The sequence below is a fragment of the Hyla sarda genome, chromosome 6 (genome assembly GCF_029499605.1).
Source record: "Hyla sarda isolate aHylSar1 chromosome 6, aHylSar1.hap1, whole genome shotgun sequence".
Lineage (NCBI taxonomy): Eukaryota > Metazoa > Chordata > Amphibia > Anura > Hylidae > Hyla > Hyla sarda.
Window position 1 is genome coordinate 103532811 of NC_079194.1, and position 144179 is coordinate 103676989.

The window sequence follows — 144179 nt, forward strand, 5'->3', positions numbered from 1 at the left end:
AACTTGCATAACAAAGCATAATCTTTTCTATCTGACCCCTACTTCTTGCTGTTTTATCAAATGTAGGTTAGGAAAAAAACCATGAAGTCACAGATCTGCATTGGAGCAATAAAAAAATGATGTCAAAGGTGGACCTGCCCTTTAATGGCTGCAGTTTATTTTTCCAATTCAGGACCTGTAGTCCTACATGTGCTTCAATCATCAACATTATTACAGCATTATACTTTATTGTTTGCAACCTGAACCAGGTCAGACCTGTTATAAACTGTAGATCGGAAACTTTGATGGAAAACAGTGGCAGAATTGTGCAACCATTGGCCATCCACATGCAATAGGTGCTCTGAGAAACTCTAACTTTTGCAACAATTAGGAGACAGCTCTTTGCTTTTACTCATCATGAGATGAGCCTTGTGTGACACCTTGGCAATGAGACCTTTTTGTAGGCCAACAGTAGAGTCTGAACCAAATTATATTAATTTGCAAAGGAAAAGAGCGTTCCCGAGGTTACTGTTGTCGCCTACTCCCACATAAAAGGCCAAAAAATGTTTAACATTATAAAAAAAAAGAAAAAAAGTTTTTTTGTGAAAGTAAGTGGAAAAAAGGAAGCACCGTATTTTTCACCATATAGGACACTTTTTTCTTCCCCAAAACTGGGGGGGGGGGGGGGGGGGGGGAGTTGGTGCTTCTTATACGGCAAATACACACCTATTGGGTCGGTCCCGGCGGCCATCAATGGCCGGGACCCGCGGCTAATACAGGACATCACTGATCGCGGTGATGCCCTGTATTAACCCTTCAGACTCCGATCAAAGCTGACCGCCGCGTCTGAAGCGAAAGTGACACTAACCCGGCGGCTCAGTCGGGCTGTTCGGGACCACCACGGTGAAATCGCGCCATCCCGAACAGCTTACAGGAAACCAGGAGGGACCTTACCTGCCTCCTCGGTGTCTGCTCCTTGCCGGGATCCCCTGCATGGCCGGCGCTCTCCTTCGACATTATCACGTCGTCCAGTCATCCAATAGGAGCGGCGTGCGTAGCGGCGTGATGACGGCGACATGATGACAGCGACGGAGACCATGGATCCCGGGGAAGAAGACGTCTGGAGCGTCGGGGACACCATGGGGACGCGGCAACAGCGATGGAGCGACATCCAGGGCAGCGGTGACGGGTCCGGAGCGGCGGGGACACGTGAGTATTACCTCCTTTCCAGTGGTCTTCAACCTGCGGACCTCCAGATGTTGCAAAACTACAACTCCCAGCATGCCCGGACAGCCAACGGCTGTCCGGGCATGCTGGGAGTTGTAGTTTTACAACATCTGGAGGTCCGCAGGTTATAGATCACTGTTGGGTTCAGAATCTTTTTTTTCTAGATTTTGCACCTTTAAAATTGGGTGCGTCTTATATGGCGGCGCGTCCTATAGGGCGAAAAATACGGTAAATATGTCCAATAGATGTAGAACAGTCCTACCAGGTAAATAAAACCGATATTGTGAGACTAAAATCTATATACTCAGTCTCTAATTGAGACTAATAATAGTGTAGCCAGTAATAGATAAAAGTAACTAATATTTATTTAAACAATATACAATTGTTATTATGTATCTGAAGTCCGATGCAGGGCCCTGGCAGTAGATACAGTATACGTTCATTTAAGATACCGTGTAAGAACAGATTATTAAAACAAAATGTTAAAACAGAATACAATTTATGTACCACCTCATATATACAGTTTTGCACCAAGAATGTGGACCTGCAAAATAAATTAGGAAGATCTCAGTCCTGCAATAAGAAACCTATATAGTCCTTGGCACTATGCACCTGAAAAATCGTGTAGACGCTATGTGCCGCAAGTAATCTTTTGCTCCGTGTCCGGCTTTCCTGTATTAATAAGCAGAACATAGTTATTCTCTGCTGTGCACAGGGATCAGTGCTATGCACCACTAACCCCGGGTAGATGTTGGGACAGTCCGCCAGTTCTGTCTGTCACCGGATGGTTTTAATTTGCACTGACAAAGGGCTGGATTGCTTTTTAATTACTGATAGATTTCAGCTGTTGTCTTAGCTTTCCATGCCTTTTTGCACTTCTCTCCCTTCATATTTTCAATGCAGTGATCCCTCAACTTACAATGGCCTCAACATACAATAGTTTCAACATACAATGGTCTTTTCTGGAACATCGTAACTTGAAACCAGACTCAACATACAATACTATGGACAGTCCAGATCTGTCAAACTTGTCACAACTGGAGGAACTGACCAATCAGAATGGGCATTTACTGGTAAATCACCTCTATTACTGAAGTGCATGCACTGAATCGCGTTACAATTCAGACATGCGATTTTCTCCAATTCCGGGCTTATCGGGTCTCTGGTGACCCGATCACCCGGAAAATAGGGCTGATCGGAGCTTTCAGCAACAGCCCCGATCAGCCTAAGGGATAGGAGTGAGGTCGCAAAGCTGTGATCTCCTCCTATCCCCTGCCATTAGTCAGAATGGAGTTCTGACCAATGGTAGCACAGGACAGGGAGTTGCCATGGCAACCCCCCTGTTCTGCCCGCCCCTGGATGTCGAGGGGATCTGGGAAGAAGATGGAGGCTGTACCTGCAGGAGAAGATGCCTAGGGACCTGGGATCTTCGCTGGAGCCTGCTGGATCCTTGCTCAGGTAGGGAATCGACGGTGGTGGGGGGGGGGGGGATTGAAAGTGAAAATAAAACGATCTTTACTGTGGCAACCACTAGGGTGGCCAAACTGCAACTCCCAGCATGCCCAGACAGCCAAAGGCTGTCTGGGCATGCTGGGAGTTGTAGTTTTGCAACATCTGGAGGGTCACAGTTTGCAGACAGTGGTGCCCAAATGGTAGCCCTCCAGATGTTGCCAAACTACAACTCTCAGCATGCCTTGACTGCCCAGGCATGCTGGGAGTTGTAGTTCTGTAACATCTGTCCCTTCAGATTTAGCAATTTTCATGAAATTTTTTAAAACTGCTGCTCTACTTTGAAGCCCTCTAATTTTTTCAAAAAGCAAAAATATGTCCATTTTATGATGCCAACATAAAGTGGACATATTGTATTTGTGAAGAAAAATAAAATGTATTTGGAATATCCATTTTCCTTACAATTAGAGAGCTTCAAAGTTAGAAAAATGCAAAATTTACAAAATTTTCTTGAAATTTTGGGATTTTTCACCAAAAAAGGATGCAATTAATGCCGAAAATTTACCACCAAAATAAAGTAGAATATGTCACGAAAAAACAATCTCAGAATCAGAATATTCGGTAGAAGCGTTTTCGCGTTATTAATTTGTAAAGTGACGGTGGTCAGAATTGCGAAAAGGGGTTCAGTCCTTAAGGTGAAAAAGGGCTGCGTCCTTAAGGGGTTAATATTGTAACTTGAGGGACCACTGTACTCCCCTGTGTCATTTACATTATTACACATTTTTATGTATGTCAGGAAATTTTATGCAGTGTGAACTTAGTCTTAGACAGCAAGCAGAGATCTTAAGCATGAACTGAAACACAAAGATTCAACTTTAAAATCAGTTTTATGTAAATAAACATTTTTCTCTCTGGATGTCATCAGTTCTTTTACTGTAGTGAACAGAACCTGATGCAAATCTATAAATTCAGGGCATGTTCATCTTTTATTATACCTACTTGTGTCAACAAAACAAAAGTTATTGGAGCTGGTTTATCTTGCTACTCCTCAGCGCCTGTATAAACCAATCTGATCAGTGTTGTTCTGTAAATATTAGGGGAATGTTATTTGTCACTACTTGTCCAGTTGCCAGTAAATATTGTGATATCGAAATGACCCTGATAAGTCTGATCAAGAAAATCCTACTTATTGCCACAGTACTGTCTGTTAAAGTTCCGGTGGTCACACAAATTTTATATTACAAATGAATGGGTGACCATATAATCGCATTGAGCCAACTCAAGTAGGAAGTTCAAAGCAGGGGTCCTCCAGTAGGTATATGAAACCTAGTTCTCCAATGGATCAACCCTTTTAATACACATCATACATATTACTACCGTGTTTCCCTGAAAATAAACCCTACCCCGAAAGTAAGCCCTAGCAGGATTATGGGGGGTAGGGCTGCAATATAAGCCCTACCCCGAAAATAAGACCTAGTGGTAATCTGCTGGCGGACCGCGGTCCAGATCCGGACCGCGGCCGCCAGTAATGCCCGCTGACCCCACATGGCCACCACAGTAATGCCCGCAGACTCCACACACCTCCCCCCCCCCCCCCCCGCGGCCGCCACAGTAATGCCCGCAGATACGACACCGCGCCCGACCACCACAGTGCGGTAATGCCCGCAGATTCCACATCCCCCCGGCCACCCCAGTAATGCACGCCGACCCCACAGCCCCCCTCGGCCAGCCCCGGCACCCGCAGCAAGTTAAGCTTACCGTAATTCAGCCGGGGCAGGGACGCTGACGTTCTAAAACGTCAGCGCGTATGCACGGCCGACGTCACGGATGTGTCCCTGCCCCTGGCTGCTAAGCAACAGGAGAAGATCTCGCGGGAGGGTACCGTGCGGTAAGAAAGTGAAATGAGTCCCGGTACCCAAGTTTATTATGGCAGAGGGGTGGGGGGCACTGTAGGGCAGTGTTTCCCAACCAGTGTGCCTCCAGCTGTTGCAAAACTACAACTCCCAGCATGCCCGGACAGCCAAAGGCTGTCCGGGCATGCTGTGAGTTGTAGTTTTGCAACAGCTGGAGGACATTGGTTGGGAAACACTGCTGTAGGGTACGGTAGGAGTGTGGAGGACGACAGGGGAAGGGGAGGATGGGGGGCTGAAGGAGTAAGGGGGGCTGCAGGAGTGTGGAGGATGCCCCCAATCTCCACACTCCTGCAGCCCCCCATCCTTCACACTCCTGCAGCCCCCATCCTTCACACTCCTGCAGCCCCCCATCCTCCACACTCCTGCAGCCCCCCATCCTCCACACTCCTGCAGCCCCCCATCCTCCACACTCCTGCAGCCCCCCATCCTCCCACTCCTGCAGCCCCCCATCCTCCACACTCCTGCAGCCCCCCATCCTCCACACTCCTGCAGCCCCCCATCCTCCCCACTCCTGCAGCCCCCCATCCTCCACACTCCTGCAGCCCCCCATCCTCCACACTCCTGCAGCCCCCCATCCTCCACACTGCTGCAGCCCCCCCATACCGGAAATAAATAAGCCCTACCCTGAAAATAAGCCCTAGTGTGTTTTTTGTTACTAAAATCAATATAAGACCCGGTCTTATTTTTGGAGAAACACGGTATAATATTATTTTTCTGATTACCAGTTACTAAACGCAAACAAAAGGATAAGCTAGCTACTTCCTTCTGGGTGACCATGTGACAAAATAAGTTCCATGAGAGCTAATATGCATGACAAAAATTTAAGAGAACATGTTACTTGTTCATGCTGTCTGAACCCGAAGTCATTGGGGCCGTCCACAGAGGCTTCTCCATACACCACACCCTTGATTGATAGAGCCCATCCCTCCCCATTTGGATATTGAAAGTGGTCTCTTAAAGGGGTACTCCGCCCCTAGACATCTTATCCCCTATCCAAAGGATAGGGGATAAGATGTCAGATCGCCGGGGTCCCGCTGCCATGGACCCCGGGATTGCCGCTGCGGCACCCCGCTATCATTACTGCACAGAGCGAGTTTGCTCTGTGCGTAATGACAGGCGATACAGGGGACGGAGCAGCGTGATGTCATAGCTCCACCCCATGTGACATCACGGCCCGCCCCCTTAATGCAAGTCTATGGCGGGGGCGTGCCGTGCCCTCCCATAGACTTGTATTGAGGGGGCAGGCCGTGACGTCACGAGGGGCGGAGCCATGACGTAACGATGCTCCGGCCCCTGTGTTGCCCATCATTACGTGCAGAGCGAACTCGCTCTGTGCAGTAATGATAGGGCGGTGCTGCAGCGGTGATCCCGGGGGTCCCCAGCAGCGGGACCCCGGCGATCTGACATCTTATCCCCTATCCTTTGGATAGGGGATAAGATGTCTAGGGGTGGAGTACCCCTTTAAGCCTAACAGGATATAAAATTGATCTCTTAAGCCCAACAAGGATAGCAGAAGACTATGCGGGCCACTTTGATTACTTTGATGGTTCAGGCAGCATGAAAGTGATCACGGGTTTCCTTGAAAGGAATATCTCCACATCAGACATTTATAGCATTTTGACAGGATGTGCCTTAAAGGGGTTGTAAGGATTTGTCCCAACTTACAAGGTTTCCAGATATATATCCAGATAGATATCCCCCTATCTTGTGGATCTCAATTACGCTGTACTTGGCTGTTTCTGGCAGCTCTCATGGAGAATTAATGGAGCAACCACGAGACTTGGGTCCCAGGTCTCGAGATTGTAGGTAGGGGGCCCCATCAGTCAGACCCCAATCAATAGATATTTATTCCCTATCTCGTGTATAGGGGTAACTTTGTTAGTTCGGACAGCTCCTTTAAATTATTTTTATAGATGCGGTCAGGCCCTGATTTTCTGCATAGATGTGGTAGCCTACGCCTACATATCAGGTGGATTGGTGGTCAGGGAACTACAGTTTTCAACACAGCTGATAGTTTTGGAGGTGGGACCTGCATTTGTTAGAATTTTATGACATACACTGTGGATTTAGTATAAAAATCTAAAATGGTAATACCTTTTAAAAACTTGAATATGGAAGTGGGTGTCTCATTAGGATGCCCTTTTTTATATGCTTTATTAGAACATATGAATATTTCATATGGTGCTCACACACTTAGTACCCACTCCTCTATCATCCACTGGGGTGCACCTGGCTCTGTTAGACTTGACACAACCATCTTTTACATGTCACCCAAGTAGTCACCAACACTTCATCCAATTGATCTCTAAGGCTAAGCTTCTACTTGTTTTTTTGTCCTGCCTTTTTTGGGTTGAAAAAAAAGCCTGAAAAAATGCCAGTGCAATTTCCTGCGTCTGGCGTGTTTTCATTTGTGTGGAAATTGCATTTTTGGCACCTTTTGTAATTTTTTTTTTGTTTCGGTACCCAAAATTTGTTGGGTACCAAAAAAAAAAAAATAAGTGCAGTAGTGATGGAAAAAATGTATTTAACGAAATATGCATTTTTAAAACTACATTTTAATTAATTTTTTATAAAATGTGTGTGTTTCACTTTTTTTCTCTATTTTTTAGGTAGTACTACTACTCCCAGCATGGAACCGACTGTTCCATGATGGGAGTCGTAGTACCTGTACTAATAGACATATCGCCCCGGGTGTCAGTCATGACACCCAATGCAATCGTCCATAATATAGCAGATATGCAGAGCGGCTCTATACAGCGCTCGCATCTCTGCTCTGTACTCAGGCCAGTGATGTGAATAAAACATCACTCATTCATATTTTCCGCCCAGAGGAGTGATTGGCGGGATGGTTTCAGCCAATCACCGCTCTCTGAGGTAAATATGAATGAGTGATGTTCTAGTCACATCACCTGCCGGCGTATAGTGCAGAGATGTGAGCGCAGTAGAAAGCCGCCTTGCATCTCTGCTATAGACAGGACGATCGCAGCGGGTGTCAGTAGTGATACCCGCTGTGATCTGTTCTTACCTGCAGGTACTACTACTCCCAAAATGGAGCACACTCTGCTCCATGATGGGAGCTGTAGTACCTGCATTAAAAGACAGATTGCAGCGATTGTAATTTCTGACATCTGTTGCAATCTGTCTATTAATGCAGGTACTACAGCTCCCATCATGGAGCAGAGTGTGCTCCATGTTGGGAGTAGTAATACCTGCAGTTAAAGGGGTTATCCAGGAAAAAAACTTTTTTTTATATATCAACTGGCTCCAGAAAGTTAAACAAATTTGTAAATTACTTCTATTAAAAAAATTATTTTTTTTAATGGTACCCTACAAAATTTTATTAAAAAAAAGGTATCTCCATCACTTTTTTGGATTGCTAAAGTCCAAAAAAGAATAAAAAATACACCTGCAAAAATGCCAAAGTTAAAACCCACATATCGTTTTTCTTGGCGTTTTTTCACTCTCATAGACTTTTTTTGACTAAAAAATTTCCAGTGGCTCACATGCTGCGAATTTGGAAAACAGCCAAGGAGCTGAAAAACGCCAAAAAAGAGTGAAAAAACACCAAAAGGATAAAAAAAACGCCAAAGGGAAAAACGCCAAGTGGAATAAGAATTTAGCGATTTCTCATTTATTTACAGCTAACATCTGGCCGCAGCGTTTTTTGGCCGAAAAAACGCAATGCGGCAGAATTGGCGTTTAAAAAAAAAAAAAAAAAAACAAGCAGAAACTTAGACTTAAGGTTAAAGACACAAAACCAGCATCATTATCAGGAAGGGGTTATCAAGCTGATAATAAGATATGAGATTCTTTATATTTTTCCATAGAATGAATATGGCTATTGGTGCCCTTTGGACAGATCAATAACAGGATTTATTAGTAAATAATTGGCACCTGTTCTACCATTATTCATGCTGTCACTCCGCCACTTGACTGATCGGTTTACCATTGCTTTATGCGAAGATAATGTCAACATGAGTAATACATATTCAGCTCTTATGCTATACAGTAAAAGTTTTAGTCAATGCCGACAATCTCACCAGGCGTAAGGCAATATTTATTCTATCAGTGACAATATACTCTATTTACAGTATCTGACTGTACCACACATTCATTTTTTTCCTGTCCCTTACAAGAACATTTAATGTATTATAGAGACATGTCAAAAGTTTTGAAGAGTCAGGGTCTTGGGGGGAGATTTATGAAAACCTGTCCAGAGGAAAAGTTGCCCAGTTGCCCATAGCAACCAATCAGATCGCTTCTTTCATTTTGCAGAGGCCTTGTTAAAAACAAAAGAAGTGATCTGATTGGTTGCTATGGGCAACTGGGCAACTTTTCCTCTGGACAGGTTTTCATAAATCTCCCCCATGGTGTTCAGTTCAGACCGCCATTAAATAATAGAATGAGCTGGAAGAAGCGCTTCTCTCGACATCTTAAGACAGGCTCCATAGACTTACTGTAGAGTTTGTCTTCTGCAGGATGCAATGAGATGGGGAGAGAAGCACTTAAAGGAGATATATCACGCTAAAAAAGTTATCCCCTATCCAAGTCTTAGATTGTGGGAGGTCTGACCTCTGGGACCCCCGGCGATCTTGTGCATCGGGCCCAGACTCTCCCCGTGAGAGGTGCATGTCAACCCTGCACAAAGCAGCGGCCGCCAGAGGAAAAAAAACAAAGTCCGGCAGTGCTTCTCGCAACAATGGTAACTGCTTGAAACCAAATGCCCGATGATACACCACTGTGCGTGAAATGGCTGCTGTCACCCACCCAGTAAAGCTATCCTGCCTCTTTGTCTCTGCACCCACTTGTCTTTCAATCTTTCTACAGTTTTCATGGAATAAAGCAACTTCTATCAAGTCCTGAATGGTAAGTGCCTCGTACGGTTTTCTTTTATACACTTTATAACATGTCAAAAGTTTTCAATAGTTTTTTTTATAGGAAAGGGCTGCACTGTACACTGGATATACTGTGTGGGCTTGATATACACAATGGAGGAAATTCATCAAAACTTGTCCAGAGGAATAGTTGCTGAGTTGTCCATAGCAAGTGCAACTAATCAGATAGCTTCTTTCAGGTTTCAGAGACCTTTTCGAAAATGAAAGAAGCGATCTGATTGGTTGCTATGGGCAACTCAACAACTTTTACTTTGGACAGGTTTTGATAAATCTGCCCCAATGCGTATACTGTATGGGGGCTATTAATACACTTTAAACTGTGTGGGGGCTATATATACACAGTGGGGGAAATTTACCAAAACCATCCATCCAGAAGAAAAGTTGCTGAGTTGCCCATATCAAGCGATCAGATCGCTTCTTTCATTTTTGAAATGGCCTCTGAAAAATGAGAGAAGCAATATGATTGGTTGCTATGGGCAATTCAGGAACTTTTCCTCTGGACAGATTTTGATAAATCTCCCCCAGTGTGTATACTGTGTTGGGGCTATATATACATTGGGGGACATGTATCAAAGATTTTACCCCTGTTTTGTGTGTATTTTTTGGAGCAAAATTTTGCGCAAGCCCTTTCTTTGAGCTTTTTTTGCGCACGTTTTGGTAGAGCATGTCCTCCAGATGTGGCTGAATCAGGGTACCTTGGAGTGACATCTATAGTTTGCATGGATTTATTAACTTTGTACTTTTCCTTTACACCAAAAATTTGTCCGCAAGAGCTGTTTTTTTTGCGCAAATATAAGCCATCTTGGACTTAACGTAGCAAGATGCTCTAAATCATCGATTCTGTTTTCCAAAGAGTGGATTGGGGAGATTACTATATTTGCCCGCAATTTATGAAACTCATTGCGCTTGATTGATAAATGTACCGCTTCTGCACATAATTTAGAATTTAGGAAAAGGGGTAAACTGCTTCTACCATACACAAATAATGATACATGTCCCCCATTGTGTATACTGTGTGGGGGCCATATATACATCATGTATACTGTGTGGGGGCAATATATACATTGGGGGAGATGTATCAAAACCTGTGTAGAGGAAGAGTGCTGCAGTTGCTCATGGCAACCAATCAGATCGCTTCTTTCATTTCTAAAGATGCCTGTGAAAAATGAAAGAAGCAATCTGATTGGTTGCTATGGGCAACTGCACCACTCTTTCTCTACACAGGTTTTGATAAATCTCCCCCATTGTGTGTACTGTGAGGGGGCCATATATACATTATGTATATAGAGGTGGCCATATACAGTGGGGCAAAAAAATTTAGTCAGCCACCTATTATGCAAGTTCTCCCACTTAAAAAGATGAGAGAGGCCTGTAATTTTCATCATAGGTATACCTCAACTATGAGAGACATATTGAGAAAAAAAATCCATCAAAATGTGATTTTTAAATAATTTATTTGCAAATTATGGTGGAAAATAAGTATTTGGTCAATAATAAAAGTTCATCTCAATACTTTGTTATATACCCTTTGTTGGCAATGACAGAGGTCAAACGTTTTCTGTAAGTCTACACAAGGTTTTCACACACTGTTGCTGGTATTTTAGCCCATTCCTCCATGCAGATCTCCTCTAGAGTAGTGATGTTTTGGGGTGTCGCTGGGCAACACAGACTTTCATCTCCCTCCAATGGTTTTCTATGGGGTCGAGATCTGGAGACTGGCTAGGCTACTCCAGGACCTTGAAATTCCTCTTACGAAGCCACTCCTCCATTGCCCGGGCGGTGTGTCATGCTGTCATTGTCATGCTGAAAGACCCAGCCATGTTTCATCTTTAATGCCCTTGCTGATGGAAGGAGGTTTTCACTCAAAATCTCATGATACATGGCCCCATTCATTCTTTCCTTTACGTGGATCAGTTGTCCTGGTCCTTTTGCTTTAAAAACAGCCCCAAAGCATGATGTTTCCACCTCCATGCTTCACAGTAGGTATGGTGTTCTTTTGGATGCAACTCAGCATTCTTTCTCCTCCAAACACGACGAGTTGAGTTTTTGCAAAAAGTTAAATTTTGGTTTCATCTGCCCATATGACATTCTCCCAATACTCTTCTGAATCATCCAAATGCTCTCTAGCAAACTTCAGATGGGCCCGGACATGTACTGGCTTAAGCAAGGGGAAACGTCTGGCGCTGCATTATTTGTGTCTCTGGTGGCATAGTATGTTATTAATGGTAGCCTTTGTTACTTTGGTCCGAGCACTCTGCAGGTCATTCACTAGGTCCCCCTTGTGGTTCTGGGATTTTTTCTCACCGTTCTTGTGATCATTTTGACACCACACGGTGAGATCTTGCGTGGAGCCCCAGATCGAGGGAGATTATCATTGGTCTTATATGTCTGCCATTTTCTGATAATTGCTCCCACAGTTGATTTCTTCACACCAAGCTGATTGCTTATTACAGATTCAGTCTTCCTAGCTTGGTGCAGGTCTACATCTTTGTTTCTGGTGTCCTTCGACAGCTCTTTGGTCTTTGCCATAGTGGAGTTTGAGTGTGACTGTTAGAGGTTGTGGACAGGTGTCTTTTATAATGATACCAAGTTCAAACAGGTGCCATTAATACAGGTAATGAGTGGAGGACAGAGGAGACTCTTAAAGAAGAAGTTACAGGTCTGTGAGAGCCATAAATCTTACTTGTTTGTAGGTGACCAAATACTTATTTTCCACCATAATTTACAAATGAATTCTTTAAAATCAGACAATGGGATTTTATGGATTTCTTTTCTCATTCTGTCTCTCATAGTTGAGGTATACCTATGATGAAAATTACAGGCCTCTCTCATCTTTTTAAGTGGGGCAACTTGCACAGTCGGTGGCTAACTAAATACTCTTTTGCCCCAATGTGTACACCTTGGATAGTGGGGTTGCTGAGGGTCCAGTCATAATTAAGGATGGCCTTAAAGGGGTACTAAAGGATAGGGGATAAGATGCCTGATCTTGGGGTCCCGCTGCTGGGGACCCCCTCGATCAGGCATCTTATCCCCTATCCTTTGGATAGGGGATAAGATGTCTTATCTCCGGAGTACCCCTTTAAAGGATAGAAGAAAACATGAAAAACAAGAAATTACTAGAGCAAGCTACCTGCCGCGGCCGGGTAGCTCTGTGTGTCTTCTCATAACAGATCTTCAGGATGAAATCCACTGCTACGAGGAGACACACAGGGCTACCTGGCCAAATCAGAGAGCCTTGCTGGCGTCATCGAATCTGCAGCATGAAATATGTTGTGGAAGCACTACTTGTTACCCTATCCTAAGTCTTTAATCATGGAAACACATATAAGGGCTGCATACAAAAAAAGGTCAGATGTTTTCTAATGAAGTCTATTTGCAAAGTTACTTAATTTTTTTTATCTCCCTTTCATGGCAGCAATTTTTTGGTGACCGTGTTTTTGTCATTTCCTGCTTGCCCTTAGCCTAGCTCTAATTTTTCCATTTCTTGTCAACATTACGGTGTGAGGGCTTGTTTTTGTGGGATAAGTTGTAGTGTACAAAATGGCCACTAGGTGGCTCTGTTCTGTTCCCTGACACAAGTTAAACAGTTAGTTTGGTCTCCTTCCAGTATGGTTTGATGACAGGTACTCTTTAAGATTTTGACATCGAAGTCATTTAAAAATCTGTATAACTTTCTGACACCACGGGATTTGAATTTTTTTCCTCGAGTACCCCTTTATATGTAAAACTCTGTCCCCCTCCCTGCTGTTATTTCTACATTCACACCAGAGATCTACTCTGCGCATGTGGTATGTCAGAAAACCAGCAAACTGGTATGCCAAGGTATACCACATTTCCCCATCAGATCCATTGGTTTGAATATACTAAACATACTCTAAAAGGAACTACTTTTGGTACTTAAAAAAAAAAAAATTGTGGAACTCAAAAGCACAAGTGCCTATGCTTTTGGGTCATTAAAAGGAAACCCAAACATAAAAAAAACAGGTACAGCGCAGTGGCATCGGTGTGCTATATATATATATATATATATATATATATATATATTTACCCAGGAGCCCGCGGAGTGCTATATGGCCTACTTGAATCTCCATTTACACCAGAAGTGGTGTCCTCTCCCTGAGGAGAGTACTGACCCCGTTTAACTAGTCACAGGCCTCTCACCTCAGCCAAGCCAGATAACCCTGCTCTGTACTGACGAGGGGGAATAAAAACCCGAAACAGCTGTCTGCAGATGGGTCCTCTTTCCTTCTGGAGAGAGTTCTGGCTTGGCATAAATCCCAATCAGTTCTGAGACTTCTTAACTGGAGCCTGAGCTGTTTGCAGGACACACTACCTGTGAAGGTGGTGTGATGAGCATATTTTTTACCCAGGAGCCTGCGGAGTGCTATATGGCCCACTTGAATCTCTGTTTTACACCAGAAGTGGTGTCCTCTCCCTGAGGAAAGTCCTGCCCCCATATATCTTCTTCTTATTATTATTAAATGTACCAAATGTTATAACTTTTAGACTTTTTTGTTTAGTACACTGAAATCAGTGTATCTGTCAGGGATATGCCGTGATATATATTGGCTGGTTTGCTAATGTATACCACAGCTGTAGGGTAGTTTTGTGATGTAAATGTAGCCTAACAAGTAACCCATCTAGCAGATGAATGACTTTCATGTGATGGTTTGAATAAATACTCTTAGGCTATGTTAACACGGCTGAATCTTCTAGTGCAATTCTGCCGGGAAAACCCATCGGAATTTACTGCACATTGGCTTCAATGGGATTCTGCTGTCTAGTTCAGACAGCAGAATTTCCACCCCAAAAAAGTCCAGTCTTTTAATTTAGCAAAATTGCGGGCGAAATTCCATTGAACTCAATGGGACCGGAATTTCTGAGTACACAGAATTCTGCCGCAAATTTTGATGAACAGAATTTTTGCCAAATTGCCGTGTGAACATAGCCTTACAGATCTGCCCAATTCTTAACCCCTTAAGGACCGGAGGTTTTTCCGTTTTTGCATTTTCGTTTTTTGCTCCTTGCCTTTAAAAAATCATAACTCTTTCAAATTTACACCTAAAAATCCATATGATGGCTTATTTTTTGCGCCACCAATTCTACTTTGTAATGACGTCAGTCATTTTGCCCAAAAATCTATGGTGAAGCGGGAAAAAAAATCATTGTGCGACAAAATTGAAAAAAAAACGCTGTTTTGTAACTTTTGGGGGCTTCCGTTTCTACGTAGTACATTTTTCGGTAAAAATGACACCTGATATGTATTCTGTAGGTCCATACGATTAAAATGATACCCTACTTATATAGGTTTGATTTTGTCGGACTTCTGGAAAAAATCATAACTACATGCAGGAAAATTAATACGTTTAAAATTGTCATCTTCTGACCCCTATAACTTTTTTATTTTTCCGTGTATGGGGCGGTATGAGGGCTCATTTTTTGCGCCGTGATCTGAAGTTTTTAACGGTACCATTTTTGCATTGATAGGACTTATTGATCACTTTTTATTCATTTTTAAATGATATAAAAAGTGACCAAAAATGCACTATTTTGGACTTTGGAATTTTTTTGCGCGCACGCCATTGACCGAGCGGTTTAATTAATGATATATTTTTATAATTCGGACATTTCCGCACGCGGTGATACCACATATGTTTATTTTTATTTTTATTTACACTGTGTTTTTTTTTTTATTGGAAAAGGGGGGTGATTCAAACTTTTAATAGGGGAGGAGTTAAATGATGTTTATTCACTTTTTTTTTTCACTTTTTTTTTGCAGTGTTATAGGTCCCATAGGGACCTATAACACTGCACACACTGATCTTCTATGTTGATCACTGGTTTCTCATAAGAAACCAGTGATCAACGATTCTGCCGGATGACTGCTCATGCCTGGATCTCAGGCACTGAGCAGTCATTCGGCGATCGGACAGCGAGGAGGCAGGTAGGGGCCCTCCCGCTGTCCTGTCAGCTGTTCGGGATGCCGCGATTTCACCGCGGCTATCCCGAACAGCCCACTGAGCTAGCCGGGATGCTTTCGGTTTCACTTTAGACGCGGCGTTCAACTTTGAACGCCGCGTCTAAAGGGTTAATAGCGCGCGGCACAGCGATCAATGCCGCGCGCTATTAGCCACGGGTCCCGGCCGTTGTTAGAGGCCGGGCCCGACCCGCTATGACGCGGGGCCACGCCGTGGCCCCGCGTTATAGATCGGGAGTGGACACATGACGTTCCAGTACGTCATGTGTCCTTAAGGGGTTAAGTCGGGTTATAGATGAGTAATAAAAAAAAAAAAAATTCGTAAACTCAAACGCAAAGGTGTCCTTAGACTTAAAGGGGTATTCCAGGCAAAACCTTTTCTATATATATATATCAACTGGCTCCGGAATGTTAAACAGATTTGTAAATTACTTCTATTAAAAAATCTTAATCCTTCCAATAGTTATTAGCTTCTGAAGTTTTCTGTCACTGCTCAATGATGATGTCACGTCCCGGGAGCTGTGCATGATGGGAGAATATCCCCATAGGAACTGCACAGCTCCCGGGACGCGAGTCATCAGAGAGCAGTTAGACAGAAAACAACAACTCAACTTCAGAAGCTAATAACTATTGGAAGGATTAAGATTTTTTAATAGAAGTAATTTACAAATCTGTTTAACTTTCTGGAGCCAGTTGATATATATATATATATATATATATATATATATATATATATATAGATATAAAAGTTTTGGCCTGGAATACCCCTTTAACCCCTTAAGGACACATGACGTTCTCATACGTCTCCATTTCCGAGTCCTTAAGGACACATGACGTATGAGAACGTCATGTGTTTTACCGGCCCTCCGCAGCCATCTGGAGCGCAGCCGGTGCCCAGTGCCTGCTGAAATCGTTCAGCAGGCATCGGGGCATATCGCCCAGGACAATTCAGTCCAGCGATCTGCGGCGGATTCCGGGTCAATCGGGTCTCCAGTGACCCGGTGACCGGAATTATTGGCTGATCGGGGCCGTCAGAGACGGCCCCGAACAGCCAGAGCCAGCAGGGGTGAGGTGGCACTGGTTTACGATCGCCCTGATTCGTCGGCCGTCCGACCAATCAGGGCGCCTGCTGCGGGTGTCACTCCCGCAACCCGCTCCGCCCCTCTTCCGGAGGACGTGAGCGGGAAGAAGACCCCGGGTGCTGGGGACCCCGATCCCCGGCGTCCCTGTTGGGATCGGGGCCCCAGGAGCGGCGGCGGCGGGACAGACCTGCGCGGCGTGGAGCAGCAGCAGCAGTAGGAGGTGAGTGACAGCCTCCTGCTGTTGCTTAGCAACAGCTCCCAGCATGCAAAAAGGGCATGCTGGGAGCTGTAGTTATGCAACAGCAGGAGGCAGACCACCACAACTCCCAGCATTCCCTTATGGGCATGCTGGGACTTGTAGTTTTGCAACAGCTGGAGGCACATTTTTTCTATGGAAAAGTGTACCTTCAGCTGTTGTATCATTACAACTCCCAGCTTGCACAATCAGCTAAAGTGCATGCTGGGAGTTGTAGTGGTGCATCTGCTGGTTGCATAACTACAACTCCCAGCATGCCCGTTGGCTGTCGGTGACTGCTGAGAGTTGTAGTTTTGCAACAGCTGAAGGCACACTGAGTTAAGTAGTAAACCAGTGTGTCTCCAGCTGTTGCATAACTACAATCCCCAGCATCCCCAGCCAAAGTAACTATGCCTCCAGCTGTTGCATAACTACAAGACCCAGCATGCCCTTCCGCTGTCCGTACATTCTGGGAGTTGTAGTTTTGCAACAGCTGGATGTCCCCCCCCCCAATGTGAATGTACAGGGTACACTCACATGGGCGGAGGATTACAGTAAGTATCTGGCTGCAAGTCTGAGCTGCGACAAATTTTCTGCCGCAGCTCAAACTGCCAGCGAGAAACTACTGTGAACCCCCCACCCGTGTGACTGTACCCTAAAAACACTACACTAACACACAATAAAATAAAGAGTAAAAAACACTACATATACACATACCCTTATACAACCCCCCTCCCCTCCCCAATAAAAACGAAAAACGTCTGGTACGCCACTGTTTCCAAAACGGAGCCTCCAGCTGTTGCAAAACAACTACTCACAGTATTGCCAGATAGCCACTGACTGTCTAGGCATGCTGGGAGTTTTAAAACAGCTGTAGGCACCCTGTTTGGGAATCACTGGCGTAGAATACCCCTATGTCCACCCCTATGCAAGTCCCTAATTTAGGCCTCAAATGCGCATGGCGCTCTCACTTTGGAGCCCTGTCGTATTTCAAGGCAACAGTTTAGGGTCACATATGGGGTATCCCCGTACTCGGGAGAAATTGTGTTACAAATTTTGGGGGGTATTTTCTGCTATTACCCTTTTTAAAAATGTAAAATTTTTGGGAAAAACAAGCATTTTAGGTAAAATTATTATTTTTTTTTTACATATGCAAAAGTTGTGAAACACCTGTAGGGTATTAAGGTTCACATTACCCCTTGTTACGTTCCCCGAGGTGTCTAGTTTCCAAAATGGTATGCCATGTGTTTTTTTTGCTGTTCTGGCACCATAGGGGCTTCCTAAATGCGGCATGCCCCCAGAGCAAAATTTGCTTTCAAAAAGCCAAATGTGACTCCTTCTCTTCTGAGACCTGTAGTGCGCCAGCAGAGCACTTTTCACCCCCATATGGGGTGTTTTCTGAATCGGGAGACATTGGGCTTCAAATTTTGGGGGGTATTTTCTGTTATTACCCTTTTTTTAAATGTAAACATTTTGGGAAACCAAGCATTTTAGGTAAAAAAAAAAGTTTTTTTTTTTACATATGCAAAAGTCATGAAACACCTGTAGGGTATTAAGGTTCATGTTACCCCTTGTTATGTTCCCTGAGGGGTCTAGTTTCCAAAATGGTATGCCATGTGGGTTTTTTGCTGTCCTGGCACCATAGGGGCTTCCTAAAGGTGACATGCCCCCCAAAAACCATTTGACGCTCCTTCCCTTCTGAGCCTTCTACTGCGCCCGCCGAACAATTAACATAGACATATGAGGTATGTGCTTACTCGAGAGAAATTGGGTTTCAAATACAAGTAAAAATTTTCTCCTTTTTACCCCTTGCAAAAATTCAAAAACTGGGTCTACAAGAGCATGCGAGTGTAAAAAATGAAGATTTTGAATTTTCTCCTTCACTTTGCTGCTATTCCTGTGAAACACCTAAAGGGTTAATACACTTACTGAATGTCATTTTGAATACTTTGGTGGGTGTAGTTTTTATAATGGGGTCTTTTATGGGTTATTTCTAATATGAAGACCCTTCAAATCCACTTCAAAACTGAACTGGTCCCTGAAAAATAGGGAGTTTGAAAATTTTGTGAAAAATTTCAAAATCGCTGCAGAACTTTGAAGCCCTCTGGTGTCTTCCAAAAGTAAAAACTCATCAATTTTATGATGCAAACATAAAGTAGACATATTGTATATGTGAACCCCAAAAAAATATATTTTGAATATCCATTTTCCTTACAAGCAGAGAGCTTCAAAGTTAGAAAAATGCAAAATTTTCATTTTTTTCATCAAATTTGGGGATTTTTCACTAAGAAAGGATGCAAGTTACCATCAAATTTTGCCACTAAGTTAAAGTAGAATATGTCACGAAAAAACAATCTCGGAATCAGAATAACTAAAAGCATTCCAGAGTTATTAATGTTTAAAGTGAAAGTGACAGATTTGCAAAAAACGCTCTGGTCCTTAAGGTGTAAAATGGCCTGGTCCTTAAGGGGTTAAATAATCGTAATAAAATACTATATAGAATAATAATAATTCATTCTGTAAAATGATTCCACACATTGTATGCGTTTCTCAAGTAGTTCTGCAGCAGCAGCAGCTTGTTTCCTTTGGATCCCTAAACCCCTCCTGATCATCAGTGGCTTCAATGTCCTTCTCTAAGCTCTGCTGATCCCTGCACCAATCACATTGTCCTACAAAAACTTTTCCAGCCTCCCCCAGCCTAGGTGAGAGAGGAAGGAGCAAGAGGTCTGTGCTGTCCATGGTGTGACTGTGCAGGGCTCCTCCCAGCATCCTGCCTTCTTCATATACAGATAAGGTCTGTACAAAAAAAAAACTATTTCCCCCCACAGCGTTTATTTATCAGGAGCAGAGAGCTCCACGTCATCCGGCACAGGGTAAGTGAATGCACACTCTTGGGATGGGGAACTTTAACTTTGCGGGAACTTCTGCACACGTGGAATCACAAGAGAAGAGTCAGCACTGGTGCCGCATGGGGCTCACACAATGGTAGGACTGGGACTACTCAGTGTATGATTTAGACCAGCAGTCTCCAAACTGTAAACCTCCAGCTGTTGCAAAACTACAACTCCCAGCATGCCCGGACAGCCAACGGCTGTCCGGGCATGCTGGGAGTTGTAGTTTTGCAACAGCTGGAGGTTTACAGTTGGGAGACTGCTGGTGTAAATCACAAAATGACACAAATCCAGCTCTGCTACATCTCTACAGTACGTTAGTGTTTATAGTCCAATGAACACAATGGTCCTGATTTACTAAGAGTGGAGCGTTTATTCTGGAGTGATTTCAATATCACTCGTCTTTTTTTTCAGCCTTATTTACTATTCTGTCGCACATGTCGATTATTTTTCTGTCGCGCGTTTTTTTTGTGTAACGCACTAGTCAATTGCGTCGCACAAACTCCGAGCTAAAGAAATTAGTTGCGTGAGTCAAAATGGTTTAGACTTGTTTGTTTAAAAAATGTTTCCATGAATCAAAAGTATTCATGTGTTATCATTTTTCAAACATTACAACAATTATCCTTGTTTATCAGCTTGGGTGTTACATTGATTTAAACTTCATATTGCAAATGTGTTAAAAAGAAAACAAAAATATATAAACATTAACTTCACAAAAGCATTCAATATTTTATTCATAAAAGTGTTGAACTGTACAAAATGTTTTCAGGTTATAAAACAAGTAAAAAACACAATGGCAAACAGTCCCTTGTTAGAAATCCCTCCATTTTTGGAATTTCACTCGGCCTCTTGGCTGTCGGTTATTGGGTGAGGCAAACTCAAACTTTTTCTCGAGTGATTTTGGAAGTACTCCGAGTATTTTTTGTTTTTTTGTTGGTAAAACGCCCATTTTTCTGCTGTTTTCCAGTGTTTTCTAAAGTGTCGGTTGTGCGACTAAAATGTGGTCGCATAAATAGTCGCACAGATGTTGCGACTACAATTTAGGCGTAATAACCGAGAAAAAGAGTGGGTTGGACTTTAGTAAATGACGGCCAATATGTCATTTTTTTAGGTTTATTTGTCTATACTTGATACTTATTCTGCCTTAGATTCCAATAAAGAAATTTGGAAGAGGGAAGTTTGTTTAAAGAGGGAGTTTTCCTCTTGAGTCAGTACGCGGTCAGATTACATTCATTCAGCATTATCTGTATGTGTTATCTGTTTCTGGTGCTTTTATATACATGCGTAGCTGCAGTGTAATGTATTTGACCAGGTGCATGCTGCATCATCTTACCTCTGAAATACTACAGAAGTGAGATGTTATATGGGAGGTAATGGAATATCAGGAGGATCAACCATCAATGGAAGATTGGTGAGGGTCCTTCTGCTGTGATCTCCTTCATTTGTTAGACTAAGGCTAGGTTTACATATGTCAGTTATGTCAGGCTCAGTTTTTTGTTTACTTTAAACTGTTCACAACTGATGGCACGACTGATGCTCAAAAAGTGCATAAATTGACAACTGATGGCAACTGATGGTTTTGACTGATGACATCAGGTTCCATCAGTAATTCAGAGCCTCAGTTTTTTCCATGATGGGAAATGGTAGGGGGTGGGGTTCTTGCCCCTGCTGCCAGGATTGTTGCAGATGCCATGATCAGTACCGTTCATGGCATTGAGGGGTATGGCGGATATCAGAGTGAGGCTGCTGATGATAATGTTTTTTTTGTTAATTATTTATTTTTATTTTTTTATTAAAAATAAGGGGATTAATTGGGTATTTTGGTCACTTCATACCAGACAAAAAGAAAGATTTTTTGTAATCGAATAGACCTACAGAATAAAGAATTTGTAATTTTAGTGCACTGAAAACTAAAAGCTGCCTCAAAAAATTATTTGATTTTCAACGAATTTTTAACTGTTTTTATTTTTTATTTTTTTAAAGCACAGCTTATAATTGTAGGTTTGGTGGTAAAATTAGTGATGTCATACAGTATAAATGAGTCAGTAGGAAGGAAATTGAAAGCATTATGGCGAGGAACATTACGTGCCAAAAAGTATAAAATTCTGGCTCTAGACTGGTACAGTAAATACTACACAAGGAGCGGGCATGCTGGGAGTTCTAGCGCTGGAGGCACTCTGTCTAATGCTAGAGGCACCCTGGTTTGAGCAATTACAGTTTTGTTTCAAGTTTTGTACCACTAGCCCACCAGGATTGAAGATGCCTACCTTGAAAATAAAGCCGTAGGGAAAAGTAGGCATGGTCAATCCTGGTGGGCTAGTGGTACAAAACTTGAAAAAAAAACTGTAATTGCTCAAACCAGGGTGCCTCCAGCAGTTGAACTCCCAGCATGCCTGCTGGGAGCTGCAGGGAGTTGTAGTTTTGCAGCTGACAGGTATGCGGCATAGACAGGGGAACACAACAAGATGCATTCCCCTGTCTGTGACGGTCCGGCGAGTCAGATCATCCGATGTCTAAATTGAGACGCTGGATGATTGTGAACGGTCCCATTCAGATGAACTTTTCGTGGTGGAACTTTGCGGAATGTCCGCACAGAATATTCCGCACGGACATTCTGCTGCAGCAGAGTCCATTGATATTAATGGGATCCTGCTGCACTGTGCACATGGCAGAATTTTCGTGCCAGATATTTCCGAGAGGTCCTAACACCCATCCTATTTTATAAATGTGCTGAATATCTGCCAGTGTTTTGTCCAGCAGACATTCCACACATTTTACGCCCGTCTAAACATAGCCTTTGTCTTCGACAAAGATGAAAAAACTTCAAGTGGGTTTGGCATTTCATTAATCCCTACTGACTTTCTACTGACTGGCTAACATCTAGTTGCAGCATTTTTTTCACCCAAAGAACACATTGCCGCATTTGTGGTGTTTTTTGGGAGTTTCTGCGTTAAGTGGAAACTTAGCCTGCGGGTCGATTCACACGGGTAGAATTTCCACATCAATTCCGATTCCTTGGGTGGTTTCTGGCTTGTGTGGAATTGGTGCGGAATTTGTGCAGAAATTCAGAAGTGGAGAATCCCATAGAAGTCTAAAGGGCTTTTATTTGAGGCGGAATTCCGCAATCATAAATTCCACCCGTGTGAATAGACCCTTACTGTCATTTTGTTCATGTGATTGGCTGGGGGTCAGAGCATTTGGCACATCAACACATGTACATTGATTTAATATATGTCATTTAAAGCATACCTGTCATTTTAAGGTTACTTTTTGGTATAAGCTGCCCTGTGTGGGCATGAGGCGCAGCATTATTTCTGCAGATTTCTGTTCCCTCCTCCCCCCCTCATTAGACTTGAATTGCTTGTCTTGCAGACACAGGACAAATCTGAGCTGATTTTCAGAGAAAATTTGAGCAGCAGGAGTGGGGTTGATTAGAAGATATCTAATAAGATATATTACAAAGTTTTTTATATTGACTTGAGCTATGCAACGTTTGTTCAAATGACAGTGCCTCTAGGCTCGCTCCTTTGTGAACTCTAAATTAAGATAATCCACTTTTCATGGGGCTCAGGATTTGCATATAATCAATGCAAAAACCTTAGGAGACACATTGGAATCTGACAGTAAGCTGTCTCAATTTACAAATTCATACAGTATCTGCGAACAGCAGCGTCATAGTGTTAGGAAGGTATCCTAGGCCCTCTCTAATTAAGGTCTTAAAGGGAATGTGGAAATGTTCTATAGTTTTAGTCAAATTTTTATGTTACTTTTTATTTTTATTTTTTTTGTGTTTTTTTTTTTTCAATCTTAGCACTATCTTAACCCTTCCTGATTTCTATAGATCCCTTTTCAGTAGTCATCTTTTTTATCACAGACAAGATTACAACAAAATCCGACTTCAATATATAGATAACACGGGATCCTCACTTGATAACAGGTAATGGGATTAGCTCACCTTTTCCCTACACATTAACCTATGTGCATAGAGAACAGAATTCTCCATTACAAAGGCTTCTATCCCTGTGTGACTGCTGTAACAACATATAAGTGATACATTCCTTTTTGGGGAGGCAACCCATAAATAATACTAATTATTATGTAATGTGTGTTAAACTCACTTCTGACACTCTGCACTCAACATCTACAGTTGCACAGAGTCTTTGTTTCTAAGATGTGTGATGCTCAAAGACATCCAATGGTTAAAAACCCTGTGTCCATTATAAACCCTGTGTATATATATATATATATATATATATATATATACATACACACACACACAGTAGTCTCTCAACATACGATGGTAATCCTTTCCAAATGGACCAACGTTTGTTGAAGCCATCGTATGTTGAGGGATTCGTGCAATGTAAAGTATAGGACAGTGGTCTACAACCTGCGGACCTCCAGATGTTGCAAAACTACAACACCCAGCATGCCCGGACAGCCAACGGCTGTCCGGGCATGCTGGGAGTTGTAGCTTTGCAACATCTGGAGGTCCACAGGTTGAAGACCACTGGTATTGGAGGTTATACTGGTATTGGAGGTTGAAATGATCATATGTCGGGGCCATCGTAGGTCGGGGGGTCACTGTGTGTATATATATATATGTATATATAAATCTCATCCCTTCCCCAATATCGCGCCACACCCCTACCCCTTAATTCCCTGGTTGAACTTGATGGACATATGTCTTTTTTCGACCGTACTAACTATGTAACTATGTAACTATATATATACACACACACTTCCCCCTACCAGCAGTCACAGCCAAAGTCGTCTTACACACAGGGATTATCTGCCCCATGTAGAAAGCCCAGCTCTCAGGCGATGAACAAGCAAATTCTTGTTTGTGTGACTCTTTATGCCCAATAATTGGTCATATGTACAAGTGCCAGCTGACTTGTATATAGCCAATCGGTGCACTTATTGGGCAGTTGCCATGTTAGAAAAATGTGGAGGGTACCCTAAAATCTTTGCTTGCAACCACTTGAATAAACATTGGAGGCTTCAAGAATTTATTTATAAATCTAAATAAATATTACTTTAAATAATGGCTAACAAGTATTGAGCTATAGTTTGTCTGTATTGCCCCTGAGGACTGAGCACTGTAGCTCTGAAATGCGAAAATCCATTTCCTAATCATATTTACGGTATTTGGAACCTTTATTGGTATAGATAGATAGATAGATAGACATACTTGCGCCAAGATTCCTGACTTCTTTCCACATCAAATGCACTATCTTATGAGGAGCTCTACTTTACTCACATACAGGGCAATTGTCTGCCTGTCTAAAAGTATCCTTAAATTGGCACTAGATGGAGTATACATAGACACTTTAGGTTGCCTGAAAGCTCCCTCCATGTACAATCAGTGGCCAACAGTATGGGTCCACATAATATTGTAGTCACTGTATTATGGATTTGGCTTTAGCTTACTCCCATCTGGCAAATCCTTTTCTTGTAACTGCAACATGTAATTCTATGTATATAGACTTGCATTAAGGGGGCGGGGCGTGATGTCACACGGGGGCGGAGTCGTGACGTCACGATCTTCCGTTCCCGTGGTTGGGAGCCAGACCCTCCAGCGCTTCCGGAGCAGTAACAGGTGGGTGCCGCATGCTATATTGCGGAGGTCCCCACCGGCGGGACCCCTACGATCGGACATCTTATCCCCTATCCTTTGGATAACCTAGTTTACAGCCTACCTGTCATATCAAAGAAAAAAATAATGCTTATATGTGTTACTCACTGGGTCATGCAGATTCTGTACATGTCTGTTTTATGTGTCTAGCATCTGTATTTGGCTCACAAATCCCTCTGTTCTGCTTTTCACTCATTCTGACATCCACTGTTCAGTAAGGGGAGTGTCCAAGGGTAGCACTGAGCCCGGCCTTATTCATCATGCATTCACTTCCTCCCTGAGTCTGCTGTGCTGGGTCTCTTTATCCAATCACTGCAGGTTGCTCTTTACCCCCTTCTTTCTGTTTTCATGCTGCATTCTGATAGGACAGAAGTGAGCACAGAAGAGTGCTTCCTGGACCTTGTCCCAGTCTGTGCTTCAGCTGGGGCAAAGATGATGCTGCAGCTGGACAGGATTATGTCCCATATGGGATGGTGACCCCTAGTTGTATTTTTTTTTTTTTTTTTTTTAGAAGCCATGATTTCTATAAAAAATAAAGAGAGAACATTTTTTATGAAGTCTATTAGGAAAAAATAATGTTTTGCCAAGATGTTCAACATATGAAAAGCCTTTAAATCTGACAGTGCCCATTTAAACTCCCCTAGAGCTCTATGCCCTGTTATACGGACCCAGATGTGGCAAACTCCTTCAGGCACAGTAAATAATAGCTACGAGATGTGATGCATGTTACATTGTATTCTGGATGACTCTTGCTAAACGTACAATGGACAGCTAAACTGGTTTGCATTCAGATCCCAGTTTAATTGTATTTGGCAGAACCTACACTGTGCATAAATGGGCCCTTTGTGGGCCGGCAGCCACCGGCATCCCCGGAGTCCCAGCTTATTATATTTGATTTAAGGGATTTATGAGGAACATGTGACGGGCGGCTTTAATGTGGATCAGCGGTTAATGTAGCAAATTCAGCATGAACACAGGGCGGTCTGTAGAGCCGTGGGGGGATTAAGCCTTCACTAATTCAGATATGTTACAATCAGGACAGCTTTACCTTTACCCTAACTCTACAACAAATACTGAATCTTCTCAGTTTATCACTGGTTGACCCCATTTAAAAGTGATCTAACCCTAAAATCACTATATCACCAGTAAGTGTAAATCAGAGTTGTGCTTTTCCGTCAAGTCCTATATAGGTAGGTGTAATTCAGTGACAGTCTATGTCATTGAATTTGCAGCTGAAATGAGATATTTGCCTAGACATGCTAGTCCTAGCTCAGCTTTCCTTTACCCTGGGCAAAGAAATGGTTTACTGCCCTGGCTTGATGGAGCCCCTCTAGGCAATGAGCAGTCATGCCCCTAGCTATGATATGTTGCTGTAGCACAATGGTCTCCAATCTGTGGCCCTAAGACCACTGCCATTGCTCAAGAAAGGGCATGAATGCATTGCTGCATACATCTTTCCCAAGCTCCTGCAGTAATACATGCTTGTCTCATTTGTCACTGTATAGCCCTGTAGCGCTGTATAGACCCAGAGCAGTGTAATATTTGACATATTATACAACTTAAATATTGTTTGATTGTCTTTCAGATCTATGAGAACAGTGTCCTGATTTCAAAATGGCACCAACAGCTGGAACAGACTTGGGGTACACCCCCCCTGATGGCGGCTGGGGATGGATGGTGGTGGTTGGGGCTTTTATATCGATGGGATTCTCCTACGCCTTTTCCAAAGCTGTAACTGTTTTTTACAAAGAAATCCAGGATTTTTTCGGAGCCTCCTATAGTGAGATTGCCTGGATATCCTCATTACTGCTGGCTTGTATGTATGCAGGAGGTGAGTAATGTCTATGTAATAAGTATAATGTCAGTGTGATATGTATTACATGTACCTTATTACCGGTGTGTGGTCATATTGGTTTAAGATCTAGCCACCAGGGGCAACACACTTCTGGTAACCTACAAATGTATGAAGGGTATCACTTACATAGTAATTCCCTATTAGGCTATGTTCACATGTGCAGAATTCCATGGAAGGACTCTGCCTGAAATTCCGCTGAAGTCTAAGGCACCTTGGGGGAGATTTATCAAAACCTGTGCGAAGGAAAAGTTGCCCATAGCAACCAATCAGATCACTTCTTTCATTTTACAATGGCCTTTATCACAATTGCTTATGGTCGCTTAAAGCGCAACTGTCATGAAATCTGGGTGCAAAACCTGCACACAACCTTTGTACTGTGTGCAGGTGGTGTGTATAGCAATGTTTTTACCTAATATTTGCAGGCTTTCATTACCCCAAAAAATGCTTTTGATCAAAGCCACTGATGGTTGGATAGGCGTGGCGTGAGGTACGCTATACCCTGCCACCGCCACGCCCACAGCCTGTAAGTCAGCGCTGGGACCGCTGTGTGATTGACACACAGGTCCCAGCGTATGCACCGTTCAGCTCATCTAACGTGTGCGCCACTGCGTGTCATTCAGGCAAGCGCTTGCTCCCCCAGAGAGCGCTCGCTCCCACCGCCGTCTTCCTCCTAAGTGTGCCTGTGCAGTGCTAGGTGAAGAGAGCGCGCTTCCTCTCTGCCCCTAGTATCGGGAACTGTCCTGCTTGCATGCGCGTATCCACCAGAGAGAAGAAGGAAGATAACGAGCACAAGTATAATAACCAGCCAAAAAAGGTGAGCTGAAGGGCGCATGCGCTGACCTGTGTGTCAATCAAACAGCGGTCCCAGTGCTGACATACAGGGGGGGAGCGTGGCCGTGGCGGCATTGCTTACCTCGTCCGACCATGAGTGGATTTGATCAAAAGCATTTTTTGGGGTCATGAAAGCCTGCAAATATTAGGTAAAAGCATTGCTATACACACCACCTGCACACAGTACAAAGGCTGTGTGCAGGTTATTGCACCCAGAATTCATGATAGTTGCGCTTTAATGTGGTATAGTTGCATGGCATTGAACCATAAGGGGGTATGCTAGGCTGTATCCAATAGTAGCCTGTTCTGCGGAGTGATGAATCATGCTTCTCTGTCTGGCATCTAATGGATGAGTCTGGGTTTGGTGAATGCCAGGAGAACATTACCCGCCTGACTGCATTGTACCAACTGTAAAGTTTAGTGTATGGGGGTTGTCGTTCAGAGAATGGCCTAGGCCACTTAGTTTCAGTGAAGGTAATTTTAATGCTCTATATACAATAGGCTTGAAGTTAATATGCAAGCTTAAAGGGGTTATCCTAGCCCTTATCCACAATGAGGCAGATACCTAGTTAATCAGTGGGAGTCAATTGCCCACTAAATTAATGGAGCAGCAGCAGGCAAACTCAACCACAGCTTGATTCACTGCCTATTGGTCTTCCAAACATGGATGTGTACAGTGCTTGGCAATGTCCGCAAGTTCCATTATACAGTGGGTTAAAATTGACCTTTTGGTTGGGGTCCCAGTGGTTGGGTTCACACTGATCAGCTAGTAATCTACCCTGTAAATAGGAAATAACTTTGTTTTAGTGAAAACTCCCTTAGGGTCTATTCACACGTACAGTATACTGCATATATTTTATGTGCAGGATTTGAAGCTGCAGATTTTTAAGCTGTGTTCAGTCAATTAGTTTACATTGAAATCTCCAGCATTGAAATCCACCATTCGGGTACGTTTGCACGTACAGGATCTGCTGCAGATTCTGTAGGTGTGAACATACCCTTAGAGTAGCAGTATGTAGAGAAAAGGCACTCACCACTTCTGAAGCTTTTTCTTACTTTATTCATGCGGTAGAAAACATACAGTCAGGTCGGGTTAGGACGCCAACAGAAAGCCGTGGTGACAACGCTGTTTCACACCAACCAGTGTATCATCAGACTTGGTAGTCTGATGATACACCGGTTGGTGTTAACCCCTTAAGGACCAATGCAAATAAACCTGTACGCCCCTGAAAGACCAGGCCTGTTTTTTCAAATCGGGGATGTCTGTCTTTATTAGAGAATAACTCTGGTAACGTTTTGCCAATCATGATAATTCTGACATTGTTTTTTTGTCACAAGTTGTCCTTCATGTACATAGTAAAAGTAGGCCGATATCATTTGTAGTTTTTTTTTACAATTTACGATGATTTTTTGCTATTTTAACACTAATTGGTTGCATATATTTATACTTACTGACCAAATTGTTTATGAAACTTATACTTTCAGATGTCTACTTTAGTTTTTAATTAACATTTTAAATTAGTTGGAACCCTAACAATTTAACTTGAAATTTTGAAAATTTTGAAAATTTGAAAAGTACATCTTTTTTTATGTGCTATGCAAGGTTTGCTGAAATTAAAAGGTAGTAGAGCATAGGAACACCCCCCCCAAATGACCCCATTTTAAAAACTAGACCCCTCAAGGTATTCGCTAGGGGGTACAGTGAGTATTTTAACACTATAGTTTTTTGGCAGGAATTATTACAAAGTCAGTCTTAAAAATTCGAAAATTGCAATTTTTCACAAATGCATCATTTGGGGGGCATATTTTTTGTACATCACTTCTGATATTTAAAGAAATGCACCTTATATTATATTAAGCTGCTTGTCCCATGTTCGGAAATACCCCCGCTTTGGCCATATATGGTTCCTTGGCCGCGTGGTAGGACTCAGAAGGAGAGGAGCGCCATTTGGCTTTCAGGGCAGAACAGTACCCCGACCCCCACAAGTGACCCCATTTATATACCGCACCCCTACAAGTTATTGGCTGGTCGGCTGGCAGTATAACGCGTCTGTCTGTGACAGTTAAGGCTCCTGATGGATATATCCGCCATGTTGTGGGAATAAGCACCCGCTCATGGCGAATATATCCATCACTGCTGCGGCTGGGTAGCTCAGTGTGTCCGCTCATGACTGCTGGCGGAAAATCCGCCGCTATGAGTGGACGCACAAAGCTACCCAGCCGCAGCAGCGAGCTCATTACCGTGACTGCTGCATAATGTGTAGGATCACATGGCGGACATCCGCAGCATATTACATGCTGCGGATGTCCGCCAATGCGATCCTACACATTATGCTTTTTTTTTTATTAGATTCATTTAATAAATGTATTTTTAATATATATATATATTTTTTTACACTTTTATTACATTTTTATTTATTTTTACATTTTTATTTTATTTATTTATTTTTACACTTTTTAATGCTTTGGAATACTTAGTATTCCAAAGCATTGCAGTTACATGTTGCCTGCCAGTTTTCACTAGCAGGCAGCATATTTCACTAGCAGGCAATACCCAGAGCAGACCTGGGGGTCTTTGTAGGACCCCCGGCTGCCCAGGTATGCAGCAGCACCCCGCGATGCTCCGGGGTGCTGCAGGAGAGACAGAGGGAGCCCCCTCCCTCTGTCAGAACTCCTTACAGCGCGCGGTCACTTCTGACCGCGGCTGTAAGGGTTAAACTGCCGGGAGTGAAGTGAACTTCACTCCCGGCAGTGCGGCAGGCCCCGGCCAGCTGCGTATTACACGCAGCACCCCGCGATCGCGATGCGGGGTGCTGCAGAGGAGACAGAGGGAGCTCCCTCCCTCTGTCATAACGCTTACAGCCCGCGGTCACTTCCGACCGCGGCTGTAAGGGTTAAAACTGCCGGGACCGAAGTTTACTTCGGTCCTGGCAGTGCAGCAGGGTCCCGGCTGTGTGTTACAGCCGAGTCCCTGCCGCGATCTCGTGGGTGCACTGGGCAGCACCCACGAGAAGAATGGACGAGTATAGACGTCCAGGTGCGGGAACGCCCGCCAACCTGGACGTCTATACTCGTCCATGGTCGTTATCGGGTTAAACAGCCTTGTCACTACGGCTTTCTGTTGGCGTCCTAACCCGACCTGACTGTATGTTTTCTACCGCATGAATAAAGTAAGAAAAAGCTTCAGAAGTGGTGAGTGCCTTTTTTCTACATACTGCTATTTGTATACAGCGAACTGCTACCTATATTGTCATAAATGGTTGGAAAAAAAAGACCAAAAGTAAAATATAAAACGGAAAAAACTGTGAACATAAAAAGAGCTGAAAATAAGGCTGAAAATACTACATTTTAGCATAGCCTTAGGAGCATAATGCTCAAAGTTCTCAACAGGTTGAAGTTTTGCCTCCGTAGTTGGTTTGTACTTTATAATTAATTTAAGTTATCTAAATTACCTCTTTTGAGCAAAACTTATAGTTACTTTTAATGGAAAAGTTCCAGCAGACCCTGTTCCTTTGGCTGCTAGAATGTTAATCAGCGGCTGCCATTGTATGTATAAGCACAGCTGGAAGTAATTGTGGATATACTGTAGAGGAGGTTAATCCATTTAGAGGAATTACTGCACAGCCACATATTAAAAAAGGCTCCAGCCTTGGATAAAACTTGTTCTACACAGGGAATTATGACCTATGCAAATTATTTTTATTAACCCCTTAAAGAGGTACTCCGCCCTTAGACATCTTATCCCCTATCCAAAGGATAGGGGATAAGATGTCAGATCGCCAAGGTCCCGCTGCTGGGGAGCCTCGGGATCCCCGCTGCGGCACCCTGCTATCATTACAGCACAGAGCGAGTTCGCTCTGTGCGTAATGACGGGCGATACGGGGGACGGAGCAGGGTGACGTCATAGCGCCGTCCCTCGTGACATCACGGCCCGTCCCCTTAATGCAAGTCTATGGGAGGGGACGTGACGACCGCCTCGCCCCCTCCCATAGACTTGTATTGAAAGGGGCGGGCCGTGACGTCATGAGGGGCGGAGCCGTGACGTAACGATGCTCCGGCCCCTGTACTGCCCATCATTACGTGCAGAGCGAACTTGTTCTGTGCTGTAATGATAGGGCGGTGCCGCAGCGGGGATCCAAGGACTCCCCAGCAGCGGGACCCTGGCGATCTGACATCTTATCCCCTATCCTTTGGATAGGGGATAAGATGTCTAGGGGCGGAGTACCCCTTTAAGGACCCAGGGCATATGGGTACGCCCTGGCTCCCTGATAGTTAAGGACCCAGGGCGTACCCGTTGGAATACTGGTCCCCTGCTGAAATCATTCAGCAGGCATCCAGTGCAAACGCCCAGGGGGTCCTGAATTCACACCGGTGATCTGCAGCGATTCTGCCCCCCCCCCCCCCCAGGAGCGCTGCTATTGTCCGTCCAATAGCATCTGGCAGGGGAGGGGTCCCCTTCTCGCAGCTCTGCCAGCTTACTGAGTTCAGTTAGCACGCAGAGCTGCGAGAAGTAGCCAGGCACCCCCCCCCTCTGCAGAGATCTGTGCCCCTCAGGGCTGAAGTGACCATTTAGTCAGGGTGAGTTTGTCTGTGAGGGAAAGGTAGGAGGTAAAAAAAAGTAAAAAATCCCTCCCCCCCCCGACCCCATTATAGGCCCCCAAGAGTCTGCCGCAGTTTTTTTCAGCATGACCCGGGACCTATTAGGGGTTTAGGGCACTGCATTTGCCCCCCGACTTTTTTTTTTGGGGGGGGTGCAGAGCTTCCCCCCCCTTTTTATAAATAAAAGTTACACCAAGCACACACGCTACATACTCCCCCCACACACGCACACCTCCTGAAATTGACTATTTTAGTTATTTTTTTCAGTGACAGCTTTGTCAATCTAATGGTGGAGCAGACTTAGCTGTACGCTAGGCAGTTCATCGCCCACCACCCAGATTCTTTTTTGGCCAGGTCCAATGAATGGTACGCCATTGATGCAGCAGAAATTAGGACATTTTGGGGCCTCTTGCTGCATATGGGCCTGGTCAAAAAGCCCAGTGTCAGACAGTACTGGAGCGGGGACATCCTCTACCAGACCCCGCTTTGTAGTATGGTCATGACACGGAAGCAGTTTGAGGCCATTCGGAAATGCCTCCATTACACTGATAATGCAGCATGCCCCCCCGAAGTGATCCCGCCTATGACCGGCTTTAAAAAATTAGGCCGGTCATAGATCACTTTGGGGCCAAATTTTTGGAGGCCTACCAATCAGGGAGCTCTCGGTAGATGAGTCTCTTATCAGTTTTAAGGGGATACTCATCTTCTGCCAGTATATTACCTTGAAGCAGGCGCGGTATGACATGAAGCTCTGCAAACTTTGTGAGAGTACCTCCGGGTACACTTAAAAGTTTAGAACCCCAAGAATGTCTCCCCACTCTGGCTGTATGTGGACAACTTTTATACCAGCATCCCTCTGTTCACATCCCTTGCCGCCAGATCCACGTCCGCTTGTGGGACCGTGCAGAAGAACCAGAGAGGCCTCCCTCTAAATTTTGTTCAGACACCTATTCCCAAGGTTGAGTCCCGTGCCCTTACCCATGAAAAACTGTTGCTGGTCAGGTATAAGGTATATCCTTATGCTGTCCACAATTCATGGTAACGGAAGCTCACCTGTCCCTGTGGGAGGTACCACAACAACGGTCCTCAAGCCTGATTGTATTCTGGACTACAATCAGCATATGGAGGGAATTGATCTCTCTGATCAAGTCCTCAAGCCATACATCACCATGCGGAAAACACGGGTATGGTAAAAAAAAGTTGTGGTCTACTTGGTACAGGTTGCCATCTACAACTCTTTTGCTCTTTTGTACTGTTCCAGTACGCTGGAAACACAGGGACATTCATCCAGTTCCAAGAAGAAGTCCTAAGGGCCCTGCTCTTTGCTGACCAGGAAAGAGCAGACCGGAGCTCCCAAGGAACTGGAAATATAGGTGCCAGGATCGTCCCAGGCAGCACTTTCCAGGTGAAGTCCCCCACACTGCAAAGAAGGGACGATCCCAGAAAAAATGCAGTGTGTGTCACAAGAGGGGAATATGGAAGGACACCACCACTCAATGTGACACTTGCCCCGATCATCCGGGCCTCTGCATTAAAAACTGCTTCAGGGAGTATTCCATTTCCATGCAGTACTACATTTTCCCTTTTCATTTTAATTTCCTATAATTTGACCCCAATGTACCAAGTCCAGAGTACATTCCAAGTTTTAACCCCATAAACCACTAATTTGCCCAAAAAAATGTATCATCGAAAAAAAAAACTGATAAGACCTCTGGGGGTCACTGAGTCACTATCATCGGGGACTTTTTATGTTGCCTCAAGAGCTCTCTTTCCACCTGAGTGGTTTGCGCATTTGAGGCAACAGGTTAGGGACGGCCACACACATCGCATTCCCAGAATGATGATTCAGATCATAGGGTTTCGGGTGGGCATATTTTTTTAGTTTTGGCTATGCTCTGCGTCATCAATCTGGGAACATAACCTATTTTATTATTTTATGTCCCACTGTACCCCGCTTTAGTAATTTAGTGTACCCCATTTTAGTAATTTACCCCATGTCATGCTTCTGGAGGGGGGTCCCTCTGTTTTGGCTCCATAGGCAGCTATGTTAAAGCTCAAGGCCCCTGACTGTGCTTCTGCTCCTCCGAGACCTGGTGTGCACCCGCAGAGCTGTTTAGGCCCAGATATGAGGTATGTCCTTACTCCAAAGAAATGTACTTACAAATTTACAGTGACATTTTCTCCTGTTACCACTAGGGTAACACAGCATTTTAGTGTAAAAATCTAATTTTTCCTTTTCACATCCCAATTTAATGAACATTTATCCAACACCTGTGGGGTGTTAAGGCTCCCTATACCCCTTGTTATGTGCCTTGAGGCGTGTAGTTTCAAAATAGTATGCCATGTGTTTTTTTTTTTTTTGCTGTTCTGGCACCATTGGGGCTTCCTAAATGCGACATGTCCCCCAAAAACCATTTCAGCAAAATTTGCTTTCCAAAAGCCAAATGGGACACCTTCTCTTCTGAGCATTGTAGTGCGCCCGCAGTACCCTTGACGTCCACACATGGGGTATTTCCATACTCAGAAGAGATGGGGTTGCAAATTTAGGTAGGCGTTTTCACCTGTTACCCTTTGTAAAAAAAAAATTTGGGGGAAAACTAGAATTTTAGTGAAAATTTTTTTTTACATATACAACTTTAACGAAAAGTCGTGAAACACCTGTGGGGTATTAAGGCTCACTGTATCCCTTGTTACGTTCCTTGAGGGGTATAGTTTCCAAATAGTTGGCCATGTGGGAGATTTTTTGCTGTTCTGGCACCATAGGGGCTTCCTAAATGCAACATGCCCCCCAAAAACCATTTCAGCTAAATTTGCTTTCCAAAAGCTAAATGTGATTCATTCTCTTCTGAGGATTGTAGTGCGCCTGCAGTGCACTTGACGTCCACACATGGGGTATTTCCATACTCAGAAGAGATGGGATTACAAATTTTGGGGGGCATTTTCTCCTGTTACCCTTTGTAAACATAAAATTTTGGGGGGGAAACTCGCATTTTAGTGAAAACAATAAAAATAAATTACACATCCAACATTAACGAAAAAGTCATCAAACACCTGTGGGGTGTTAAGGCTCATTGGACCCCTTGTTACATTCCTTGAGGGGTGTAGTTTCCAAAATAGTAGGCCATGTATGTTTTTTTTTTGCTTTTCTGGCACCATAGGGGCTTCTTAAATGTGACATGCCCCCCAAAAACAATTTCAGAAAAACTCACTTTCCAAAATCCCACTGTTGCTCCTTCCCTTCTGAGCCTTGTAGTGCACCCACAGAGCACTTGACATACACATATGAGGTATTTCCTTACTCAAGAGAAATTGGGTTACAAATTTTAGGAAGATTTCTCTCCTGTTACCCCTTGTAAAAATTCAAAAACTGGGTCTACAAGAACATGCGAGTGTAAAAAATGAAAATGTTCTCCTTCACTTTACGGCTATTCCTGTGAAACACCTAAAGGGTTAACACACTTACTGAATGTCATTTTGAATACTTTGAGGGGTGCAGTTTTTATAATGGGGTCATTTGTGGGGTATTTCTTACAGGAAGGCCCTTCAAATCCACTTCAATGCTGAACTGGTCCCTGAAAATTTTTGATTTTGAAAATTTTGTGAAAAATTGGAAAATTGCTGCTGAACTTTGAAGCCCTCTGATGTATTCCAAAAGTAAAAACATGTCAACTTTATGATGCAAACATCAAGTAGACATATTGTATATGTGAATCAATATATAATTGATTTGGAATATCCATTTTCCTTATAAGCAGAGAGCTTCAAAGTTAAAAAAAAATAAAAAAAATAAAAAAAAAATTCATCACATTTTGGAATTTTTCACCAAGAAATGATGCAAGTATTGACAAAATTTTACCACTAACATAAAGTAGAATATGTCACGAGAAAACATTCTCAGAATCAGAATGAAAAGTTAAAGCATCCCAGAGTTATTAATGCTTAAAGTGACAGTGGTCAGATGTGAAAAAAATGGCCGGGTCCTACAGTAAAAATTGGCTGAGTTCTTAAGGGGTTAAATGAGATCTTCACCTGAAACTAAAAATTCTGGACCCCACTGTCGATCTTTAACCTAAAACTAAGAGATAAGGTTTCATTTTTTGATGAAAAGTTCAGGAATTTTCTAATGTCTGTGTAAGTTACATTTCCAAGTCATTTTCAAGATAATCTCTGTCATTGAATCAGAGTCCCCACAGCAGTGCAGGAATAGCTTTTTATTAAATGCGTCCCATTTTATTGGGACAAATCATCTAAATAAGGACTAACTGATAAGCTGGTCAATGTAGGTCCAACATGGGTTCAGCTGCCATTATTGCTGGCTTTTTACCCATAGCTGCCATTGTTGGTGAAGTGTGGTATTACATGGAGATTGAGTAAATGAATTTAGGAACCACAGCAACAAAAATTAGGCCATTGAGTGTTAGGGTGTTTAGTGCATGCACAAAGCACAATGCCATGCATCGGATGGAGATGTAGAAATGTGTTCTGTGAAGTGATGAATTACACTTCTCTAAATGGCATCTGATGGACATGTCTGGGTTTGATGAATGCCAGGAAAATGTTACCTGTCTGACTGCATTGTGCCAGTGGTAAAGTTTGGTGTAGGAGGGATATTACAATGGGGTTGTTGTATAGATGTTGGCCTGGGACTCTTGATTCCAATTAAGGAAAATCTTAAAGGGGTACTCCAGTGGAAAAAATCTTTTGAAAAGCTACTGGTGCCAAAAAGTTAAAAAAAAAATTGTAAATTACTTCTATTTAAAAATCTTAATCCTTCCAGTATTTACCAGCTGCTGTATGCTCCAGAGAAAGTTGTGAAGTTCTTTTCTGCCTGACCACAGTGCTTCTCTGCTGACATCTCTGTCTGTGTCAGGAACTGTCCTGAGTAGGAGCAAATCCCCATAGAAACCTCTTCTGCTCAGGACAGTTCCTGGCATGGACAGAGGTGTCAGCAGAGAGCACTGTGGTCAAACTGGAAAGAATTACAACTTCCTCTGTAGTATACAGCAGCTGATAAGTACTGGAAGGATTAAGATTTTTAATAGAAGTAATTTACAAATCTGTTTAACTTTCTGCCACCAGTTGATTAGAAAAAATATGTTTTTCACCAGAGTACCCCTTTAGGGTGCGTTCACACGTACAGGATCCTGCACAGATTTGATGCACAGGATTTGTAACAGTAGATTAGAAGTTGTGCTCAGTCATTTAGTTTACATTGAAATCTGCAGTAGAAAATCTTGTGCATCAAATTTGCGTACCCTTAAAGGGGTACTCCGGCGCTAAGACATCTTATCCCCTATCCAAAGGATGGGGTATAAGATGCCTGATATCGGGGGTCCTGCTGCTGCACCCCGTTAAAATCAGTCCCCGGAGCATGTTCCCTCCGGGTCTGATTACTGGCGGTCACGGGGGCTGGAGCATTGTGGCGCCCCGGGGACTAATTATAACAGGGTGCTGCGTGCAAGATCACGGAGGTCCCCAGCGGCGGGACCCCCGCGATCAGGCATCTTATCCCCCATCCTTTGGATAGGGGATAAGATGTCTTAGCGCCGGAGTACCCCTTTAATGCTTCAGCATACCAAGAGATCTTGGACAATTGTATGCTTCCAACGTTTAAAGAACAGTTTGGGTTCTGGTCTTTTCTGATCGAGCAAAGGCCAGCATAGGTGTCCCAATATTATGTGTCCTTCATTTTACATAGAAAAAAGGCAATTCTAATCAGTGCAGAAGTGTTGAAAAGAATGGCATCAGGCTGGCAGAGCTTTCAGAAGGTGATTTTGCAGGCGGCAAAGTATATCTGGCATCCTGCCATAGTCCTGTGGGCACTGGTCATAGTAAAGATAAGGGCATATTGACACAAGGATTTGTAAAAAGGTATAACTAGGTAAAAAGTATGTCCCCAGCGTAGTTGGCTACTACTCCTCCAAACTCCATTACAGCAAGTCTCCAATAATAAATATAGTGCTCTCTCCAGTATGAAAGGTGCTCTGGAGATCCCCTTTAGGCCTATTGTCAGTGTGTATGAATGGGGTTTTATAGAACTCCATTCACACAATTTAGCGTTGAGCATGTAGTAAATGACTGTATCAAGGGTTCTTTTTACAGTGTGACATTGACTGATTGATTGAAATAAAAGGTTCTGTAACATACAAATATACTTTTAATTTCAAGATGTCTGCTTTCTGTCAGTGAATGTAAAATGCGAGAGGATATAATCCTTTCCCTATGTAGTCTAGCTCACACAGCTGACAGTTTATTACCTATGCCCTGTAGAATGCACGTTTATGCCAAATACTAGGAATACAACTTTCTGCATTTTTGGAGCAGCAGTTCTTCTGCACTAGTGAAATAGCATAGTTCTGTTTTTATAACCGACAGCTTTATAATGGCTCAGGAGACACGCAGCGTGAATTTCCTCTCTTATTATGTAGATTGAAGGTTTAAAGTGCAGTATTAATTATTATGTCCTTTGAACAACGGCGGAGTGATTAAATAACACAACTAATCCAATATACTGGGGCAGACACATTAACAGGCCCTGGAATGTGACAGCTTGTTAGAAAGCAACCAAGTGTGAGCTGGACACAGATGATCTTTTATACGTATCTACATTAGCCCAACTCATATCACATAACATTTAAGAGGAACTCTGGGGAAAAGTTTCCTTAAAGGGGTATTCCGCCCCTAGACATCCTATCCCCTATCCAAAAAATAGGGGATAAGATGTCTGATCACAGGGGTCCCGCCGCTGGGGACCCCCGTGATCTCGGCTGCGGCACTCCAGACATCCGGTGCACGGAGCGAAATGCGGGGCAGAGGCCAGTGACGTCACAGTCACGCCCACTCGTGAAATCACAGCCACACACCCTTAATGCAAGTCTATGGGAGGGGGCTTAACAGCCGTCAGGCCCCCTCCCATAGACTTGCATTGAGGGGGCGTGGCCGTGACATCACGAGCCTCTGGCGTGCACCCGACGCTCTAAACAAACTCCAGGTGCAGCAGGGAGATCGCGGGGGTCCCCAGCAGCTGGACCCCCCGCAATCGGACATCTTTTCCCCTATCCTTTGGATAGGGGATAAGATGTCTAGGGGTGGAGACCCCCTTTAATTCACCTGGAATGATTTGTTTTCATGTATCCTATAGAAGAGTTTTTACTTGCATTGTGTTCTAAGTAGCAGCATAATTATACAGTATGTGCAATGGAAACCTCAGCCGGTGGTTGATGCTGTAGGCCGCAGCTTTTCACACTGTATGTTGCGACATGTTGGTGTGTTAGCAGCAGTGTTTAGATATGTCCAGCAAAAATTTGCAATACCAATGTGTACTTTTATGGCCTCTTCCGTGGTATTTGTGTATGTACACTGTGGTCGAGGGATCATATCATTGCTGTTCATTCACAATATGTGTAATTAGGTTAAAACAGTGGAAGTGATTCAATTAGGGTGGGAGTAAGACGTAAAACATCCGGAAGCACGCCCCTAAGACTGAATTACTGTGTCATGAAATTATGCATTTCTAAAAAGTGTGTCACCAACATAAAAAGTTTGGAAAGCTCTTCTGTGGGGATTCTAAGGACCATGCATTTTCCCAAGATCACTATGCCCATGGATCCCCTCAAGATTGTATGTATCATAGTGGCAGACAGCAAGGCTACTATTGGATCCTTGGAGAGAGGTTCGATTCCATTTTCTGTTAGTAAGAAACTGCACAGAACTCCTGTCTCCAGGGAACGGCATTGTCATCAAATTAATGGAGGGTGGTATTGACCGATGAGTCATGGAAAGCAAGGGGACATAAACACCAGTCCTTTCTGTCCTGGGGAAGGGGGGCAAAATCAGTCACCATAATACTATATATCGATATTTGCTATGGGCCACCCTTACTTCTATGTATGCAACTGGCTCTTCTGAAAATATTAGGACTGGTGCTGTAGAGAGCAGCTCTGGAGGCCTGCTTCAGAATACGATGGCCCATATTTACTATGTATAATGTGCCAAAATTTGGGCCCCACATATGCCAACATTGTAGCGCACATCAATGGAGACACATGTATTACACTGTGTATGCTTAAAAGAACAGGAAAAGGTGTGTGACATTTTGGAAATGGATTGTGCTCTAAAATGCCATGTCATTCACCAAAATAATAAACTAAAATAACTGTTTGGTGTAAGCCAGCAGATTATTGGTGTAAACTAAAAACTGGCAAACTTAGACTAGACAATCTACAAATGCACCAAATTTATCATTCAGCCTGAACTACTATGAGAAATCTGAGGTATTTTAAGGTCCATCTAAGCTTGTTCTGTCTATTGGTAAGTGTTGACTTTCATAAATGACCCGTTATACCAGTTGTATCCATTAGGATAGGAGCACCCAGCATGTTCTTCCCCCATGAAATATGCAGCAGAAATATTCTGAGGGCAGACTCACATTCCTGGATTCTTTGACTTTTTGGAAAGGTTTTCTTGTCTTAGTGCAAGAAAGAAGAAAAAGAGACACATCAATTATTCTGATATATTTAAAATGCACAGCAAAGGATATGCAGAATGTATTTCAATTGAAAACATCGGGATGTACACGGTGGGCCATTTATATGGATACACCTTAATAAAATGGGAATGGTTGGTGATATTAACTTCCTGTTTGTGGCACATTAGTATATGTGAGGGGGGAAACTTTTCAAGATGGGTAGTGACCATGGCGGCCATTTTGAAGTTGGCCATTTTGAATCCAACTTTAGTTTTTCAATAGGAAGAGGGTCATGTGAAACATCAAACTTATTGGGAATTTCACAAGAAAAACAATGATCTGCTTGGTTTTAACATAACTTTATTCTTTCATGAGTTATTTACAAGTTTCTGACCACTTATAAAATGTTTTCAATGTGCTGCCCATTGTGTTGTATTGTCAATGCAACCCTCTTCTCCCACTCTTCACACACTGATAGCAACACCGCAGGAGAAATACTAGCACAGGCTTCCAGTATCTGTAGTTTCAGGTGCTGCAGAATGTTCAAAACAAAAATTGGAACAGGACCCTCAGTTTACGCAGAAGATTTTGTTCAGTGATGAGGAAACTTTTATGTGAATGGTGAAGCTAACAAACAAAACCACCGCTATTGGTCTGACACTAACCCACATTGGATAGATCCCTCCAAGACTGTTGGAACACAAAAATTGATGGTAAGGTGTGGTATATGGGGTACAAAGATAGTGGGGCCATTCTTCATCAATGGAAACCTCAAGGCCACTGGATATGCGAAATTGCTGCATGATGTTTCCCTCTTTATGCACTGAAGCTGGCACGTTCCCTGAGTTTTTCCAGCAAGATGGTGCACCACCACATTATGGGTGTCAGGTCCAAGCATTCCTAGATGAACAGTTTCCTGGAAAGTGGATTGGTCGTCGTGGGCCAGTTGAATGGCCCCCAAGGTCTCCCGATCTGACCCCCTTAGACTTTTATCTTTGGGGTCATCTAAAGGCAATTGTCTGGTAATTGCTGTGACGATACGAGATGTGCAGCACCTGAAACTACGGCTACTGGAAGCCTGTGCTAGCATTTCTCCTGCGGTGTTGCTATCAGTGTGTGAAGAGTGGGAGAAGAGGGTTGCATTGTCAATCCAACACAATGGGCAGCACATTGAACACATTTTATAAGTGGTCAGAAACTTGTAAATAACTCATGAAAGAATAAAATTATGTTACAACCAAGCACATCATTGGTTTTCTTGTGAAATTCCCAATAAGTTTGATGTGTCACATGACCCTCTTCCTATTGAAAAAACAAAAGTCAAAATGGCCGACTTCAAAATGGCCGCCATGGTCACCACCCATCTTGAAAAGTTTCCCCCCTCACATATACTAATGTGCCACAAACAGGAAGTTAATATCACCACAACCATTCCCATTTTATTAAGGTGTATCCATATAAATGGCCCACCCTGTACATTGCACATATTTTCACGTGCTGTGCATCAAAATACATGCAGGAAACCCCTATGTGACCATTACATTAGTGTACAGATGTAGCAGACTGAAAGCTCCTTTGCCACATACAGTAAAAAGACAACAGCATTATAAATGGCGCATGATAGGTAAGACTCCTGGTAAAGATTTTGCTTGGGGAACCAGGAGCTTCCAGTTACACCTCTGTCCAGAACCTCTGGCTAGTTAGGGCCCGTGCACTCTAGAAAATTTAGCTAGGATTTTCCTTGTTGAATTTCTCAACCAATCCACGCTACCCAGAATCGGCCCTTAATTCACACAGAATTTTAGCACCGATATAAGCATCAAAAATCAAAGTTCCATTGCCAGATGTTGCTAAAAGTATGTTCATCCTTTCTGGGGATTACGGATCTGTGAAGAAATTCCATTGAAATCAGGCAGAATATCCATAGTGTGCATGGGCCCTTAACGTTCTCATTGGAGGTTGCATAGGATGGCCCCACATGTTCAGATCACAAGTGGAGGAAACTCAAAAAACTTCACTTGTCTGAATTGAGACGACCCTATGAGATAGAAACTGGTGTCTTTATGAAGTCTGTGCCCCCAGAAGTCTACTTTACAGTGTATTCAGCAATTCCATTAAGTTGCAGACATTTGTGTCCCTACACGCTTAAAAGTTATGAATGTCATAATAGGGGATTATTGTATTACTGCTGCCAGAATCATATCAGCTGCAAAACATATTCCTAGCAATAAACAAGGGATTAAATACATAACTGTAATGCCGGTGTTGTTGGGTAGTCATGCACATTCTTAAGGGGGTTGTACTAAAGGTCAGCTTTTTATTTCCAAAAAACACTGTTTTGTCTGCGGGTCCTGATAGAAAAGAAATCCTGGCACTCACTATATTCTTCTACCAAGTGTTTCGTGTTTATTTACACAATGCTAATAGACAAATACAAATATTTGTATTAGCACTATGTAAATAAACATAAAACACTTGGCAGAGGAATGTAGTGAGTGCCGGGATTCTTTTCTACCAGAAGTATTCCTTTCCACGTGCACCACTACTGGACTCGAGTGCCGATCCTTTTGTTATTGTCTGCGGGTCCTGTCTGGTATTACAGTTCATTCATATTCAAGTGAATGGATATGTGCTGTAATACCAGACACATCCTGTAGAAGAGTGGCATGGTTTCAGGAAAAAGACGTTTAATCTCATACATTGAGAGTGGAGTGGAGTTTTCTTTGTGGGTTTTTCTTTCCAACAGATATTTTTTCCACGGTATTAACTAAGGTTTCCCTACAATTTGCACTTTTCCCTACATTTTCCACACACCCATTTCCCCACGGCCTTGCCCCCTTTTCGGGTTTTCTTAGTAAAATTGAGAGTTGGTTGGGTTTTTTCAATTCTGGTGCAAATTCTGGCGCACAACTGACAAAACAGGTCAGGTTTACAACAGTAAATCAGGGCCAATATGTATGCAATTGCAGTCACTCTTAGGTTAGATTGAGGCACAGATATATTGTGAAACTGTCAAAATGACATGCAGACTTGCCAGACAGGCATGGATCCCATTCAATTCAATGACCTGAACGTAGTCAGCTAGTGACTATGTTCGGGTTGTTTTACAAACGTAAATGAGTTTTGTCTCGGACAGAAAAGTACTGAAAACCATGCTACTCAGTTTAAGATAAAACTTGAATATGATCTGAAAATGGCCTGAATGTAGTCACCTGTTGCCTATGCTCGGGCCACTGAATTGAATGGCGTCCATGCTTGTTCGAGCATAGATATGTCTTTTTCCCAATGTATCCTTGCATCGGAGGCACAAATCACTATGTGAACCTAGCCTTAGGCTGAGTTCATACCAGATTTGCCTTGCACATTCAGAATATACATTGGGGCAAAAAAGTATTTAGTCAGCCACCAATTGTGCAAGTTGTGCAAGTTTTCCCACTTAAAAAGACGAGAGAGGCCTGTAATTTTCGTCATAGGTATACCTGTACCTGTATACTATAAGAGACATAATGAGAAAAAAAATCCATAAAATCACATTGTCTGATTTTTAAAGAATTTATTTGCAAATTATGGTGGAAAATAAGTATTTGGTCACCTACAAACAAGCAAGATTTCTGGCTCTCACAGACCTGTAACTTCTTCTTTAAGAGTCTCCTCTGTCCTCCACTTGTTACCTCTGTTCATGGCACCTATTTGAACTTGTTATCAGTAGAGGTGCACCGAAATGGAAATTTCAGAACCGAAACGAAACCGAAATAAAAAAAAAATGTCCGGCCGAAACCGTTACCGATACCGAAAATGACTTCTCCCTGTCTTCTGGTAAAATGCAGCGCTACGCTCATTAGATTAGATTCCCCCACATTAGATTGCCAGCTCCCCCACATTAGGTCGGGAGTTCCCCCACAATAGTAGGCAGCTCCCCCACAATAGTAGGCAGCTCCCCCACAATAGTAGGCAGCTCCCCCACAATAGTAGGCAGCTCCCCCACAATAGTAGGCAGCTCCCCCACAATAGTAGGCAGCTCCCCCACAACAGTAGGCAGGTTCCCAAATTAGGTCAGCATTTCCCCCACAATAGTAGGCAGGTTCCCCACAATAGTAGGCAGCTCCCCCCAACAATAGTAGGCAGTTCCCACACAATATTAGGCAGCTCCCCCAACATTAGGTCAGCAGTTCCCCCACAATAGTAGGCAGGTTCCTCACATTAGGTCAGCATTTCCCCCACAATAGTAGGCAGCTCCCCCCAACAATATTAGGCAGCCCCCCCCACATTTGTAGGCAGCTCCCCCCCCCCCACAATATCAGGCAGCTCCCCCCAACAATATTAGGCAGCTCCCCCCAACAATATTAGGCAGCTCCCCCCACATTTGTAGGCAGCTCCCCCACACAATATCAGGCAGCTCCCCCCCACAATATCAGGCAGCTCCCCCCAACAATATTAGGCAGCTCCCCCCACAATATTAGGCAGCTCCCCCCACAATATTAGGCAGCTCCCCCCACATTTGTAGGCAGCTCCCCCCCACAATATCAGGCAGCTCCCCCCAACAATATTAGGCAGCTCCCCCCAACAATATTAGGCAGCTCCCCCCAACAATATTAGGCAGCTCCCCCCCCCATAATATCAGGCAGCTTCCCCCCCCCACAATATCAGGCAGCTTCCCCCCCCCCCCCACAATATCAGGCAGCTTTCCCCCCCCCACAATATCAGGCAGCTTCCCCCCCCCCCACACAATATCAGGCAGCTTCCCCCCCCCCCTACAATATCAGGCAGCTTCCCCCCCCCCACAATATCAGGCAGCTTCCCCCCCCCCACCACAATATCAGGCAGCTTCCAACCCCCCCCCCCCCCCACAATATCAGGCAGCTCCCCCCCCCCACACAATATTAGGCAGCTCCCCCCCCCCCCCACACACACACATTTGTAGGCAGCTCCCCCCCACATTAGGTCAGCAGTTCCCCCACCCCACAGACATACAGCTTCCAGCCATATACAGTGTATGGCTGGAGGCTGTATGTCTGTACTTCTGCCCCCACAGTGATCCGGTCACCGCTCCTCCAGCCCGGGGTCACATCTACTGCTATGGCCTATGGACCATAGCAGTAGGTGCCGGGACCGAAGGAGCTGTGACCGGAACACTGAAGAAGATGACGCGGTCACTTACCAGGCCCCGGCCGGCGTGCGTTCTCCCGCGACGATCCTGCGGTCCTCCTGCGTCTCTATGGTTGTACGCACGGGACGTCAGTGACATACCGTGCGTACGATCATAGAGGCGGAGAAGCGAAGGAGGATCGCAGGAGGACGCCGGGGGATGGTGAGTGACCGCCGGACATCCTTATGTCCCGAAAAGATTTTTCGGGACACAGGGATGTCCGGGATAGGATTAGGAATACTTCTTTTTATGTGCCCGGGCCGGCTCCCGTGTGTGGCTGCAGGCGGGGGCCGACCAGAGCATATAAAAACTAATACTGTATGCTAAAAACCAGGGGGCCTCCAGCTGTTGTGAAACTACAACTCCCAGCATGCCCGGACAGACTTTGCCGGTCCGGGCATGCTGGGAGTTGTAGTTTCACAACAGCTGGAGGCCCCCTGGTTTTTAGTATACAGTATTAGGTTTTATATGCGCTGGCCGGCCCCCGCCTGCAGCCACACACGGGAGCCGGCCCGGGCACATAAAAAGAAGTATTCCTAATCCTATCCCGGAGAGCGCAACCCCCCCCCCCCCCCCGATGTTGCTGCCAGCCCCCCCTGCACCGCCCACGAGTGCCTCTGCCACTGGCAGTGTTTGTAACTTGTGCTGTGGGCGGGCAGGGGAGGTGGGGCATTATCGGCACATTTTTAGTTGTTTCGGCATTTTGCCGAAATAGCTATTTTCGGCCGATATGTATCGGCCGCCGATATATCGGTGCATCCCTAGTTATCAGTATAAAAGACACCTGTCCTCAACCTCAAACAGTCACACTCCAAACTCCACTATGGCCAAGACCAAAGAGCTGTCAAAGGACACCAGAAACAAAATTTTAGCCCTTCACCAGGCTGGGAAGTCTGAATCTGCATTAGACAAGCAGCTTGGTGGGAAGAAATCAACTGTGGGAGCAATTATTAGAAAATGGAAGACATACAAGACCACTGATAATCTCCCTCGATCTGGGGCTCCACGCAAGATCTGACCCCGTGGTGTCAAAGTGGTTACAAGAACAGTGAGCAAAAATCCCAGAATCACACGGGGGGACCTAGTGAATGACCTGCAGAGAGCTGAGACCAAAGTAACAAAGGCTACCATCAGTAACACACTACACCGCTGTCACGATGCCGGCTGGCAGGTAGTGGATCCTCTGTGCCAGAGAGGGATTGGCGTGGACCGTGCTAGTGGATCGGTTCTAAGTCACTACTGGTTTTCACCAGAGCCCGCCGCAAAGCGGGATGGTCTTGCTGCGGCGGTAGTGACCAGGTCGTATCCACTAGCAACGGCTCAACCTCTCTGGCTGCTGAAGATAGGCGCGGTACAAGGGAGTAGACAGAAGCAAGGTCGGACGTAGCAGAAGGTCGGGGCAGGCAGCAAGGATCGTAGTCAGGGGCAACGGCAGGAGGTCTGGAACACAGGCTAGGAACATACAAGGAAACGCTTTCACTGGCACGATGGCAACAAGATCCGGCCAGGGAGTGCAGGGGAAGTGAGGTGATATAGGGAAGTGCACAGGTGAACATACTAATTGGAACCACTGCGCCAATCAGCGGCGCAGTGGCCCTTTAAATCGCAAAGACCCGGCGCGCGCGCGCCCTAGGGAGCGGGGCCGCGCGCGCCGGGACAGGACCGACGGAGAGCGAGTCAGGTACGGGAGCCGGGGTGCGCATCGCGAGCGGGCGCTACCCGCATCGCGAATCGCATCCCGGCTGGAGGCGGTATCGCAGCGCCCCGGGTCAGTGGATCTGACCGGAGCGCTGCAGTGAGGAGAGTGTAGCGAGCGCTCCGGGGAGGAGCGGGGACCCGGAGCGCTCGGCGTAACAGTACCCCCCCCCTTGGGTCTCCCCCTCTTCTTAGAGCCTGAGAACCTGAGGAGCAGACTTTTGTCTAGGATATTGTCCTCAGGTTCCCAGGATCTCTCTTCTGGACCACAACCCTCCCAATCAACTAAAAAAAAAGTTTTCCCTCTGACCTTTTTTGATGCCAGAATCTCTTTGACGGAGAAGATGTCCGAGGAGCCGGAAACAGGAGTGGGGGGAACAGATTTGGGAGAGAAACGGTTGATGATAAGTGGTTTGAGAAGAGAAACGTGAAAGGCATTAGGAATACGAAGAGAAGGAGGAAGAAGAAGTTTGTAAGAGACAGGATTAATCTGGCACAAAATTTTGAAAGGACCAAGATAGCGTGGTCCCAACTTGTAGCTAGGGACACGGAAGCGGACATATTTAGCGGAGAGCCATACCTTGTCTCCAGGGGAAAAAATGGGAGGAGCTCTTCTTTGCTTATCCGCGAACTTCTTCATGCGTGATGAAGCCTGTAAGAGAGAATTTTGGGTCTCTCTCCATATGATGAAAAGATCACGAGAAATTTCATCCACAGCGGGCAGACCAGAGGGCAAGGGAGTAGGGAGGGGGGGAAGAGGGTGACGGCCGTACACCACGAAAAATGGGGATTTGGAGGAAGATTCAGAGACTCTGAAGTTATACGAGAATTCGGCCCATGGTAGAAGATCTGCCCAGTCATCCTGGCGGGAGGAAACAAAATGTCGTAAATAATCACCCAAGACCTGGTTAATTCTTTCTACTTGTCCATTGGATTGAGGATGATATGCAGAAGAAAAATTTAATTTAATCTTGAGTTGTTTACAGAGAGCCCTCCAGAATTTAGACACGAATTGGACGCCTCTATCCGAGACGATCTGCGTAGGCAACCCGTGAAGACGAAAAATGTGTACAAAAAATTGTTTAGCCAACTGAGGCGCTGAAGGAAGACCAGGAAGAGGGATGAAATGTGCCATTTTGGAGAATCGATCAACGACCACCCAAATAACAGTGTTGCCACGGGATGGGGGTAAGTCAGTAATAAAATCCATACCAATCAGAGACCAAGGCTGTTCGGGGACAGGCAGAGGATGAAGAAAACCAGCGGGCTTCTGGCGAGGAGTCTTATCCCGGGCACAGATAGTGCAGGCTCGCACAAAGTCCACAACATCCGTCTCCAGAGTCGGCCACCAATAGAAGCGAGAGATGAGTTGCACAGATTTCTTGATGCCCGCATGACCTGCGAGATGGGAGGAGTGACCCCATTTGAGGATTCCGAGGCGTTGGCGTGGAGAAACAAAGGTCTTTCCTGGAGGAGTTTGCCTGATGGAGGCTGGAGAAGTGGAAATCAGGCAGTCAGGAGGAATGATGTGTTGCGGAGAGAGTTCAACTTCAGAAGCATCCGAGGAACGAGAGAGAGCATCGGCCCTAATGTTCTTATCGGCAGGCCGAAAGTGAATTTCAAAATTAAATCGGGCAAAGAACAGGGACCACCTGGCCTGGCGAGGATTCAGCCGTTGGGCAGACTGGAGGTAGGAGAGGTTCTTGTGGTCGGTGTAAATAATAACTGGAAATCTTGATCCCTCCAGCAGATGCCTCCATTCCTCAAGTGCTAATTTAATGGCTAGAAGCTCTCGATCCCCGATGGAGTAGTTCCTCTCCGCCGGAGAGAAGGTCCTAGAAAAAAAACCACAAGTAACAGCATGCCCGGAAGAATTTTTTTGTAGAAGGACAGCTCCAGCTCCCACTGAGGAGGCATCAACCTCCAATAGGAAGGGTTTAGATGGGTCAGGTCTGGAGAGCACAGGAGCCGAAGAAAAGGCAGACTTGAGCCGTTTAAAGGCGTCTTCCGCTTGAGGAGGCCAAGACTTGGGATCGGCATTTTTTTTGGTTAAAGCCACGATAGGAGCCACAACGGTAGAAAAATGTGGAATAAATTGCCTGTAATAATTGGCGAACCCCAAAAAACGTTGGATAGCACGGAGTCCGGAGGGGCGTGGCCAATCTAAAACGGCAGAGAGTTTGTCTGGATCCATTTGTAGTCCCTGGCCAGAGACCAAGTATCCTAGGAAAGGAAGAGATTGGCATTCAAACAGACATTTCTCTATTTTGACATAGAGTTGATTATCACGAAGTCTCTGAAGAACCATACGGACATGCTGGCGGTGTTCTTCTAGATTGGCAGAAAAAATCAGGATATCGTCCAGATATACAACAACACAGGAGTATAAGAGATCACGAAAAATTTCATTAACAAAGTCTTGGAAGACGGCAGGGGCGTTGCACAGGCCAAAGGGCATGACCAGATACTCAAAGTGTCCATCTCTAGTGTTAAATGCCGTTTTCCATTCATCCCCCTCTCTGATGCGGATGAGATTATAAGCACCTCTTAAGTCCAGTTTGGTAAAGATGTGGGCACCTTGGAGGCGATCAAAGAGTTCAGAGATGAGGGGTAGGGGGTAGCGGTTCTTAACCGTGATTTTATTAAGACCGCGGTAGTCAATGCAAGGACGTAGAGAGCCATCTTTTTTGGACACAAAGAAAAATCCGGCTCCGGCAGGAGAGGAGGATTTACGGATAAAGCCCTTTTTTAAATTTTCCTGGACGTATTCAGACATGGCAAGAGTCTCTGGGGCGGACAGAGGATAAATTCTGCCCCGGGGTGGAGTAGTGCCCGGGAGGAGGTCGATAGGACAATCATAAGGCCTGTGAGGAGGTAGAGTCTCAGCTTGTTTTTTGCAAAAAACATCCGCAAAGTCCATATAGGCCTTAGGGAGGCCGGTTACAGGAGGAACCACAGAGTCACGGCAAGGGTTACTGGGAACCGGTCTTAGGCAGTCCTTGGAACAAGAGGGCCCCCAACTCTTGATCTCCCCAGTGGACCAATCCAGGGTTGGGGAATGAAGTTGAAGCCAGGGAAGTCCAAGGAGAATTTCGGAAGTGCAATTGGGGAGGACCAAAAGTTCAATCCTCTCGTGATGAGATCCGATGCACATTAGAAGGGGCTCCGTGCGGAAACGTATGGAACAGTCCAATCTTTCATTGTTTACACAATTGATGTAGAGGGGTCTGGCGAGACTGGTCACCGGGATGTTGAACCTGTTGACGAGGGAGGCCAAAATAAAATTTCCTGCAGATCCGGAGTCCAGGAAGGCCATAGTAGAGAAGGAGAAGGCAGAGGCAGATATCCGCACAGGCACAGTAAGACGTGGAGAAGCAGAGTAGACATCAAGGACTGTCTCACCTTTGTGCGGAGTCAGCGTACGTTTTTCCAGGCGGGGAGGACGGATAGGACAATCCTTCAGGAAGTGTTCGGTACTGGCACAGTACAGGCAGAGATTCTCCATGCGGCGTCGTGTCCTCTCTTGAGGTGTCAGGCGAGACCGGTCGACCTGCATAGCCTCCACGGCGGGAGGCACAGGAACAGATTGCAGGGGACCAGAGGAGAGAGGAGCCGGGGAGAAGAAACGCCTCGTGCGAACAGAGTCCATATCCTGGCGGAGCTCCTGACGCCTTTCGGAAAAACGCATGTCAATGCGAGTGGCTAGGTGAATGAGTTCATGTAGGTTAGCAGGGATTTCTCGTGCGGCCAGAACATCTTTAATGTTGCTGGATAGGCCTTTTTTAAAGGTCGCGCAGAGGGCCTCATTATTCCAGGATAATTCTGAAGCAAGAGTACGGAATTGTACGGCATACTCGCCCACGGAAGAATTACCCTGGACCAGGTTCAACAGGGCAGTCTCAGCAGAAGAGGCTCGGGCAGGTTCCTCAAAGACACTTCGAATTTCCGAGAAGAAGGAGTGTACAGAGGCAGTGACGGGGTCATTGCGGTCCCAGAGCGGTGTGGCCCAAGACAGGGCTTTTCCAGACAGAAGGCTGACTACGAAAGCCACCTTAGACCTTTCCGTGGGAAACTGGTCCGACATCATCTCCAAGTGCAGGGAACATTGGGAAAGAAAGCCACGGCAAAACTTAGAGTCCCCATCAAATTTATCCGGCAAGGATAGTCGTAGACCAGAAGCGGCCACTCGCTGCGGAGGAGGTGCAGGAGCTGGCGGAGGAGATGATTGCTGAAGCTGTGGTAGTAGCTGCTGTAGCATCACGGTCAGTTGAGACAGCTGTTGGCCTTGTTGCGCTATCTGTTGTGACTGCTGGGCGACCACCGTGGTGAGGTCAGCGACAACTGGCAGAGGAACTTCAGCGGGATCCATGGCCGGATCTACTGTCACGATGCCGGCTGGCAGGTAGTGGATCCTCTGTGCCAGAGAGGGATTGGCGTGGACCGTGCTAGTGGATCGGTTCTAAGTCACTACTGGTTTTCACCAGAGCCCGCCGCAAAGCGGGATGGTCTTGCTGCGGCGGTAGTGACCAGGTCGTATCCACTAGCAACGGCTCAACCTCTCTGGCTGCTGAAGATAGGCGCGGTACAAGGGAGTAGACAGAAGCAAGGTCGGACGTAGCAGAAGGTCGGGGCAGGCAGCAAGGATCGTAGTCAGGGGCAACGGCAGGAGGTCTGGAACACAGGCTAGGAACATACAAGGAAACGCTTTCACTGGCACGATGGCAACAAGATCCGGCCAGGGAGTGCAGGGGAAGTGAGGTGATATAGGGAAGTGCACAGGTGAACATACTAATTGGAACCACTGCGCCAATCAGCGGCGCAGTGGCCCTTTAAATCGCAAAGACCCGGCGCGCGCGCGCCCTAGGGAGCGGGGCCGCGCGCGCCGGGACAGGACCGACGGAGAGCGAGTCAGGTACGGGAGCCGGGGTGCGCATCGCGAGCGGGCGCTACCCGCATCGCGAATCGCATCCCGGCTGGAGGCGGTATCGCAGCGCCCCGGGTCAGTGGATCTGACCGGAGCGCTGCAGTGAGGAGAGTGTAGCGAGCGCTCCGGGGAGGAGCGGGGACCCGGAGCGCTCGGCGTAACAACCGCCAGGGACTCAAATCATGCATTGCCAGACATGTTCCCCTGCTTAAGCCAGTACATGTCCAGGCCCATCTGAAGTTTGCTAGAGAGCATTTGGATGATCCAGAAGAGGATTAGGAGAATGTCATATGGTCAGATGAAACCAAAGTAAACTTTTTGGTAAAAACTCAACTCGTTGTGGTTGGAGGAGAAAGAATGTTGCATCCAAAGAACACCCTACCTACTGTGAAGCATAAGGGTGGAAACATCATGCTTTGGGGCTGTTTTTCTGCTAAGGGACTATGGATCCGTGTAAATGAAAGAATGAATGGGACCATGTATCGTGATATTTTGAGTGAAAACCTCCTTCTATCAGCAAGGGCATTGAAGATGAAACGTGGCTGGGTCTTTCAGCATGACAGCTGCCCGGGCAACGAAGGAGTGGCTTCGTAAGAAGCATTTCAAGGTCCTGGATTGACCTAGCCAGTCTCCAGATCTCAATTCCATAGAAAACCCATTGGAGGAGTTGAAAGTCTGTGTTGCCCAGCAACAGCCCCAAAACATCACTGCTCTAGAGGAAATCTGCATGGAGGAATGGTCCAAAATACCAGCAACAGTGTGTGAAAACCTTGTGAAGACTTACAGAAAATGTTTGACCTTTGTTATTGCCAACAAAGAGTATATAACAAAGTATTGATATGAACTTTTGTTATTGACCAAATACTTATTTTCCACCATAATTTGCAAATAAATTCTTTAAAAATCAGACAATGTGATTTTATGGATTTATTTTCTCATTGTGTTTCTCATAGTTGAGGTATACTTATTATAAAAATGACAGGCCTCGCTCATCTTTTTAAGTGGGAGAACTTGCACAATTGGTGGCTGACTAAATACTTTTTTGCCCCACTGTATATCTGCAACCTGTCAAAAAGGAATGCTGACGAATAATGTGATGTATGGACACGTTTGGCTCATTTTGTTTTGCAGGACTGAAAAGTCTGGCTGCTGGTGCTTTTTAGTCCTATGGAATAAGTGTATATATTTGGAAAATGGGCCTAATGTGTCACTAGTTGGGTACATCTGTCCTATTAACCTGTTGGGGATGAAGGGCGTATGCATACGCCCTTGCGTCCTGGTACTTAAGGACGAAGGGCGTATCCATATGCCCGTGGGAATCTCGGTCCCCACCGTGTGCCGGGCGGGGACCGGACCGGGGTGACTGCTGATATCGATCAGCAGGCACCCCGTGCAAATGCAAATGCCCAGGGGGGTCATTAGACCCCCCCCATGACGGCGATCGGCGCAAATCGCAAGTGAATTCACACTTGCGATTTGCGCCGATTACGGGTCTATGGTGACCCGGTGACCCTGAATATAAGGGGGATCGCGGTTGTCACCCACGATCCCCTTAAAAGATAGGAGTGAGGTGGCAGGGGTGCCACCCCTCCTATCCCTGCTATTGGTGGTCTAGACGTGGCCACCAATAGCAGATCGGGGGCGGGAGAGCTTTACTTTTGTTTTCCCCGTCCTGCCCACCCACTATAGGCGGGCCAGAACGGGGAAAACGAAGAGGACCGGGCGCCGAGATCCCCTTACCCGTCCGGAGGCAGCGGAGCGACGGTGATCGGCGGGCGGCAACGGAGATCTGCGTGCGGCAGAAGAGGACGGCTCCCAGGATGCGACGGAAGCCGCTAAGTTGCCTAGCAACATCTAGAGGGCTACAGTCTGAGACCACTATAGTGGTTTCTAGACTGTATCCCTCCAGATGTTGCAAAACTACAACTCCCAGCATGCCAAGACAGTTGTTTGCTGTATGGGCATGCTGGGATTTGTAGTTTTGCAACAGCTGGAGGTCTACAGTTTAGAGACCACTGCACAGTGATCTCTATACTGCCCTCTAAATCTTGCAAAACTACAACTCCTAGCATGCCCACACAGCTGTTTGCTGTCTGGGCATGCTGGGATTTGTAGTTTTGCAACATCTGGAGGTCCACAGTTTGGAGATCACTGTTCAGTGGGTCTACAAGAACATGCGAGTGTAAAAAATGAAGATTTTGAATTTTCTCCTTCACTTTGCTGCTATTCCTGTGAAACACCTAAAGGATTAACACACTTACTGGATGTCATTTTGAATACTTTGAGGGGTGCAGTTTTTATAATGGGGTCATTTATGGGGTATTTCTAATATGAAGACCCTTCAAATCCACTTCAAACCTGAACTGGTCCCTGAAAAATTCCGATTTTGAAAATTTTGCGAAAAATTGGAAAATTGCTGCTGAACTTTGAAGCCCTCTGATGTCTTCCAAAAGTAAAAACATGTCAACTTTATGATGCAAATATAAAGTAGACATGTTGTATATGTGAGTCAATATATAATTTATTTGGAATGTCTATTTTCCTTACAAGCAGAGAGCTTCAAAGTTAGAAAAATGGTAAATTTTCAAATTTTTTATCAAATTTTTGAATTTTTCACCAAGAAATTATGCAAATATTGACGAAAATTTACCACTACCATAAAGTAGAATATGTCATGAAAAAACAATCTCGGAATCAAATTTATAAGTAAAAGCATCCCAGAGTTATTAATGCTTAAAGTGACAGTGGTCAGATTTGCAAAAAATACTCCCGTCCTTAGGGTCATAATGGGCTCCTTCCCCAAGGGGTTAAACTCCAGTATACATCCATTTTTGAAAGCCAAATGCACAGGGCTAAGCTGGTATGGATTTTCACTTATAAGAGTACATTAACTTTACAACTTTGTCTTGTCTTGTCATTACAACTTTGTGACAAGACAATTGGAAAAAAAAAAAAAAAAACATCTGCATGTGGCCAAAAGTTTATTGCTACATTATTGCTCCAATTACAGGTTATATGTGATCCTTTTTATTTCTGACCTACATAGGAGTGCCAGAGAGGATCATGAGGTAATATAGTGCAAAGAAAAAATGGAACAGTTGTTTATAGCAGCCTCTGTTTCTATGGCCTTTTAATAAATGTTTTCCAAATTCATCAAAATTGGTGCAAGTGTTTAAAGGGGGTTGTAACTTCTTACTCAAACAGTGCCACACCTATCCATGGATTATGTCTGGTATTGCAGCTTAGTTACAATAATGTGAATGAGGCAGGGCTGCGATCCTTTACCTTTGAGAATCATCCAACTGATATAATGATTGTACATGGAATCAGTTACTATTAGTCTTTCTTGTTGCGACTTTCTTGTTCATTGACTTTCTCCCTGGAGCAGGCTGTAACTGAATATCGGTAAGGATGAGAGGTGGAGAAAAGTATCCATTTGTCTCCCCCCGGGACTAAAATTCCCATCAGTGGGGGTAAAACTGAATACAGTGGTCCCTCAACATACGATGGTTTCTTGAACATACCATCGTTTCTTGAAACCATCGCATGTTGAGGGATCCGTGCAATGTAAAGTATAGAACAGTGGTCTACAACCTGCGGACCTCCAGATGTTGCAGAACTACAACACCCAGCATGCCCGGACAGCCGTTGGCATGCTGGGTGTTGTAGTTTTGCAACATCTGGAGGTCCGCAGGTTGAAGACCACTGTTAGAGGAAGTTGTACTCACCTGTCCCCGCCCTTCAGGACTGTCACTGCTCGTCACCGCTGCCCGGGATGTTGCCGTCCATCGATGTCGCCGCGTCCCCGAGGTGTCCCTGACGCTCCGGCAAGGCCTCTGCTTCCCCGGCATCCGCGCGCTCCGTCGCCGCCATCACGTTGTTACGCACGCCGCTCCTATTGGATGATGGGACGGCGTGCGCAGCGACGTGATGACGTTGATGGAGAGCGCCGACGATGCAGCGGATCCCAAAGAGGACGCGCCGGAGCCCAGAGGACAGGTAAGAGACATCACCGGAGCTTACGGGGCACCGAGCTTACGGGGCTATCCGGTGGCAGCTGAAGCCGTCAGTGCTGCCGGATAGCCGTTTATGTGATGGCCCCGATATAAAAAAGCATCATATCTTGATGCTGCCTTCAACATGTGATGGCCTCTGAGAGGCATGTTGAAATTATCGTATGTCGGGGCCATCGTAGGTCAAGGGGTCACTGTACTACTTATTTCTCTTTAGCCCTCTCACAGGTCAGAACTAGTTAGAAAGGCACCTTGGATGGAATGTCTTTGCAGGAACAACCCAAAGCTGACTCGTGATTCGTAGCAGGACCTTGTGTTGCCCATAGCTGTTCTCAGCTATCCTCCTCTGACAAACATTCCACACTTCCTCTCCTCAGAGAGGCTGGTGTGCTCCACTACACCCTCCACTCAGGAGAGAGGATGAACTAACTACACTTTCTCTTTCTCTCAGTAGAGAAGCTGGACCAGAACAAGCTCATCCTTTCTCTCTAGAACATTCCTAGCAGTATATGTTTTAATCCTTTACTGCAAACAACCACAAATTATTATAAAGAAAAACTGTACAAAATAGAGCAAACTGGTAGAAAAGAAGCACATCTGTAATACAGTATCTGTCAGACAACGCCAAAACATAGACCCATTAGGGATCCCAGTGGGACAGTGCATAACATAAAGGAATATTCTCACTGCAGGAATTAAAGAGGATTTATAAAGCGTGAAATCTGTAATGAGCACAGCCAACAATATGTGACATGTTTTTCCCATGAATAATTATGTGGGCAAAAAAAAGGGTTCAATGATTAAATAGCGCAGTATGTCTAAACAGCATGTTATGGGTATTAACTGCAAAATAAAAAGTATTTTACACAGCGCTTCTTGTGTTCTGCTCATGACCGCTGGTTGTAGCACTGGCTGCCGCTATAAGCTCATGACAATTATGCAGCTCAGTAGACAAGATAAGTACAATTACATTAAGCACTAATGGATATAATGGATATGCTCTCTCCGGTCAGTGTGAATGACAAGGGGGAGAAGCAAACAGATAGTTTACAAAAGGTAAAAGGTTAACGTTCCCATAGAATTAATCTGATCATTAAACTAGCCCCGGCTGCCAATTCAACACTGAATGATTTATCTGACCTTTGCACTGTCAAATAAAGCTATTTCATCGAGTTTGATTTGGCATCAAAGGCCAAGAGAAGAAAACAAACGTGAGATGTTAATGAACAGCGTATGTGACCCTGAAACCATGGAACATTTATTGGACAGTAATATGATGTGAAGTCTGTGTATTACTGAGCTGTATAATAAAGCTCAGCTGCTATTCATTTTGAAGCCAATTAATATAGCTGTAATGAGAAGAAGCGCCCTCAGCGCCCATTTGGCTTTAAGCAGGACACTTGATCCAGCCTGGTTGTTAGAGACTTGCTGCTTGGGATCCCAGGTCCGAATCAAGTGACTGTTTATCAATAGTGGTTGCCATTGAGATGACAGCAGAGAGAAGGGAAAGGAGTTTGGTTTCATTTAAAGGGGTATTCCAGTATAACTTTTATTTTTTTTATATGTTGCTTGCTAGGGCCGGTGTAAAAGTAAAAATCTGATACCTACCGCAGCTCCCCTCCTAGCACCTCCCTGTCCCTTGCTGCTTGTCACGTCTCTCTGCTTTTTAACACTAGATGTATCAGCAGGAGCTACCTTTTCAGCCAATCACTCGACAAGATGGGACGCTGCTGAGTCCACTTTGATTGGCTGAGCGGGCAGGTACTGCTATCATGCCTTATCATGGAAGCAAGAAAGTGAGTAGTGGGAGACTGGAAGGCGCTGGAATGGAAGCTGTGGGAGGATGGGTATCATGTGATACCCATCCTCCCACAGCTTCCATTCCAGCGCCTTCCAGTCTCCCACTACTCACTTTCTTATTTATTTTAGCAACATTTAAAAAATATATTTATATACCAGATAACCAAATTAACTCCTTAAAGGGGTACACCGATACTTAAAGGGGTACTCCGGTGGAATATTTTTTTTTTTTAAAGGGGTACTCCGGCCTAGAGACATCTTATCGTATTCGCCACCCACCTGTTTGAGCTGCACGCCGCGGTGCCAGCTCACAAACAGCCGGGTGGCGACCACGTGGGCCGGAGCATCGTGACTTCATGACTCCACCCCACCCCCGCTATGCAAGTCTTGGGGCCGTCACGCCCCCTCCCATAGACTTGCATAGCGGGGGTGACTATCCTTTGGATAGGGGATAAGATGTCTCAGGGCCAGAGTGCCCCTTTAAATCAATTGTTGCCGGAAAGTTAAACAGATTTGTATGTTACTTTTATTTAAAAATCATAATCCTTCCAGTACTTATCAGCTGCTGTATACTACAGAAGTTCTTTTCCTTTTGAGTTTCATTTCAGTTTGACCACAGTGCTCTCTGCTGACACCTCTGTCCATGTCAGGAACTGTCCAGAGTAGGAGCAAATCCCCATAGCAAACCTATCCTGCTCTGGACACTTTCTGACATGGACAGAGGTGTCAGCAGAGAGAACTGTGGTCAGACTGAAAAGAAAAAAAAAAGAAAAAATTCCTGTGGTGCATACAGCAGCTGATAAGCACTGGAAGGATTAAGATTTTTAAATAGAAGTAGTTTACAAATCTATTTAACTTTCCGGAATCAGTTAATTAAAAAAAAAAAATGTTTTCCACTGGAGTACCCCTTTAAAAACCAATCTTAGGGGATAAGGGGATAGGGGATAAGTGTGTGATCTCCTGCCCAGTGCCTCAGCTCTCCCCATGCACAGAGCAGCGTCAACCTCTGCACAAAGTACTAGCAAGATATTTCTAGGAATACACATAAGTGTATGGCCTGACAGATCTGTTTTAGTAAATACTTGTATTCCCCATGAATTTACCTTTTCTTAGAAGTATGAATGAATATATTGTCAACTGGGCATTAACCAGGGCCGACGCCACCTATAGGCAAGATAGGCTGTCGCCTAGGGCGCCCTCTTGCTGGGGGCGCCGTCCCATCTCTGCAAGAAAGTTTACTGGGGCTGTTAGAAGAGCGCAGCGGTAACGCTACTTTACCCGGGCTGGTAGAAGACTCAAAGCGCTCCTCACCCAGGTGGCCAGGTCCTGAAAAACTCCCCTCCCCCGCTACTGCCGATACCCCCCAATCACAGTGCCGACCAAATCCGCCACGCTCCGAGAGAGAGGGAGATTCTGGTATATGGCATTGTTATTGAGTCACTGTTTGGCAATATTCTTCTGTTATGGTATACCTTATATATATATATATATATATATATATATATATCATTACAATATTACAGTGGGAGGATAACTGGAAAACTGTTATTCAGTCACAGTATGGGGGTATTGTTCTGTTCTAATATGGTGTTGTTATTCAGTCATGGTATGGCGGTATTCTTCTGTTCTGGCATTGTTATTTAGTTACAGTATGACTGCATTGTTCTGTTCTGGTATGGCAGTGTTATTCAGCCATTGTATGGGGTATTGTTCACAAACAAAAAGGGGAACACAGCCTAAGGCCATGTTTGCAGGTCAGTCCATAATATGTTTTTCATATCAAGGGCCAGACCCCAAGGGTTGGCGGGGGGGAGGGGGTGGTTGGGCGGAAAATTGGGGTTTTGCATCCTTGCACCAGCCCTGGCATTACCATTTCCCGTGTTAAGAGTATGGTGGGAATTTATTAAACCATTTATGCCAGCTTTCGGCTGTGGTATTTTACAGAAGACCAGTGTTTTACATGCCGTTCTTAGTGAATTCCCTTCTAGTGTCTCCATCCACTCAACTACAGTCCTACCATTAGGTGAGAATATCCGACTGTGTATGGTCACAGCGATTTACCTAGCGAAACGCTTGGAATTTACCGTGTTAACTGCATATGAAAACAATGATGCACACGTTGAATGGATTTTTCAGTACTCAATTTGCCGTGTGTTGTGGTGCCGCGCCCAAAAATGATCACTGGAAAACTGTGGGAACCAGGCCTTAAATATGATGCACCAGAACTGTTATTTCATGGGGAATATAAGTATTTAGTAACAGACATATTAAGAACGCAGGTTGGTTAAAGAATTATTCTGGAGAGAAACATTTACATTGCTTCAAAAGAACAGACCTCCCTGTCATAGGTGAAAAGGAACCTAGGATATCGGCAAAACTCTTCAAACTGCAAAATATATGTCCTCTATTAGAAAAACACTGAACGAGAATGGTGTTCATGGAAAAACACCGCAAAGAAAGCTGTTTGACTATGTTCATTAATTGATAATAATGGGATTTTACTGCGCTGTGCACATGGCAGAATTTCTGCAGAAAATGTTTCTGCTGCGGAAATCCTGATTCCGGAGTCCGCAGAAAGAATAGACACATATATAGATGCAAATCAAAAAATGTTGCAGTATCTTGTAATACCTTTTTTATTGGACTAACAGCATTTTGTAGAGACAAGCTTTTGGGATTCCTTTCTGGACTTGATAAAGGGAGGAATCCCGAAAGCTTGTCTCTACAAAATGCTGTTAGTCCAATAAAAAAGGTATTACAAGATATTGCAACATTTTTTGATTTGCATCTGCATCACTGGACTAATACGGCTACTCAAATTTACTATATATATATATATATATATATATATATAGATAGATAGATAGATAGATAGATAGATATACACACACATTGCACATATCTTCTTTGGTGGATTGGTGGACCATGGCGAGGCCTGTTCTGAGTGAATCCTGTCCTGTAAAACCAATGTATGGTCCTGCTCACTGTGCGGCAGCTCAATGGTGTGCTGCTTTGGTGTCAATGGTAATGGTGCATGTCTGCGTGGTCCTAGCACCGATGAATTGCGGCAGTGCCTGTGGTAGACGGACTCTCCACTCGTAATATCTGCTGTTGGCTTGGAAATCAGGGTCTTGTCAATTTTCTTAAAGCTTACACCATCTTCATGTAGAGCAACAATTCTTTTTTTATCAGACCCCCCTAGAGAGTTTTTTTTTTGCCATGAGATGCCATGTTGAACTTCCAGTGACCAATATTAGAGAGTGTGAGAACGATAACACCAAATTTAAGACACTTGCTCCCCATTTACACTTGAGACTTTGTTACACTAACTATTCATGACATCTGGAAGGGAAAATGGCTAGTTGGTCCCAATTAGGTCATTTCCACTGTGGGGTGTCCTCACTAAGTGGAAAGGTTAAGACATTAATGGCGGTGTGATGAGTTATTTTAAGGGTTCACAACATTAAACACTGTTTTTACAGGCTGTACACTCACTAGTTTTCATTGTAGCAGAGCGTTGTCACATGTAAAAATATAATTTATTATTTATAAAGAAATATGAGGGGTGGATTCACTTATGTAAAATACTGTACATATCTATAGCTGCACTCAGCATGGAAGCTATATGTGTCATCCTATGAGACATTTGCCACATTAGGCCCATATGACCCCTTCAAGGTGTCCCACCCATATCTGTGCCCATGATATTCTGGGGAAGCAAGTATTTTTGTTAGATACTAGAACAAATGAGAATTACTTGTTTGTGAGATAGATAAAAAGCAAATGAAATATAGAAATGTGATGATGCTGTCTGTGATCAATAACACATTTTCCACAGAATACTGAGTAATTGTTTACTAAGTGCCTGGCAGGATCTGACTGCAAACTACTTTACTTGACTGATCTGATATGTGCATGGTGACCTTTTATATTCTTGTTTCTTTGTCCCAGCAGCTTATAGTACTGAATCATTTTTTTTATTTTTTATTACTTGCAATCTCTCTTAAATTTGCTTCTACAAAGAATTTCTTATCTGAACTTCAACAGTGGATCCACGCTATTCACAATGCTTTGGATTCTGCAGTTATGTTCACGTCAAACTGTGCCATCCCATTAAAAATGAACATTCTGAAAGGGGTTGTGCGCTGCCTTGCCTTTTGGAGCTCCGCTTGCAGCGTCCAGAAGTTCATTACTCTGAACGCTGTGTGCGGACTTCCGTGTTCGCGGCCGCCCCCTCGTGACATCACGCCCGCCCCCTCGTGACGTCACGCCCGCCCCCTCAACCAAAGTCTATGGGAAGAGGGCATGACAGCGGTTGCGCCCCCTTCCCATAGACTTTCGTTGAGGGGGCGGGCGTGACATCACGAGGGGCCGGGCGTGATGTCACGAGGGGGCGGCTGCGAACACAGAAGCCCACACACAGCGTTCAGAGTAATGAACTTCTGGACGCTGCGAGCGGAGCTCCGAAAGGCAGGGCAGCGCACAACCCCTTTAAAGAGTACCTCTCTAGATCTGGTTAATTTTTTTTTTATCCTCCCAGGTCACTGCCCCATCACGATAAACCACCCCCTGCCTTTATTTTTATTATTTTTTAGTCTTCTACCTTGATATTGCTCTGTATTTTCTACTCAGACTCAGTCAGATTAACTGACTGGGAAGGGGAGTTACCCAGCAAGCGTGACCTCATCTGAAGCCATACTGAAGAGAACTTCCTCCTTTAGTTTGCTACACACAGCCTAGAGCAGTTCAGTGTGAGATGAGCTATGATTGGCTAAGGCTGCACACACACCCCTCAGCACTCCAGACTGCATTTCCTGATTTTGGACTTCTGCCAGGCAAGCAGGAGTCCAAAGTCTGTGCAAGAGATGGGGGTGGGGGGTGGATATGTGCTCTGGGCAAGTAGGGAGACATCTAGTGGCAGCTTTTATTAACACAAATAAAACATAGAAAACTTAATTTTTTTAAACAAAGTACAGTAGAAAAAAATATTTACCATTAGGAGTGCAATAGCAAAAATTAGTTTTAATGAGAGAGCCCATTTAATCTTCCATAGGAATCCAATTCCTCATCGGAAGTTCTGCTACAGAACTAAGCAGCAGAATCCCACATTATCCATAATCTCTCATGAGAACTCTCTCTTTGACATCTTTAGGTGTTTTCTGCACCCTACACTCCACAGAAACGTCCCTAACCAAAGTCACTGATGATCTCCTGACAGCCAAATACAGAGGACGTTTCTCTCTATTAATTCTCTAGGTCTCTGTGCTGCACTTGACCACCAACTCCTCTTCACTAGTCTCTGCTCTATTGGTCTTAAGGATTTGTTTCTCTCTTGGTTTTCATCCAGGGTGTTTATATCTGATATATCACCCCTACACTCCTACAAAATATCAGTGTCTCTCTGCTGTCTTATGTATCATGTCCTCCATGTCCTATGCACTTTATCTGAAACTAAATCTTTCTATTTCTGAACTTCTTGTATGTTTTTCCATTAACTAATCTGCCAAAACCTTGACATTTCCACAAAGCTCCTGGGCAGCAAGCTTGCTGTCTTGGAGGTATGCTAGACTCTGATCTGTCTCTTACCCCCTACATTCAGTCCCTTTTACATTCTTGTCATCTACAGCTCAAAAACATCTCTAAAATACACTTGTTCCTTACAACTGAAACAGCTAAAAAAAAAATTCTTGCCTTTACTATTGTAGCTTCTTACTAAGAGGCTTTTCCAGTCCATCCTTAATGCTGCAGCCAGGCTCATCTCCCTCTCCAGCCGCTACACTGATGCCTCCCCCTGTGCCAGTCACTAGAGATGAGCGAATTTTTGAAAAATTTGATTAGATTGATTTTCCGAATAAAATGTTTATTTTTTATTTTATCTGAATAAATTCTCTGAAAATTTTTATTAGTAAAGTTTTTTTTAAATAATTGGTTTAATAAAGTATGTGTGTGTGTGTTTTTCACTTTTTCTTTTCAATTTAAAATTTTTTTTTAGGTAGTACTATTACTTCCAGCATGGAACAGACTGTTCCATGATGGGAGTAGTAGTACCTTTACTAATAGACAGATCGCCCCGGGTGTCACTCCTGAGACCCGCTGCGATCGTCTTGTATAATGTATAGACGTGGGCGGCTTTCTCGCATCTAGATAGGACGATTGCATCGAGTGTCAACTGCAGGTACTACTGCTCACAACATGGAGCACACTCTGCTCCATGTTGGAAGCTGTAGTACCTGCATTAATAGGCATATCGCAGGGAGTGTCACTTCTGACACCCGATGCGATCATCCTGTATAATGTATAGATGCGGGCAGCTGGCCGCTCTTCTCTGGTCCCACTGTAGTATATGCCGTATATATACCTATTATTCATTCCATAGAACAGCGGCCAGCCGCATCTATACATTATACAGGAGGATTGCACCGGGTGTCAGAAGTAACACGGCCGATCTGTAAATTAGTACAGGTACTACTACTCCCATCATTGAACAGAGTGTGCTCCATGTTGGGAGCAGTAGTACCTGCATTTGAGGACATATCACAGCCACTGCAATCGTCCTATCTATTTCAGAGAAGAAAGGCAGGAGAAAGACTCTCGCATCTATACATTATACAGGACAATCGCAGAGGTGTCGGTAATGAAGAAATTCATTATTTCGAATAGAGTCGAAGTTAGTATTCGGTCTGAATAAAAAAAAATTATGAAATTCGGAGCGAATTCGACTTCGTCCGATTTGATTCGCTCATCTCTACCAGTCACTACACCTGTGACCTGTACACTCCAGAATTCAGTACAAAATTCTTATTCTCACCCACAAAGCTCTCCACAGTGCTGCACCTCCCTACATCTCCCTCATCTCTGTCTACACATCTTCCATAACCCTAACTTCTTACTCCTTTCTGCTTTGTTTAATTATTTTAAACATAAATACATTGCAATAGTTACATTTCATAAATACATAAATATACAAAATGTTGCATTCATATATAAAAGACATATGCAACCATAGAACCGAGAAAGTTACTCACTCCTGTCTCCTAAACGTTACTTGTGCTGCACCATTTCCCTGGAATGTGATACACAAAATCCTCACTTTTAAAAGTGCCCTAAAGACACATCTCTTCAAGCAGGCCTATAAAATTCCCTTATTGGTCTTCCCTACTATCCCTTTGTCCCCTTTTGAGACCTCTGGGCGTTGAAAAAGTCAAGAGTGCCATATTCGGCAGTCAGAATATTCAGCTGGACTGTTAATAAAGCACTTTTTGCCTTTTGTCTCACTCCTATTCCTCATAGACTGTAACTAGGGATGAGCAAATCAAATCTGACGAATCTGAATTCCTTACGAATTTCAGGAAAAATTGGATTCGGAATGAATGCGAATATCGCTGTAATTCAATCGCGTGAATCACTTCATTAAACTCCATTTAGTGCGGCCCAGGCTCCAGGGCATCTAAAATGTCAGATCCAAATATTAGGACATGGGGTAAGGAATCCTGGGAAGGTGCGGGAATAAGGGTCGGCAAAATGACCCTGAATCACATGCAGCTTATCAGCAGCCAGCCACCCCTGTACACCCCTCACAGCGACTGTGTGCTGCAGCACTGGTGTGTACAACAACTGAAAAGCTAACAGTAACCAGCCTGTTAGGGTGAGCAGAGCACTAAAAGTAAAATGTCCTCTATTAACCCCTTAAGGACGCAGGGTTTTCCGTATTTGCACTTTCATTTTTTCCTCATCACCTTCTAAAAATCATGACGCTTTCAATTTTGCACCTAAAATTCCATATGATGGCTTATTTTTTGTGCCACCAATTCTAATTTGCAGTGACATTAGTAATTTTACCAAAAAATCCATGGTAAAACGGAAAAAAAAATTACAAAAAAATGTTATTTTGTAATTTTTGGGGGCTTCCGTTTCTAGGCAGTGCATTTTTCGGTAAAAATGACACCTTATCTTTATTCTGTAGGTCCATACGGTTAAAATGATGCCCTATTTATATAGGTTTGATTTTGTTGTACTTTTGAAAAAAATCATAACTACATGCAGGAAAATGTATAGGTTAAAAATTGTCATCTCCTGACCCCTATAACCTTTTAATTTTTTCGCGTACGGGCCGGGATCTCAGGCCGATCGGATGCGATGGAGGCAGGTAAGATTTTATTGCAATGGCCCCGATCAGCCCGACTGAGCTGCCAGTAAGCTTTCACTTTCGTTTTAGCCGTGGCGATCAACTTTGATCTCCGCGTCTAAAGGGTTAATAGCACGTGGCCCAAAGATTGGTGCCGCACGCTATTATCCCAGGTTCCCAGCTATCATTAGCCACCAGGACCGGCCCGGTATGATGCGGGGTCACGGCGTGACCCTGCGTTATATACCGAGACTGGGCGCAGGGCGTACAGGTACGCCCTGCTTCCTTAAAGGGGCTGTGCGCTGCCCTGCCTTTCGAAGCTCCCCACGCAGCGTCCGGAAGTTCATTACTCCGAACGCTGTTAGCTGCCGCCGGGCGTGACGTCACGCCCGGCCCCCTCGTGACGTCACGCCCGACCCCTCAATGAAAGTCTATGGGAAGGGGGCGTGACAGCGGTCGCTAACACGGAACTCCCCCCCCCAACAGCGTTCGGAGCAATGAACTTCCGGGCGCTGCGTGCGGAGCTCCGAAAGACAGGGCAGCGCACACGGAACCCCCCCCCCCCACGGCGTTCGGAGTAATGAACTTCTGGATGGGGTCGGGTGTGACATCACGAGGGGGCCGGGCGTGACGTCACGCCCGGCGGCCGCAAACACGGAACCTCCCCCCCCCCCCACAGCGTTCGGAGTAATGAACTTCCGGATGCTGCGTGCGGAGCTCCAAAAGGAAGGGCAGCGCACAACCCATTTAAGAGGTTAAAGGGGTACTCCGGTGGAAAACTTTTTTTTTTAATCAACTGGAGCCAGAAAGTTAAACAGATTTGTAAATTGCTTCTATTAAAAAATCTTAATCCTTCCAGTACTTATTAGCTGCTGAATACTACAGAAGAAATCCTTTTCTTTTTGGGACACAGAGTTCTCTGCTGACATCACGAGCAAAGTGCTCTCTGCTGACATCTCTGTCCATTTTAAGAACTGTTCAGAATAGGAGAAAATCCCCATAGCAAACATATGCTGCTCTGGACGGTTCCTAAAATGGACAGAGATGTCAGCAGAGAGCACTGTGCTCGTGATATCAGCAGAGAGCTCTGTTTTCCAAAAAGAAAAGGATTTCCTCTGTAGTATTCAGCAGCTAATAAGTACTGTAAGGATTAAGAGTTTTTTTTAGTAGAAGTAAGTTACAAATCTGTTTAACTTTCTGGCACCAGTTGATTTAAAAAAATAAAAATAAATAAAAAAGTTTTTCACTGGAGTACCCCTCTAAGTGTAACCTGTGCGTACATCTAAGTGGTATACCATTTTGTTCCTGTTAAAGTCTTAAGGGCTTAGATACTGTGAAAGGCCAGGCAAAAGTACACACATGCTAGTGTTGTAGAAAAATACTGTTTTAAGCATACTGGAGCACATTGTCCTCCCCTCATAAGTGCATACCACATACGTACATCTAAGTGCTCTACCATTTTGTTCCTGTTAAAGTTTTAAGGGCCTAGATACTGTGAAAGTCCAGCCAAAAGTACACACCTGCTGGTGTTGAAGACAAATACTGTTTTAAGCGTAGTGGAACGTATTGTACTCCCCTCATATACGCACTAAGTATGTCAGGCAGAGAAGTGCCAGGACGTGCACAGAGGACAGGCAGAGGCCTAAATTCATCAGGCAGAGATCACAGCAGACTAGGGGCGAGTGGCAGCAGGAGTTGCAGCGAGAGGCCTGAGCTCCCGGTATCAGCTAGCGGTCGTGTCTCGACCAGCAACCCATCTGCCGTCATCGATTGGTTAACACGGTCATCCACTTCATGTTTTTTTTTTCTTCGTCACACAGGAAAGTGTGTCGCAGATACTCCGAGTTAAAAGAAAAAAAAAACTAAAAAACATGGGTATAGAATACAAATCCTCAATAGCATATGCCAAACCAAAAAAGCAAAACACAATATTTAACGGGAATTAAGCAGCAAAATAGAACTAAAGAAATTAAATGGACTTAGACCATCTAATATAGGAGTTTAAAGCCCCCCACCCAAAAAAAAAAAATAAATATATATATATATATATATATATATATTTATATTTCATTGTAAAACTATGAAAAAAATAAATAAATAAATAATTTAAGCACTCCCCACCACGATAAGCCTATGCCTTTGCCAAAATTACTTGCTTTTGGTAGTTTTTACACATCCTCTTGGCTGTCGGTTATTCTGTGAGCCAAACTCATGCTTTTTCAGGAGTAATTTTGGAAGTACTCCGAGTAATTTCTGCTTTTTGTTGGGAACACGCCCATTTTCTTGTAATAAAAAAACACTCAGAGTGTTTTCAAAAGTATAGGTTGTGTGGTGTAAAATTTGGGCGCAGAGTTAGTTGCACGGATGATGCGACAAAAATGTAGGCGCATAATCTGAGAAAAAAAGTCGGTTGGCCACTGTCAGGGCCACTGTGGCAGTATGCAGTGAAAATGGAGGCAGGGAGTCCCTCCGAGTCACTTGCACAAATGGCACGATGCATGCTCACTTGCTTGCGCAGTGACCGCCAAATTGTCACCATTCAGCAGCGGAATGACTTCTGGCTCTCCACCTTATTGGAACCTCACTACCGCCACAAAATGGGGCCTTTTTTACACCCATTGAGTGGGAGGAAAAACAGACCTACAACAGAGACATCCTACGTAGTCAGTTGGCCGATGCTTATTTGCGCCATCGTTATCAACAGCAGATAGACCTGGAGCAGGACCTGAACCAGCAGGTGGTGGCACACCTTGACATGCCCATGCCAACACACCTTGAAGATCAACTGGACTTCTTGGCCACCACTAGCAGAGTTTGCCCTGGAAAAGCTGGCCAGTGGTGTGCCATCGGAGCGGGTGTTTAGTGCGGCACCAATCCCTATTTCCACCTAAAAACCCTGGGAAATGGCAGTGTATGCAGGTGGAAAAAGGGAGAGGTTCCTGTGTGGACCACCCTTTTTAGGGCGAGTAACACTTGCCAAGAAGGGAATTAATAATACAAGAGTAGAGCCTTACAGGGGATGTTTTTAGCCCCACCTTTTACAATGAACCATACGTTGTTCCCTTCCACCTTTTAGAGGTCTTGGCATCACATCAATATTTGATGGAGTAGGTGGCACATGGTGTTTTTTTGCTCACCTTTCCATTTGTTTGATTACAAAAAATGTTTGGGTACATATATTTTATCCTAAGAATATTATCAAAAGTTAAGTTTTACGTAATGCATATTCTCAATACTTGTGCGCACTAACACTTTTAGAAAAGTGACTGTTTTCTTCTGCCTGCCTAAGCTACTATTCTGATCCTGCCACCCGCCTGAAGCCACACATCTAATACCAAGTTCTCCTTTTTTCACCCACCTTTGTCACCGGGTACTGCTATTGCAACCCACCGCCCCTTTATGTCACCGGGTCACTTTCAGGACTCCTGATGTTACTGATGCCACCTCCAGGCTGTCTCATACTGCCACCAAATGTTCTCCTCATGCAGATGCCAGCTCCAGGCTGTCTCATTCTGCCACCATATGTTCTCCTCATGCTGCTGCCACCTCCAGGCTGTCTCATTCTGCAACTATATGGTCTCCTCATGCTTCCGCCACCTCCAGACTGTGTCATTCAGCCTCTATATGGTCTCCTCATGCTGCCGCCAACTCAGGGCTGTCATTCAGCCACTACAGGTCTCCTCATGCTGTCGCCAACTCCAGGCTGTGTCATTCAGCCACTATGTGGTCTCATTTAAGCTCTCGAGCAGGGCCCTCACTCCTCCTTGAATATTTAGTGTGTAATATTGTAATGTCTAAAACCCTCAAAATAGTAAAGTACTGAACAATCTGTTGGTGCTATATATATAATATTAATATTAGATCAATGGTAGGCTGCTGCAGGCGGAATCCGAGAGGAATTTCCTTGTGGAAATTCTGTGCACAATTTCCCTAGCGTGAACAAGGTCGTACACAAAACAAATGTAGGGGTCTTTTATAGCAGATGTTTTTTTGTAAAAACTTATCTGTTAAAAACTGAGAATGACCTAAAAAAAAAAACTACAGGTTTTCGAAACCAGACTATGCCTTTGATGAAAAATCTTTTAACAAACGATATTCTTTCAGTGATTTCAGTATAACTTTTTATTCTTCTTGTTCAAAATGGAAGGTAAAATTTTCCAGAGAGTTTTATCTTTTCTATTTTAGTGAGTAAGCAGGATTTCTAGTTTACCGGGCAGCGCTCATCTCATTTTATTTGGATTGTTATGGAAAACATACAATTGCGTTGTTTGGTAACCATAATGGCATCCTGGGGCTATTATGTTCAGGTTTAGTACAGTGCATATACCGCATACATACCATATACATGCAGGATGATTTACATTTTCTAGTAGAATGCTTGAGATATCATCTTTGTATACAGTATTTTCCTTTGTCTTTTCTTTTCCTGTTCATTATATTGGTTTCTCTTCAGCCCCCCCCCCCCCCCCCAAAAAAAAAAAAAAACCAACAAATTATAAATATATATATATATATATATATATATAAAATTTCTCTCTATTTCAGTCACTGACTGGTAATTTTTTGCCCACTGTAATCTGGCATTCCCAATACACATTGCAGCACCAATAGAGGAGAAGTAATTTGTCCTGTGGGTAATGGTGCTCGGCTTCTATCACCGGAGCATGTAAGGACAATCCGCAAACCTTCCAAATTGATTAGATTTTTTTACGCTTTTCTCTGCAGATTCTTCTTTACTTATTTTGTATTATAAAAGGCAATCTTATATTTCTGTTAAAGTATAAGAAAGACAATCCTCTGGATAATCTACTCTATGTAGGGCCTTGCAGGGCCACCACAGGGGAAATGAGGCAGTACATGATGCCCCTTGAAAACAAGGGCTGCCCATGTAATACTTAGACATGGTGGGAAATCAGTGACATTGACCTGAAGGGGGTGGCACCCCTTAAACGCGTCATCCATGTTTTGTTATTTTATTATCTGTTGAATAAACCTCTACAGTGTTTATGTAAGGCTGCATTCACACCGCGTTTTTGCAATACAGTTCCCGTGTCAGGTTTTTGATAAAAAATGGATTCCTCAAAACCTGACTAATCTATATCAAAACGTGTACAAATTTAAATCCGTATATGGTTGAAAACGCTAAACGGTTTGAAAAATGATGTCCGTTTGCATCTGTTTTTTAAGAAAAAATGTATACGTTTTTAACTTTTCATTCCATTATGAATAAAGTTTCACTTGTTTAATTGAAATTCCAAGAATAAAACTGTTCAAAGTCAAAAAAGTTTGGTGAAAACCATATGGAACCGTACACACATACGGTTCTGTACGGTTCCCATTAACTCCCATGTTAAAAATAATTTTATACGCTTCAATACGGTTTTTCACCCGGACCAAACACTGTGGTAGGCTACGGTTTTGGCTACGGGAGAAAAACTGACAAAACCATACAGGATGCAAAATGGACATAACTTGATGCATCTTTTGGCATACGGTTTTCAATACGGTTCCGTACGGTTTTCAAATTGAAAACATATATGGGAACTGTGTTGCAAAAATGTGGTTTGAACCCAGCCTAAGCTACTTCTCTGGTCTGGTTTGTGGATTTCATTGTGGAACTAGCAGCGCCTCTTCAAGGGTCATTTTTCTCCTTCCACTACTACTGCTTCAGTCAGGATTGGTTCATCCTCTCCCTGGGACCCGGGGCACATCACCTTTTCCAGCACCCATTGTAACCCTATTTGTGGGTAGATATGCAAGTTTTTTATTTGCTCCAGGTGAGCAGCCACTAACTATGGCCTTACTGTGCCCCAAGTGTTTTTTTTAACTCCTGATGGATTTAAGCGATAATACACTAAGCATCCCCGTGTTGGTCTCTTCTTATAATAACAGGCCATAGTGAGAGGGTGAAAGAGACGTTCTTTGTAGCCACTCTAAGCTTTGCCTAATTTTTGGAGGTCAGGAACGAGAAACCACCTCCTCATGCATTAACTCATAATATAGAGTATTTAAAAATAGGCTTTTTCCTTTTCAAGGTCTATTCACATGTTCAGTATTCTGCAGAGATTTGATGCACAGGATTTATGCTGCAGATTTTAATGTAAACTAAATGACTGAACACAGCATCAAATCTGCACAGAATACTGTACGTGTGAATACACCATCAAGAAGTGAAATTTTGAATTGTTAACTTCTGCTCCCATAACCTGTGCTGCACTATATAATAATAATGATAAAGAAAAAATCTAAAGTGCTTCTTTAAGATACAGCCTTTGGGTAGGCCTACCGCTGAAATCAAAAGGTTTGGGAGAACATTGACTCCAATTGGCTTTCTTGCAAATGTTCTAAACTGGAAGATTTTTTATTAAATGAGGTTTAGTGACAATAAAGCAAAACTGTCAGTTTTCGATTGGGTTCTAATGTTGTTGAATGTAAAAAATGTGTTAGTGAATTGTATTTAATCTTTGTTTTTCTTATACTATGTTTTTGTTTTTTTAGGTCCTGTCAGCAGTATTCTGGTAAACCGATATGGTAGCAGACCTGTGGTTATAGCTGGTGGTCTCCTAAGTGGTATCGGCATGATTTTAGCCACTTTCTGCACCAGTATCATACAACTATATATCTGTGTCGGTGTCATAGCAGGTAATGAAGCATAATGTCCTATTTTACTCAACATAATCTCTTTTAACATATGGATTTGTTGCTAGGCTTTTGACAGGACAATCAATGTTTTGATTTGTGAAGTACATTTTACGATAAGGGAGAGGTGCCCAAGGTTATATTGTCATTAGACAAAATGTCATGTAACATTAACGTATGACAGAAAGGGTCTTTAAAAAAAATTATATTCCATTTATACTTTCATAAGGTTAATGGAAGGTCATTAATATCACAGCTCCATGGCCTGGGTTGTTCTTCTTGCAAATGTATTATTATAATGTTAAAGACAATTTGTTTAATGTATTACCATTCAGTAAAATACATAGATTCAACTCTTGTGTTTCTTGGACTCTCTGCAGTAATTCTTTAAAGGTAAGAACACATCTTATATTACCATGCCAAACTTATCCACGGTATAGTTTAGGAGCATTTTTAGACAATTTACTTAGAGCTGTCAATTTTTTACTTACAAGGGTCCTTTTAAAGTTAAAGGGGTACTCCACTGGCCAGCGTTCTGAACATTTAGTTCTGAACACTGTGTGTGCGCTGCAGGGTCAGCCATGCCCCCTTGTGACATCACGTCATGCCCCCTCAGTGCAATTCTATGGGAGGGGACGTGACCGACATCACGCCCCCTCCCACAGACTTTCATTGAGGGAGCCTGGTGTGAGATCACGAGGGGGCGTGGCCGACCCCCACAGCACGCACACAGCGTTTGGAATTAAATGTTCCGAACGCTGGCCAATGGAGTATTCCTTTAACATAACACAACAGACAAAACAGTTGCAATGTGTTATATCTAGTGCAGGGCCCAAGGGTTATTGCAAAAAGAAAAGCCTGCTCCCCCTCAAGGCCTAGTGATAAAAAAAAGGGCCCACCCAGAGATCCAGGGTCCATGCGCTGCACACTCTTGGGCCTCCACTACCTCTAGCCAGCTCCAGGATGTGGTAAGAGACCTCTGCTCTTTCTGGAATCAATTGTACCTGTGTCTTTAACCCCTCAAGGATGCCCCACATTTTTTACCTTAATGACAGGGCCACATTTTTAAATCTGACTTGTCTCTTTAAGTTGCAATAACTTTGAAATGCTTTTCTAAGCAAAGCGAGTTTGTTTTTTCGTGACATATTGTACTTTGAATTTTTGTTGACACATGCAGCAGTTTTATGAATAACTGGACATTTTCTGGAGTTTTTAATTTTTTTTATTTTGTTTCGTGGCGTTCACTGTATGGTTAAAATTATGTTATATTTAATGGAAATATACGGTACAATTAAAATTGTTATATTTAACGGAAACACCTGTTATGTAGTTTTTGGTTGTTTTTCTTTGAGGGGGGGGGGGGGGAGAGAGAGAATACAGGGCTTTATTGGGAAACGGGCATTCATTTTTATAAATTTTTTACACATTTATTTAATAATAAACTTTTTTTTAAATTAAATTTTACCTATTATATTATGCTGCAGTACATCTGTACTGCAGAACAGCGTAACTGTATTACACTGACACTCAGCCTGTGCGAGCCAGCCTGTGGACCTCACAGGCTGCTGTACTTAGCAGATAGGATGCAGTAAACTGGCCTCCCTCTGCCATGGCAACCATCGGGACCCAGCGAGCTCATTGCGGTGTTTCTGATGGGAGACAGGAGGAGCCCCCTCCCCCTGGCAATCCTATACAAGCCGTAATCAGGACTGTTCACGGAACCTATGGGGTTAATGTTGTAGGAACATGTCAGTTGCAAGGACATATACATGCAACCTGTGGTGGGAAGGGGTTAAGACCCTGATACAATTGAATAACTGAATGCTAGCCATAGCAAAGGAACACCTCCTTTAGCAGCTAAGAACTTCCTTTAGTGCTGCCTGCATCATTCTGCTCTGGACAGGCCTAACTAGAAGATGACAGAGCAGGGGAAAAGTGTGGGATTTGGCACAGGTGAATACTCTCAGGGGGACAGTTCATTAAAGGAAAACTCTGGCCATTCTAATTATGGCCACATAAAAAATGTAGGATATAAAAAAAATACACTAAAACTTAACGTTTAATGTAACCATTAAAAAGGTTCCACAGGGGTCCCAATGCCATCAAGCAAAAAAAGATGCCAAATGCTGCACCAAAACCATGGTCAGAATCCAACATGTAGACGTGTTTCACCCCCCCCCCCTGCTCTTCAGAGGACAATATGGGGGCTGCTTAGTGTCAAGAGGGCGATCCCTGATGGCCGATATAGAGCAGAACAGATGGAGACTGCTGGTGGCCATGTTGGTACTGTCCAATGTTGGTTCTCATCCCTTCCCCAAGTTGACTGAGCCAATAATATCAACATCCATTTGGATGCACTCACCTCAATTGGATCATGGCTGGAGCGCTCCTCCACCCGTAATACACGTCAGACTCCAGATAGCGCGTCACTTCCGGTGCCGGAATCCCCATGTGGTCACATGATCACATACTGTGTGCTGTCACGTGCCCGGTCGCGTCAGATAAAGATGCCCATCCCGGATCACATGATCCGGCAGGTAACTCGCATATCTGGGTGACGTGCGACCTGGGCGTCACTGATAATGTGAAAACTCTGCCCCCTGGCTAATGAAGTATAGTAACTCCCTTTTTAAAGCGGCAGACCTAGTAAAATGTATGTTAAAGCAGTAATAGACATAAAAGCAAATATAGATTATTTGCTATAATAAGGTGACAGCTATGTATGTGAGCACCGAAAGGGGGAGAAGTAAATGCTGATATAGCTAATATATTTAAAAAAAGGCAACCATGTATGTAAACACAGGAGGGGGGGGGGGGAGAGAAAAAAATTACCCATAAGACCAACATAATCTATTATATGGGCAGTGGCACCATCTCAGATATAAAGTCCAATCCTGTGGAATTATTATACTCCACAGTTATGAAAAAGAAGACACTATCACGTGTCAATGAAGGCAGGATTTGGACACTCATGTAGTCCTGACAACTTCTGGGGGACAGAAGTGTATGATCACACTCTGCCTCAGGCTACACCACTGAAAATAAAGAGCAACACGGAATCTAAATGAAAGAGGTAAAAGATTTTCATTAAGGGCCCTTTGGGGCTGTTGACCTGAAACTATAAATCCAGGAGGTCTCCTTTTTAAAGTAGACATTTGTCTAGATCCCCCCTCTTGAGGAGGGACAGATAACCTCTAGGGCCACTAAAGTGCAAACTTTCGGGTCTCCTCCATGTGTATCATGTATGTGTCTCGCCAAGGGTGTGTCCCGCTGATGTAAAATGTTGTTGATATGTTCACATATCCGATGGCGGAACTCCCTAATAGTCTTAACAATATAATATTTTGGGCACCCACATTGGCACAAGTAAACTAAGCCCTTTGTACAGCAATTCACAAAGTCCCTCAGAAAAAAAGACTCCCCAGTCATGGAGCTGAGGTTAATTTTGGTTTTACACATAAAAGAACAAGCTTTGCAGCCACTACATCTAAAGTTTCCCACTCTTCAGCGATCTAGCCAGGTACCAGGGGGTGTAGGTCGAGTATAGTGGCTATGAGTGAGATGACCGCCCAAATTGTGCCCTCTTCTATATGTGACCAGTGGACGATCTGATACAACCTGGTCAGGAAGGGGGTCCGCCTGTAAGATGGACCAATTTTTTTGGAGGATATTTAGGACTTCAGATTTGTTAGTATCATATGTGCCAATAATTAGCATAAACCCATTTGTTGGTTGGGGGGGGGGTACCAACAGGTCCATCCAATTTTTATCACGTGCATTTTGATACATTTCTGGGATAGCCCCACTGTTGGAACCTGTCCCTGAGCTTGCCGGCCTCATGAAAGAAATTGTGGTCCGTGGAACAATTCCTACAGACCCGAAGATATTAGCCCTTAGGGATGCCCTTTTTCAGGGCGGGAGGGTGGAAGCTGGACCAATGTAATAAACTGTTGGTCACAGTGGACTTACGAAATAACGTAGATGACAAACCACCCTCCTGATTTTTTGAGACACGTACATCCAAAAAGGCCAAGGTTTCTCCATTAATCTCGTGGGTAAATCACAAACCTAAATTGTTATTATTGAGATGTTCCATAAAGGCCAGAAAGTTCTCATGCGTACCAGCCCAAAGGGTGATATAATGGGTCCAGGTACACTCGTCTGGTGAAAAGACTACGATGTCTTCCCACCAGCCCAGGAGGATATTTGCGTATGTGGGGGCACATGGGCTTCCCATGGCGGTCCCCCTGAGCTGGTGAAAGATCTTCCCATCAAAACAGAAGTAGTTGTGGTTTAAGATGTAATGCAGAAGAGAGATGACACACCGGTTATGAGGTTGGTGGAAATTCTCTCTAGATTTTGAGGAAGTATTCCACTGCCCGAAGTCAACAAACATGTGGTATCGAGTTATAAAGGGCCTCGACATCAATACTTGCAAGCAAGATGTCTTGGCCCATGTCGATGCCCTCAATTCTCTGCAGGAAAACTGTGGTATCACAAACATATGATGGTAATGCTGTTACAAATTTCCTTAATACCCGTTCCACGTATATACCAACAGCCTCTGTCAAAGATCCATTCCCCGATACAGTGTCCGGCTCCTGTCCCCAGTAGAGATTGTCTTCCTAATCCAGTGTGTCAAACTGCAGCAGTGTCCCCTCTCATCCAGCGACACACTAGCCTGGGTGCTTCTATGGACAACAGTCACTCTGCAGCTTTAGGAAGGTGACTGCTGTTGGGAACCGGAGCAGGACACCGGAGGCACCGCAAGAGCTCTGGAAGTAAGTAAATGTTTATTCATTTATGAACAGTACCCAATGAAGCCAGTGGGTTGTCCCTGTGATGCATGGACATAATGGGTCCTCCAGAATGAGAGATGCTTTTTGTGGCTGCATTATCACACTGTTTTTTGGGTTGTGTAATGAGCTCTAACAAGACGGTTGTATGGTGGAAAAATGGACCAAAAACTGTTGAAATAATGGAATGAATGCAAAAAACTACTGAAAAAATTGACTAGTTTTGATCTGTTTTTTTTTTTTCATGCTCGAAAACAGCTTAACGAACTGGAAAGCCTGTAGCTGATTTTCCATTCTGGCCAACAGATGAGGGTCCTGAACGGAGAGCTACCTCTCTGTTAGCATAGAATTTGCTAATAAATTGAGAGCCCCTTTAGTCTATTTCAATTAAAAAATAAAGCAAAGCATTATAAGAAAATATAGGAAGTGTTACAAGTATGTGAATGTAAATGTTTTTTGTACAGTTTTTAAATTAATGGTCCATTTGTGCCGTACAGACGTTTAATGATTTCCATCCCGAAGGACTTACTTCTATGGGTAACTGGAAAGAAAGTATTTTGGAGTTTAATTTACAGCAAGGATTTTGTTAGTGACTAAAACTCATTTTAATGACAAGCCAGCAAGAGGAATGCTGAGTAGGAAGTGATGGCTCCTAATTAATGCTAGTAAAATGAGATGGTAATAAATTAGATCTGTGTCAGTGGAAATTTAATGATGAGATAATAAGGAGCTATAATTGATTATTACCTAAATGGGTAGTTGGCATTCAACCTAGTGGTTGGCATTCGACCTAAATTTGCATAACTTGTTACATTTCATAAATTCTTTGAGTGTCACCCAAAATATATTAATGCCTATTTTTCATAAAGTAAGATTTTTTTTTTTTGCTAAATTGTACAAAAGGTCCAGCAAGAATTTTAAAGGCCATGTTTCCCAACAATTTACTTCACTGCAATATAATAGTGTTGGTCAAAAAGAAAACTTTAGGGAAACCAGCCACCTACATGAAAATCTGTGACAATAAATAAAACGTAACGGAAATTTGATTACCACAAATCCCATCCACAACAAAAGAACCTACCATGCGTGAGGATGCACACTGGCACTCTGACAAATACAAAACTTTACTGTTAAATGGCAGCATAAGGCATTTATGTACATTGGATAACTGACTGCTAGGACTCAGGCTTTGTTTACATTTGTCTTGTGGTTTATGATTTATAATGTAAGTCCCAATGCTCTACTAAATTATGAATACTAGTGCCCAGAAGACTGCATTGACTTTTAGTAGAATCTGTATGGTTCCAGCAAGGTGTCCCTCAAAACAGTGAAAGTTTCTAGCAGAAATACCAATGCAGATGTATACAAATTGTGAGATAGGGACAAAAATAGTCGTTGGGGATCGCTATATTTCCTTAAAGGAGTACTCCGGTGGAAAACAAATTTCTTTTAAATTAACTGGTGCGAGAAAGTTAAACAGATATGTAAATTACTTCTATTTAAAAAACATAACCCTTCCAGTACTTTTCAGCTGCTGTATACTACAGAGGAAGTTCTTTTCTTTTTTAATTTCTTTTCTGTCTGACCACAGTGCTCTCCACTGACACCCCTGTCCATGTCAGGAACTGTCCAGAGCAGGAGAGGTTTGCTATGGGGATTTTTATTCTGCTCTGGACAGTTCCTGACTTGGAAAAAGGTGTCAGCAGAGAGCACTGTGGTCAGACAGAAAAGAAATACAAAAAGAAAATAACTTCCCGTGGAGCATACAGCAGGTGAAGGATTAAGACTTTTAAATAGAAGTAATTTACAAATCTGTTTTAACTTTCTGGCACCAGTTGATTTTAAAAGAAATTTCCACTGGAGTGCCCCTTTAACCTCTTGGGGACGCAGGGCATATGCATACGCCCTGCATCCCCGATCCTTAAGGACCCAGAGCGTACCTATACGCCCGTGGGAATTCCGGTCCCTACTGCTTGCCGGGTGAGGACCGGGATTCCTGCTGAAATCATTCAGCAGGCATCCCGTGACATATCGGCAATGACTTGCAGCGATTACGGGTCTCCGGTGACCCAGAAAATAAGGGGGATCGGGGCTGCCTGACACAGCCCCGGTCCTACTGAAGGAATAGGAGTGAGGTGGCAGGGGTACCACCCCTCCTATCTGTGCGATTGTCCGGGCAGAGCGGGGAAACGGGGCAGAGTGGGGGAACGGTGCTGCTCACCCGATCCAGGTCCAGGCGGCAATGACGTCATTCGGCAGTGGCGATCCTTATATCATGGCGACGGTGGCGCAGAACTTCAGCGGCGGTGATCTGGGTAAGAGGTCTGGAGGATCACAGCTGTGGCCCTTCAGATCTTGCAAAACTACAACATACAGCATGCCCACACAGCCATTTGTTGTCTGGGCATGCTGGGATTTGTAGTTGCGTGCCTACAGCTGTTGCATAACTAAAACTCCCAGCATGCACGGTCTGTCAGTGCATGCTGGGAGTTGTAGTTTTTCCACAGCTGCAGGCACACTGGGGAGGAAACACAAAGTTAGGTAACAGAACCTAACTCGGCATGCACTGACAGACAGTGCATGCTGGGAGTTGTAGTTTTGTAACAGCTGGAGGCACACTGGTGGGGAAGCACTCAGTTTGTCTATTACCTTACTCAGTGTTTCCTCACCAGTGTGCCTCCAGCTGTGGCAAAACTACAACTCCCAACATGCACAGTCTGTCAGTTCATGCTGAGAGTTGTAGCTTTGCAACAGCTGGAGAGGTGACCCCATTTTGGAAACTACACCGCTCACGGAATGTAACAAGGGGTATAGTGAGCCTTAAAAACGGTTGCGCCCCCTTCCCATAGACTTTCGTTGAGGGGGCGGGCGTGACGTCACGAGGGGGCGGGCATGACGTTACGAGGGGGTGGCCTCGAACACGGAAATCCCACACACAGCGTTCGGAGTAATAAACTTCCGGACGCTGCGAGCTGAGCTCCGGAAGGCAGGGCAGTGGAGAACCCCTTTGACACTCCACAGGTGTTTGACAAATTTTCATTAAAGTTGGACGTGAAAATTAAATGTTTTTTTTTTCACTAAAATGCTGGCGTTACCCCAAATGTTTCATTTTCACAAGGGGTAATAGGAGAAAAAGCCCCCCAAAATTTGTAACCCCATTTCTTCTGAGTATATAAGTACCCCATATGTGGATTTAAAGTACTCTGCGGGCGCACTACATGGCTTAGAAGAGAAGGAGCGCCATTGGGCTTTTGAAGAGAGAATTTGGCTGGAATTGAAGTCCATGTGCGTTTACAAAGCCCCCATGGTGCCAGAACAGTGGGCCCCCCCCACATATTGTTTGGAAACTACGCCCCTCACGGAATGTAATAAAGGGTGCATTGAGCATTTATGCCCAACAGGTGTCTGACACATTTTATGAACAGTGGTCCATGAAAATGAAAACATTTTTTTTTCATTTGCACAGCCTTCTGTTCCAAAGATTTGTCAAATGCCAGTGGGGTGTAAATGCTCACTGGGGTGTAGTTTCCAAAATAGGGTCATATGTGGGAGGGGGGGGGGCGCACTGTTCTGGCACCATGGGGGCTTTGTAAACACACATGGCCCCCAGACTTCTATACCAACCAAATTCTCTCTTCAAAAGCCCAATGGCGCTCCTTCTTTTCTGAGCCCTGTAATGTGCCCGCAGAGCTCTTTACATCCACATATGGGATATTTCCTTACTCAGAAGAAATGGGGTTACAAATTTTGGGGGGCTGTTTTTCCTATTACCCTTGTGAAAATGAAAAATTTGGGGTAATACCAGCATTTTTGTGAAAAAATCTAATTTTTCATTTTCACGTCCCACTTTGACAAACTTTTGTTAATCACCTGTGGTTAAGGCTCACTATACCCCTTGTTACATTCCTTGAGGGGTGTAGTTTCCCAAATAGTTGCCATGTGTTTTTTTTTTTTTTTTTTTTTTTGCTGTTCTGGCACCATGGGGGCTTCCTAAATGCGACATGCCCCCCAAAAAACATTTTCGTAAAATTCTCTCTCCAAAAGCCCAATCGCACTTCTTCTGTTATGAGACCTGTAGTGCGGCAGCAGAGCACTTTACGTCTACATATAGGTTATTTCCTTACTCGGGAGAAATTGGGCTTCAAATTTTGGGGTTCATTTTCTCCTATTACCCCATGTGAAAATGAAAAATTTGGAGTAATACCATCATTTTAGTGTTAAGAATCACATTTTTCATTTTCATGTCCAACTTCAAAGCAAACCTGTCAATCACCTGTGAGGTGTTAAAGGGGTACTACTGTGGAAAACTTTTTTTTTTTTTTATCAACTGGTGCCAGAAAGTTAAACAGATTTGTAAATTACTTCTATCAAAAAAAATCTTAATCCTTCCAGTACTTTTTAGGCGCTGTATACTACAGAGGAAATGTTTATCTTTTTGGTTTTTTCTTATGTCACGACCACTGTGCTCTTTGCTGACCTCTACGGAACTGTCCAGAGCAGCATATGTTTACTATGAGGATTTTCTCCTGCTCTGGACAGTTCCTAAAATGAACAGCAGAAGTCAGCAGAGAGCACTGTGGTTGTGTAGTATACAGCCCCTAAAAAGTACTGGAAGGATTAAGATTTTTTAATAGAAGTAATTTACAAATCTGTTTAACTTTCTGGCACCAGTTTATTTAAAAAAAAAAGTTGATTAAAAAAAAAAAACTTTTCCACGGTAGTACCCCTTTAAGGCTCCTTGTACCCCTTGTTACGTTCCTTGAGGGGTGTAGTTTACCAAATAGTGTGCCATGTATTTTTTAATTTTTTTGCTGTTCTGGCATCATGGGAGCTTCCTAAGTGCAACATGCCCCCAAAAACCATGACATCAAAATTCGCCCTCCAAAATCCAACAGTTGCTCTTTCTCTCTTGAGCCATAGCCCGCAGAGCACTTCACGTCAACATATGAGGATTTGACATACTCGAGAAAAATTGGGCTACAAATTTTGGGGGGCTTTTTCTCTTTATAACTCTTGTAAAAATGAAAAAAATTTGGCTACATGAACATGTTAGTGTAAAAAATAGAGATTTGGATTTTTCTCCTCCACTTTGCTGCTGTTCCTGTAGAACACCTAAAGGGTTAACAAACTTTCTGAATGTCGTTTTGAATACTTTGAGGTGTGCAGTTTCTATAATGGGGTAATTTATGGGGTATTTCTCCCAGAAAGGCCGCTCAAAGCCACTTAAAACGTAACTGGTACCTGAAAAATTCTGATTTAGAATTTTTCGTGAAAATTCTGAAAAATGCTGTTATATTTTGAAGCCCTCTAATGTCTTCAAAAAGGAAAAACATTTCAACTTTATGATGTCAACATAAATAAGATATATTGTGTTTGTGAATCAATATATAATTTATTTGGAATGTCCATTTTCCTTTCAAGCAGGGAGTTTCAAAGTTCAAAAAAGTCTAAATTTTCAAAATTTTCATGAAATTTTGGGATTTTTCACCAAGTAAGGATGCAAGTAATGACAAAAATTTACCACTATGCTAAAGTAGAATATGTCACGAAAAAACATTCTCTGAATCAGAATAAAAGGTAAAAGCATCCTAGAGTTATTAATGCATAAATGACAGTGGTAAGAATTGCAAAAAAGGGCTGAGTCCTTAAGGGGAAAATGGGCTGAGTCCCTAAAGGGTTAAAGGGGTATTCCAGGCAAAACCTTTTTTTATATATATCAACTGGCTCCGGAAAGTTAAACAGATTTGTAAATTACTTCTATTATAAACTCTTAATCCTTCCTATAGTTATTGTCACGTCCCCGGGAGCTGTGCATGATGGGAGAATATCCCTTGCATGATGGGAGAATATCCCCATAGGAACTGCACAGCTCCCGGGATGTGAGTCATCAGAGAGCAGTTAGACAGAAAACAACAACTCAACTTCAGAAGCTAATAACTATTGGAAGGATTAAGATTTTTTAATAGAAGTAATTTACAAATCTGTTTAACTTTCCAGAGCCAGTTGATATATTAAAAAAAGTTTTGGCCTGGAATACCCCTTTAAGATACCGTGTGTAGATACCAGGTTTTAGGAAGCACATATCTTATCCATGGAAAGCTGGATGAGACCTGGGAAATAGTTAAAATCCTTGGCGAGATTTGGCTTGCAAGCGAACTCGGTAAGTCATGTTATTGGGCCTAGACTTTTATGGGAGCAAAACCATCAGCTTTAGCAGTGGGGTCTTTCTTCAGATTTTCAGGTTGGCACAGGTGCTGAGACTGATTAATACATTGCGTACAAAAGGTGTAACCAAGTCTGCACTGAGTGGCTGTGAGGAACCTCTGATGAGAGTTGGATTCCTGAGTTGGGCAGCCTCAAAAAAAGGGTAACACAGTTTTGGTGACTATTTTGTTTGGGGGCTGGTAGTAAGCCACTTGTATAGATAGGGAAGATTTTGTGTAGTTAGTGCTGGACAAGCAGGATTTATTTGGCATTTATTTGTGCATGAATTTTAAGATGCTATTTGTTTTGTTACTGACAAATAAAAAAGGAGAAGCCCTGTTTATATTTTATCACCTGTCCCTGTCTTGGACATCCATTTTGACACTATCCAACTGTCCATTGAGCTAATGTTCCACAATATCCTATTATGAACACATTAAAGGGGTACTCTGCCACTAGACATTTTATGCCCTATCTAAAGGATAGGGGATAAGATATCTGATCGCGGGAGTCCCACCGCTGCTGACCCCCGTGATATCCATGCTGCACCCGGCGTTAATTTAGAGCGTTTTGTGCAGCGCCGGAGGCTCGTGATGTCATGGTCACACCCTGCTCATGACATCATGGCCACACCCCGCTCATGACATCATGACCACGCCCCCATTGCAGTTGTATGGGAAGAGGCTTGACAGCCATCACGCCTCCTTCCATAGACTTGCATTGAGGGGGCATGGCCGTGATATCATGAGCGGGGCGGGCTGTGATGTCACGAGCCTCCGCCTCGAAGTTCGCTCCATTCACCAGATGTCTGGGGTGCCACAGCCGAGATTGTGGGGGCTGGGTAGGGGATAAGATGTCTAGTGGCAGAGTAGCCCTTAAGTATGCTTAGTACTACTGTAGTGGGAAATGGGGTGACACTTCTAGGGTCACTTATTTTGACAAATTTTTCTTCAGGGTTCTCAGAGGAAACCAACATCACTGGTTGTTTTTGCCTTGAATCTTTGTGAATGCAATTAAGTAAGCTATTGCTATATTGTAGGCTTTATATAATACCATACAGTCAGCAGCAATATTTGTATACAGTATAATGGTTGCCTATTGTTACAATGTTATTTGTTTATGTGCATTATTAATTATAATGTATTCATTAACCTGTAATAATCTGAGTTAGTTATTTGTAATCCATGTCTAGTGATGATATTTATTGTAAATGGTAATTGACCTGATACTGTCTGCCTCTATTAAGTGTTCTATCTATCTTACAATCTGTCTATTAAGTGGTCTATCTATCTCATACCATTCTTTGTGTCAGTCTGTGTATAAAAGAAGGCAAGTCTTTTTTTCTAATGTGCAGTGCACTGTTGTCCATAGGGAAGGACAATGTGGGAAAAAAAAACGGGTATAGTGGGGGCGCTGCTCAGAAGGCGAAATTACAGGATAGATTCAGGCGGTGCAGGACAACAAAATGTTATCAAGAATGTTTAGGACAACGCGTTTCGGCATCTGCTGATGCCTTCCTCAGGTCCACTTAGCAATTCCCGAACTTCATTGTTGTTCAGTGTAGAAGTGCTGGATCGTGATCCTGCTTAGCGTCTGCACCGTCATACCAGCAGCGGTGCAGACGCTACGCAGGATCACGATCCAGCACTTCTACACTGAACAACAATGAAGTTTGGGAACTGCTAAGTGGACCTGAGGAAAGCATCAGCAGATGCCGAAACGCGTTGTCCTAAACATTCTTATTAAAATTTTGTTGTCCTGCACCGCCTGAGTCTATCCTGTAATTTCGCCTTCTGAGCAGCGCCTCCACTATACCCGGTTTTTTTCCCACATTGTCCTTCCATATTGTATATCGGCTTCTAGCCAAGAAGCCCGATGCCGGTAGGAGTGCTTTAGCTCATCTAATACCAAGCACGACGTCCATTACCTAAGGGCTACACAGGCTCAAGTGCGGCCCTACTAAGGTCGGTATATCACTGTTTGGTGTGGTGGAGGGTGCACATCAGTGAATATACCTACTCAGGGAGCGCCCCCTGTATCTCTTTTTTTTCTCCCTCATATCCTAGCTGTTGTCCATAGGCTGTCTGGTATAAGATCCCATCCATATTTAGGTGAATAAGGTTATGCTGCAACACCATACAAAACCGTGAACCAAAGTCAAGATCTTCACTTGGGGCACTGTGATAAATCTAAACATTGTGGTCAAGGCAGAGGAGTTTGTTGGTGCCTCTCCATGTGCACATAAAGCTGCTAACTACTGATAAGCATCTTCGTAGATATAATGTCACAGAGACTTTTTAGGCTTCTGTGTAGAAAACAATGGGTCAGATATACTAATACTGTCTGATATTAAAACAGCGCAGACTCTGCATACCCTAAAATCTATTGTTTTAAATTGATTAAATAAAGTTTGATGATTTTAACAGTTTAAGAACAATATTGTGCCACATTTATCCCAGTGTATCCTACTGTTGGTAAATCTGGTGCATTTATAGACTGTCTAGTCTAATGTTAGACCAATTACTAGTTGGTGGAGTCACATGCAATACACCCCCCCATCCCCCTTTCCCACACAGCCACACCTTTTCCCACTAAGTCATGACCCTTTTCAAGCAAGGCTTAAAAATGTGTAAAGGCACAAGTCATGTAAGCCAGAACTGGTGTAAATTGTGCCAGAATTATGGAACATTTGCAACAGTAAATTCACCCCTATGTACATAAATTATTTATTTGGGAGTAAGCCTTGTCCCTAAGTGTTGTATGGACCAGAATGTTATTCTGTTACTCACTATGACTTTTCATTTTTTTTCTCCAGGTTTTGGGTTCTCTATGAACCTCCAGCCATCCGTTATTGTGGTAGGAAAATATTTTTTGAAAAAACGTCCAATGGCTAATGGCCTGGCCATGGCAGGAAGTCCCGTAGTTCTCTCTACACTTGCTCCTCTAAACCAGTTTTTGTTTGACAAGTATGGATGGAGAGGAAGCTTTCTTATTTTAGGTGCCTTACTGCTTAACTGTTGCGTTGCGGGTGCTCTCTTCCGACCAATTGGACTCCAGACAAAAACTAAAAAAGACAAGCCAGACAAGGACCCAGAGAAAATAAATATAAGTCTGGCAGGACAAGAAAAAAACTTGAAACCCGAGAAGAAAGAGACAGAAAGTTGTTTGACAAAATTCAATAAGGTCTTGGATTTGAGTTTGTTTAAGCACAGAGGCTTTTTGATCTACCTCATAGGAAACGTGTTGATGTTTATAGCCTTTTATGCCCCTATAGTGTTTCTTGCTCCTTATGGAAAGCACCTTGGTGTTGATGAGTATTCAGCAGCCTTCTTGTTGTCTGTACTTGCCATCGTTGATATGATCGCTAGACCAGCCACCGGAATAATTGCAAACACAAAATGGATCAGACCAAGAATTCAGTACTTTTTCAGCTTTTCTGTAATATTTAATGGTTTCTGCCACCTCATGTGCCCTTTTGCTACAAGTTATGTTGGTCTTGTCGTGTACTCTGTGTTCTTTGGCTTAGGGTTTGGCATGGTATGTTCTCTGCTCTTTGAAACTCTTATGGATCTTGTTGGAGCAAAGCGGTTTTCAAGTGCCGTTGGATTGGTTACAATTGTAGAATGTGTCCCTCTACTTCTGGGACCCCCAATTGGAGGTAATTTTCTTATTTTATTCTAATCACTTTGTTTAAGCCTGGACATTTATATTTATAATCTTTGTTTTCAGGCTCTGTTCACATAATGCTTGAGACTTCCTAGTATTTCTCAACTTATATCTCCAAACAAAGGCTTTGATGAATACCACTATAAAGGCATATAGTGACATATGTCACCAATAAGCCTACCATGTTAAAAAAAAACACTTTATTAAAAAAAAGTTATGACAAAATATACCGACCTGTTGTATAACAACAGGAAACTTTTTTTGTCTTCTGACAAGTAAATTAGGCCATAAAGAAAAATTCAGACTATACGTGATAGCTTTCCTAATACACATTAGACATCTGCCGGTCACGGGATGACGATCTAATTTGTATGGAGGATTGGGCATTTTGAATTTCTACTGCTCGATACCTTTGTTCTCAGGAAGATAAGCTGCTAGTAAAGGAGCCTGACATACGGCTTCCCCTCCTCTCTCCATTTTTAACTCATTAAAGCTTGGAAAAGTCACATATTTATATGCATGGTAGGATGAGGGAAGATACCGCTCAGCCAGATGAGTGTTTGAACAACAGCTGTTTTTATCTGTAGGCTTTTAGTCTATAGTCTTTTAGTCTATAGAGTTGTGTTGGGAGCTGTAGTTCTGTACTAATAATGAGTTAGTAATTATAGCATTACCAATGTGAATTTACAAATTACCCAGGGGTATTCTGGGTAACCCCTGATTGTGGGGATGTTCGACTTCTGTAACCCCAGTGATCTCACGTACGGGGTTCAGTTACTTACTGGTCTTCGGTACACTCTAGCCCCCACCTTCCGAGACAAGTAGAAGTGAGGGTCCACTCAGCAAATCACCTGCAAAGACCGAGACCCTGTCTAAGCAAGCCATTTTCTAAGCAGGCCATCACTCCCGCTTGTCTCATGTACAGGATAGGAGATAAGTTTGTTACCCAGAGTACCCCTTTAACCCTTCACAAACTGAGCTAAAAAAAAACAACATACTTTTAATATTATGAGTACCGGACACCCGTGCAAATTGTATTTGTGTCACACAGGATATTTAATATTGTTTGTGTAGGTATAGGAAGATTTGCACTAATTTTTTTATTCCTTTTTTATTTGAATTTATTTTATTTGAATTTAATTCATTTTTATTTATTCATAATATGTTTTTCCTTATTACTGTATTAATTTATTAACTGCCTCTGGCCTGGCTGAGGTCACTGGTGCCTGGCTGGTTCAGGTACTGATGATAGCATTCCAACTATAGAATGTTGGTTACATCCATAACCAAATAGTGCTGCCTTAGAAGAACTACATGTACAATATGACAGATTCTTTTTAACCTATTTAATCCCCAAAGATCAAATGTGTCTGTATTTGTCCTTTTAACCCTGTATGTTGTATAGTCATAATATTTGTATGCTTCTGTTACTTCAGGTGCTATTGTGGATACCTTTGGAGACTACAAATACATGTTTTTTGAATGCGGGGCTATTATGGTCTTTGCTGGACTTTTCCTTCTCATTGGGAACTTTTACAACTACCGTATGCTTAGGAAAGAAGCAGAGTTGGAAAACCAAGAACTGAAGAAGGATTTAGAAATGAAGGATGGCTCTGCTTTGAAAAAACGTGACTATGAGCAAGTGAGCAGTGACGATAAGCCAAAGAATGGCAATGAGGTCCAGGCTGCCAAATGTGATAATGAAAAATGTGAAGATGTCAATGGATCTGGTCATCAATGTTAGAAGCACTTGAGAACACTTATAACTATTTGTAGGTGTGATATCCATATAAGACATTTCTGTCATCTATCTGGTGCTCCGTGTTTCCGGATTATGTGGTGTCAACAAGGGGCTTGACCGGAAGAAATTACCCAACTCTAAAAAAGGGGACCGACAGAACATGCAAACTTGGAATTAAGGCATCTCACTATGCAATATATTGCATTCTGACCATGCAATATATTTAATTACAAATGATCTCCCTACAAGGAGGATAGAAGATGCTCTAAGTACTTCTAAACATATATAGGTGTCCCTGAAATGGTCAAATATCCATCTAAAGAAATTGATCGTAAGCTTTTGGTCTATAAATGCAAAACAGTTTGGTCTAAAAGTGTCTCAAATGGGTTGCCCCATTAGAACATTACCTGTAGATACATTACCAATCACTTTAAACAGCAGCAGATAGCCAGTGCAATGAGTGTATCCATTTGGAGGACTCCTTTGAATGGGCAACATACAATAACACATTGTTCTTGCTGTGGTCACTGTAGGTGACATGAGCAGCCACTGCATCTTCCACTGTTGGTGACAGCTGATTGAGTAAATTTAAAGAGGTATGCCATAAAGAATGTTACCTATCTAAAGCTTAAATACTAGATAAGTGAGGATCTGACTAATGGAACCCCAGCTGACTACTAGAATGGATTACCCTGATTCTCCATTAACCCTAGCTGCACCATGATGGCTCAGCTGTTTGAATGGAGTGGCACCTAAGTATGCTTTTGCCATATACTTTGAATGGAGCGGAAGGATTTTTAAGAATAAATGATGTTATGACTCAGGGAAACAACATTTGGCTTTATGTATCGGTTTTAGAAGAATTACCGTAGAAGACAATGACCTTAGTAACCAATCACCGTGCAATGTTAATTTTTCAAGGGTAATTTAGACAATAAAAGCTAAGCTCTTATTGGTTAATAAGGGCAGCAAGGCCATATTTTCTTTTAGGGCCCTTTCACACTGCTGTTGCTCCCCATCGAGAGCTGCTGTTAAAGTCTACATTTTTTTTTGTCAATTTAGCAGCCGTTCTCGTGATGGGGAACAGTGGGCAACAATGGGTCCCGGCGGCTCTCATTTACTATTGTGGGGGCCGCTGGGACCCGTTATTTTTTAAAGGGAATAGCGGGAGAAAAAAACGGCTTTTGTAGTTATTTTTCTCCCGCTATTCCCCCAGGCTCCCCCGAAGGCCGTCACACTGCCGTGTGCTAATGGCAGTGTGAAAGTAGCCTAAGACATTTTTGGTAAATTAGCCAATTGTTTTCTTATATTTATGACTTATACTTAAAAACATCTTGTGTTTTGTGAACTTGAATATGACAATTCACACTCTAAAGGGCACTTTCATTTTTAAAGGACCAAATATTTTATGAAGAAAAACACTGATTGAACTCTGTCAAACTTTATTAATGTGAACCAAAGAAATCTCGTTTGTTCCTAAATTAATTCAAAGCCAATGGTAATTATTTTGGCAATAATTGTACCATTCCACAGAATAAAGATATTTATTTAAAATAGTATATGTCTTCTCTTGTTGTAGCATTCCCTTAAATCAGTATATGGTAATACAATTAAGTGTTTTTCAACCAGGTTACCTCTAGCTCTTGTAAAACTACAACTATCAGCAATGCCCGGACTTATGTGTCTACCACCTATATTTCTCTCACAAATACCTTCCATCTGTTGCTCAAATTGTTCGTCATCCTGTGCTCTGGAGGGGGTGTGTCCCTCACTCTGCCTGAATCTCTGCACTTTCTCCCTGAGTCTGTTGTGCTGTGTCTCTTCATCCAATCACTGCAGGCTGCTCTGTAACCCCCTCCTCTCTGTTTTCATGCTGTACTCTGATAGACAGGAGTGTGCACAGAGGAGTGCTAGCCCACCATCACTTACAGGACTTTGTTCATGCCTGTGCTTCAGCTTGGACAAAGATTTTGCTGTAGCCAGACAGGATTACGTTCCGAAGGGTATGGGAACCCCTAGTGGTCTTTTTTCAGCCATGATTTCCATAAAAAAAAGTGATAAATTTTTTTATGAAGTATATTAGAAAAGTAAATTTTTTTGCCAACATATGAAAAGTTTTTTACTCTAACAGTTCCCATTTAATGTTTTACCTGATCATATATCCCATCCCATAATACTTTACAGGGTTCAGATAACATAAAGAAGTTGCAGTGATCGGTTGATGTCTACAGGTGCAGCTGCTAGAAAACCGCCAAATTTTCTAGAGGAAAACTGCAGCAAACCAGATTTTCCTTTGCAACTACATTATTAACCAAAGAGACAGACCACAAAAAACGGGAACGAAAAAAGTATAATTTAGTATTTATGTAGCAATGATAATGTCTTAACCCCTGTGTATCGTAGAGGCGCAATATACTGTGAACTCCCAAACCAATATCTAACCAAAAAGCACTAATGGAGTTACTTGAATGACTAAAAAAAAATTAAAATTTTATTGATATATAATATGATCAATTTCTGATGCAGTAGGTCCGGGTATGTCGTTGTTATATTGATGTTATTCCTTCTTTTTCTTGCAACTACAGTGAAAAATGCTGTATTCCATGGCAGAAATTCAGATAAATGGCTGTATATATAAAACATGGACAATCCCAATCCTCTAGAGAAATAATTGCTCTTACATATGTTCCGGGGTTGTCTTCAGAAGACTATCCCTTTAAAATGTCAAATTCCGTGCGTAAATTCCTCAGTGTGAAGCAATCTATTATCTGGCTAGACACCAGCATCCTAAATTGCTGAGAAGTTGGAGTCAGTTCACATTACTGTATGTACATTTTTTATGTATTTTCTTACTTACAGTGCATTTTTTTTAGAGAAATATTACCATGAGGTGGAAGTGATTTGGTCTATAATTTCATTTGAAATGTGTTAAAAAGTCTTTAGGCTATGTTCCCATTGTTACGCCGAGCGCTCCGGGTCCCCGCTCCTCCCCGGAGCGCTCGCAGCATCCTCTCATTCGCAGCGCCCCGGTCAGACCTGCTGACCGGGTGCGCTGCAATATCACTCCCAGCCGGGATGCGATTCGCGACGCGGGAGGCGCCCGCTCGCGATGCGCATCCCGGCTCCCGTACCTGACCCGTTCCCCGTCTGTCTTGTCCCGGCGCGCGCGGCCCCGCTCCTTAGGGCGCGCGCGCGCCGGGTCTCTGCAATTTAAAGGGCCACTGCGCCACTGATTGGCGCAGCAGGCCTAATCAGTGTTATCACCTGTGCACTCCCTACTTATATCTCACTTCCCCTGCACTCCCTCGCCGGATCTTGTTGCCCTTGTGCCAGTGAAAGCGTTCCCTTGTGTGTTCCTAGCCTGTGTTCCAGACCTCCTGCCGTTGCCCCTGACTACGATCCTTGCTGCCTGCCCTGACCTTCTGCTACGTCCGACCTTGCTCTTGTCTACTCCCTTGTACCTTCTTCAGCAGTCAGAGAGGTTGAGCCGTTGCTGGTGGATACGACCTGGTTGCTACCGGCGCTGCAAGACCATCCCGCTTTGCGGCGGGCTCTGGTAAATACCAGTAGCAACTTAGAACCGGTCCACCAACACGGTCCACGCCAATCCCTCTCTGGCACAGAGGATCCACCTCCAGCCAGCCGAATCGTGACACCCATGTTTTACAACATTTTGACCATGTTATTTGCTGTGATTTTCCAAAATCTTAGAGAAAATTATGCTTTTTTTAACCACAATTTGTGCAATCAAAGTACCATTTTCCAGCAAGTTTCTGCCAAAGACTGTTCGGGCATGCTGGAAGTTGTAGTTTTGCCACAGCTGGAGGCATACTGGTTGAGAAACACTGCCCTAGCCACTTAGGCACCACGGGCGCACAGGTACGCCCTGGTACTTTAGGACCAAGGGCGTACCTTTACACCCTGAGATTTCTAGTCCCCACTGCTCGGGGAAATTGTTCAGCAGTCACACACCTGGGAGGGTCCTGAGTTCAATTCAGATCGGCAATTTGTGGCGATACCAGGTGACCCGGAAAAAAAGGATGATAGGTGCCGTTCGACACAGCACCTATAGCACTAGGAGTGAGATGGCACTGGTGCCACCTCACTCACGATCGTCCTGATTCGTCAGCCGTCACCGGCCGATGAATCAGGACTCCTGCTGTGGGGGTGTCCCTAACGGCACCCGCTTTGCCCCTATTCCGGAGGGCCAGAGCAGGTGCCAGGAGTGTGGACAGGGGGCCCACGATGGTGGTGGCAGGAGGATCCGGCGTGTGCGCAGCAGCAGGAGGTAAGGCTGGCCTCCTGCTGTTGCTTAGCAACAACTCCCAGCATGCACAAAAGGGCATGCTGGGAGTTGTTGTTATGCAACAGCATAAGGCACTACTACAGCTCCCAGCATGCCCTTTGGTAGTTTGTGCATGCTGGGGGTTGTAGTTATGCAACAGCTGGAGGCACATTTTTTCTATGAAAAAGTGTGCCTCCTGCAATTGCATAAGTACAATCCCCAGCATGCACAAACTACCAAAGAGCATGCTGGGAGTTGCAGTAGTGTGCCTCCAGCTGTTGCATAACTACAAGTCCCAGCATGCCCTTCGGCTGTAAGTGCATGCTGGGAGTTGTAGTTTTGCAACAGCTGGAGGCACAATGGTTGTGAAACACTGAGTTAAGTAACAAACTGTGTTTTGCAACCAATGTGCCTCCAGCTGTTGCAAAATTACAACTCCACGCATGTATGGTCTGCCAGTGCATGCTGGGAGTTGTAGTTTTGCAACAGCTGGAGGTTTGCCCCAGGGTACATTCACTAGGGCAAGGGTTTACAACGAGTTTTATGCTGCAAGTTTGAGATGCGTCAAATTTTCCACCGGAGCTCAAACTCCCAGCAGAAAACTTGCTGTAAACCCCCGCCCGTGTGAATGTACCCTAAAAACACTACACTACATAAAAAGTAACCCCCCCCCCCCCCCAATAAAAATAGAAAATGTCTTGTACGGCAGTGTTTCCAAAACGGAGCCTACAGCTATTGAAAAACAACAACTCCCATTTTGGAAACAGAACCCCTCACGGAACGTAACAAGGGGTATAGTGAGCCTAAACACCCCACAGGTGTTTTACAAATTTTTATTAAAGTTGGATGTGAAAATAAATTTTAAAAAATTTTTTTCACTAAAATGCTGGTGTTACCCTACATTTTAGTATTCGTTTTAGAGCATGGAAATACTTCATATGTGGATGTAAAGTGCTCTGTGGGTGAACTACAACGCTCAGAAGAGAAGGAGCGCCATTGGGCTTTTGGAGAGCGAATGTGTCTGAAATTGAAGGCCATGTGTGTTTACAAAGCCCCCATGGTGCCAGAACAGTGGACCCTCCCCACATGTGACCCCATTTTGGAAACTACACCCCTCATGGAATGTAATAAGGGGTACAGTGAGCATTTACACCCAACAGGTATCTGACAGATTTTTAGAACAGTGGCCGTGAAAATAAAAATTAAATGTTTCATTTGCACAGCCCACTGTTCCGAAGATCTGTCAAACACCAGTTTGGTGTAAATGCTCACTGCACCCCTTATTACATTCTGTGAGGGGTTTAGTTTCCAAAATGGGGTCACATATGGGGGGGGGGCACTGTTCTGGCACCACGGGGGCTTTGTTAAGCACATGGCTCCCGACTTCTACTCCAACCAAATTCTCTCTCCAAAAGCTCAGTATTGTAGTTTGCCTGCAGAGCACTTTACATCCACATATGGGGTATTTCCATACTAAGAAGTGGGGTTAGAAATTTTGGGAGGCTTTTTCTCCTATTACCCCTGGTGAAAATGAAAAATTTGGGGTAACACCAGCATTTTAGTGCAAAAAATCTAATTTTTCATTTCCATGTCCAGCTTTAGCAGAAATTTTTCAAACCCCTTGTTACATTTCTTGAGGGGTGTGGTTTCCAAAATAGTATGCCATGTGTTTATTTATTTTTTTGCTGTCCTGGCACCATAGGGGTTTCCTCAATGTAACATGCCCCCCAAAAACCATTTCAGCAAAATTTGCTTTCCAAAAGTCAAATGTGACTCCTTCTCTTCTGATCATTGTAGTGCGCCCGCAGTGCACTTGACGTCAACACATGGGGTATTTCCGTACTCAGAAGAGCTGGGGTTACAAATTTTGGGGGGCATTTTCTCCTATTACCTCTTGTAAAAAGGTCAAATTTGGGGGGAAATCTGCATTTTAGTGAAAAAAAAAGAATAATTTACACATCAACTTTAACGAAAAGTCGTCAAACACCTGTGGGGTGTTAAGGTTCACTGTACCCCTTTTTACGTTCCTTGAGGGGTGGAGTTTCCAAAATTGTATGAGGTATTTCCTTACTTGAGAGAAGTTGGGTCACACATTTTAGGGGGCATTTTCTGTTTTTACCCCTTGTAAAAATTCAAAATCTGGGTCTACAAGAACATGTTAGTGTAAAAAATTTAGATTTTGAATTTCCTCCTTCACTTTGCTGCTCTTCCTGTGAAACACCAAAAGGGTTAACACACTTTCTGAATGTCATTTTGTATACTTTGAGGGGTTCTGTTTTTATAATGGGGTCATATATGGGATATTTCTAATATAAAGGCCCCTCAAATCCACTTCAAAAGTGAACTGATCCCTGAAAAATTCCGATTTTGAAACTTTTGTGAAAAATTGGGAAATTGCTTCTGAACTTTGAAGCCCTCTGATGTCTTCCAAAACTAAAAACATGTCAACTTTATGATGCCAACATAAAGTAGACATATTGTATATGTGAATCAATATATCATTTATTTGGTATGTCTATTTCCCTCACAACCAGAGAGCTTCAAAGCTAGAAAATGCAAAATTTTCAATTTTTTCATAAAATTTTGAAATTTTTGACTAAGAAATTATGCAAGTATCAAAGAAAATTTACCACTATGTTAAAGTAGAATATGTCATGAAAAAAAACTATCTCGGAATCAAATTCAGAACAGATCTGATAGGTGATTACATCATCCTGTAGTTATCAGGAAGTCAGCTGACCCAGGATGGACCACTTCCTGTGATACATTAAACACTGTGATTTTCTGTGGTCAGGCTGGTGATCAAATGACCAAGTTTAAGTGATAAAATGCATGGATGCAGTTGTGCTGGAATAAACCAGGTGGCACTGTAGGATTAAGTGATAGTGAGTGTGCATGATATGGAGGAAAACATTTCGGGAGTGCTTTTTTAATGAAGAGTGTAAATTGCAATGCATAAAGCATTTCCATCTACAGGGGTAGTCCAGCGAAAAACAAGTTATCCCCTATGTATAGTTTAGGGGTTAAGTGTCTTACCACTGGGACCCCCTTCCCCTGTGATCTCCTGAACGGGACAGGACTCTCTGAGAGGAGTGTGTGCTGTAGACAGCACGCGCTACATTCATTCTGTATGGGAGTGCAAAGAGATTCGAGTGCTGTACTTGGACATCTCCTGCACTCCCATAGAAATTGATGGACCGCATGCCGTCTGCAGCACACACTCATCTCAGAGAGAGTTGGGTCCCATTCAGGAGATCACAGGGGGTCCCAGCGGTCAGACCACCGGAAATCATGTAAATAGGGCATAAATAGTTTTTTGCTGGACCACCCCTTTAACTCTGCATGGACCATAACATTCCCTTTGCGCCCAGCCCAGTGAATGTGAACCGAGAAGCGAGGCAGACAGTGTAAGTTCAGAAGCAGGTACTCCTGTGTTTGACAGAAGTCCCTGCTTCTGTACTGATTCACCTGACACGAATAACAACAAAGTTGGATTTTTTTGTAATCTTTTGAAAAATGTTATTTGTTCCTAATCGATTCGCTCATCTCTATAATTGCAAGTCAATGAGGAAAAAAAGAAATGATCACCATGCATCCATCCCATCCCATCCAATGGAAAACCAAGACAAGTGTGATCAAAGCCTTAATCCAACTGACCTTACCAACAAAGGAATCTACATTGGATTCCTGTAATGGATGCATGAATGCTGCTTATTACTAGCCACATTTTCTATGGTTTCATTGGAATATGTAGGCAGATACCGGTACTTATAATATTTTGGCAGTGACCTTGTTTGCAGCATGACCCTGAGAAGGAAATTATATTAAACGTGGTAGAGGATAGAATGTTATGTTCTAGAACAATGTGAATGTCTCGGGTCATGTTCTCTTCCTGCCCCAGACAAGCAGCTCCGTTATGTCGGCCATTGACTGGAGAATACAAGAGGCTTCTTTCATCAGTCATTCCGCTCACATGCCTGGATGCCAGGAGTGACTAGTAATGAAGGTAATTAAACATCCATCTATAATTAATTTCACACACTTCCCTGCCTCTGACAGACAGTCTGGATATAAAATCTCCGAGAACACCGACATGTGCTATTACATTTTCCTTCTACTGAGATCAGCAAACAATATTGTGATCGCCAATAATATCCTCAGTAAATCTCTTTAATCATTTATGTGAACTTTCAAAAATAAAATAAAAAAAGAAATACAGTATGCCTGGCTGTGCCATAACTTTCATAGAAAAGAAATGTTTCTATGACACTTACTGAAATGAAGACATGCTGGTGAGGAGGGATGGGGACCCCATACTGGCGACTGGAGGGAGTACTGGTGATCTAACATTTATCACTTATTCTGTGTATACGGGATAAATGTAGTTATCGGGAAATGTCCTTTGAATAGTGTTGGTTCATCTATGGTTACATCAAGGGCCTATCTGGAATTTATATTATTTACAACAAAATGAGATAGGCCCCACCACTGGATGATAGTAAAGTAAAACAGCAAAATACATAGTAATAATCCAAGGTTTGAATATTAGCACCACATAGTAGTGTTCTCTGTATATTAGTAAATTGCATTATCAACCAGTGATAGGGATTAAATCAATGTACCTGTGACTGATTCTCTCAGCACTATTAGGCCTCTGCTACCCTGCCGCAGTGTTGTCAGCAGACTCCCCCAGATCTCCTTACTATGATGGTTTGGGGGGCTTTTTTTTAAATTTTTTTTATTTAAAGGAGAAGTCCAGCCATGGCTAAAACAAAGCTGCTGTGTTGTCCACATTTTTCATGGTATGAGATAGTGTTTCACAGTGCCCGAGTCCTTTGCACAACTGTAATAGATGGGTGTCCCAACCGTCTCTGTGACATTCATTTGCAATAATGGGACATGGGGGAGATTCATCAAAACTTGTGCAGGGGAAAAGTTGACCAGTTCCCCATAGAAACCAATCAGGCTTCTTTAATTTTTTTAAGATGAAAGAAGCGATCTGAGGCCTCTGAAAAATGAAAGAAGCGATCTGATTGGTTGCTATGGGGAACTGGTAAACTTTTCCTCTGCACAGGTCTTGATAGACACCTTTTTAGATGACTGTTGGAGATGAGCAAATTTTTGAAAAATGTTATTCGAACAATTCGCTGAATTTTGTTTCGGTCCGAATCGAATTGCTATTAAAAACGGCTATTTCTGGCCTACAGAAAGCCTCAATAGGGGTGTAGAACACTTTACCTTGCTGTAACACGCATAGGGTGTATGCTGGGTTAGTGAAATAATATTGTTACTTAGTATGACATGCAGATCAGAGGCGTAGCTATTAGAATCAATGTTGCAGAGTGGCACAATGACAGAGCCTGGAGGTGGCATCAGTATGAGGAGACCATATAGTGGCTGAATAACACAGCGTGGAGGTGGCGGCAGCATGAGGAGACCACATAGTGGCTAAATGACACAGCCTGGAGTTGGCGGCAGCATATAGTGGCTGAATGACACAACCTGGAGGTGGCGGAAGCATGTGGAGAACGTATAGTGGCTGAATGACACAGCCTGGAGTTTGCGGCAGCATGAGGAGAACATACAGTGGCTGAATGACAGCCTGGAGTTGGCAAAAGCATGAGGAGACCATATAGTGGCTGAATGACTGCGTGGAGGTGGCAGCAGCATGAGGAGACCATATAGTGGCTGAATGACACAGCCTGCAGGTGGCGGCAGCATGAGGAGAACGTACAGTGGCTGAATGACACAGCCTGGTGTTGGCGGCAGCATGAGGAGACCACATAGTGGCTGAATGACACAGCCTGGCGTTGGCGGCAGCATATAGTGGCTGAATGACACAGCGTATAGATGGCGGCAACATGAGGAGAACATATAGTGGCTGAATGACACAGCCTGGAGGTGGCAGAAGCATGAGGAGACCATATAGTGGCTGAATGACACAGCCTGAAGTTGGCGGCAGCATGAGGAGCAACCTGAAACCCTCTTCTCCTGATGATGATGAAGCCTCTTCTGCACCCAGGTCCCAAGTGCGATCGGCTTCATCATCATCGAGTTGGTTTCTGCACGTCACTGATGTCCTCCTCAGGTTCCTCAACAGGGTCTGCTTTAGGAGCCTGAACGCTAGCAACACCACCACCCACGTCACTCTCCTCATCACTACTTGCCCGCCTGGCGGAGGAAGCGGCGGATGTCTCCTCCACTTCTTGGCTGGGCAATAGCTGCTGACTGTCCTGTTGTAGATCGTCCTCACTAAATACTGGAGCAGAACCAACAGCATACAATACTTCTGTAGGAGAGGGGACAGAGGCAATGGGAGGACAGGGACTGCTCCCGGGCCATGCCAACTGAGGGATGTGTCTGAGGAACCCACTGACTGTTGACTGGGGGTGTCAGATGTCATATGTGATGAAGTTGATGACATGTTAACCAATCGATGACGGCAGATGGGTTGCTGGTCGAAACACGACCGTTAGCTGATACCGGAAGCTCAGGCCTCTCGCTACGACTCCTGCTGCCACTTTCCCCAAGTATGCTGCGACCTCTGCCTGTTGAATTTGCACCTCTGCCACTCCTCTGTGCACGTCCTGGTACTTCTCTGCCTGACATACTTAGTGTGTATATGAGGGGAGGACAATGCGCTTCACTACGCTTAAAACAGAATTTGTCTACAACACCAGCAGGTGTGTACTTTTGGCTCGCCTTTCACAGTATCTAGGCCCTTAAGACTTTAACAGGAACAAAATAGTACACCCCTGAGTTGTACGTATGTGGTATGCACTTATGAGGGGAGGACAATGCACTCCACTATGCTTAAAACAGTATGTGTCTACAACAACAGCAGGTGTGTACTTTTGGCTGGCATTTCACAGTATCTAGGCCCTTAAGACTTTAAGAGGAACAAAATGGTATACCACTTAGATGTACATATGTGGTATGCACATATGAGGGGAGTACAATGCGCTCTAGTGCGCTTAAAACAGTATTTGCGTACAACACCAGCACTACACACGAGTGCTGTAGCACACAGTCGCTGTGTACTACACCCAAAATTGCACTCTCTCTTAATCTCACTCCCTTCCCTATCAGTGCTTCTAGGCTGGATTTAGGCATGAGGTTATTCGCTGCTGTAAAAAAGCTTTTCTGTGCAACACACTGCTCTCTGTCCCTCTCTGTAATAGAACGCTGATGTGACTGGGAGGTGAATCGCTGCTGGAAAAATGCTTTTCTGTGCAACACACAGCTGTCTGTCCCTTTCTCTCTGCAATAAAAGGCTGAAGTGACTGGCTGCAAAGATGGCTGCCGATTATATAGGGCTGTGACATCACACGGGTGACTGGCTGCTGTTATGCTGCATCCTGCATGTGATTCAGGGTCATCCCACCTACCCTTGTTCCTGCCTTCCCAGGATTCCTTGCCCCATGTCCTCACATGTGGATCCACCATTTTAGAAGCCCTGGAGCCGGGACTGCACTAAATGGAGTTTAATTCGCGGTGATATTCGCATTCATTGCAAATCAAATTTTTCCCGATATTCGGAACAAATTTGGATTCGTCAGATTCGATTCTGTCATCCCTAATGACTGTAGTACACAATGCACTTTCTTGTGACAAATTTACTCTCCAGTACCAAAAGAAGCTACTAAGTCTCAATCTAAAACCCATACCAGGTCCTTCTTCCACCCAATACTTTCTTTTTTTTTTTTTTTAACATGTGTGAATATGATCTTTACAGCCACATATTTTATTGGTTCAGTAGAACATAAAACATCCTTGAGTCATGACCTTTTGCCAAGTTTGTAAAAAAATGCATTAAGGGTCTATTCCCAAGTACAGTATTCTTCGCAGATTTGATGCGCAGATTTGATGCGCAGGATTTTCTGCTGCAGATTTCAATGTAAAATTAATGACTTGAAATTCTGCGCATCAAATCTGCGCAGAATACTGTACGTGTGAATAGACCCTAAAGAAGTATTCTGTCTTTTCTTTTTTTTTTGCCTATATTATGCATACTTACCATCTCCAGTCCTACAGCGCCATTTGCTGTATTCCAGCACAGCTGAATCCATGTGTTTCATTGCTCTAATTTGGTCATGTGATCACACCTTTGACTCTCCAAAACTTCCAGTGCCTAATGGTTCCAACAAGATGTAAGTTCAGGGTTTGACTACCTGTGAAATACAGGATGACATCATCACCTACAGATCCCCTCCCAGCTCCATCTGCTATGTCTATGGGACCAGGATATATCGTAGTTATACACCTCCCCTGAGGCTGTGTTTACATATTACAATTTTGCAGCATTTTCAACGTTTTATTCTGCGATTTTCCCAAAATTAACCCCTTAAGAACGCAGCCCTTTTTCACCTTAAGGACTGAGCCCTTTTTTGCAATTATGACCACCGTCACTTTACAAATTAATAACGCGAAAACGCTTTTACCGAATATTCTGATTCTGAGATTGTTTTTTCGTGACATATTCTACTTTATTTTGGTGGTATATTTTCGCCATTAATTGCATCCTTTTTTGGTGAAAAATCCCAAAATTTCATGAAAATTTTGAAAATTTAGCATTTTTCTAACTTTGAAGCTCTCTAATGGTAAGGAAAATGGATATTCCAAATAAATTTTATTTTTATTCACAAATACAATATGTACACTTTATGTTGGAATCATAAAATGGACATACTTTTGCTTTTTGAAAAAATTAGAGGGCTTCAAAGTAGAGCAGCAATTTTCAAAAATGTCATGAAAATTGCTAAATCTGAAGGGACAGATGTTACAGAACTACAACTCCCAGCATGCCTGGGCAGTCAAGGCACGCTGAGAGTTGTAGTTTGGCAACATCTGGAGGGCTACTGTTTGGGCATCACTGTAACAGTGGTCTCCAAACTGTGACCCTCCAGATGTTGCAAAACTACAACTCCCAGCATTCCCAGACAGCCTTTGGCTGTCTGGGCATGCTGGGAGTTGCAGTTTGGCCCCCCTAGTGGTTCCCACAGTAAAGATTGATTTACTTTCACTTTCAATTCCCCACCCCCCCCCCCCCCACTGTCGATTCCCTACCTGATCAGGATCCTGCAGGCTCCAGCAAAGATCCCAGGTCCCTAGGCATCTTCTCCTGCAGGTACGGCCTCCATCTTCTTCCCAGAGCCCCTCGACATCCAGGGCCGGGCAGAACGGGGGGTTGCCATGGCAGCCCCCTGTCCTGCGCTGCCATTGGTCAGAACTCCGTTCTGAGTAATGCCAGGGGATAGGAGTAGATCGCAGCTTTGCGATCTCACTCCAATCCTTTAGGCTGATCGGGGCTGTTGCTGACAACTCCGATCAGCCCTATTTTCCGGGTGATCGGGTCACCAGAGACCCGATCAGCCCGGAATTGGAGAAAATCGCATGTCTGAATTGACATGCAATTTTTTCCGATCGCCGACATGGGGGGGTCTCAGGACCCCCCTGGGCGATGTGCCAGGGTGCCTGCTGAATGATTTCCGCAGGCATTCGGCTCCGGTCCCCAACCGGCTAGTGGTGGGGACCGGATTTCCCACGGGCGTATGTATACGACCTCGGTCCTTAAGGACTCGGAATGCAGGACGTATCCATACGCCGTGTGTCCTGAAGAGGTTAAGGCAACAAAAGGTGCTATTTTACAGCAATTGTGTCATTATTACCACAATTTTTTAAAATTGCAGCAGAAATAGCCAAAATGCTGTAAAAACTTGAAAAAGACTATAACAATTCAACAATTCATAAAACACTTCAGTTGTCATTATAAGTCAAATCACTTTTTCCTCATGGCAATACTTCTCTAGAAAACATATTTTGAGTAAGAAAACACATCTATACTGCATGTAATGTGAATTGACTTCAACCTACATTTAAGTCTAATAAGTTCACCTGGGTAACCTCCAGAACCAGTAGCCCTATTAGATGACCAGCCGGAGTGTTCAAACTCCTGACCCTCAACCACAGGATTCATGAGAAATGTAGCACCTTAACCCCTTAAGGATGCAGGGCGTATCCATACGCCCCCGTTTCTGAGTCCTTAAGGACTCAGGGCGTATGGGTACGCCCTGCATTTTTCCAGCCCCTGCCGCTCGCCGGGCAGGGACCGGACTGGGATGCCTGCTGATATCGTTCAGCAGGCATCCCGGCATATTGCTCAGGGGGGTACTGAGGTCCCCCCATATCGGCGATTGTCCGATTTGCAGCGATTCCGGGTCAATCGGGTCTCTGGTGACCCGGAGACCTGGAAAAAAAGAGTGAATGGGGCTGTCCGAGACAGCCCCATTCACCCTTACCTAGCAGGAGGAAGGTGGCAGGGGTGCCGCCTCACGATCACGTGATTGATCGGTTGGAACGACCGACCAATCACGGCCCTGCTGGGCGGCGATCGGGACTGTTATCATCGCGGCGATCGGGGTCTCCTACCTTGCCCTGGTCCGGCGGGGGTCCCCTCAGGATCGGTGGCGGCGACAGGAGCAGCAGAATTGGTGGCAGCAGCGGGGGTGGTCCCGGCGGCAGGATACAGCAGGAGGTGAGGCCTGTTCACTTCCTGCTGTTGTTTATCAACAACTCTCAGCATGCAAAGCCAAAGGGCATGCTGGGAGTTGTAGTTTTGCAACAGCTGAAGTTCCAACTACAACTCCCAGAATGCCCTTTGGTAGTCTGTGCATGCTGGGGGTTGTAGTTATGCAACAGCTGGAGGCACATTTTTTCTCTGAAAAAGTGTGCATCCAGCTGTTGCATAACTACAACTCGCAACATGCACAGACTACCAAAGGGTATGCTGGGAGTTGTAGCAGTGTGTCTCCAGCTGTTGAAAAACTATAACTCTCAGCATGCCCTTCGGTTGTCAATGCATGCTGATTGTTGCAGTTTTGTGACAGCTGGAGACACATTGGTTGCGAAACCAAGTTTGTTACCTAACCCAGTGTTTTGCAACCAATGTGCCTCCAGCTGTTGCAAAAATACAATTCCCAGCATGCACTGAGAGACTGTACATGCTGGGAGTTCTAGCTTTGCAACAGCTGGAGGCACAATGGTTTTGAAGCACTGAGTTAAGTAACAAACTCTCAGTGTTTTGCAACCAATGTGCCTCCAGCTGTTGCATAATTACAACTCCCAGCATGTATGGTCTGTCAGTGTATGCTGGGAGTTGTAGTTTTGCAACAGCTGAAGGTACATTCACACGGGCGGGTTTACAACTAGTTTTCTGCTGCAAGTTTGAAATGCGGCAAATTTTCTGCCGCAGCTCAAACTCCCAACAAGAAACTCGCTGTAAATCCGCCCGTGTGAATGTACCCTAAAAACACTACACTACACTAAATAAAAAGTAAAACCCTACATATACAGGGTTTCCCCCCCCCCCCCCCCCCCAATGAAAAAAAAAACATCTTGTACGGCACTGTTTCCAAAACGGAGCCTCCAGCTGTTGAAAAACAACAACTCCCAGTATAGCCGGACAGCCACTGACTGTCCAGACATGCTGGGAGTTTTGCAACAGCTGGGAAACAGTTTTGGGAAACACTGCCGTAGGGTATTTTTGTGGTGGATTCAAATCCCTCATCTAGGCCTCAAATGCGCATGGCGCTCTCTTGCTTTGGAGCCCTGTTGTATTTCAAGGTAACAGTTTAGGGCCACATATGGGTTATCTCCATTCTCGGGAGAAATTGTGTTAGAAATTTTGGGGGCTTTTTCTCCTTTTACCCCTTATGAAAAGGGTAAAGTTGGGGTCTACACCAGCATGTTAATAATCATTTTTACACTAACATGCTGGTGTTACCCCATACTTTTAATTTTCACAGGCGGTAAAAGGAAAAAAAGACTGCCAAAATTTGTAACGCAATTTCTCCTGAGTACAGAACTACCCCATATGTGGGCGTAAAGTGCTCTGCGGGTGCACAACAAGGCTCAGGAGTGAGAGCGTCCCATGTATATTTGAGGTCTAAATTGGTGATTTGCACAGGGGTGGCTGATTTTACAGCGGTTCTGACATAAACACAAAACAATAAATACCCAGATGTGACCCCATTTTGGAAACTACACCCCTCACGGAACATAACAAGGGGTATAATGAGCCTTAACATCCCACAGGTGTTTTTGACGAATTTTGTGAAAATGAAAAAAATATGGGGTATTTCTATACTAATTTGGTAACACCAGCATTTTAGAGAAAAAAATCTAATTTTTCATTTTCACGTTCGCCCGCTGTACCCCTTGTTATGTTCCTTGAGGGGTGTAGTTTCCAAAATAGTATGCCATGTGTATTTTTTTTTTTTTTTTTTGCTGTTCTGGCACCATAGGGGCTTTCTTAATGCGACATGCCCCCCAAAAACCATTTCAGCAAAATTTGCTATCCAAAAGCCAAATGTGACTCCTTCTCTTCTGAGCAGTGTACTGCACCCGCAGAACACTTGACATCCACACATGGGATATTTCCATACTCAGAAGAGATGGGGTTACAAATTTTGGGCGGCATTTCCTCCTATAACCTCTTGTAAAAATAACAAATTTGGGGGAAAACCAGCATTTTAGTGAAAAAAATCATTTACACATCCGACTTTGAAGGAAAACTGTCAGATATTTTCTCCCGCACTATCCACAGGTACTGGTGGATAGTGCGGGAGTGTAGTTTTATTCTATGTGTATATCTTGCTGTAACTGGCACGAGCAGGGCTTCTGCAGCTTAACTGGCACTGACGTCAGCGCTGCTTATGAATATTCATCCCCCCTCCTTCCAGTTCTCCCTCTCTTCGACGATTTTAACTGGAGAGAGGGGGGGATGAATATTCACCAGTACCTGTGGATAGTGCGGGAGAAAATATCTGACAGTTTTCCTTGACGGAAAGTCGTCAAACACCTGTGGGGTGTTAAAGCTCACTGGATCACTTGTTACATTCCTTGAGGGGTGTAGTTTCCAAAATAGTTTGCCATGTTGTTGTTGTTTTTTTTTTTTTTTTTTGCTGTTCTGGTACCATAGGGGCTTCCTAAATGGGATATACCCCCCCAAAAGCCATTTCAGAAAAACTCACTCTCCAAAATCCCATTGTCGCTCCTTCACTTCTGAGCCTTGTAGTGCATCCACAGAGCACTTGACATCCACATATGAGGTATTTCCTTACTTGAGAGAAATTGGGTTACAAATTTTGGGGGGGCCTTTTCTCCTTTTACCCCTTGTAAAATTTCAATAAACTGGGTCTATAAGAACATGTGAGTGTAAAAAATATGAATATTTTGAATTTTCTCCTTCACCTTGCTGCTATTCCTGGGAAATACCTAAAGGGTTAACACGCTCTCTGAATGTCATTTTAAATACTTTGGGGGGGGGGGGGGGGGTGCAGTTTTTATAATGGGGTCCTTTATGGGGTATTTCTAATATGAAGACCCCTCAAATCCACTTCAAAACCGAACTGGTCCCTGAAAAATTCTGATTTTTAAAATTTTATGAAAAATTTGAAAATTGCTGCTGAACTTTGAAGCCCTCAAAATTTTGGGATTTTTCACCAAGAAAGGATGCAAGTAACGATGAAAATTTACCACATGTTAAAGTAGAATATATCATGAAAAAACTATCTCGGAATCAGAATAATCGGTAAAAGCATCCCAGAGTTATTAATGCTTAAAGTTTCAATGGTCAGAATTGCAAAAAAGGGCTCAGTCCTTAAAGGAGTACTCCGCTGCCCTGCTTCCGGAGCTCCGCTCCCCAGAGTCCGGAAGTTTATTGTTCCGAACGCTGTGAGCGGGCTTCCGTTTTCAGGGCTGCCCCCTCATGACTTCACGCCCGCCCCCTCATGACTTCACGCCCGCCCCCTCAACGAAAGTCTATGGTGAAAAAGGGCTCAGTTCTTAAGGGGTTAAGGACAAGGGGTTTTTCGTTTTTGAAGAAAAAACACCATTTTGTAACTTTTGGGGGCTTCCGTTTCTACGTAGTAAATTTTTTGGTAAAAATGACATCTTATCATTATTCTATCGGTCCATACAATTAAAATAATACCCTACTTATATAGGTTGGATATTGTCGTACTTCTGGAAAGAATCATAACTACATGCAAGAAAATGTATACGTTTAAAATTGTCATCTTCTGACCCCTATAACTTTTTTATTTTTCCGCGTATGGGCCGGTATGAGGGCTCATTTTTTGTGCCGTGATCTGATGTTTTTAGCGGTAGCATTTTTGTATTGATCTGACTTTTTGATTGCTTTTTATTCATTTTTTCATGATATCAAAAGTGAACAAAAATACTCTATTTTGGACTTTGGAATTTTTTTGCCATACGTCGTTGACCATGCAGTTTAATTAACAATATATTTTTTATAATTCGGACATTTCCACACGTGGCGATACCACATATTTTTATTTTTATTTACACAGTTTTTTTTTTTAAATAGGAAAAATGGAGGGTGATTCAAACTTTTCTTTAAAGAATGGGTTAAATTATCTTTATTCACTATTTTTTCACTTTTTTTTTTGCAGGCAGACTATACATTATTCTCTATAATAGCAAAAATATGAAAATCCTGGAATGCTTCTTCAAGTTTTTTCTTAGTTATAGCTAATCCTAGGAAAGCTTGGAGGCCACCAACATGACTCTTATTACAGCTACCACAGAGGTTGTTACCCACCTTTTCTAGACTGTGAATGGCAGTGACATAGGTGCGATGGGTAGATTTGCCCATATCAGATGTCAAGGAAAGCTGCTTGACCATATTACCTATTGGTAGTTTGTAGACATACAAATCATCTTCTGTGATAAGGACACAACATATACCTTCATCCATGACAGTCATACAGTGAGGGATGTCCCCTATAAAGGGCAGTGTCAGCTTTTATAGCTGTGTTCTGGTCATTTATCCTAGACAAAAGGTTAATGAGTAAAATGTCTGTTTATAATGGAAGATTGGTCAGATCTAGATGTTACTATTGTCGGATAAGATCGATTCCTATCTATAGACGGAAGAAACTCAAAGACAGGTGAACAAAGCTGTAGGTCAGTGGTCTCCAAATGTCGAACCTCCAGCTGTTGCAAAACCACAACTCCCAGGATGCATGGACAGCCAACGGCTGTCTGGGAATGCTGGGAGTTGTAGTTTTGCCACAGCTGGAGGTCCGCCGTTTGGAGACTACTGCTGCTGTATGGGGTAGAAAATTCTTTAATGTTGTCCTTAAATAGTAGATCAAGGGCGACCTATTCAGTTTGTATGTTCTCAACATGTTTCCTTCTGGTACTCCAGTTTCCTCAGGCCCCTTTAAAAAACATACTGCTAAGTTTATTTGATATTTATATTGTGATACCCAATGAAAACAGGGACACATGATGGCAATCTCTGTACAGTGCTGTGGTATATGTCAGTGCTATATAAATAAATAAAATACATACATTTCTAATAGCTTTCTTAATAGGCAGTGCTCTATGTAGTGTAAACACTGCTGTTGGTGGCCAGTGCAAGATAATGCACCCTCGGGCAGAATATAGAATATTTGACACAGTCCTGACCTCAGTATCTGAGGAAAGGGATTTAGGAGTAAATATTTCAGAAGACTTAAAGGGGTGCTCCGTTGTAAAACATATTTTTTTAAATCAACTGGTGCTAGAAAGTTTAACAGATTTGTAAATGACTTCTATTAAAAAATCTTTACCCTTCTAGTACTTGTTAGCAGCTGTATGCTAGAGAGGAAATTATTTTCTTTTTTAATCTATTTTTTGTCTTGTCCACAGTTCTCTCTGCTGACACCTGATGCCCGAATCAGGAACTGTCCAGAGAAGGAGAAAATCCCCATAGCAAACCTCTCCTGCTTTGGACAGTTCCTGACACGGACAAAGGTGTCAGCAGAGAGCACTGTGGACAAGACAAAAAAGAAATTCAAAAATAATAGAATTTCCGGTATAAGCAGTAGAAAGAGAGAAGTGCTCATGCTGCTGTACAGAACACTGATGAGACCTCACTTGGAGTGTTGTGTGCAGTACTGGAGGCAGTATCTCCAGAAGGATATAGATACTCTAGAGAGAGTCCAGAGAAGAGCTACTAAACTAGTACATGGATTGCAGGATAAAACTTACCAGGAAAGGTTAAAAGACATTAACATGTATAGAAGAAAGAAGAGACAGAGGGGATATGATAGAGACTTTTAAAAGCATAAAGGGAATCAACACGGTAAAGGAGGAGAAGATATTTAACCCCTTAAGGACTCAGCCCATTTTGGCCTTAAGGACTCAGACAATTTAATTTTTCCGTTTTCATTTTTTCCTCCTCGCCTTCTAAAAATCATAACTCTTTTATATTTTCATCCACAGACTAGTATGAGGGCTTGTTTTTTGCGCGACCAGTTTTTCTTTGTAATGACATAACTCATTATATCATAAAATGTATGGCGCAACCAAAAAACACTATTTTTGTGGGGAAATGAAAACGAAAAATGCAATTTTGCTAATTTTGGAAGGTTTCGTTTTCACGCCGTACAATTTATGGTAAAAATGACGTGTGTTCTTTATTCTGAGGGTCAATACGATTAAAATGATACCCATTATTATATACTTTTATATTATTTTTGCGCTTAAAAAAAATCACAAACTTTTTAACCAAATTAGTACGTTTATAATCCCTTTATTTTGATGACCTATAACTTTTTTATTTTTCCGTATAAGCGGTGGTATGGGGGCTCATTTTTTGCGCCATGATCTGTACTTTTTTTTGATACCACATTTGCATATAAAAAACTTTTAATACATTTTTTATAATTTTTTTTTAATAAAATGTATTAAAAAAGTAGGAATTTTGGACTTTTTTTTTTTCGTTCACGCCGTTCACCATACGGGATCATTAACATTTTATTTTAATAGTTCGGACATTTACGCACGCGGCGATACCAAATATGTCTATAAAAAATTTTTTTACGCTTTTTGGGGGTAAAATAGGAAAAAACGGACGTTTTACTTTTTTATTGGGGGAGGGGATTTTTCACTTTTTTTTTACTTTTACTTTTACATTTTTTTACATTTTTTTTTACACTTGAATAGTCCCCATAGGGGACTATTCATAGCAATACCATGATTGCTAATACTGATCTGTTCTATGTATAGGACATAGAACAGATCAGTGTTTTCGGTCATCTTCTGCTCTGGTCTGCTTGATCACATACCAGAGCAGGAGACGCCCGGAGCCAGACGGAGGAAGGAGAGGGGACCTCCGTGCGGCGTTATGAATGATCGGATCCCCGAAGCAGCGCTGCGGGCGATCCGATCATTCATTCAAATCGCACACTGCCGCAGATGCCGGGATCTGTATTGATCCCGGCACCTGAGGGGTTAATGGCGGACGCCCGCGAGATCGGCAGCCGGGATCAGCCGCGCATGACACGGGCATCGCTCCAATGCCCGCGGTTATGCTTAGGACGTAAATGTACGTCCTGGTGCGTTAAGTACCACCGTACCAGGACGTACATTTATGTCCTGCGTCCTTAAGGGGTTAAAAGAAGAAAAACTTCCACAAGAGGACATAGTTTTATATTAGAGGGAAAAGGTTTATGCAGTAATATCAGGAAGTATTACTTTACTGAGAGAGTAGTGGATGCATGGAATAGCCTTCCTGCAGAAGTGATCGCTGCAAATACAGTGAAGGAGTTTAAGTATGCATGGGATAAGCATAAGGCTATCCTTCATATAAGATAGGGCCAGGGACTATTGATAGGATTCAGATTATTGGGCAGACTAGATGGGCCAAATGGTTCTTATCTGCCGACACATTCTATGTTTCTATGTTATGTTTATATTATTCTCCATTCTGAATTTTTGTTAGTGACCTATGGGAAAGGGGATTTACTTTGCTATTCTCGGTCATACCCTATAGCAAACCCTTCTGAACTTAGATATATACGGTACATTAGGGAAAAGCAGTCTGTGCAGTTCTCTAGTCTATAACTGGAGTTTTCCATAGATTGTTGGAGCCTAGTTATCCTGTATGATTAATGGGGGCCCTGACTAGGGTATAACCCTTTTTGTGAAACTTCTGGCTATTTATCATTACGCAGTCAGCTTTTCCATTAATTAATTTCTCCTAATGTTTGTGAAAACAGGCAGACAGAATGTAGCAAATTGTGTGTTCATTACAGTGAAATAATGAGGTAATGATTTTCTGCCACAAAAGCTCTGCTCCGCAGCGCTTTATTACTTCATGCAGTTCCTCCTTTCGGCCTCTAGAGGCCAGCCTTGTACTGTAGGAAAAACTTTACTAGAAAGCGTCCAACTGTGCCGGTACTAATCTCGTGTGTCGTATTAGATTCCAAGTGATTTTACTTAAAATTCCATAGCTAATTAGTAATAATTAACAATCATGACATGTACATTTCTACAGGCTATATACGGCTGTGGTATAAAGCGTTACTTAACGGCTGCAGTCACATTCCCTCTGCAAAAAAGGCTTAAAGGGGTACTCCGACATCAGGTAGAAAACAAAACAAAAAAAAAACATGCTGCAGAAGCAGATAGCATTGTTTACCTGTCTGCCCCAGTTCTGGAAAAATATATATATATGATTATTGGGGGTCTCAGTCTTGTACTTCCTAGTTGAACAGTTTGTTAGCACTATAATTCCCACAATGAATTGCTTTTCTTCAGCTCATTATTACAGTCCTCCCACCCTTCCTATTCCCCTCCCAGAGAACTCCTCTCAGTTTCCTGCCAGAGCTGTTGCAGAACATCTCATTTCACAGCAGACAATCACACAGTCAGGTCCAGCACCTGCTGCATTCATTCCTTGCCTGCTCCTCTACCTGTGGAAATTCTCAGCACAAGGCGGCATGCTTTAAACACCCTTAATTCTTCTCTAAATCTCCCAATAAAGATGAATATGTGTATATGACAGGAAGATCATGATGTAGGCTGTAGGGGCTGGTCAGATGGGATGCCATCACTCAGGGATAGGGCTTGAGTTCAGACACAACATCCAGCCAAGCCTCCTGAGACAATAGATTATGTAGATTATGATTACAGATTATAAGATTATGCATTGTCTTGGGAGAGAGGCAGGGGCCAGGGAGCTGGATAGAGACAACACCATATTGAAAATTAAAGAGTACACAACTTCCGGTGAGGAATGAATCATGGAAAAGAATGTGGAAGCAATGTGGGGGCCTGACCACTGATTCCCTATGGCAGTGGTCTCCACCTGTGGACCTCCAGATGTTTCAAAACTACAACTCCCACCATGCCCGGACAGCCTTTGGCTGTCCGGGCATGCTGGGAGTTGTAGTTTTGCAACATCTGGAGGTCCACAGGTTGGAGACCATTGCCCTATGGGATCTCCAGAATAGGGGTTCTAAAGCTCTTGATGAAATGTTGCGGTGGTTGTGCAAGCACACTACTGCTTGATTCAAGTCTTTGGGACTGCTGAAGGTAAGGGATACGTCAAAATGACAGGACATTCCCTTATAGGCTTTGGACACCTTTTGCTCTTATTTATTTCTTTTCTGGATGCAAAACTAAGGAACTTTCTAAATAGTCTTTACTCATTTGGCTAGCTCTAGGAGAGATCAGAAAAACCTGTAAACTTTTCTACTCTCCCCCTTCCTTCTCTCAGCAGCACAAACTGGGGATAGAAGGGAGTGCATACAAGAAGGGCAGCCCAAATAGGCTATAGATAGAGAGGAATACACACAAAAGGCAGTCTGTGGGAGAAGAATCATATGGTCTGTGTACACATGTAGACAGAAAGCAGCGTACACAGCAAACTGAGCACACAGACCTCCCATCCATCATGCATTACAGGAAAGACTCACCCACCTGAGAAGAACCCAAACCTAGAATCTGGCTGAAAACTGCATATCGGGGTTCTGAAAATAAATGGGGGAATGAAGATTGCATTTTTAGCTCAAAGTATGCACTCAAGTGACAACTCACTATATATCAAAATATCTGCAGGGAAACTGATGAGTATCTAATCCTGAGGGTCTTGTTGCTAGGATCCTCACCCATCATGAAAACAGGGGTCCTATACCCCTCTGGATGAATGGAGTGGCGGTTGGCTTTCTTTATCAGTCCCGGGTTGGTAATTGTAGCAGTAGCATACATACCTGATCACTTAGGGGGAGATTTATCAAAACCTGTGCAGAGGAAAACTTGCCCAGTTGCCCATAGCAACCAATCAGATTGCTTCTTTCATTTTTCACAGGCCTTCATAAAAATGAAAGAAGCGATCTGATTGGTTGCTATGGGCAACTGGGCAAGTTTTCCTCTGCACAGGTTTTGATAAATCTCCCCCTTAGTCTGCTGGTATAGTCTTCAGATCTTTGTCCTTCTGGTGCACTTATTACTTATTCTTAGTAGTATCGTGGAGATACATATGGAGTAGAATTAGCAGATAATTGATCTAAGTGTTTCCTAGACTGTCAGTATAGCAGTTAGTTTAATGTCACCAAATAAACATTAGACATATGCAGTAAAATGACCTGCAGCCTGTCATGTTTATGTTGTTTTTGTTGGGCAGTACATAATAGCAAATTTTTTGTCATTTTGATGATGAGGCTATCCTTTAGGTGGATTTTATACAATAAAAGTTGCAGTCATTGAAAATATAAAAACCAATTCTGTCCCACTCTACCTGACAGTCACAGCTTCCTAGTTATCTACTGTACACATAATCTGCCGGCCTCTGCTGTTCCCAGCTTTGTGTGTTGGATGAACACTCTCCTCCTACACCTCTCAAAAGTAAAGTACCTTTACTCAGTACTGGCCCTAACTAGTCAGCACTAAGCAACATCGATATCAGCCAGCCCCACTCTTACCAAGCTGCATGAGCATTAAGGTTCCATAGCATTCCAGTAAAGGTGTTCTTCATATATGGTTTGGTATGACTTGACTTGTTTCCTGACTTCACTCTTCTCTGTTCCTTCGTACTGTTCTGAACTTTCTGTGTATAACCCGTTCTGGTTGACTATGAACTTGCGCTGCTTTTCCTTACCTGCCTGCCCATTCTAAGTATGCATGTAGCATACCAGACCAAGACATTGGCCGGTGTCCGCACTCATCTCCCCCTTTCCTCAAGATGCCTCACACCATTGTCTCTTGGCCCACTTAGCCAGCCACCGCCTGTACCGGGAATCCTTTTAGAGGTAGTAAGCTGGTAGTCCCCTGCAGTCACATAAGATTGGCTCAAAGTCATACCAGATTGGTGACACAATGGATTCACAACCAGGGAATTTGGTACTTTGTTTCAGAAAAGCAGAGCTCCAAATACTATAAAGATATATGAAGAAATTAGGCAGCATATAATGTTGGATCGGTATATAACAAGGGAATTAAAGAAGGACATTTATTTTAAGTGCCCCCTCCAAGTATATTTAGAAACACAGTCTGAAACCCCTTTCATCAATTCTTTAGCAATACACAATTATGCCCTCAGATGTAACAAGCTTCTCTGGCCAAAGTCCCATTCATTAAGAGCCAATCACAATTCACTGCCAGCAAATGGGACTCACATACATTTATCAAAGTGAATAACCACAATAATAAAAAAAAAAAAAATAATAATAATCTTCATTTCATGCCGAATTTTGCCCACAATTACAATTTACTTGTAACAACCTCATCTAATAACCTGCATTTGTGCCGTTTGTCCCGGGCATTCGATAGCACTCCGGGCAAAGACATGACTTTGTATAAGGATTTCAGACATCAGCAGATACTGATTAAGTGAGACCCGTTCCAACTTGGCTTCAAAACCTGAAATCTGAAACCACCTGTCATAGCAATAATTGTACAAATATCCCCCTTCTCTCAAGTCAATGTTATCAGTCACCCAAGTTCATTTAATTAAAACTCATTGGCTGCCGCTTATATCCCTCATAGTTGAAAAAAATCTACTGGGCCCCGTCTATTACGTTATAATGCCCAAATTACTTAGTTCTGCATGACTTGAGCTGAAAGATGCCAAGTGCTGGAATTCGCTGCTTAAATGCACATTTTAGAGAGACGCATAACTTTGAGGGACAATATCTATGACACCTGCTACAACCCCTGGCAGAAGTGAAAGAATAACCACTCTTAAAGGATGTTCACTTAGCTTATTTACCGTACTTTATAGCAAAAAACACAAACCACAGATATGACACAAAACAATAATAACTGAACATTCTGGCTTTATGAAACATAGTCAAACACTTGAAAGGAAATTGTATTATTTATATATATTATATACAAAAAGAAAAACAGAGCATAGCTACTACTTAAAAACTCAAAATATATTCAATTACATAAATCACAAATAAAATGCCAATACATAGTTGGCAACTGTCCAAGATTTTCAGAGACAGTCCCAGCTAAATATTGTCCCAGGCACATCCCGGTTATCCCCGCCTCTCAGTCCCCCTGAATTCAATTGTACTCTTGTCCTTAAAGGGGTACTCCGCTGCTCAGCGTTTGGAACAAACTGTTCTGAACGCTGAAGCTGGGAGCTCGTGAAGTCATAGCACCGCCCCCTCATGACATCACGCCCCACCCCCTCAATGCAAGTCTATGAGAGGGGGCGTGACAGCTGTCACGCCCCCTCCCATAGACTTGCATTGAGGGGGAGGGGTGTGATGCCATGAGGGGGCGGTGCTATGGCGTCACAAGCTGCCGGTGCCGGCTCCAGCGTTCGGAACAGTTTGTTCCAAACTCTGAGCAGCGGAGTACCCCTTTAAGATGCACCTACAATTAAAAATACATGGAAACACATGGCTCCCTGCACCGCTGCTAGTATACAATATTATTGTATAGATAATTGTAGGGGGCACGGTGTATTATATTTAATTGCAGGGGAGACTCTATATTATATTTAGTTGCAGAGGGCACTGTGTAATATATTTAAGAGCAGGATGCACAGTCAATTATAATAAATTCAGGGGGCACAGTGTGAATTATAATCAATCCAGGGGCCTTGTGTGTATTATAGTAGGGTGTGGTGCCGTTGTTTTTAAGGGGCACAGCATGTGGAAAGATTTTATTTAAGGTAAGGAGTACAAAGTGTGGCAATGTTATATTCAGGGAGCACAGTGTGTGACAGTATCATATACAGGGAGCATGGTGTGCTGCAATAGTATACTAAGAGGGTGCAGTGTGTGACAGTATTATATTAAAAAGTGTGCAGTATGTAGCAGTATTATATACAAGGTGCACAGTGTGTGGCAGTATTATACACAGGGATCACAGTGCGTGGCAATATCATAGTCAGGGGTGCAGTGTGTGGCAGTATTATATTCATGGGGCACAGTGTGGGGCAGGATTATATACAAGGGGCAGAGTGTGTGGCAGTATTATATTCATGGGGCACAGTGTGGGGCAGGATTATATACAAGGGGCAGAGTGTGTGGCAGTATTATATTCATGGGGCACAGTGTGTGACAGTATTATATACAAAGGGCAGAGTGTGTGGCAGTATTATATTCAGGGGGCACAGTGTGTGGCAGGATTAAATACAAGGGGCAGAGTGTGTGGCAGTATTATATTCAGGAGGCACAGTGTGTGGCAGGATTAAATACAAGGGGCAGAGTGTGTGGCAGGATTATATTCAGGGGGCACAGTGTGTGACAGTATTATACACAAAGGGCAGAGTGTGTGGCAGGATTATATTCAGGGGGCACAGTGTGTGGCAGGATTAAATACAAGGGGCAGAGTGTGTGGCAGGATTATATTCAGGGGGCACAGTGTGTGGCAGGATTATATACAAGGGGCAGAGTGTGTGGCAGTATTATATTCATGGGGCACAGTGTGTGACAGTATTATATACAAAGGGCAGAGTGTGTGGCAGTATTATATTCAGGGGGCACAGTGTGTGGCAGGATTAAATACAAGGGGTAGAGTGTGTGGCAGGATTATATTCAGGGGGCACAGTGTGTGACAGTATTATACACAAAGGGCGGAGTGTGTGGCAGGATTATATTCAGGGGGCACAGTGTGTGGCAGGATTAAATACAAGGGGCAGAGTGTGTGGCAGGGTTATATTCAGGAGGCAAAGTGTGTGGCAGTATTAAATACAAGAGGCAGAGTGTGTGGCAGGATTATATTCAGGGGGCACAGTGTGTTACAGTATTATACACAAAGGGCGGAGTGTGTGGCAGGATTATATTCAGGGGGCACAGTGTGTGGCAGGATTAAATACAAGGGGCAGAGTGTGTGGCAGGATTATATTCAGGGGGCACAGTGTGTGGCAGGATTATATACAAGGGGCAGAGTGTGTGGCAGTATTATATTCATGGGGCACAGTGTGTGACAGTATTATATACAAAGGGCAGAGTGTGTGGCAGTATTATATTCAGGGGGCACAGTGTGTGGCAGGATTAAATACAAGGGGCAGAGTGTGTGGCAGGATTATATTCAGGGGGCACAGTGTGTGGCAGGATTAAATACAAGGGGCAGAGTTTGTGGCAGGATTAAATACAAGGGGCAGAGTTTGTGGCAGGATTATATTCAGGGGGCACAGTGTGTGGCACTTTGAGACTTAGTATAGAGTCTGAGGGTCTGCTGCAAAATTGAGTCTGGCCTGCAAACTCCGAAGAAGGAAGATTTAGCTGGAAGAAGTCATGGCTGTCTGGACCAGATGGAGAAGAAAAGGAACAACTACAGAAAAGACGTCACCTGTGAGTCACTGTGCATTCTGCCTCCCTGTTTCCCATCAGTGTTGTAATCACTCAGCATATTCATACCAACTCCCATCATATCTATACCATTACTCAGGTCATGCTCAGAGCTGTCATTTCACATGGTATATTTTAAAATGATATGCCTTTTGTACTTTTCCCTACATTTTGCTTTTGTTTACACATGATCTGATCTGTAGGGTTTTCCTCAGCTCAAATCCACCACATTTTCTGTGGAGACCTTAGTAAATATGTTGGGATTTTCTCTCTTTCAGAATCTGGCACACACCCTGACAAAGCGTGTTACGTTTATAATAGTATATAAGGGCCAATATGTGCTCCTTGTAAACTCTTGTTATTTGGTAACTGTATTATTATTTAGTGGTATACAGTTTTATCTCATGCATAGAAAATTGTCTCTAAATTACTCTATATCATAAATAGGAGTGGGGGATGTTCTTGTTTTCTTCAGGTGTAATCTTTACATTGTTCATTGGCATTAAAATATTATACTTTCAGCATCCTCTCCTTGGCCAATATGGATTGGGGATCCATCACTGAATATCACTTTTATCTAATCTCTCTCTTTCTCAGAATGTTTAACTATTAAAAAAATTTTTATATCATATCGGGGTTTGTATCATTGATGCAAATGAGATATCAACTTAACTTATTCCAAGTATTAAAACGTATCCTCTATCTTTAGAACAAGGTCCCCAGTGTGCACTGCTGCTTCACTCATTGTCTATGGTAGCTGCATAGTGCTTTATTTGCTATCTCTGGCAGCTCCCATGTGGATTAGGGATACATGTTAATGGTTGGAGTCTAGTCTGCACTGGCCATTTATAGTTATATGTGGCACTCAGCTGATAAGGTTTGACAGAACGAAGAGCCATTGGCTTCTCCCCCTGTTAATCCTGCCACCTGCATCATGTAGGCAGCCACAAGAAGGAGCACCGGCTTGTCCTGCCAGTACCTGCTGCCACCGGAATTTTTTGGGTTGACATTCTGGTGCGTGAAAGGGCCTTAACAGTATAATGGTAAAATTTCCTTCTTATATATCGGTGTAATTTGGTAACTATATGATTTGTTTAGAGGTACATGTTTTTATCATGGGAAATTGTCCTACCTATGTTTATATATATATATATATTTACTGATATATACGTTATTAAGGGAACACTTAAACAACACAATGTAACTACAAGTCAATCACACGTCTGTGAAATCACATTGTCCACTCAGGAAGCAACACTGATTGACAATCAATTTCACATGCTGTTGTGCAAATGGAACAGACAACAGATGGAAATTATTGGCAATTAGCAAGACACCGCCAATAAAGGATTGGTTCTGCAGGTGGTGACCACAGACCACTTCTCAGTTCTTATGCTTCCTGGCTGATGTTTTTGTCACTTTTGAATGCTGGCGGTGCTTTAACTCTAGTGGTAGCATGAGATGGAGTTTACTACCCACACAAGTGGCTCAGGTAGTGCAGCTCATCCAGGATACGAGCTGTGGCAAGAAGGTTAGCTGTATCTGTCAGCATAGTGTCCAGAGCATGGAGGCGCTACCAGGAGACAGGCCAGTACATCAGGAGACGTGGAGGAGGCTGTAGGAGGGCAACAACCCAGCAGCAGGACTGCTACCTCCACCTTTGTGCAAGGAGGAGCAGGAGGAGCACTGCCAGAGCCCTGCAAAATGACCTCCAGCAGGCCACAAATGTGCATGTGTCCACTCAAAGAGTCAGAAAAGTCTTCATGAGTGTGGTATGAGGGCCCAATGTCCACAGGTGGGGGTTATGCTTGCCCGACACTGTGCAGGACATTTGGCATTTGCCAGAGAACACCAAGATTGGCAAATTCGCCACTGGTGCCCTATACTCTTCACAGATGAAAGCAGGTTCGCACTGAGCACATGTGACAGACATGACAGAGTCTGGAGACGCCGTGGAGAACGTTCTATTGCCTGCAACATCCTCCAGCATGACTGGTTTGGCGGTGGGTGTTATGATTCGGCAGGCTGGAGGTGGATCCTCTGTGTCAGCGAGGGATTGGCGTGGACCGTACCGGTGGACCGGTTCTAAATTGCTAATGGTATTCACCAGAGCCCGCCGCAAAGTGGGATGGTCTTGCTGCGGCGGTAGCAACCAGGTCGTATCCACCGGTAATGGCTCAACCTCGCTGACTGCTGAGAGAGGCGTGGGACAGAAGGACTAGACAGAGGCGAAGTCAGACGTAGCAGAAGGTCAAGGCAGGCGGCAAGGTTCGTAGTCAAGGGTAACGGCAGAAGGTCTGGTAACACTGGTAAGGCAATCACAGAAAACGCTTTCACTAGGCACAAGGGCAACGAGATCCGGCAATGCAGGGAAGGGGAAGTGAGATAATATAAGCCTGGAGCAGGTGAGCTAATTACACTGATTGGGCCATGCACCAATTAGCGGTGCACTGGCCCTTCAAATCTTGGAGAGCTGGCGCGCGCGCGTGCGCCCTAGAGAGCGGAGCCGCGCGTGCCAGGATGTGACAGCCGGGGACCGGGACAGGTAAGTAGATTGGGATGCGATCCGTGAGCGGGCGTGTCCGGCTATGCGAATCGCATCCCCGCCGGCAGTGTCAGTGCAGCGCTCCCGGTCAGTGGATCTGACCGGGGCGCTGCAGAGAGGAGAACGCCGCGAGCGCTCCGGGGAGGAGTAACAGTGGGTCAGTAATTGTGTGGGGTGGCATTTCTTTGGGGGGCTGTACAGCCCTCCATGTGCTTGCCAGAGGTAGCCTGACTGCCATTAGGTACCGAGATGAGATCCTCAGACCCCTTGTGAGACCATATGCTGGTGCGGTTGGCCCTGGGTTCCTCCTAGTGCAAGACAATGCTAGATCTCATATGGCTGGAGTGTGTCAGCAGTTCCTGCAAGAGGAAGGCATCAATGCTATGGACTGGCCTGCCTATTCCCCACACCTGAATCCGATTGAGCACATCCGGGACATCATGTCTCCCTCCATCCACCAATGCCATGTTGCACCACAGACTGTCCAGGAGTTGGCGGATGCTTTAGTCCAGGTCTGGGAGAACATCCCTCAGGAGACCACGCGCCACCTCATCAGGAGCATGCCCAGGCATTGTAGAGAGGTCATACGGGCACGTGGAGGCCACACACACTACTGAGGCTCATTTTTAACTTGTTTTAAGGACATGAAATCAGCCTGTAGTGTGGTTTTCCACTTTGATTTTGAGTGTGACTCCATATCCAGACCTCCATGGGTTGATAAATTTGATTTTCATTGATAATTTTTGTGGGATTTTGTTGTCGGCACATTCAACTATGTAAAGACGAAAGTACAGTGGTCCCTCAACATACGATGGTAATTCGTTCCAAACGAGCCATCGTTTGTCGAATCCATCGTATGTTGAGGGATCCGTGCAATGTAAAGTATAGAAAGCTGTACTCACCTGTCCCCGCCGCTCCCGATGGTGATCCCGGGCCTCCGCTGGGCTCTCCGCTGTCTTCTCCGGTCCTCTTCTGTCTTCTCCGGTCCTCTTCTGTCTTCCGCAAGGCCTTACTGGGCCTGCGTAGCGACGTCATTACGCCGCTGCGTACGCCAATCCTATTGGATGGCGTGCGCAGCAGCGTATTGACGTCATCGGAGAGGGCCGAGAAGACGCCGGAAGACCAGCGCTGGACCCGGAGGGCACCCCGGAGCATCGTGGAGGGGTAAGTAATACTTACCGCACCACACGGGGAACATTAAGCTGCTATCCGGCAGCAGCTTAAGAATTTGGCGCTGCCGGATAGCACTTAATGCGATGGCCCCGACATAAAAAAGCATCGTATGTCGATGCTGACATCGACATGCGATGGCCTCTGAGAGGCCATCGTATGTCGATTTCATCATATGTCAGGGCCATCGTAGGTCGGGGGGTCACTGTATTTCATACGATCAGTTCATTCATTCAGATCTAGGATGTATTATCTTAGTGTTCCCTTTATTTTTTTGAGCAGTGTATATATATTTATATACATGTGTGTATATCATTTTTTTGTTAGTAACCCTTTTATAACCAACAATGATTAACAGTTGGCCCCTCCTCTTTGTGGCTCTGCCTTCACATAGCCACACCCATGACCAATATGGGCTAAAAAGCCTGGGCCTATTTGAGGTCCAAGCCCGACCTTGGCTGGTATAGCCCTTTGTAGTTTTTGTATCTCTTAAACAAACCCTTCTGTAAAATATAATCCAACCTAGCAGTCAGCTGATTAGTGAGGCCCTGGAACCTCTAGCACCTCTAGGCAAACTTTCATGTGTAATATTACATTTCCAGGTCAGCATACAGACAGCGGTTAACCCGATAGAACATATTATTTTAGAGATAAAGCTTAGCTTTCATTTTCCACAGTATTTCACTTGTAGTGATAGCGGTTTGTGTCACAGAGTTGCTCCTCATACTGCAATTGGAAAGGATGGGTCAGGGGCTCTCATGTCTACCTTACGGGCTACTCCATATTATAGATTTCTTTATGAAATGTCATGGGAGTTAATGGATACATTGTGTTGCCCATAATGGCAGTTACCCATAACAGGACAGAAAGTAATCAGACACAAGAGCAGATTTCAGCCGCAGTCTCCTAAGGTCTCGTACTGCAGGTCTCTCTAACTATGAGATGGAATAATACATTTATCTGCTTTACCTGCACCAACTTTTTTTCTTTGTAAACAAAAACAGAATTTGGCAGCAGAAAATGTGAAAATTCACATCAGCCAGTTTACAATTACAAACACCGCTGGCAGCTTCTATCTCAGATTAGCGGCCAAAACAGAACAGCCTTTGCCAGCACATTTAAAGGGACAAAAAAAAAAATAAAGAATTTAATGATTTTCACTCTGAGTCTACACATTCTGTAATACAGATCTAGATCCAAGTGTATCTTTTTTAATCATATTACATTAAAGTGAAATAAATAATGGTCCTCTTCCTGTTGTGGAATGTTCGTATTAGATCAGTCATGCTCTGTTATGAAAGCTGTGGTATATAGATTATAGCAAAAACACCATTATTAAAGGTAAAAGTACTTTTTTTTTATATAAAGAGATAGGAAAACTTAAGAAGTATGCACCCAAAACCTGGTGTTGGGGGCTGTACCTGGCATCCAGCTGGAAAGGACATTTATTTATATGTGATCGTGACTATCTAATCGAGCTCAAATTGGACAGTCCAAAGCAAGGAACCTTCAATATAATGTTTAAATGCTTTAATATGATCTATGGAAAAAAGTTGTCTTCATGAGGAAACCCTTTTAAAGCCAAAGATTACTGAATGTCTAATAAACCTTTACAATATACATGAAGGGGTCAAGTCTATCCATGAAGACAATGCTCTTCCCTCTCGCCTCACTCACTACCTACTTTTGTGATAATGGTAAACCTCCTGGCAACCTCAAAAACTGATATCGCAGATCAGAACGAGAGACAGCCATTAGAATGTGCACAGTGCATACGCAGTAATGACAGCTTCTCCTGAAGGCCTCTAGTGCTGATCTGTGCACAAATATGATCAGTTTTGAGGCCACCGGGTGAAGCTATCATTAATACACTCATTTTGGGCGGCTGTTGCAATGCGCTTGCACAAGATTTCAAGTAAGTGGAACTGCTGACACTACATCCTAGTAGCTGTCAATCAAACCAGTGAAGGGGTTTACAATTACTATGCAGTGAAGAGCCCGAACCTTGCTGGACTTTTGCAACCCAGGAAAAAACCCAGTGGGCTTATGGATATCTTGGCGCTGGAGGGGTTGGTTCTCATAAGAATGGTGTAAGGAAAAATGCCAGTTTTGAAGATGCAGAAGTCCCGTTTATTAAGGTTAAAAGTCCAAGACACAAGAAGTTAATGCAGTCACTCGTTTCAGGTGTTGCCACCCTTAGTATGACTAAGGTTGGCAAAACTTGAAACAGGTGACTGCATTCACGTCTTGTGTCTTGGACTTTTAACCTTAATAAATGGGACTTCTGCATCTTCCACACTGGCATTTTTTCTTATTCCTATGGACTTTGGTGTTGCCTAGAGCTTGCCGTGCTATGGACTGGACAATTGGTGAGCTGGTTATTTCTTCTTAATTTCATAAGGAAAGTGGCCAAGGAATCAGAGTAAGAAGCCCTTTTGTACTATGCACTTAGTTTGTACAATGAAGCCCTGCTGAAAGGTCCACTTTGAGGGTTTGCTTATCAGAGACAGTCTCTTTTAAATAACAGCTGATGCTGGGGGAGCCATGGCCAGTTGGGAATTTTCCCCTGCAGTGGCCACTACAGGGGAAAATGCAGTATTACTTGGCAGCCATTCAGATGACTTGTCATCCAAGTAAGACAAAAACAGCTTGAGTCCTCCAGAATATAAGCCACTAAAACAGAGCTTGTTTTCCTTGCGTGCTTGCTTATAGAGAGGTCCAAGGCAGGGGACCCCCTCTTCATGATGTTCATATGCTCCAACAGGGGATATGGACTGGGGTTGTCTTCATATGACAACAAAGGTGTAAAGAATTCAACTGACCTCATAACAGCTTGATGACTTTGCGCAGTGCGGAGGGAAGGTCTTGTGATCACTTGCACTGTCGTCCCAGACTAGGCATGAGCAGAAGAAGATTAATTAGAACATCTCGAGGCCTTGGGATCTGTACTTTGATTAATGAGGCTTAACACCACCAGTTCACAGTATGTCACAACTTTATAGAAAGAACAATCCTACTTGTGTTTTATCTTAATGATGCAGTAAATTGTATTGTTAGGGACTATTATGATAATTCATCCATTTTTATTTACAATTGGCACGAAGAAATACATGACCATTTGTGTTGGTATTCAAAACCCAAAGGCAGTATATAGTGGGATGAAAGAAAAAAAAATCCTGAGGGATTAGATGTAGCAGAGCTAAATTTAGAATTATATTTTTTGGAGCTGAATTGTTGATACACAATGATTATCTCCTGTCCTAGACCAGGAAAAGAATCCCAATCCATCGATCCATTCGAAACTTTAGATATATATTAGACGTACTAAAGCCAGGAATGTTATGTCTAACCTTCATATTTTGGGTCGTTTTCCTTTCCAATGGCGATTCCTTTAAAGGGGTACTCCGTGGAAAACTATTTTCTTCAAATCAACTGGTGCCAGAAAGTTAAACAGATTTGTAAATTACTTCTATTAAAAAAATCTGAATCCTTCCAGTACTTCTCAGTTGTTGTATACTACAGAGGAAGTTGAGTTGTTCTTTTCTGTCTGACCACAGTGCTCTCTGCTGACACCTCTGTCTATATCAGGAACTGTCCAGAGCAGGAGCAAATCCCCATAGCAAATCTCTCTTGTCCTGGACAGTTTCCTGACATGGACAGAGGTGTCAGCAGAGAGCGCTGTGGTCAGACAGAAAAGAAAAACTCAAGTTCCTGTGGTGCATTCAGAAGCTGATAAGTACTGGAAGGATTAGGATTTTTAAATAGAAGTAATTTACAAATCTGCTTAACTTTGTGGCACAAGTTGATTTGAAAATTTTTTTTTCCACTGAAGTACTCCTTTAAGTATACATTTTCTCTCCATGTTTGCAAAGAGAGCAGGAGGCTCTTGCAACGTGTTATCCATCTAATATCTTCTGTCTAGAATCAAACTTCTTGTCCGAGGGTTAAAACCCTTGTAGCATCCATCTTCCTTTGATTCCTTTGGATCGTTCTCTTAAAATTGTGATGACTAGACTGCACCGTGGACCGTTTTTTGGATGCATGCAGCTTCCGGATAGAGTTTAGTATAGAGTTTATCCACAAGTGCTAATAGATGGCAGGGGGAAGCTTGAAGTTATCTCTGCCCTTTAAAGATTTTTCTCTTGTCATTCTTTTCATGACGGTAGATGCTTTGGACACCAGCCACATCACTTGTCAGGAGTCTTCTGCAGTTTTATTTTTATTTTTTGCCATCCTTACATAAAACTCTTTGTTTCGGAGATGGTTAGGGTCCTTTTAATGAATCTTATAATGCCACATTGTCATGCAATAGCTGGAATGTGAAATAAATTGCCAGTAATAAGCAGATTTTCTTAGCGTCATCTCTAATTTATAATGTTTTAGTGTGTCCCCAGAGAGGAGTTATTCTGCCTAACTGAGGATTCCTCTGCTGGTAAACAACATTTTATTTAGATGATGTAGACGTATTTCTTTTGTTGTGTTCTTCTCTCGAAATGTAATTGAACATTTCTATCTATAGGAAAAGAAGGTGCCTCTGATGTAAGATGGGCAATATCTATCTCCAGGGTTTTGTCTAATTGGTGTTAGGTGACCTTAAAGGGGTACTCCACCCCTAGACATCTTATCCCCTATCTAAAGGATAGGGGGTAAGATGTCAGATCGCCAGGGTCCCGCTGCTGGAGACCCCCTGGATCTACCATGCAGCACCCACCTGTAGCGGCTTCCGGAACCGCTGTTGGTCCTCAGGCTGAGTCCATCTCGACCACCGGGACATGACTCCACCCCCGTGAGGGGTGGGGTGTGTCGTCACACGGGGGCGGAGTCGTCACGTCACGATCTTCCGTCCCGGTGGTAGAGATGAACTCCAGCGGTTCCGGAAGCCGCTACAGGTGAGTGCTGCATGGCATATCCAGGGGGTCCCCAGCAGCGGGACCCCGGCGATCTGACATCTTATCCCCTATCCTTTGGATAGGGGATAAGATGTCTAGGGGCGGAGTACCCCTTTAAGCTGGCTATACACATAAGGTTGGCCAGAATACAGCCAATAAATCATACAGTGGAGGAAAGTGATGCCTGGCACTTCAACACAGGTATACTGGCCCACATTTATCATTGTAGGTGTAAGTGAAGCATTTTTTTTACACCTTTTTTTGTGTGCTGTAATGTCTAGGAGCACCAAATGTATTAAATGTTCACAGAGCATTTGATACATTTTGTGCAGGTAAACATTTTCTGAAATTTCTCTCTTCACATACACCAAAAAGCTACGCCAGGTCTGGGATGGTGTAGTTTTAGAGACTTTTCAGTGGCTTTGTGCCTTTTTACAAAAAGGCACAGTTCATAAATTTCAGTCCATGGCATACGCTGAATGGAAAAGCGTGTACTGCTACTCCAAAACATCTGGAAGGACTAAAATATTCTAACACCAAAAGGCGCAAAATAACACACAGTGCGCCAAAATAGCACCTTTTTTACGGAGAAAAAAAGGTGTAAACTCATTGATAAATGTCGGCCACTGTCCCTTTTAAAGGGGTTATCCAGGAATTGAAACACAGTGCTAATTTCTTTCAAAAAATGCTCCCTGTCAGTCTCCGGATTTGGTGTGGTATTACAACTTGGCTCCAATCACTTCAATGGAACGGAGTTGTAGAATCACACCCAACCCGGAGACAGACAGGAAGTGTTTTTTTGAAAGAAATTAGTTTTTATATTTCTGAATAACCTCTTTAACACCGGACGCTGGGTAAAGTGAACACAGTCTCCGCTTCGTGTATCAAGCACACTTCGTCTGCTAACGCGTTGGCAGACGAAGTGTGCTTGACACACGAAACGGAGACAGTCCCCTGGAGGCGTCCCTGCTTACCTGATCTATGTACCTGCTGAGTTTTTTGCAATAAAGAAGTTTGACCACGAATGATGAGTGTGGCACTGCATTCTTTCATTTCTTCTATGTGAAATCATACAGTGCCATGTGCTTGTGATAAGTGTTGAATGATTGGGTGTAATCTTTGGATTGTACCATAAATCCCTAGTTTCAGTTCAAAACAACTGAAAAAAAAATACCAACATGATAGATAGCATTTTTGGCAAAGAGTAAGTTGTTACCAGGCAAGCTGCAATTATGTTGGTGAGCAAGCGGTCCTTAGTGCTGACCCCTCTACTAACCTCTTATAGGCGATATAGTAATCTACAATGCAAAAAAATCCACATTTTGTCACATTGAGGTCACATTACTCCACAAATTTTTTTTGAACATAAATGTGCGGTGCTATGGGCAGGATGCATAGTTGCTGCAGGCATAATTACATTGGCATGTCCTTCTGCAAGGAAACTACCATCTGTGCAGCCTGGTGACTCTGTCAGAGGGAATCTCGCTCTGCCATCCCACTGTTATTCAGTCCCTAAAATGCAACTGTAAAGTCAGATGAAAATTATTATAGTGCAGCAGTGTGCACAATAATTACTTTTCTAAATGACTTTCATTTCCAATTCAGCCTGCTTAGCATCCTGCAATTAAAGGGATACTCCACTGGAAAACTATTTTTTTTAAATAAACTGGTGCCAGAAAGTTAAACAGATTTGTAAATTACTTCTATTAAAAAATCTCTTCCAGTACTTATCAGCTGTTGTTATGATGCACAGGAAGTTCTTTACTTTTTGAATTTCCTTTCTGCCTGACCACAGTGCTCTCTGCTGACACCTCTGTCCAGAGTAGGAGCAAATCCCCATAGAAAACCTATCCTGCTCTGGACAGTTCCTAAAATGGACAGAGGTGTCAGCAGAGAGCAATGTGGATCATAACAGCAGCTGATAATTTACATGTGATTGACCCAACGGCTGTCCGGGCATGCTGGGAGTTGTAGTTTTGCAACATCTGGAGGTCCGCAGGTTGAAGATCACTGTTGGGTTCAGAATCTTTTTTTCTAGATTTTGCACCTTTAAAATTGGGTGCGTCTTATATGCCAGTGCGTCCTATAGGGTGAAAAATACGGTAGTCCTTTTAAATGTTATGTCATGTGGCAGGGTAGTGTAGCTAACCTGGTGTTACCCTGTGAACCCCACTGACCTTTGGTCAATTGAGTTTCCATAGTGTACAGTGCAGGAATGAGACCTTTGGACACTAGAATTCTGTAAAACAACTTTAACACTTTACTAAAACTTATTGTGTATATCGACTAGAACACAGTTGCTTTAGCAAAGCATGGAACGTTACAGCTTTTGGTGCAGGTGATTGAATATTTGGTTACTGTCCCTTTAACCCCTTAAGGACACAGCCCATTTTGACCTTAAGGATCCAGCCAATTTTATTTTAGCATTTTTGTTTTTTACTCCTCGCCGTCTAAAAATTATAACTCTTTTATATTTTCCTCCACAGACTAGTATGACAGACTAGTTGTCCTTTGTAATGACATCACTCACTTTACCATAAAAATGTATGGCAAAATTAAAAAAAAATACTATTTGTGTAGGGAAATTGAAAAGAAAACCACAATTTTGCAAATTATGGAAGTTTTCGCTTTCACGCTGTACAATTTGCGGGAAAAATGACATGTTTTCTTTATTCTGTGGGTAAATATGATTAAAATGATACCCATGATTATATACTTCTCTATTATTGTACCACTTTAAAAAAAAATCTCAAATTTTTAAACCAAATTAGTGCATTTTAAAATCCCTCTATTTTGACAACCTATAACTTCTTCATTTTCCTGTATAAGGGGCTGTATGGACATTTTTTTGCACTGTGATCTGTACTTTTTTTTGATACCCATATGCATATATGAAACTTTTAATAAATTTTTTTATAAATTTTTTTTTGAATATTATATGACAAAAAAGCAGCAATTTTGGCCTTTTTTATGTTTTCGCTGTTCACCGTACGGGATGACATTATATTTTGTTAGCTTGGATATTTATGCACACGGTGATAACAAATATGTTTATTAATTATTTTTATTTTTTTTACACTTTCTGGGGGTAAAATGGGAAAAAGTGATCATTTACATTTTTATTGGGGGAGGGGATTTTTCAAATTTTTTACTTTTTTTTTTTTTAAAGCTTACCTGTCAGATTCCACAAAAAGAACAAAACTGTTATATTTTACTTAGTACCTAATCCTGATCATGTGCACGTAATTTTTATGTCTCTATCACCAATATTTCATAAGAAATAGCAGATTATAGCTGCTCAATGTCTTTTTCATGCTTCCAAAGGGAGGAGGCATGTCTTTCTCTTGCCTTCACTGTGATGACTCCTCCCCCTCCCTCACTCTGCTGATTCACTGGTCTTGGAGGAGCATAGCAGCCCTGGTCTGTAACCCTTTCCTCTCTGGATTTATGCTGTACACACACACACAATGATTATTGGAGATTGCCTGTACTCTACCAAATACAATATGGTGAGTGTATAACTTACATCTTCTTAAATTATTGTAAAGGTTTAGAGCTAAAAGTACAGTATTTTGTTTTATGCAAACTTTTTATATTTTTTCCCTATGTTATTCATGTGTATAACCCTTTGCCAGTCCTGTAATGCTGGGACTTGTAGTTTGAGAATAGGTGGAGGTACAGTGTTTTGATGACTGTTTATTTTGCATTTGGGTTGCCTTCATCTGTGTGCCTACAGCTTTTGCAAAACTACAACTCCCAGCATGCCCAGACATCTTTTGACCATCCAGGCATGCTTGGAGTTGTAGTTTTGCAACAGCTGGAGGCAGATATTTGGTAAAACTCTGTGTTACAGCAGTGTTGCTGTAGGCTGTGTTCCTCCTGAAGACTTGTCAATAAGCCATCTCGCGTCAATGACTCTTGGACACACTCATGCTGCTGTGGGACTCATCAGTGTCCCAGGAGGTATGGGGACCTCTAGTGGTGGTGGGATTTTCAAAGGCAGTTTTCTTTAATAAAATGTGACATGTTTTTTTTTAAAGAAATATATTAGAAAAACTATTGTTTTTCCAAGATGTACAACATATAAAAAGTTTTTATATCTGACAGTGCCCATTTAAGGGTACGTTCACACATACAGGATCTGCTGCATATTTTTGATGCATATACAGTCAGGTCCATAAATATTGGGACATCAATACAATTCTAAAAATGTTGGCTCTGTAAACCAACACAATGGATTTGAAATGAAACAAACAAGATTTGCTTTAACTATGTTGCGGTCAACTCTCAAGATGAGATCCAAAGAGCTGTCAGTGAAGCAAGCCATCATTATGTTGAAAAAACTAAACAGACCCATCAGAGAGATAGCCAAAACATTAGGCGTGGCCAAAACAACTGTTTGGAGCATTCTTAAAAAGAAAAGAAAAAGGCACCGGTGATCTCAGCAACACCAAAAGACCCAGAAGACCAAGAAAAACAACTGTGGAGGATGACTGAATAATTCTTTCCCTGGTGAAGAAAACCCCTTCACAACAGTTGGCAAGATGATGAACACTCTCCAGGAGGTAGGTGTATGTGTGTCAAAGTCCACAATCAAGAGAAGACTTCACCAGAGTGAATACAGAGGGTTCACCACAAGATGGAAACCATTGGTGAGCCTCAAAAACAGGAAGGCCAAATTAGAGTTTAAAAAAATCCTTCACAGTTCTGGAACAACATCCTATGGACAGATGAGACCAAGATCAACTTATAGAGTGATGGGAAGAGAAGAGTATGGAGAAGGAAAGGAACATGATCCTAAGCATACCACCTCATCGGTGAAGCATGGTGGTGGTAGTGTCATGGCGTTGGCATGTATGGCTGCCAATGGAATGGCTTCTCTTGTATTTATTGATGATGTGACTGCTGACAAAAGCAGCAGGATGAATACTGAAGTGTTTCGGGCAATATTATCTGGTCATATTCAGCAAAATGCTGCAGAACTCATTGGACAGCGCTTCACAGTGCAAATGGACAATGACCCAAAGCATACTGCAAAAGCAACCAAAAAGTTTTTAAGGGAAATAAGTGGAATGATATGCAATGGCCAAGTCAAACAGCTGACCTGAATCCGATTGAGCAGCATTTCACTTTCTAAAGACAAAACTGAAGGGAAAATGCCCCAAGAACAAGCAGGAACTGAAGACAGTTGCAGTAGAGACCTGGCAGAGCATCACCAGGGATGAAACCCAGCAATGTCTGCTGATGTCTATGCGTTCCAGACTTCAGGCTGTAATTGACTGCAAAGGATTTGCAACCAAGTATTAAAAATTGAAAGTTTGATTTATGATTATTATTCTGGTCCATTACTTTTGGTCCCTTAACAAGTGGGGAGGCACATATGCAAACTGTTGTGATTCCTACACCGTTCACACGTCTTGTTCATTTCATTTCAAATCCATTGTGGTGGTGTATAGAGCCAAAAATGTTAGAATTCTGTCAATGTCCCAATATTTATGGACCTGACTGTAATGTGCAGCTGATTTTGCTACTCATTAAACTTAATGGATAGCAAAATCAGCTGCAGAAAATAGGGGATTGGAAGAGAAACAGAACAGTGACTTGCTTGTGGAACAGAATTCCTCCAAGGAAATAACACTTTGGCCCAGGTGTAGGTATGCTAACAGATGTTGCACTGACAAAAGCTATACATAGACTGACTGACTGTTCTGTCCAACAAGAGCAAAGCTGGGAGATGTTTGGCACCAGACTCCAACTGGTTTGGGGCGACCTCTCTCCTGGGAGAAGAGGCTGGACTAGAGACTCTTCCCACAGCCTTTACCTGCCAAGACATCATTAATCTGATACATCAGTGATGCAAATGTTAACTTTTAGGCACACTACAGAATTTCTGACCAGAATTCCACTTAGAATCCCACTGCTGGAATACTGATGCACAGTGCACACTACAGAATTACAGTGGTGGACATTCCGATGCTGAAATGCACAAAAACAAATTTGTATGTAAACTCTCAATACCGCATTCACATTTGGTAGCTGGAATACTGGTGCTGGGACACTACATGTATGTATATAAAGTTTATCAGCATTGGTGTAATTCATTAACATGTGCTAATGGTGCTAATTAGATCTAAATAGGACTTCAAAACATAAAATTACTGCTGAATTTATTTGTCAGCATTTTTGGTTGCTTCCCCTTGAAACTCAGCTAAATGGGTGATTTTATGGCAAGGAAGAAGCTTCTTATCCTTGTTTTACAGCTAATTAAAGTAAATCTGCTGTAAAGTGCTACCAGGGAATTCTAATACATATCCTTTGGTGAGCAGCAAGAGGCTTACAAAATGTTTGATTCCAAAAAAGATTAAATAATGTATTATTCTGTATCAACATAATTTGTTTCAGGAGACAACTACAGCAAGAGTGTATAGAAATTTTGTTCAAACTTCTCTTCTTAGTTTTCAGGAAATTTGGGTAACCATAGTTACCCTTGTAGCTCCCACAGGGTTTGTCACTTAGCTTTCTTAGGGCATGTTCACATGGTGGAATTTCCGAGCGGAATTCTTCAGAAATATTCAACGTGGAAATTCAGCTGCAGCAGAGTCTCAATAATTTCAATAGGATTCTGCTGCACCGTGCACGCGGCGGTTGAACCTGTTCATTGATTCTGTATATTCCACTTGGAAATGCATTGCTGTCTATGGAGATGCTGCATTTCCGAGCAGTCCTAGTGCAAAGTTTGCAGAATGTATGCCTCTGTTTTCTGGATGGACATTCCGCAACTTTTTTGTTGTGTGAACATAGCCTTAGAGTCCAGAATTACAGAATTCCTTAGTTATTTGATGATATGAAAGGTCTACATATGACAAGGCATGCCTTTAAGCACCCTAAAAAGGCTGGGTGGTAATACATCTGTGAGCTATAAAGATAACAACTGATTGATGAGGGTCCCAGTAATGGGACACTTTTATACTCTAATCCAGTGTTTCCCAACCTTTTTCGGATCGGGGCACACCTCGGAAATTTTTTTTTCCACGGGGCACCGCTACCGAGGTTGACGAGCAAGAAAAAAAAGGAAAAACGGTAAAAAAACGCAATGCACTATATCTATTTATCAGTGGGTATGTAGTTTAAAGTGCTGCTTTATACAGCAACTCACCAATGACGTCTTCTCTAATTTGCATCATTGCCTTCTCCTCTCCATCTAGTCTGGGCCATCATCACGATTTCTTCCACACACAATTCTTCACCGTTAAACCTGCAAAACAAACCTATCAGGCTCTGAACTTTTTTTTCTTTTCTTTTTTACATGGGTGGCAGAGAGGTGTAGAAGAGTGGACATGGGTGACAGAGGGGTGTAGAGGGATGGACATGGGTGACAGAGGGGTTTAGAGGGGGGTAGAGGAGTGTACATGGGTGACAGAGGGGTGTAGAGGAGTGTTCATGGGTGACAGAGGGGTATAGAGGAGTGTACATGGGTGACAGAGGGGTGGAGAGGAGTGTACATGGGTGACAGAGGGGTGTAGAGGAGTGTACAGAGGGGTGTAGAGGAGTGTACATGGGTGACAGAGGGGTATAGAGGAGTGTACATGGGTGACAGATGGGTGTACATGGGTGAAAGAGGGGTGTAGAGGAGTGTACATGGGTGACAGAGGGGTACAGAGGAGTGTACATGGGTGACAGAGGGGTATAGAGGAGTGTACATGTGTGACAGATGGGTGTACATAGGTGACAAAGGGGTGTAGAGAAGTGTACATGGGTGACAGAGGAGTGTAGAGAAGTGTACATGGGTGACAGAGGGGTGTAGAGGAGTGTACAGAGGGGTGTAGAGGAGTGTACAAAGGTGATAGATGGGTGTAGAAGAGTGAACATGGGTGACGGGAGCATAGGGGTGACAGAGGGGTGGACAGGGGGTGGACATGGGTGACAAGGATGTGGTCAGAGGGGTGTACATGGGTGACAGGGATGGGCAGGGGGTTTAGAGGGGGGTATAGGAGTGTACAGAGGGGTGTAGAGGAGTGTACAGAGGGGTGTAGAGGAGCGTACATGGGTGACAGAGGGGTGTAGAGGAGTGTACATGTGTGACAGATGGGTGTACATAGGTGACAAAGGGGTGTAGAGAAGTGTACATGGGTGACAAAGGGGTGTAGAGAAGTGTACATGGGTGACAGAGGGGTGTTGAGGAGTGTACATGGGTGACAGAGGGGTGTTGAGGAGTGTACTTGGGTGACAGAGGGGTGTAGAGGAGTGTACATGGGTGACAGAGGGGTGTAGAGGAGTGTACATGGGTGACAGAGGGGTGTACATGGGTGACAGAGGGGTGTAGAGGAGTGTACAGAGGGATGTAGAGGAGTATACATGGGTGACAGAGGGGTATAGAGGAGTGTACATGGGTGACAGAGGGGTGTTGAGGAGTGTACATGGGTGACAGATGGGTGTACATGGGTGACAGAGGGGTGTACAGAGGGGTGTAGAGGAGTGTACATGTGTGACAGATGGGTGTACATGGGTGACAGAGGGGTGTAGAGGAGTGTACATGGGTGACAGAGGGGTACAGAGGAGTGTACATGGGTGACAGAGGGGTGTAGAGGAGTGTACATGGGTGACAGAGGGGTATAGAGGAGTGTACATGTGTGACAGATGGGTGTACATGGGTGACAAAGGGGAGTAGAGAAGTGTACATAGGTGACAGAGGGGTGTAGAGAAGTGTACATGGGTGTACATGGGTGACAGATGGGTGTAGAGGAGTGTACAGAGGGGTGTAGGGGAGGTGTACAAAGGTGATAGATGGGTGTAGAAGAGTGAACATGGGTGACGGGGGCATAGGGGTGACAGGGGTGGACAGGGGGTGGACATGGGTGACAAGGATGTGGTCAGAGGGGTGGACAATGGAGGGTGTACATGGGTGACAGGGATGGGCAGGGGGTTTAGAGGGGGGTAGAGGAGTGTACAGAGGGGTGTAGAGGAGTGTACAGAGGGGTGTAGAGGAGCGTACATGGGTGACGGGTGTAGAGGAGCGTACATGGGTGACTGAGGGGTGTAGAGGAGTGTACATGTGTGACAGAGGGGTATAGAGGAGTGTACATGGGTGACAGAGGGGTGCTGAGGAGTGTACATGGGTGATAGGGGTGTTGAGGAGTGTACTTGGGTGACAGAGGGGTGTAGAGTAATGTACATGGGTGACAGAGGGGTGTAGAGGAGTGTACATGGGTGACAGAGGGGTGTAGAGGAGTGTACATGGGTGACAGAGGGGTGTACATGGGTGACAGAGGGGTGTAGAGGAGTGTACAGAGGGATGTAGAGGAGTGTACATGGGTGACAGAGGGGTATAGAGGAGTGTACATGGGTGACAGATGGGTGTACATGGGTGACAGAGGGATGTAGAGGAGTGTACATGGGTGACAGAGGGGTACAGAGGAGTGTACATGGGTGTACATGGGTGACAGAGGGGTGTAGAGGAGTGTACATGGGTGACAGAGGGGTGTAGAGGAGTGTACATGTGTGACAGATGGGTGTACATGGGTGACAAAGGGGTGTAGAGAAGTGTACATGGGTGACAGAGGGGTGTAGAGAAGTGTACATGGGTGATAGATGGGTGTACATGGGTGACAGAGGGTTGTAGAGAAGTGTACATGGGTGACAGGGGTGTAGAGGAGTGTACATGGATGACAGAGCGGTGTAGAGGAGTGTACAGAGGGGTGTAGGGAGGTGTACAAAGGTGATAGATGGGTGTAGAAGAGTGAACATGGGTTACGGGGGCATAGGGGTGACAGAGGGGTGGACAGGGGGTGGACATGGGTGACAAGGATGTGGTCAGAGGGGTGGACAATGGAGGGTGTATATGGGTGACAGGGATGGGCAGGGGTGACAGAGGGTTGAATGGGGGGGTGGGCATGGATGACAGGAGGATGGACATGGGAGACAGGGGGTCAGAGGGGTGGACAAGGGGATAAAAGAGGGACAGGAGTGACAAAGGGACAGGAGGGTGGACATGGGTGACAGAGTAGACTACGGGGGTAGATGGGGGGTAAACATGAGTGACAGGGATGGACGGGAGTGGGCAAGGCAGACACGGATGACAGGAGGGTGGACATGGGTGAGAGGGGGGGTGGACATGGGTGACGGGGATGATAGGTGGGGGGACATGTGTGAGTGCGGGTGGACATGAGTGATTGGGGGGGTGGACATGGGTGACAGGAAGGTGAACATGGGGGACATGGGTGACAGGGGGGGTGTGGACATGGGTGACAGGGGGGTGTGTGGACATGGGTGATAGGGAAGGGTGGACATGAGTGACAGGGAGGGTGGACATGGGTGACAGGGAGGGTGGACATGGGTGACAGGGAGGGTGCACATGGGTGACAGGGGGGTGAATAGGGGGTGGACATGGGTGACAAGGATGTGGTCAGAGAGGTGGACATTGGAGGGTGTGGTGGACTGGGGTGACAAAGGGACAGATGAGTGAACAGGAGGGTGGACATGGGTGACAGGGTAGACTACGGGGGTAGACGGGGGGGGGTAAACATGAGTGACAGGGATGGACAGGGGAGTGGACAAGGCAGACATGGATGACAGGAGGGTGGACATGGGTGAGAGGGGGGGGTGGACATGGGTGACGGGGATTATAGGTGGGGGAACATGTGTGAGAGGGGGTGGACATGAGTGACGGGGGGGTGGACATGGGTGACAGGGAAGGGTGGACATGAGTGACAGGGAGGGTGGACATGGGGGACAGGGAGGGTGGACATGGGTGACAGGGAAGGGTGGACATGAGTGACAGGGAAGGGTGGGCATGAGTGACAGGGAAGGGTGGGCATGAGTGACAGGGAGGGTGCACATGGGGGTCAGAGGGGTGGACAAGGGGGTAAAAGAGGGACAGGAGTGACAGAGAGGGGTGGACTGGGGTGACAAAGGGACAGATGGGTGAACAGGAGGGTGGACATGGGTGACAGGGTAGACTACGGGGGTAAACATGAGTGACAGGGATGGACAGGGGAGTGGACAAGGCAGACATGGATGACAGGAGGGTGAACATGGGTGAGAGGGGAGGTGGACATGGGTGACGGGGATGATAGGTGGGGGGACATGTGTGAGAGGGAGTTGACATGAGTGACGGGGGGTGGACATGGGTCACAGGAAGGTGAACATGGGTGACGGGGTGTGGACATGAGTGACAGGGAGGGTGGACATGGGGGACAGGGAGGGTGGACATGGGTGACAGGGAGGATGGATATGGGTGACAGGGGGTGGACATGGGTGACAGGGGGGGTGGACATGGTTGACAGGGGGGGGGTGGACATGGGTGACAGGGAGGGTGGACATTGGAGACAGGGAGGGTGGACATGGGTGACAGGGGGGGTGGACATGGCTGACAGGGGGGGGGACATGGCTGACAGGGAGGGTGGACATGGGTGACAGGGCGGGGTGGACATGGGTGACAGGGAGGGATTACATGGGTGACAGGGGGGAGGACATGGGTGATAGAGATGGACAGGGAGGTGGACAAGGCGGACATGGCTGACAGGGGGGGGTGGACATGAGTGACGGGGGGGGGTAGAGGGTGGACCTGGGTGACAGTGGGGGGGTTTAGACAGGGTTGAGAAGGTGAACAGAGGGGTGGAAAGGGTATGGTACCTTAAGCAAGCCGGCCCGCGCAGCTTGCAGTTCCACAGCAGGCACGGGAGTCCGGCGCAGGTGCAGCTCGTTCCACCCCAGGGCACAATTTTCGTCTCACTGCGCCGCAAGGGAGAGGAGGAAGGATAGTGAAGGAGGGGGACGCGGGGGACACAGGGAACAGAGGGGGAAGGAGGGGAACACGGGGGATGCTGGAGACGCAGGGGACGGAGGGGGACACAGGAGACGCAGGGGGACGCTGTGTGCGCACTGCGCACGCAGACTTCCCTTCCCCCCTGCACCGTCAGGCCAGGGCGGGACATTTAAAAAAATAAAATAAAATAAAAAATCACGGCAAAATCCCGCGGCACCACGGGCAGTTCTGAACAGCACACACGTGTGCCGCGGCACCGCGGTTGCGAATCACTGCTCTAATCCTTAAAGGATGGCTTGTTTAATTTGGAAAACTTTGTTCTCATTTTGGGTGTTTTTGCTTGAATCTGTCAGCAATCAAATCTGTTTTGGCTCCGATATAAATTCAAATGATCCAAGGAATTTGTTTTAAAAAAAAATAGATTGGTATAATAAATGTAAAAAAATACTCTCAAAACCTCCAAATATTATACTTCCCTCCAGCATTGTCTCTGCTAATTGCCATAGGGTTTTATAGGCAAGATCAGAAGGTGCACCAGTAGTGCCTGTTCTTTGTACAGAGCATTGTGAACCAATACTGGCTTCCCTCCTGCTTTTTTTTGCCTAGGAAACCTTTAGGCTACTTTCATACTTTCAAACTCTTTTTTTTTTTTGAGTTTGACGGCCATCATTTTGACAAGGCGCAACGGATAAAAGTATATCCCGATGGATCCCAGTATAGTGAATGGGTTCAGTCAGGTGCCGCTCTTTTTCAGCTGGAGTATTCTCCCGCTATTCTCCCCAGTGGCCCCGGCTCCCGTTACACTACTGCGGGACAATGGTAGCGTGAAAGTAGCCTTAGGCATTAAGCAGATACCATTAATCAGCTATGTAATGCGGTGCATAGATTGTGTTACATCCAGAAAGCCCAATCCACGGAATTTATTAACAGTAAGCCAAGCATACATAAAGCATCTCTGGCTTACACCAGTACAAGGAGTGAGGAGGGAAAACAGTATCTCCTTTTGGACCATATATATCACTGAATAATAAAAATTTTTGGTTTAGACCAAGTCCAAATTTTCAGCAAAATTTATAATGAATACAATTTGTTAAAAATCTATTTGCTCATTGCTATATAGGAATGAATGTTCTTTACAGGCTAAGCCCACCCAGACAATGCCTTATATACTTGTATGTATGAACTGTCCTGCAAGGTTTCTCTTCTCCCTGAAATCTATCCAAGTTTAAAGCCCTGAATCTGGACTGGGATCACGCGGGTCCTGAGGGAACCAATAAAAAACTTTCGGGTGCAGGTGGTAATGAGGTTGTTGCGGGCAGGTGGTCACAGAACCTACAGTGGGTCCCGGAAAAACAAAGCACAGTACCGCAAACCTCTGAAATGCCACAGGGGGCCGATAAAATGGCAAAAGGGGAGATGAAATGGCAAAAAGGGTTGGTGAAATGGCACAGGGGGTACTACAGTATATCTAAAAGCTGTGACAAAATTGTCTACGAAAGCGGGCATGATTGGACACACATGTTGTGGGAGTGGAAAGCACACCTTCCAGTATCGGGCGGTAATGGTCAATAATTCAGCAGGCGTGGGATTAAGAAAATATTCCCATGCAGGGCTCTATCCATGTTGTTGTGTAACTCACTCTAACACTGAGAGAGCAGAAAGTCTTTCTGACAGATTTATCTTTTTCTATGTAGCAGCTAAATGTTAGGTAATCTTTAAGGAAGATGATTTAGGAAGTTGTTCAGTTTTCCATTCAGGAAACAATGTATATATATATATATATATATATATATATATATATATATATATATATATATATATATATATATATATAGTGAAAAGATGTTCATAGTCTTTAAAAGGAACTGGCAGCAGGTTCACCCTCACTAAACCCAATACACTAAGTTATGGTGTGGTTGAATTGGATTACAATGAGGTATAATGTACCTAAATCTGCGGTCCATTTCTGGAGATACAGTGAGTAATAACCAGAATTGCTAATCTGGAAATGTCCGATATGTCTGCCCCATTGCACTCACATGGGCGAAAGGGTTCCATGAATATTCATGAAGTGGGCAAGCATATCAGTGTAGAGGAGATGGACGCAGGGATGCTGGGTATGCTGGGTTCCACCTCCATTGCGCAAAGCCTGCCATGTCCAGATTAGCAATGCTGGTTAATACAGCATGTATCTCCGGAACTGTAATAAGTTATACCTCATTGTAATCTGGTTCGCCTGCAGTAAAACCCTGTGTATTGGGTTTAGTGTGGGTGAACCCACTGTCAGTTTCCCTGTAAAGATGAGCTAAATCATAGCTTCAGAGTAAATCATAGCTCAATGTAATGAGTGAGCCGGTCCATGACGGGTTCCCTTTAATATTCTTATACTTCTGTTTTTCTTTTGTGGATATTATTTTATTTTTTTATGTAGGAATAAATAGCAAGAATAGCCTGTGTGTACTGTACATACACATATGATGATATATTGCAAAAAAAATTAATAGGGTATAGAAAAAAGTTTTGGAAAGATCCCCCTCAGTGACTGTGTGTTGTGAGAGAGGAGTAGGGGGGGCGAGGGGTCATTTCCCAGGCTTTTTGCCCCAGCCTGTGTGTAACACTGCAGAGGGGCAAACATTAGGTTTGACCATCTCTACAGGGCAGGTGAAAGGAGTTTAGGGCTCCAGCAGTGAAGATTAAGGAATCCTTCCGATAATAATACTGCAAAGAAACTAATTTGCTACTTTAATCTTAAAAGTTACTGCAAACTTGCGCTGTCTCCTTCTTAACAGATTTCATACTGTTGCTTTCTATTGAAGGATCATTTATCATGTACTAATCCGCACCTGACACCACCCTAAACTACAACTGCCTGCCATTAATAATTCAGATCAATTGCAATTAACTTTAAAGCAGATTAATTCAGAAGTAAAAACACTAGCAGCATGAGCGTACATAAAAACCCAGAGATTTTACATTGCACTAAAAGTTTAATGTATAAAATAATTATCAAGTTAAATTGTGCTTAAAAGTAGAAATGAGAACATTTAGTCTGTGATAATTGGACTAATGAGTGATGTCATCGTACTATAGTTACATGGCCGCCCGATAAAGCTGCTTTTAAATGATCAATTTATAGAAGCATGTTCTACAGTGTTACTTAGCTTCCAGAGTTAACATTTTTATTTCCAGTGGGGAAAATGAAGAAAACCCTGAATTATTTAGTCCCCACAATTTTTATATCAGTGCTTCAATAATTGAGAAACATTTCCTGGTAATTAAACGTCCTTAAAGGGGTACTCTGGTGGAAAACTTTTGTCTTTTTTAAATCAACTGGTGCCAGAAAGGTAAACAGATTTGTAAATTACTTCTATTAAAAAAATCTTAATCCTTCCAGTACTTATTAGCAACTATATACTACAGAGGAAATGCTCTTTTTGGATTTCTCTTTTGTCAAGACCACAGTGCTCTCTTCTGACCTCTGCTGTCCGTTTTAAGAACTGTCCAGAGCAGGAGAAAATCCCCATAGCAAACATATGCTTCTCTGAACAGTTCCTAAAATGGACAGCAGAGGTCAGCAGAGATCACTGTGGTCGTGACTGAAAAGAAATCCAAAAAGATAAGCATTTCCTCTCTAGTATACAGCCCCTAAAAAGTACTGGAAGTATTAAAGATTTTTTTTTATAGAAGTAATTTAAAAATCTGTTTAACTTTCTGGCACCAGTTGATTTAAAAAAAAAAAAAAAGGTTTCCACCGGAGTACCCCTTTAAGGCTGTGTTCACACCATGCAGGTGTATTACAGTTTCCTTACAGCACTATCACAGTACTGCAGTGTTTTCACTGTGATTAATGCAACAGCACTGCAGATACTGCAACATGTGAACACAGCCTAAAGGGACTGTCTGATTTACCAAATCTCATTTTAAAGGGAATCTGTCATCAATATCACCCGCACCAACCTATTGGTATAGACTTGTAGTGAAGATGACACTGATGAAAATAATACTTACTTATCCAAGCCTCCGTTTCGCCAATATTCTTCTTTTCCCTTGATATGCTAATGAGGTGCTGGGTGCACAGGGGGCGTTCCGAAGCCCTTCATGAATGGTAACATCAGTCTTCAATCTTCATATGAAGCGCTTCCTCCCCTTGTGCTGAGGCTCCTATGTTGCAGAATCGTTCTTCAATTTGCAGCATAGCGCCTTTCCTCCGCTGTAAAATCTCTCGCGAGACAAGAGATTTCTCTTTATACCGGCTGTGCATGCGGAGGAGAAGCATTATGCTGCAGAGTGGAGCTTTATTCTGCAGCACAGGAGCCTAAGCACAGAGAGGAAGTGCTTTGATTGAAGACAGATCCCACCATGCACCCAGCTCCTCAAGAAAAAGAAGGATATCAGCGTAGCACAGATCGGGAGATGGTAAGTATCATCTTTTTTTAATCAATGTCATCTGCACCAATAGGTGAGTGCTGATGATACTGATGATAGATTCCCTTTAAAGAGGTACTTCGGTGAACACAACTTATCCACTATCGATAGGATAGGGGATAAGTGTCTGATCGTAGGGGGTCTGACCGCTTGGACCCCTGCGATCTCCTCTATGGATATTGGTCTTCTATCCTCCTGCCCCAGGCTTCTTCCTGGTTATGGAAACTGAAATGTAACACTGTGGCTCAGCTAATCGCCCCCCACATCAATGTCCTGCCTCTGCCGCTGATGGGTTGAGAGGCAGAGTCATGTAACAGGCTATAGAGAAGAATATGAAGAATTACCTTCAAATCCACAGTTGCAGAATTTACAACTTCAAATCTTCAATATGGGTGGGTTACCCGCGAGTTTCCCGCTGCAGGTTTGAGTATTCTGATGCAGATTTTCAGCTGCTGATATTTCTACTCATTGACTTCAATAGGAAGGAAAATCAACAGCATAAAATTTGCATCAAAATACACATGTGTGAACGTACCTAAGGCTGTGTTTCCACTTGGCAATTTTTTGGAATACTGTCACTGCAGTTTTCTTAGCCAAAGTCAGAAGTGGATGCAGCAGGAATGAGAAGAATTATTCCTTTTGTAGGACAAATTCACACTACAGGAAATCTGCCCAGCGAAATTCCACGCACAGCAGGAGCTCAGAATTT

At 43.7% G+C, this 144179-nt stretch overlaps 1 protein-coding gene and 1 long non-coding RNA gene across 6 annotated transcripts; one reads left to right on the forward strand and one right to left on the reverse strand.

Annotated features, from left to right (window-relative positions):
- Positions 1–2616: 2616 nt before the first annotated feature.
- Positions 2617–91313, forward strand: LOC130275923 (monocarboxylate transporter 2-like). 5 transcript variants are annotated; one of them, XM_056524567.1, is made up of 6 exons: positions 2617–2664; positions 9396–9434; positions 26872–27117; positions 73240–73383; positions 87196–88038; positions 89483–91313. In XM_056524567.1, the coding sequence occupies exons 3-6, from the start codon at positions 26901–26903 to the stop codon at positions 89788–89790; spliced, it is 1512 nt and encodes a 503-aa protein (XP_056380542.1). In that variant the 5' UTR covers positions 2617–2664; positions 9396–9434; positions 26872–26900; the 3' UTR covers positions 89791–91313. The 5 variants fall into 5 exon arrangements, with proteins under 5 accessions (XP_056380542.1, XP_056380540.1, XP_056380543.1 ...); XM_056524565.1 differs by lacking the exon at positions 2617–2664 and having other exon boundaries at positions 8910–9434; XM_056524568.1 differs by lacking the exons at positions 2617–2664; positions 9396–9434 and adding an exon at positions 19484–19551.
- LOC130275925 (uncharacterized) lies at positions 87642–114162 on the reverse strand. Its single transcript, XR_008844957.1, has 4 exons — positions 114037–114162; positions 113849–113898; positions 102090–102243; positions 87642–87744 (listed from the first exon to the last, which is right to left on the reverse strand). It is a non-coding gene; the product is annotated as an uncharacterized LOC130275925 (long non-coding RNA).
- Between the last annotated feature and the right edge of the window lie 30017 nt (positions 114163–144179).

Bases quoted from the DNA above. Each gene is read 5' to 3' on its own strand.
- LOC130275923 (XM_056524567.1), top strand. From the start codon at position 26,901: ATGGCACCAACAGCTGGAACAGACTTGGGGTACACCCCCCCTGATGGC. The intron at 73,384-87,195 runs GTAATGAAGCAT...TTTTTTCTCCAG, and splicing joins CTGTGTCGGTGTCATAGCAG to GTTTTGGGTTCTCTATGAAC. The intron at 88,039-89,482 runs GTAATTTTCTTA...CTGTTACTTCAG, and splicing joins TCTGGGACCCCCAATTGGAG to GTGCTATTGTGGATACCTTT.